General features: G+C 41.9%; 2 long non-coding RNA genes across 2 annotated transcripts; both read left to right on the forward strand.

Moving 5' to 3' along the window:
• The first annotated feature begins 28,905 nt into the window (after positions 1–28,905).
• LOC144374491 (uncharacterized) lies at positions 28,906–33,740 on the forward strand. The gene is made up of 3 exons (XR_013433869.1): positions 28,906–29,363; positions 33,043–33,346; positions 33,566–33,740. It is a non-coding gene; the product is annotated as an uncharacterized LOC144374491 (long non-coding RNA).
• Positions 33,741–62,771: 29,031 nt separating this feature from the next.
• On the forward strand, positions 62,772–119,529 carry LOC144374489 (uncharacterized). The gene is made up of 6 exons (XR_013433865.1): positions 62,772–62,930; positions 64,815–64,937; positions 77,011–77,102; positions 95,026–95,253; positions 117,896–117,985; positions 118,839–119,529. It is a non-coding gene; the product is annotated as an uncharacterized LOC144374489 (long non-coding RNA).
• The last annotated feature ends 12,253 nt before the right edge of the window (positions 119,530–131,782 follow it).

A 131,782-nucleotide genomic window follows, 5' to 3' on the forward strand; every position in this document is an offset into this window, starting at 1 on the left:
TGCTGATACCGATCGCTCAGTGGATCTGGAAAATGACTTGACAGAACCCACTAAAGAGAAAGACACGTGCATATGGGCACAGAAGAGCACCCTGGGGGAGTCATCCTGCAGAAGTCGCACCATCAAGGGTAAGACTATGTGGATAAGGATGTTACTGAAGCGTTGTGTGTGGTGGTAATAAGACAGAGAAGCTGGCACATCAACTGTGAATACGTGAAAAACAAGCGCGTCTTAGTGTGTCCACCTACAGGACCAGGACGGCACGCAGCTATGAGGACTGTGTTGGTGGCATTGGTTGAACGTGAGTTGAAAGTCTGTATTTTGAGTGTGTGTGTGAGTGTACGATGTGCCTCGATTTGTGTGGCTGTGTGCCCCTTTTTGAGCATAAAAACCACACAGAAGGCTGTATTCTGGAGCTTTAGCGCTGATTCCCAGGCAGGCATTGAGTAGCAGAGGGGCTGGAGAAGCAGTTCTCTTCCTTTGCGATTCCTGGGGTGACCTGTGGATTCATCTTGCTGCAACAAGTGGCATGTGTTTCTCTTGTAGTTTAAAAAGAATATCCACTAAATCATTAAAAAATAAAATTTTAATAATTTGTGGCCTAGGGGACAGATACAGTGGAACCCAGGCCTCGGGTTCTCTTCTGCCTACAGAACTTCCACGTCACAGTCCCAGCCCCTCGTCTGTGGACTCACTCAACACACACTTAGTGGTATGACAGCATGACAGGCACTGTGTCCCCTGGGGAGGGATCCCATGTCTGCCCTCTCACTTCAAGAACTGTCTGTCCTGGGGGACACAGAGCTGTGATCTGTGAGTGTTCTACCATAGTGGCTCTGTCCTCAGCGAGTCCTCTGCCCTAGCTCTCACTGGAGGGGAGTGACAGAGGTAGCAGATGGGACTCTAGAAGGTGCTGAGGTGGGTGGTCACAAGGCGCTGACTGAGCTCGAGTACGGTGCCCCACAGGCCCCTTCACAGCTTCCCTTCCTCGGTCGTTTGAAAAGGCACTTGCCTGTCCAGGGTCAGGCACGACAAAGCTGGGCCAAGCTCACACATGCAGAGCAGAGTAATGAGGAAATATTCCCTCCTTCTCCATGTACAAGAGGTGCTCCCAGCAATCACCATGTGTAAATAGGGCCTGTCCCCAGGTTTCTTGGAAAGGGCCGATTATTTTCCACAGCAAAGATCTATCTCAAAAACTCATGCATTTCTAAGTACTCATTGGATCTATTGTGAAGGCTCTTCCAAAATACCAATGCTAGGCACAGTATGCACCAATGTTCCAGAGCAGTAGTGGGAGTGGAGTGTGGGGACTGAGAGGAGAACTGGCCTGGTGGTCCGACTCTGCTGCACCCACCATTCCACAAAGGCCTGCAGGTACATAGCAAAAATCCACCAAGACTTCAGCTACAGTTTGGATATGAGGTGTCCCCCCAAAACTCATGTGGAAGACAATGCAAGAGTGTTCAGAGGTGAGATGATTAGATTATGAGAGGTGTAACCTATCAGGTAGATTAATCCACTTGAAGGGACTCACTGAGTGATATCTGTAGGCAGGTGGGGTGTGACTGGAGGAGGTGGGTCCCTGGGGGATACCTTTAGCGCTCTCTGTGCTTCCTGGCCACACGTGCTGAGCTGCCTTCCTCCACCAGCCCTTCCCATGATGCTGTACCCACCTTGGGCCCAGAGCCGTGGAGCAGGATGACCTTGGCCTGGACTCTGAAACTGTGACCCAAACAAACTTTTCCTCTTCTACATTTTTCTTGTCAGGACTTTTGGTTACAGTGACGAAAAGTTGACTCAAACAAATCCCACCTATCATTGTCCCCTCCCTCCAGTAAATAAAACCCAGGATCTGACTTCTGCTTAGCCACAGGAAGAATGGCCAGGAGGGGAAGTGTCCCAGGAATCGTTCAACTCACATTGTAGCTTGAGCAATGGTTAAAGAAATCTCCACACAGAAAGCCTGGCTTGAGGTCACTTGGCAAGGATGGGTCACCATGGAGTGAGGGAGGGCTTCAAGACAAGTGCTGGCCGTGACCACCTTTCTCCGCTGTAGCTTTGGAGAGCCAGGTCTCAGGAGGCACCCAGCACACCTTTCCATGAGTCTCTGTCATGGAGCCTTGTGACTCAGGTATGGGTGCTCTTGGTAACACCAGGTGTCCTGCACCTGGTCATGGGGTTGAGAGGCTGGTCCCAATGCATTTATGATCCATGTCTGCCGGGGTAGGAGGAGTCCACTGCAGGGCCTGGATGGCTACTGAGTGATGTTGGGTAAATGGCTTTACCTCTCTGAGTCTCAGCTGCCTCATCTTGTAGATAAGCATTTTACATAGTGACTTATGACATTGGATGAGTCCAGATGCATTTTAAGGTGGGCATCTGGTTCTGTTGACCCACTTCCAGAAAGTCATGTTTCCCACCAGGCCAAATATTGAAAGGAGTCAGACCCAACAGAGAGGCAAGACTCAGCACTAGGCCCCCACAGCCTCTGTCCCCTGCAGCAGGACAGGGCCCAGTGCACAGGTACAGGCTGTTTCCCAGCATTCTTGCAGTTGCTGAATGCTCGAGGAGGTCCATGTGACGAGGAGGTCCGTGTGAGGAGCTGGTCCTTTAGGATGTATTCTGTCGTGTGTGTGTGAGGGGTGTGCTTCTCATTTCCAGTCCAATCCTGGATTCTAACCTTCACGTCTTCCATCACTGGACATGGCCAGTTCTCAGAGTTCATCCATTTTCTGGGCTCTCTGTGCTCCGTTTTGTTTTTGTCAAGATGTATTTGTAATTATCTGCTTCATGGTGTTATTGGAACCATCAAAATCATCCTATGAAGTGTCCCCGGCAGCGTCTGGGAAGGTTGAGTGTGTGAGGAGTGGTAGCCTCTGGCTGCTGGCTTCTCACCAGCAAGGGGTCATGGAGGGGTCACGTCCTCCTTGTGCAGGCTGAAAGGACCCCAGCTCGGGGGTGCACCTTCCAGCCCAGGCTTCCCTCGAGGCTCAGTTCACCTGCCCCAGTGCAGGCTGCTAGGGGACTCACTGTTGGGCCCCACAGGTAAGCACTTATTTTATTTCCCATGGTTCCTATCTGTGGGTTATGGAAGATGTTGTGGGTCCTGCCCGTATGGAATCACAGCGTTTTAAGAGACCAGGACTTTTACAACATGGGCACAGACACCAGATCCTTGCAAAGACAGGAAGTAACCCGAGAGCGGAGCTGGTGTCAGGCAGCCTCAGGAGCTCTCAAGAGTGCCCATCCCTCCAGCCCTAGAGGCCCTGGAAGCCCAGGGAGATCTTCAGAGGAGCTGAGGCTGGAATTGGCTTTGAAATGTGGGTGGGACTTTCAAGGGTACAGGAAAGAGATAATGTCCCCAGTGGTGACAACAGCATAAGCAAGGGATAGGAGTGGGAACTCACTTGGTACGTGGAGGGGACAGGGCTGGTGGCAGCTCTGTCTGTGAGCAGCCTCCCACCAAGAGTGGTAGGAGAAGGTGGGGAGGAATTAATCCTGTGGTCTGGTGGCCCCTTCTGCCATCTTGGATTGAAATGATCTTGAGCCAAGCAGATTGTTGATGATGGTGAATGGAAAAAACACTGGGTTTGGGAGTCAGGGGTCAGGTGTGGTCCTGAGCCCTCTGGCCAGGCAAACTTCACCGTCTGCTGGCTTTCCCCCCACCGAGTGGAGACAGTCTGCACTTGACACGGTACCCAGTTATTCTGAGGACAGAATGAGATAACAGACTAATTTTACTTTTTTTGCAGAGAAACTAAAGTGCTCCAAGCTTAAGAAAATTTTATAAATCAGATCTTTCCTCACATTAAGAATAGCAATATTCAATCTCTGAGAGGTTTAGTCGAAATTGGAAACTGTACCATGACATTGCTTTCTGGAAACTTCCCTGGAGAATTGACTAAAGTAGCGGCGGTTACCCAGGGAGGCTGCTCAGTGGGGCCTGGATCCGCGGGCATGGTGCATTTCCCCCGCAGTCACAGAGTGGAGTGATGCTCTGCCACCCTGGCTCGCACCGGGAAGCCTCATTTCTTTCCCCATGACGGTTTCACGGCAGATCAGCTGGAGTTTGTAAGCCAGAAAAATGCAAGGGTGACACCACACAAGGCCCCGTGAGCAGCCCCAGGGCTGGAGGGTCCTCAGGTGGAGAAGGAGCCACTGCTGAGGCGTGCAGTCACATGGCGACAGCCCAGGAGCACTTCTGATAATGAATCTTACTGTCCTTTCTGACCGTCACAGGTGAGGGGAAGAATGGGTCCCCGAGCCAGTGGCTAATGAATCATAGATTTGTCAAACAGGCCGCGCTGCACTATCCGTGGTTGTTTTGCCTTAGCTAGAGGGACACCTGAGAAGATGGTCATGTGCCTTTGTGCATGTGGACTTGATAAAATCCTGTGCCCGCTCCTCTGACTCTTCAAAGCTGGTTTACCCCACACCACACTCCTCCTTCTGTGACAAAGGACGAGTGTGCTGGATTCCATCATTGTCCTCTTTCCCTATGGTAGGAAGCCACCTGCCAGCTTGGAGGAGGCTGTGAGAGCATCAGTGATGACTGTGGTCGCTGGGTGTCCCCCTTACCCACCATTCCACAGTGACCCATGGCTCTGTCCACCCTGCCCCCTGGTGCCTCTGGGGCTCAGGAGTAAAGGCAAAGTGTGGGCGGGTGAGGGCCAGGCAGATCTCTAGTCCTAACCTCAGAAGAAAATACTTTGTCCCTGCTTTAGTACTTTACCCATTAAAAAAACAAAAACAAACAAACAAATAATGTATGTGAGTCAATGAGACAGAGATCAGTTGTGGGTTTTTCCATGGATACCTTTTCTGGCGGCATTGGAAAGCTAGCCTGAGTTTCCATCAGGTTCTTGAGAGCTGACTGACACACAAAACTCACCTATGTCTGGTGTACACTTGATATCCGTGTCCCCTGGAAACTGTACCATGACATTGCTTTCTGGAAACTTCCCTGGGGAATTGGCAAAGTAGCAGCGGTTACCCAGGGAGGCTGCTCAGTGGGGTCAGGTGGGGCCTGGAAGGGTGACAGCAGTAGAGTTCCATCACACAGGCATCACCTCTGCAGAGTTACACTGTGTGTGTGTGTGTGTGTGTGAGAGAGAGAGAGAGAGAGAGAGAGAGAGAGAGAGAGAGAGAGAGAGAGAGAGAGAGAGAGAGATAATTTCATTTAAGGTCTATCTTTGTGGCAAATTTCAGGAACACAACGCAGTGTTGTCAAGTATTGTCACCAGGGTGTGCTTTGATCTCCTGAACACAGGCATCTTGCATAATTGAAACCTAGGAGCTTCGTTTTAAAAGGAGAAGAAGAATATTGAGCGCCAGCAAAGCTCCTGCACAAGGAGCCGCAGACAGGAGGCTCAGCCTGCAGCAGCCATATCTGGCAGATCCAATAGTGGGGCTCCTATCCCTGGGGGCTCCCCTTTGATGCTCACATTGACCCTGTTCCCTCCCTGGACCTGAACACAGGCCCCACCTGACCCCGCCATTGGTCACCTATGAGCTACTCAGGGATTGGGCCCCACTGGTCAGTGGTTTCTGCTGACCCCTGACCTCAGCCCTGGACTCCTTTGGGCCTGTGGGAGGCCGAGTGGATGAACCACTTTTAGCCGCCTGCTCTGCCGCTCGGACTCATCATTTGCTGTCACAATGCTCCCTCCCTCCTTCCTTCCCTGAAGGCAGTTACCTGTGAGAAGTGACGGCACAGTTAACCACGGGCCATCGGGTCCCTGGCCGGGTGCTTCTCTATGTATTTCCCCAGGTTCCTTCAGGGGGTGTCTGGTGAGTGTGTCAGACTGAAGGGACCTGCTGGCATTGCAGACTTCTGCCCTGACACCACGGCCTCCAAAGGCACAGGCCATGTTCAGCGCCGTCACCCTGCTCCTCCCCAGAGGACGAAGCCACTCCCTGAGCACAGCTTCCAGGAGCAGGACAGTGGTCAGGAAGAGGCTCCAGGGGCAGGGGATGAGGCCAAACATGGAAGGGTCAGCTCCTACTGTGTGTCTCACCTGTGCCTTGAGTCGGCAGCCTGTGAAGGTCTTGGGAGTTCAGGCAAGTCCTCTGTGATCCATGGAAGGTCATAGAAGCGCATCTTCAACGTGCCTCCTGGGAATTCAGAGAGTGGGCCATTCTGCTGACAAGATCCGGGAAGATGCCTCGGAAAAGGATATAGGTCAACTGTCAATTGAGAGGAACTGGAGAACCGGCTCGGTCAGAAGAGGAGATGGGAGCTGGACAGAGAGACGGGTCTGGAAGTGGGACCCCGTGTGGGAGCAGAGGTCTCCTGCTTCCTGTCTTCGTTTTGCTTCTGTGTTTGTGTGGCTTGGTGGTAAAGCCCCCAGCTTCAATCCCCGGTGCCAAAAACAAGAGAAGGCCTTCAGCAGCAGGAGTCAAGCCACACACTGCCTTCCTGCAGGCTCTGACGTTGGAGGACCTCCTAGAGGAAAGGGCACCTTCCACTGGGCATTGGTCCCAATGCACAATGGGCCACACCTTCCTGCTCCCCCTCCTCAGGCCGAGCCAGAGCTGAGGCTGCCTGATGTCTGTAGGGTGCTTCATTTCTTCCTGAACATTTTAGAATGTCTGTTTTTCTTTTCCTTCAGCAACTCAGATACTGCTGCATTTATATGAGGGTGGCATGTAACAGGTAGTTTATGCACATGGATGGACTAAATTGGCCCTGCTATGTGTGTGTGAGAACGAGGACTTCCGCCCGGGGCTTTTTCATATCATGTACAGTGTTCCAGGTCTTTGGCCTCCTGACATTAGTCGAGGATGCATTATATCTCTCTTTGCTTTGGCAGTAATAGGAATTGAATGTCTTCTCCAGTCTTCCCGTGTCTATTTCCCAACCCTATGCAAGTTCTAAATGAGATTAATATATATTAATGTAATTTATGATAGGCACTTAATGCATATTTAATGTGAATCATGAATAAAGAATGTTTTGTTCTCCTCAGAGATACTTTCATTTTAACTGATTCCTCTAATTGGGAACCAGCGCTCCGCTCCTTTCCTTGTCTAGGAAGAGAGGGAAGGGGTTTGAGTCCTTGTGCATAAAGCTGGGGGGCAGGTGGGGGTATCAGCCAGGGCTCTGGGGAAACAGAGAAGTAGGGACACATGGATGTATGTAAGAGACTTCTCAGGGAATGATCACCTGCGGTTGGGGCTGAGAAGTCCCAGGACAGCCGGTGAGTGATTCCGTCTAAGTCTGAGGCCTGAGAGCAGGAATACAAGGGGGCCCTCTCCGGGGAGGAGGCATGGAGGGCATTGCTGTGCTGGCCTCAGAGTCCAAAGGCCCTCATCCAGGAGGAACCGGCTCAGGAAGGTCTGAGGCCTCCTCCCTCTCTCCACCTTCTCTCTGTTGGCTCCTCAGTGAACTGCAGAATGCCCGCACTGAGGGTGACGGTGGCCCTTTAGTCTGCAGGTTCAGACACTGATCTCTTCCAGAAATACCCAGACACACCCAGCTCTGTGGGTAGCCGGTAGCCCTGTAAGTGGACCAGCCACCCAGCGGGGCGTGTGTCTGGCTTGACAATAGGGTTGGGTCGCCCCAGAGAGCACTTTAAGGTCCGCAGTGGGTCAGACTTTGAATGGAGCACCTCATCAGATACCTGGAGCCCCTCATCAGACACCTGGAGCCCCTCATCAGACACCTGGAGCCCCTCATCAGACACCTGGAGCACCTCATCAGACACTTGGAGCTCCTCATCAGACACCTGGAGCACCTCATCAGAAACCTGGAGCACCTCATCAGACACTACATCTGGAGCACCTAATCAGACACCTGGAGCCCCTCATCGGACACCTGGAGCACCTCATCAGACACCTGGAGCACCTCATCAGACACCTGGAGAACCTCATCAGACATCTGGTGCACCTCATCAGACACCTGGAGCCCCTCATCAGACACTTGGAGCTCCTCATCAGACACCTGGAGCCCCTCATCAGACACTTGGAGCTCCTCATCAGACACCTGGAGCACCTCATCAGACATCTGGAGCACCTCATCAGACACTACACCTGGACCCCCTCATCAGACACCTGGAGCCCCTCATCAGACACCTGGAGCACCTCATCAGACACTACATCTGGAGCCCCTCATTAGACACCTGGAGCCCCTCATCAGACACCTGGAGCACCTCATCAGACACCTGGAGAACTTCATCAGACACCTGGAGCACCTCATCAGACACCTGGAGCCCCTCATCAGACACCTAGAGCACCTCATCAGACACCTGGAGCATCTCATCAGACACCTGGAGCCCCTAATCAGACACCTGGAGCACCTCATCAGACATCTGGAGCACCTCATCAGACACCTGGAGCACCTCATAGACACTTGGAGCACCTCATCAGACACATGGAGCACCTCATCAGACACCTGGAGCATCTCATCAGACACTTGGAGCACCTCATCAGACACCTGGAGCACCTCATCAGACACCTGGAGCACCTCATAGACACCTGGAGCACCTCATCAGACACCCTTCGCACAACGGCAGGAGCACTATGGCTGGCCTCTGGTCTCTGCAGGGGTCCTTGTCCTCACAGGAAGAGCAGAGCTGGTCCAGAGGGACTCAGGAGACCCTGAGGGAATCAGAGGTGAGGACAGACGGTGTGTGTGTGTGGGGGGTGTCTTCAGGAAGAGGGACTCACTTACTTTAGTTTTCAAGCCTGTGTGTCTGGAAGGCTTCACACCTGAATGCTCTGCCCACGTGAGCCTTTTGGACTCACATGACAGAATTCTGACAAATTCTCTCTGTGAGGTGACTGTCCACAGATGTGACAACCTGTCCTAAGTGTTCACCACGACTCTCAAACCCCAAAGAAGAGTGGCAGGTGCCTCACGCATGGTGGTCAGGTTCACAGAACTGCACCAGAGGTGACCGAGGTACCATGGGGCACAGTTGCCAAGGGAGACACCTTTCCCGGAACACCGCCTCCTCCTGGATCTCCTCATTCCCAGGAATGTGGCTGGTGACGCCTGGGAAGTGGGTCGGCCTCACACCTCCAGCAGGCAAGAGGCGCGTCTTACTAATTAATTAACTTGTTAGCCTTAATGGGGATTAAATCCGGGCCTTGCACATGCACGTCACATACTCTTCCTCTGAGCTGTGTCCCCAGGCCAAGAGCTGCTCTTAGCCAGCCTCATGCCCCTTGTCCCCCATCTTCCCCAGCCCTCTCACACATGTGGATGCAGATGAGGTGGTGGCCTCTGTGTCCCCTGTAAGAGCTTCCCCCCAGTGCCCTCAGAGCTCCGCTGGGTCAGGTCACTCACGGCCGGATGGGACTCAAATGGAGCCAGGCACCCTTGACTTCCCTGAGGATCAGACCACAGGCCTCAGAGAAACCTGGATTCTGACAAACTGCTACGTACCATCCCCAGCCAAACCTCCCCGTGTGGGACCACTCTCAGCTCAATGGGGGTAGAAGTTAAAATGATAAAGTATAGTTTATACCCACATGCAGAGTCAGTTAGAATATACTTTCCAGAGTAAAACAAGCAGCCCAATTCATCACTATTTTCACATTTTACCAAAATGGAATCTGGGCACCAGGAGCGAAGATGTTTGCTCCAGAGCTTGTCCTGGGATCCAAAGCCAACCATGCTGTGTCTTCTTGGTCCTGTCCCCTTGGTTCTCCTGCCCCGTGTCAGCGTCACTCCTGCAGGAGAGGTTGACCATGGGGTTCCCACGGCCTGACCGAGGGCTAACAGTGTCTCCAGCCTCCCTCCCCTCCAGGAGCACCTTCCCTAGGGAGGTTGTGACTGTGGGTTCTTTCTCTGCCCTGTTCAGTTGTAAACCCCTTCAAAAGCCTCTTGCCAGTTGAATAACCCAGAAACTTCCCTTCCAGGGCTGGAGCCGGCTCTTTGCCTGTGATCTTCAAGGAAGACAGCTCAGCCTCCGACCCTGCCTGTGTGGGAGGCTGCCTGGCTCTGGGGCCCCTGCTCCACGGGAAGCTACCTCCTGCTGAGGATTCTGAAGTGTGCCTGTCCTCTGGTGAAGCCACTCAGCAAGCAAGGGTCTCTGCCATCCCCGGCCCTCCCCGCTCTATAGGAACTCCTGCTATAGCTTCTGCAGAGCTGAGCTCAGACCCTGCTCTGGCCTGTCTCCTCTCGTGTCCCAGCCTTGTGGAAAGTCTCCCTGACCTGTTCAGCTTTGCCTGGCACTTGACATTGGTGAGGTCAAAATAAAAATAGAGGCTGGGCACAGTGATACATTGTAATCCCAATAACTCATGAGGCTTAGGCAGGAGGATCACAAGTTCAAGGTCAGCCTCTGGAACTTAGCAAGACCCTGTCTCAAAATAAAATAAAACTTCAAAGGAGGGCATGTGGCTCAGGGGCAGAAGGCTTGCCTGGCATGTGTGAGGCTCCAACCCCAGGACCATGGGAATAAGAAAGGGAGGGAGGAAGGGAGAGAAAAGGAAAGTCCTCCTATTTCCCTGAGAGTCAAGGTGCCCCTGGCTGCTCCACACGCACCCTTCCAGGTGGCTTCTCCTTATGAGCCACCGTGTGTGGCAGCCTCTGAGTTGCTCCAAACCTTTCATGACATCTGTGCCATGTAGCTGTCCAAGCCAAGGTACCAGCTGTAAGGCTGAGAGACTGCTCAAGTGCAATTTACAGGGAAGAGGGAACGAGGTATTGAGGATGCCAGGCACCAGCTAGGGCTGGGCAGAGCAGACGCCAGGCACCTTAGGCGCAGACCGCGGCCCAGGGTGTGCTGCGTCTGGGACCAGAACAGGGTCCAGCAGAAGGGGTAATATGCTCCAGGCCCAAGTGCGGTGGGGGATCAGGCCTCTAAGTCTTGCCAGGGGTCCACAGGAGGCTCCAACCCTGAGCTAGCAAAGCCTATGGCTTGGACGCTCGTCCACTAACTTGGCTGGACCTCAGGTCCGAGCCCACGGCCTCCAGCTGACTCATCCACAAGCCCTCTCTCATTCCTGCTCACCCACTCCAGCAAGTCTTTCAGGCCTGGCGCCTCTGTCCACTCAGCTAAGATGTCCTGAAGCTTTCAGCAGGACACATCTTGACCCATCCCCTCCTGTCCACACCACAGGGGCTAGCTCACACTCCTGCGACTGTGATGTAGCCTGACACAGGACCTGTCTCTTTAACAAGCATCTTCCCACTGTCCAGCTCAAAGATAATCCCGTTTCAAACAGAAACCCAACATGTCACCCATGTCTTCCCCCTCCAGTGTCTCCCCTTAAAGCTTGGAGTAAGGTCCAGGTTTCTTTGTAGCCTGTCCCCTCTCCCCTCCTGGGCTCTGGCTCTGACTCATCCTAACTACGCTGGTCAAGGTGGGGTCCCCGCAGCGTGGAGCCTGCGTGGCCATTCTCCAGTTGTGGGACCAGATGAGAAATGAAAGAGAGCCCCTCACACAGTCTCAGGTGCAATGAACATGCAAGGGTATGTGCTCTTCCACCCTGGGTTTCTGTGGGCATCCTCACCACTTATTTGTTTTTTGGTTTTTTTTTAAGTAAATGACAGTGGGATGCATTACAATTCTTATTACATGTATACAGAACAATTTTTCATATCTCTGGTTGTATATAAAGTATGTTGACACCAATTCAAGTCTTCATACATGTACTTTGGATAATGATGTCCATCACATTCCACCATCCTTGCTAATCACCTGCCCCCTCCCTTTCCCTCCCACCCCTCTGCCCTATCTATAATTCATCTATTCCTCCCATGCTCCCCCTCCCTACCCCACTATGAGTCAGCCTCATTATATCAGAGAAAATATTCGGCATTTGTTTTTTGGGGGATTGGCTGACTTCACTTAGCATTATCTTCTCCAATAAATATTGGTGAGGATGTGGGGGAAAAGGCACACTCATACACTGCTGGTGGAACTTCAAATTGGTGCAGCCAGTATGGAAAGCAGTATGGAGATTCTTTGGAAATCTGGGAAAGAAACTACCATTTGACCCAGCTATCCCTCTCCTTGGTTTATACCCCAAAGTCTTAAAAACAGCATACTACAGGGACACAGCCACATCAATGTTTATACAGCACAATTCACAATAGCTAAACTGTGGCGTCAACCTAGATGCCCTTCAGTGGATGAAAGGATAAAAAAATGTGGCATATACACACAATGGAATATTACTCAGCAACAAAAGAGAATAAAATCATGGCATTTGCAGGTAAATGGATGGAATGGGAGAAGATAATGCTAAGTGAAGCAACCACATGTTTTGATAGAGAGCTTTGATATGGATGTGAAGCTGTCTTCTAGAATGTCCAGCAGATGTTAACTATGCATACAGTTCTGAGTTTTCCCCTCCCATGCCAATGATTATTATGTACTCTAGTTTTTGATTCAGAGGATAAGGTCTCTTCAATATGATCCTTAGAATCACTGATAGTTAGATGACAACTTGAAATATTTAAAACAGTCATCTCTCAGTGACCACAGTTTGATGTGACCTAATGAAGGAATGTAAGAAAAGGGAGAAATGCATCGTGACCTCAAAGCTGAATGTGAACAGACTGGGGAGCTGTGGGGCAGGCAGTGATTGGAAGAGATGGGGAAATGAATAAATCAGGTAACAAAACCAGATACACGGTTGCTTAAATAATCAGATTTTGTACTTTTTTTAACTTTACAAAAATCTAGGAAAGATGTCATCAAGAGGGCAGAACAGGAAGCCGCAGACCTGCCTGCCCCCCATGCATGCAGTAATTAAGCAGCAATACCCAGATGGATCCCCTTTGTAAGAAAGGCAGAAAGTAACTGAGAGGCATCTGTCCCTGGCAAGTGTGAAGCCACCCACACTGACACTGATGGGAATTTGGACACACTGTTTGAACCAACACACCCAGTCCTCTGCAGGCTCAGCTGAAGGCCAGAAGTCAAAATCTTCTGCTACCACTTTCTGGCTGCCATGGGAAAGAGTGAGATCATGCATCCAGTGCTCTGATTTATCCAGGCTCTCCAAGGAATTGGCTCCTGCCTCCTGTCTGGAAGTGCTGACTGGTCCTGGCATACTCTAGGCTCTTGGGAGCCACTGAGAACCAAGATGGTGGTCTGGACTAGCATGAAAGTTTCAGAAGCTCCATCCAGAATAATTAAGGTTTTCTCCTGAATGGGTGAAATGCATGAAGAGGGGGATACGACTTTTTCCTTAGTATATAGATAGATACTCTAGGATCAAAGAAAATGAAGAGATGGGGAAACAATTTAAATGAAGGAACAAGATAAAACTCTAAAATTGACCACAATGAAATATAGATGTGAGTTACTGACAGCTAGCCATTGTAAAAGTGGAAATGGCCCCAGGATAGAAATGTAACAAAGTGAGAATTCACCATCAGAAAATCTTAAAAATAGAAATCTTAGCATCAAAGAAATACAATCACTGAATTGCAAAATCAATAAAAGGGTTTGAAAGAGACTAGAGAAAACAGAGTTAAGAATCAGTAAGCTGGAAGATAGGCCACTGGAAATTATTATAATCAGAGAAGCATAACAGCAACCAAAAATTGCAAAGGAGTGAAGAAAGTCGAGGGGGTCTAAGGTACACCACCAAGCACAGCAATCCACACATTGTGGGAGTCTGAGAGGGATGAGAGAGAGGACCCCAAAGCTTGTTCAAACCAGAGTGGCAGAAGGCTTATTAGATCTTGGGGGGAAATGGGCAGCCAGATCCAGGAAGCCTAAAGGATCCTAAATCAGGTGCACTAAAAGAAATCCATCCCAAGGTACATCACAACCAAATTTTCAAAAGTCGATGACAGAAGCATGGTTGGCCAGTACTTTGTCCCACTCTGCAGCTGCGATGGTCACTCTGTTGTTGCTTTTACTGTGCAGAACGGTTTGGGTTTGATGTGATCCCATTTGTCAATTTTTGCTTTTGTTCCCCATGATTTGGGGTCCTATCCAGAAAATCACTGCCTGCCTCCATCTCTTGAAGGGTTCCCCCATGTTGTTTTCTACTTGTTTCAGGATTTCAGGTCTTACAATAATTTTTTTTACACCTTTTGGATTTATTTTATTACACGGTGAGAAATAGGAGTCAAGTTTCAATCACCGACAGAGAGTTAATATCCAGAATATATGAGAAACTCAAAAAACCTAACAACAACAACAACAACAACAACAACAAATCAATCCAACTAAAACTGGGCAAATGACCTAAATATGTAATTCTCAAAATGAGAAATATAAATGACCAAGAAATATATGGAATATACCCGTCAGGGAAATGCAAATCAAAACTACACTGATATATCATCCTATCCCAGTTAGAATGGCTATCACCAAAAGAAAAATATTAACAAATGCTGGCCAGGATGTGAAGACAAGGCAAGTTTCAGTCACTGTTGGTGGCAACATAAATTAGTGTGGTAATTACGGAGAACAGTCGAAGGTTCCAGTCTACCAGATGATCCAGATCTCACTCTTCTAGGTATATATCAAAACAAAATGAAATCAACGTACCAAATGCAAACCTGTGTGCACATATTTATTGCAGCACAATTCACAATAGCCAAAATATGAATTCAGCCTAGATACACATCAACAGACAAATGGACCTAGGGCCACTCATTTTTGAATGTTTATCAGTGTAATATAATTATGCATAATAGCTGGGTTATTCTGAATTATTCATAAATGCAGTGTGTCCCATTTCAATCCTCAGTACTTCCTCTTTTCCTCCCCTCTTCCTTCCCAGGTTCTCTTCCTCTACTCTTCTTTCTGCTTATGTTTTGAATTGGTGCATATAGTTTTATATGAAGTTGGAATTATGTATAAAATAGGAATTCATTACGGCAATCCATACATGCACAGAGTATATTTTGGTCAACTTAATTCCCTGGGTCTACCCATCTCCCTTCTCTCCTCACACATTTGGTCCCCCACTTCTGCACTACTGATTTCCCTTCTATTTTCACAAGATCCCATTTTTTTTAAAATTACTTTTCTGTTTCTAACTTCTGCATAAGAAAGAGCAGTCAACTCTCGATTTTCTGAGTCTGTCTTATTTCACTTACCATGATATTCTCTGATCCCATCCACTTAACAGCAAAGGATATGGTTTCATTCTTTTTTATTATTGAGTAGAACTCTGTTGGGTAAATGTGCCACATTTTCTTTATTCATTTATCTATTCAGTGGGCACCTAGGCTGGTTCCACAACTTGGCTATTTGAATTGTGCTGCTATAAACATTGATATGCATGTATCACGATACTATGCTGCTTTTTAGTTCTTTTGGATAAATACAATGAATGGGATAATTGGGTCATATGGGGTTCTATTCCTAGTTTTTTGAGGAATATCCATACTTATTTCCAAAATGATTATACTAATTTTCAGTCCCACAAACAAAATATGCGTGTACAGTTCTCTCTCGTCATCCTTGTCAGCAATTATTGTTTCTTGTATTGATGCTTTGTCATCCTATGGGATGAGATGAACTCTTAGTGTAATTTTTATTAGCATCTTTCTAATTGCTAAAAATGTTGAACATTCTTCATATATTTGTTAGAATTTTGTATTTCTTTTTTTTTTAGAAATATCTCTTTAGATTTTTTGCCTGTAGTGAGTGGGTTGATAATTTTTTGGTGTTATACTTTTGAATTCTTTATGTAATCTGGTTTTTAATCCCCTGTTGGAAGAGTAGCAGGCAAACATTTTCTTTAATTCTATAGGCTTTCTCATCTTGCACTTTTTATTGTTTCCCTTTCTGTGTAGAAGCCTTTTAATTTAATGCCATCCCACTTATTGATACTTGGTTTTATTTTTTAAACTTTTGGAGTCTTATTAAGGAAGATGAGACCTACACCAAAGCATTTTCAGTGTTTCTGGTATAATTCCTAGATCTTTGATCCACTTTGAGTTGATTTTTGTGCAGAATGAAAGACAGGGATCTAGTTCCAGTTTTCTATATATGCAAATCCAGTTTCCCACACATCATTTGTCTAAAAGGCTACCTTTTCTCCATTGTGTGCCCTTGAAAACTTTGTGAAGAATCATATGACTGTATTTATGTGAATTTGTCTCTGTGTCTTCTTGTCTATTCTATTGGTCTTCATATCTATTTTGATGCCAATAACATGCTGTTTTTATTACTATAGCTCTGCAGTTAACTTGAAATCAGATAGTGTGATGTCTCCAGTCTCACTCTTGCTGATCAGGATTGCTTTGGCTATTCTCAGTCTTTTATTCTTCCACATAAATTTCATAACTTTTTTCCTAGTTATGTGGAAAATGTCTTTGGTATTTTGATGGGGTTTGCATTGAAACTGTAGATCACGTGGGTTTTATGGCCATTTTGACAATATTTGTTCTAATTATCCATGAACATGGTACATCTTTTTATCTTCAAAGTTATTCTTCAATTTCTTTCTTCAGTGTTTTATAATTTTCATTTTAGAGGTCTTTCACCTTTTTAATTAAATCTATTCAGACCTTACTTGAAGCTATCATGAATGCAGCAGTTTTATTGATTTCTTTCTCAGCAGATTCATTACCCGATTATAAGAAAGCTATTGATTTTTGTATGTTTATCCTGTATCCTGTTACTTTGCTTGGGATTTGTCTATCAGCTTTCAAAGTCTTCTGGTGGAGTATTTGGGTCCTCTGGTATAGAATAACGTCTCCACAAACAGAGGTAGTTGGACTTCTTCTTTTCCTGCATGGATCCCTTTAATTTCATTCTCTTGCCTTATTGCTCTGGTTGAAGTTTCAAGAACTATATTGAATAGAAGCAGTGAGAATGGACATACTTGTCTTTTTCTTGATTTTAGGGGGAATGTTTGTTTGTTTGTTTGTTTGTTTTTTCCCCAATTCAAAATGATGCTGCTTTGGCTTTGTCACAGGTAGCCTTTCTGATGTTAAATTAATTTCCTCAATTCATAGTTCCTTCAATGTTTTTAACATAAACGGGTGATAAATTTTGTCAAACACTTTTTCTGCATCAATTGAGATGATCATGTGAGTTTTGTCCTTCATTTGATTTTGTGATGATTTACATTCATTGATTTATGTATATCGAACCAATCTCACATCCTGAGTGTGAATCCAACTTGATTATGGCGTACAATCTTCTTAATGTGTTCTAAAATATGGTTTGCTAATATTTTATTAAGTTTTTTTCATAACTATGTTCATCTGAGATATCTGTCTGTAGTGTTCATTCCTTGGTGTGTCTTTATATGGTTTTGTATCCAGGTGATAGAGATCCATATTATGAGTTTGTGAGTGTTCCCTCCCTTTCTAGTTCATGAAATAATTTGGGGAGGATTGGCATTAGGTCTTCTTTAAAGGTCTGTTACAACTCTGCTGAGAATCCATCTGGTCCTGAGCTTTTCTTTGTTGGAAGCCTTTTTATTACTGCTTCAGTCTCATTGTTTGATATTTGTCTGTTTAGATTTTCTATATTTGTTTGGTTCAAATTTAGAAGGTCATATGTGTCTAGATATTTGTCAATATCATGTAGATTTTCCAATTTATTGCAATATAAATTTTTGAAATAGTCCCTAATGATCCTCTGGATTTCAGAAATGTCTTGGATAATACCAAAAAAATGTTCCAATTATTGAGGGTCTTTTAAGCAAACATTGCTATACTGGTTGCTGTAAATCTTGTTTTATTAGTTACAACAATGATTCAAATTCTAGGCAGAGGGCTGGGGATGTGGCTCAAGCGGTAGCGCGCTCACCTGGCATGCGTGCGGCCCGGGTTCGATCCTCAGCACCACATACCAACAAAGATGTTGTGTCTGCCGAGAACTAAAAAATAAATATTAAAAATTCTCTTTATCTCTCTCTCTCCTCTCTCACTCTCTCTTTAAAAAAAAAAATTCTAGGCAGAAGTCATTATCACTCCCACATTCAGCAACAGTCACCAAAGCATTAACTAGATTACCAAGGTCAAGGAACAGGTTAGTGGCAGAACTGATTGGTGAGCAGTTGGGTCTGTCTCACACCTGCACACTCTATGAAATATTGAGCATGACACCTACATGGAGCGGTAGGACGTAAAATGAATGAAGACAAGCTGCAGCTCTCTCGGTTTCCACATGCCAGCTTCCCTATGCTGTCAACAACCTGCGGCTGACAGGTTTTGATTTGCCATTTGCTCAGTGGTTGAGGAGGAGCAAGGATATTCCCTGAAAGATAGAGCAAGAGATTGCCCGGTGCAGCCCTGGGTCCCTTGAAAGCCAGATGGTCCTTGCTGTGTGCTTTCTGCTTGTATAACTCAGCAAATAAATTTTCTCTGACTTTAATTGCACTTGACACACAAGGACAAACACATTTGCTTTTAGCAATCCTTCCGTGGTCTCTGGAGCATGCAAAAGCATGGCATTTACATGATCCCCTGGCTGCTGCTCTGAAAGTGGCCCCCAGCTTGACTGCTTTGGCATCTCTTCTCCTCCTCTTTCTCTCTTTGCTGTTACTTCTATTGTTTTATAGATTTAGGTTTTATTCAGGAACATGACACTCTTTGAATTACTGTTATATATGATGTGAGGCACGCAATTTGATTTTTGCATTTGTTTATCCACTTGTTTTAGGCTGATTGTTGAGAATACAATACATGTAAAAATTTCTTTTCACCTTTGTCAAAAATCAATTCACCATATAGGAGTGTCTCTATTTTTAACTCATTTTTAGTGATTTTTTTCTATTTCTCTGTCTTTAAAATAATTCTAGAGTACAATAGCTTTATAATAAATCTAAAAATAAGGTAGTCTTGGTCTTACAACTGTTCTATTTTGAAGATATGTTAAATATTCTAGGTCATTTGAATTTCCATATGAATTTAAAAAGAGCTTGCCCATTTCTGCAAGACTTCTGCTGGAATATCAATTGAGTTTGCAATGAATCCATAGAACAGTTTGAGAAGAATTGTCATCTAAGCCATTGAGTTTTACAAACCACAAACATGGCAAAACTCAGTCTATTTAAGTCTCTACTTCCTATCAGTGAGGTTTTTGGTTGTCAATGCAGTGTTTTCAGAGAGCCTGAATACCTGGGAGATGTGAATACCTGCCTGCCTACGTAGTTCATGCTTTTCTGGCATTGTAGGCAGTATTTTTAATATGAACTTTTTATTTTAGAACACCTTTAGATTTGCAAAAATACTGAACAGGTAGCATTGGGGGGTTCTAATACACTCCTCAGCAGGTACCTATTCATATCTCACATTGGTAAGGAACCCCCACTAGAACTGGGGGTTCTGCTTAAGTTCACACTTCATTTAGATTTCCTTAGATGCCCCCTGTCCTTTTTCTGTTCTAGACTCCCATCCAGAGGGACACATGCCATTTAGCGGTCATATCTCCTAGGAGTCCTCTTGGCTGTGACAGCTTCTCACACTTTCCTTGATTGTTGATGCCCTTGGGAGTGTCGGGGTATACTGATTATGTATTTTGTAGAATGTCCCTCTCTTGGGATTTGTCTGACATTTTCCTCATGATTTGACCAAAGCAATGTGTTTGGAGGAGGCACAGAGGTAAAGTGCCCTTCTTTTACTGTCACACCAAGGGTGCTTCTATCATCAGTTCACCATGGATGATGCTGACCTTGACCACCTGACTTGAGATAGTGCCTATCCATTTTCTCCACTGTAAAGTTACTGGTTTTCTCCGCTTTTTCATATTTACACTCTTCAGAAGGAAGTCAGTATGTGCTGTTGGCACCTTCGGTGTGGGAATTCCACCCCTTTTCCTTGAGAGTGAAGTGTCCGTGGGAATCATTTAGAATTCTTCTGCAAGGTAGATTTGTCTCTTTTTCCATACTTATTTATTTGTGTATTTATTTAAGCATGGGCTCATGCATACTTATTTTAAATTTTGAGTTATATTCACATATTACTTTATGCATTGCTTGTTCACAGTTGGCCATCTGTTTAGATGTCTTTCAGTTGATTGGTTCCTGTGTCCCTGTGACCTACCCCCAAGCCTTGTGGAGTTATTGCTACTGTTTTGGTTTTTTTTTTTTTTTTTTGTCCATTTCCTTACTTTCTGGAACTGCAAGATGCTTCAGTATTCTCTTGGATACTTTCTGCCCCAACCTAAACTCAGCCATTTCTCCCAGGATCCTGGTTTCTGTTATTGCAGAGGTGTTGGGCCTTGAGAGCTGGGCACCAGGGGTACTTACTGCTGCTGAGTGGGGAGACAGTGGTTCTTAGGCTCTTCGGTTTACAGAGCAAGGAGATACTTGTGGGCATTTTCATACCTATGCAGATAAATGTTTCTACATGTAACAGTCATTCTACAGTAAGCTAAGCAGGAGTTTGTACTTATGTCTCCGATTCTAATATATTTCAACATGGATCACTCTAGCCTGAGGAGGGGGCTTTTCAAATGGGAAATTATTTTCTCTTGATTACTATCATGATTAGTCTGTGACACAAATTTCTCAATGTCTGGCATAATATGCTTTTCTCTACATCATAATGGCTTCACTTGGTCAGGGCAGGCTAGGCCTATTGTGAAAGGCTAACCTACAAATCTCTGTAGCTTGACAGATTGTGCGATGCTTTATTACTCCTGTTACATGTCCAGTGAGGGCCATGCTCACCGAAGGCTGCATTTCCACCTGTGTGTGTCACACAATCGAACAGAGGAACATGAAAATCTAAGCACTGACAGCTAGAGTTTGCATTGGGAGTGAGTGACACGTCACTTCCACTCGGGTGTTACTGGCCAAAAGAACCAACATCGGATGCATCGCTTGTCCTTAAAATACTAAATTTAAAATGCCTAACTCATCATCCAACTATTGGATGAACAAATAAATATATGAATAGATTCATCAACTGAGTAATTAAAAAAAAAAAAAAAGAATCAACATCGGCTTGACTGATTGGAAACAGAGCTGGGAAACCCAATTCTATTGTAATGCCCAGAAAAATCAAAGCCAGAATTTTTATGGACACCTGTAATATTCACCAATAAAAGTCAGGGCTGTGTTTGGCTTTCTGTTCCACATCTGCTCATTCAAGTGTGTTAGTTTTCTTTTTTCTTTCGTTAGTTGAGGTTATACAAAAAGTCATACATAATTGAAAATATACAGCTTGATGAATTTGGAGATGAATACACATCCATAAACCCAAAACAACAATCCATGCTTATACATCACCTCCCAAAGTCTCTTCCCCTCCCTCTCTCCATTCATGATCATTATTGGGATGAGAAAGTCAACATAAAGTCCACTCTTACCACTTTTAAAATCAGGGTCTTGAGGAGTTTCCTGCCTGCCCATGTTCATTGCCACACCATTCACAGCAGCCAAGACAACGAACAAAGCAAGTGCCACCAGCCGATGAGGGCAAGTAGAATGGGGTGCCTGCAAGTGATGGAGTGTGATTCAGCCTTTAAAGGAAAAGAGAAAGAAAACGCTCCCATTTACACCCACACGATGAACCTGGAGAAGGTCATGCTGTCAACGGAGCCAGACGCAGAAGGACCAACCTTAGATGATCCGCTCATGGGATGAACCTAACAGGAAACTCAGAGGGGTGTGGTTTCCAGGGGCTGGGGAGGCAGAGATGGGAGGGAGCTGACTTGTGAGCACTCTGAGAGACTGTCTGCCCTGCCCGGCGGTCATGACACTGAACACGGCCCCAGCGAGACGTGGGCAGAGAGAGGTTCTCCTCACTGACTTAAGTGGGTAAGAAACAAATGAAACAAATGTCCCTTCTTGCTCTCTTGCTGCTTCCTGGACAACATTAAAAATGCAAAGTGAAGCAGCTGGAGTGCTGGCGTCTCCCACCGTTCTCACTCAGTGGGCCCAGGATGAGAAGATATGGAGCCTTCATCTCCTGGCAAGCACTCCAGGCATTTCCCTCCCACTCCCTCCTTTCCGTCCTGAGGCACGTGTGGAGGGAGAGGCCCACTGTCTTCCCTACTGCACACTGGGGGTCCTTCCACAGTAGAGCACAGCCTCGGGTCCTGACGTGGCAGAGCATGAGCAGGGGAAGAGGAAGGAGGCCCTGAGGCCTGCTGTGCCCTTGCTGGTGCTCAGGGGCCAAGCTTCCTTAGTCCACTGTCCCCAGGCCTCAGTGGTGGCTGTCTGCCCACTGTTGACTTCCCAGAAGGCTTTGCACATTAGAAAGGAGAGCTGAGAGGACTGAAATCAGTGATAGTCATTCCCTAGCAGCTGATCCAGACCCATGAGGAGAGGCTTGTGTGCACAGTGATGAGAGGCAGCTCTGAGGGGGCTGTGCCCAGGGTCCCCCATGGCAGAGAGGTGGAACATGACGAGGAGGCTCCAGGAAGAGTGCGCCCTAGGGTTCCAAATAAGTTTGATCACGGAATTGTAGGTGACCTCAAAAAGCCAAACAAGGTGGATGCAGATAATGCAGAAGAGTATCCTGTTAGGTTACGAGGGGTCAAGCAGAGCTAGCTTTCCACCTGCACTAATCAGGGCCTGTGCCTTGTTGCCCATCTACACAGGGACCGAGCCCTAACCCTCCCAGAGGAGAAGGGAAATGAGATTGGCTGGCATCATCTCATGAAGGCTGACAAGGACACTCCTTCCCGAGAGTGCTCAGGGCACTCAGCCTTCAGCAGTATCTGCATGGGCCCCTTAGTGGCTGCCTTGGCATGTGACACTTTTATATTTGCATTAGTGATTCCTTTACAAATACAGCTACTAACTAAAGAAAAAGATGTGTCTGTTGTAATTGTGGCAGTAGTAAACAGAGTGTGTGTGTGTGTTGAGCACTTACTATGTGCTGTGCTAAGTGCTCTACAAAATAAACTCATGGAATTATCACAACCTGTTGGAGAACAGTGTGCAGAGAAACATCTTTCCCACTTCTCAACAGGAGCCAGGATTGAAACCCGGGAAGTCTGTCTCCGGAGCCGCCACTCGGGCTCACTCAGATCACAGTTCAAATCTCAGCCTGGGCCTTTCAAGGTGGCCCGGCCTTTTTCTGTTTGATTACAAAACAATTTTCTGGTCCAGCTCCCAGGGGCTGCTCCTAGCCTCATCAGAGGAATCTACAACTGTCATCGTCCACCCAAGATTTCGTGTGTGGATCTCGTGGTCAACAGCTGGCGCTGACCCCGTGGCGTCTCAGCCTTCCTACCTCCAGGCTGGGCCACTTGCTCTCACTTCAGCATCACTCTTGGTCCACCGGGGATCGAGCCCTTCTGGGTCCCCTCCACCTGGCCAAGGCTCCCAGGAACACTCCCCGGGGTCAGAGGCACAACTGGAAGAATCATCTGGCCCCCACAGGAGCAGGGAGCAGGGCCCGCCGGAGTCGGGGCAGATGTGTCTTAAGAGATGATCTGTTTTCAGGGAACAGAACCCTGGGCTTCCTTGAGGAAGCTGCGTCGGCCCTCAGGCCCCGCTTGGTTCACAAGGTTCTCAACTGGAATCTGTGCAGAGGCCTTGTTACCCATGTCAGCTGGAAAAGGTCCCACCTGAGTCTAACTTCTTCCTAGGGCTCCAGCATTCACAGGTAGGAACATTGATGATGGATGATTGGGGACATTTTCTGCCCCACATGGAATGTCCCCCACACCAGTCCCGGCACATTTTCTGAAATGTTCCCATTCCATACTGAGTTCTTTACACTTTTTAGGATGATGGTATCTGGTGAAAGTTGCAGATTGTCTCTTTAAAATTTCCATGTTTGCTTGCACACACGAACACCCAGAGCTCCAGAGGCTGCCCACAAGGCCAAGAGGCCGCGATCAAGCTTTTCCTCTTGGATTAAAACCACGCTGTTCTAGAAGCATGCCTTGAGGATGGAGCTCCCTGTAGGGTGTGGTACCCAAACGAAGACTTGGCCTTCCAGACGTGGCTCTATCAGAAATCAGCAAACCAGACACGGCTTGATTCCGACAGAGAACGGTTTCCTTGGCAGAGAAGAAAAGGCCTTTTAGAAGGAAGAAAAGATCCTGATCCCCTGGCTGGGCTTCGGGATGGTGTCAGAAGACACCCCAGGCAGAGGCATCTATTCCAGACCCTCTTTCCTCACCCCCTCCTTCCTTCCCACTCACCTTGAAGGCACCAAGGTCAAGCTGCGTGTGGTTCCAAGGACCACAGCCGCCTTCTACACCCCAGACACTAGCTAGCTCTGACAGCACTTGGACCATTTTACAGATTAATAAACCAAGGCCCTGAAGTTCAAGTGGCTCAGGCAGGTCACCTAAGGAGTGAATCACAAGCTGCAATTCAACCTTGGTCCTTCTTGGAATCAGCCTGCAGGTGTGTGCAACACATATGCAAGACTCAAGAACTGTCCACATAACTGAGGTGACATCACGAGCAGAACATGCCAGTACCTGCCCTTTTGAGGGAACTGCACTAATCCTACATGTGAAATAACTAAGAAATAAAACAGGTGGTAGAGTAGCTCTCCTTGAGCTATTTTCCATCTAATTAGGAAAACAAGATTAACCCACATGAACTTAGAATAGTGATTCACATCTGTGGCTTCTGTGATGGGCCTTGGATTTTTCAAAACTGTGCAAATATTATCTGGATTAACCATGGAAATAAGTAATTCCATGCAGTTCCGTTTTTACGCAGGACTGAAGAGAAGTTCGTGCATGACCTGGTAAGTGGACCGTACAGGATTTTTAAAGTCAACGTACCTGAGTGTAAGTTCTCACAGTGGTGGGGCTTCCTGAGGCCCTGTGGGCATTCAATACAGGAGTCTGGTGACAGTGAAAGGTGGTCTAGTACCTTGACGCTCCTTGCAAGCATGCTCACCTGTGGGCAGGAGGACTCCAGTCATGTGACACTAGGCAGGAGGACTCCAGTCATGTGACACCAGCCTGGAGTTAAGATTCTGATTGCTGCTTTTTTTTTTGTTCTTTTTACTTTCAAGCCATAAATAGCACTTGATCAACCTAAAATGAGGAGAAGGGAATGTGCACCTTAGGAGTGTTTATGCCTGCAGTTCTATGATAACCAACCCTTATGGGCTTCTGAATTGTACCTGAAGACATCAGTCACTCTCATGTTAGTACTGATGATAAGTGACCCATGAATCATTCGGGTACAGTGGTATGTCACTGTATTTTCTCACATAAAGTTGGCTCTCGACCTGTTCTTCTGTGAAGTCCTCCTATTCCTGCTAACCATCAACTAGCCGTGAATAAAAGTTGTTTGATAATTTTTGCACTAAAAATATAAGATGACGCACATGAACTCCTGCAGTGCTGGCCTTAGATGTCGATGAGATTAAGGAGAATCATCTTCACCTGAGCCAGCTGCACTGAGGGGGTGAAACTGGAGTGCTGTGCGTTTGCATAGGAACTGATTGATGATTGATTGGTTGACTGGCTTGAACCAGACCTTGCTAGGCCAGAAGTGGCCACAGTCTAGTGGGGAGAGAAGGCACTTTAAGCGAAGGGGCTCAAGCCAGGATTTGGTAGAACAAGTGAGTCCTCTGCAAAGCGGTGAGAGGATGAGAGCTGTTTACCAGGAGCCACAGCCTGCCAGGAGTGGGATGGGCAGTGCCCAGTGTGCACGTGCATCGTCCTGTCGGCAACTGTCCCACCTGAAGCCATGGGACTCGTTAACTGTCAACTCTACCTCCACAAGGTAATGGGGGGAGGGACTTGTCCACAGATGACCAGCAGTGGCCTTCTTTCCAGAAGAGTTAAAATAACACACCAACCAGTTGTAGCATTTGAGGGACTGTAGCAGGCCATCCCCCTCCAACTGGGATCTCACACTGCCTCTGGGCCTTTCCCTTTGGGAGTGCAGCCCCTGAGCCCCTGGGAACCGGGTGGGTGCTGAGTGACAGACACATCTCAGAAAGGGAAGCAGGAAGGGAGGCTCAGGGGACACCTTTAGCTGCATTGTGAACCATGTGTGAGTTCGCCTCAGGGAGAAGATTCTCAGGGGCAGAGAGCATCTCCCAGCCAAGACAGCACAGGAGAGTGTCTGAGGCCGAGTAGGGAGTGAAGGGGAGGCAGTCTCCACAACTGCCCTTGAGTTTCCACCCCGAGCCCCCGGCCTCCCCTAGAGACTTCTTGGATACTGGAGGGGAGAGGGGAGAAAGACTCGAGATGCTCTGACGAGGAGTTGGGACTTGGACAGTCTCTGAAAGGTTCAAATTAGGGAGTGATAGCACACTGTTTTAGAAGGAAATTCTGGAATTCTGATTCTGGCATATGATAAAACTAAATATCTTAATATTTAAGACTAATAATCAATTTCAGTAATTTTAGAGATGAGTTCTAAATCTGGTTTTGTTTTGCAGATCAGAATGCTGGTGAAATTCTGTACTTTCCATCTTTTTTGTTCAATACAGTAACCAGCAACTTCACATTCTGGACCACTTCACAAATGGACCACTGTGGGGGCTGTCTCCACAGCCTGCCCTTCTGTCTGTCTGTCTCTCTCTCTCTCTCTCTCTCTCTCTCTCTCTCTCTCCCTCTCTCTCTCCCCCTCTCCCCCATGTCCTAGTTAGTATCCCTGCATGCCAGACTTTGATGGAAAATTCCAGAAGGTCTGAGAGGACTTCCTTCCAGCAGGCATTAATAGCAGGTCTACTTGATCCAATAATGCACTTAGAGTCTCGAGCTTGATTTCTACCTCTGGGGGGATGATTTGTTCTTCCTGCTGGGTCCTCGCCTCCTGGTGTGATGGAGTCTAGGGTGTCTCTAGCACCCTGACTTCAGGGCCCCTCGCCAGAGGTGTAAGCCAGACCCCCTAGGAGTCAGCCCTGCCTCAGCAACCTCCTCTCTAGCATTGACCCTGAGACCTTGCTGCCGCAACTCATCTCCAACATCTTCAATGGCTGGCAGTTTCTTTTATCCTTTATTGAGAGTTTGTGAATATTCTTGGTCAGAGATTTGGTCTGATATGATCGACTACATCACAGCCAGATACAGAGTTCCTGGTGCCTCTTCTGCCCCCTGGGGGTTTCTCTTCAGCTTGTTCCTATTTCATAGGGGCATTGCCCTTCTCTTATAATCCCAGATACATTTAAATTTGCATAACAGAATTTGTGTTTTGTATTGGAAAAGTCTTCTAAGGATAGATGGACAGTGGAAAGCAGTGGAATGTGTTACTTTTATACATTTTTATATGTCAGATATTTCATAACTCACAAAATATTTTATGATGGTGACTAGAGTATCATCAGGCAGTGGAAAAAAACCTTCAAGCAGAAAGATTTTGGAATAATTCAGACACCTTAAAGGGAATGAATGAGGGTCATGATCATTAAAATGGAGTGTTTTAAATAATGAAGATTTTCAAAGGAGATCAATAGAGGAAAGGAACCAGGGGTAGAAGTCGGAGGTGCAGGGGAGAGATATTGGCCAGATTGTACTGTCATATTGTGTGCATGGGTGACTATGTAACATCAAATCCCATCATTATGTATAACTGGAATGCACCAATGAAATATGTGGAAAGAGAAAAGGTAATGAAGAATTTGGAGAGAAATCTTCTCTTAAGGTTAAAGGAAATAACCTTAAGAGGTTAAATTAAATGTGGTGGTTGGACTACTTAGGTCTCTAGAGGAAGAAGAGTGTGGGTGCTAGTAGCCCACGGGAAATGGAAGGTCTTTTTCCAAGATAAGGGGTAGTTCAGGAGGATTAAACGGCATGGAGGAGGGGTAGGGATGTGGGTTCACACTGCCCTGGAGTCACCTGCGGTGACCTTGCTGGTGTTAGTGAGTGGTAACACCCCAGGTCTGGATGGTTAACAGAAGCCTGCCTTCTAGTGGTGTTGAGTCATGTTGCACGGAACTGCAGAAGACAGGCTCGGGCTGTGGGAGACAGGGGACCTGGGAGGGGAAGAGGAAGCGGGGATTTCAGCAGCAATTCAACCAAATGGGCAGCTACCCGAGTTGGGGTTTTGCAAGATGGTGCCATATGGTGTGTTAAGACCTCCCGACATCAGAGGAGGAGTTGTGTGTTTGACACTTCTTGGTCATTGCATGTTTGGGGTGACATGTGAACTGAAGGGATGCTAATTCTGGTCTTCTGATCTCCAGTTTCATATGGGCAGTTCCGCCCTTGCCTCCAGGCCAAGCCTTGGCTGTGCCATCACCCACCCTGGGAGCCCACCACCTGCCACTTCCCACAAGCAGCCATGGCCACAGCCCTCCTGTCCCTGTCTGCTCCCTGTCCGTCACCTTTTCCCTCTTACGCCCCCGCATGGCTGAGTGCTGGACCTCAGTGCTGCCCACAGGTCAGCTGCACAATACACGTTTGTTGGACAAATACACGGATTTTAAGCCTGGCTAGGAGTCCTACTGTGAAACGGTCACTGTCCTGGATCCAAGTTGAACTGGTGTGATTTTACCCAAACATGGAGATCAAAGTGCTGGAAGGAGAGGGCAAGGGGGGCTTCTCTGCCTTCCCCAGAGGGGTGGACCATCACGCCACCCTGCCCCTGTGCTCAGACGAAGCCCTTGTAAGATACAGCTCGAGTCGGCAGCAGGTCCATAAAGAGGACTCTGTTCTCTTCCAGTTACTTCGAAAGAACGGAGATACTAATGGGGACAAGAATCAAAGTTGCAAGTAAGTACACAAAATATACTGCCAAGAGGCTCACGCTGAAGAACATTAGCCATATCATTAGGAAACCTGCTTAAATATTTATGTAGCTTCTTATTTTTATCTGAGGCAAAAGAATTCACAATAACTAAGACTCTTTTCTTTCTTTCCTATGAAAAAAATATGTGGGTGTCCATAATAGAATAACATAATAAGCCCTTTTATAGATATTTTATTCATGCAACTCTTGTGTTTATCCATATTTTCCTGGATTCTAGATATTATTTGTGCATGTCTTTTGAATCAATGGGTTTTATTAATATTACCAGTTCTGCTATGACCCTGCCCAATGCACAGAGGTGGTCTTTTCCCAGGGCCAGTCTTCTGAATGAACCAGGGCGGGTACTGCCTATGTGCCCTACACAGACAATGGCCAGAACATCCCTCCACCGAGGAAGACCTTTCCTTGAGCCTTTGCAGTTTGCTGTGGGTGAGACACAATGACGGTGGTGGGTAACTTCAGGCTGAAATGATCTACAGACCTGGTGTGGGTCAGTAATGCCTAAGGAACAAAAGGAGATGAAACCAGCGAGCTGGGCTGGGGCCGTGTTGGGAACGGCTTTACAAGTCACACCGCGGAGCTTGCATTTCACCTTGCAGGTGTTTCAGAAGCCTTGGAGATGTTCGAGAAGCTCGGCTTTGCAGAGACGTGACTCTTTTTGCAATGTGAAGAATAAGAGCACAGAGAAGGTCTCCGGAAGGAATGGCGAGGCACTCAGTCAAGTCAGGGAGAGCGGAAACTGGGTAGATGTAATCCACCCAGGACATTCATGAATCAACAGCAGTAGATAAGGGTGAGGAAGCTGTGGAGAAAGACTTGGCACTTCCTAAGTGACCAGGCAGGTAGGTGGTGGTGTCATAAAAGGAGATGGAGAAGAAGACAGAGAATATTGGAAAGGGGCTCTTGGATTTAGGAGCGCCTGGTGGTGCCAATATAAGAAAAAACAATCTTAAGCTCCTTGCAATGATCATTTAATGTATACATTCAAAAATATTTAAACAGTTTTGTTGAGATATAAGTGACATAATTGTTTTGTGCAGCTCCGCAAATGTTGCTGTACCGCTGCTCCCGTGACTCTGTGTCCACAAGCCACACAGGAACACCGCTGCCCTCCCCAGCCCTGCTCCCCTTCCCCTGGCCCACCCCAGCTGCCAAGGTGACCTCCCTCTGCTCTCTGTCATTGCAAGCTTGTGTCTAGCTTCCAGAGCTTCAGGCAGGTGCGAGCACAGGCTGTACACTCTCCTTTTGCACAGATTTCTCCATTTGTGAGCCTCAAAAGACATTCCTTTCTTTTCCAGTTCACTGTAATCCTCCTTTCCATCAGTCGTCCAGTCGCATCAGTTGGTTTTTGAATGCTGAATTAGCTTTGCCTTCCTGGTCTGAGATGCACTTGCTCACGACTCACTGGCCTGCTGTACACTGTGGGCTTTCTCTGCCAAAGCTCAGGGACCAGGCCTTGCTCTGTGTATGAGGGATGCTGAGCAGGAGTCTTCTTATTTCAACAGTGTCTTTATCTAATTCCGGAACCTGGGAAGTGGATATTACATCTTCCTTAAATGTTTGCAAAAGTTTGAAGCCATCCAGTGGGATTTCCACTGTGAGAAGGTTTCCTAAACAGCAGGTGTGATTTCTTGAACAGATCTAGAGCTGTTCAGATGGCCTGTTCTTTTGAAGCGATGTTTAATGGACTCATCCATACAGCTGTCCATCATGTGCCCTGGCTCTCCTTTCTAATGACCACAGATCGTCCACATGATTGTTTCATTCCTGACTTTGGCAATCTGCATTTTCTCCATCCTTTTTTTTCTATTCAGTCTAACTAGAGATTTATCAATCTCACACCTCTTCCCAAAGAATGAGCTCTTGATTTCATGGATTGTCTTGTTGATTTCCAGTCTGTATTTCCTTTTCTACTTTTATCCCAGTTGCTAAAGTAATTGAATTAAAGTCTAGTTAACATAGATGGTTATCACCAACGTTTTCTAAGCACCTTTTCCACAGTAGCCCCCAAACTTTGATAGATTATGAAAACACAATAGTTTAATTCACTTTTGCCAGTACACCTTTTGATTTCTTCTTATACCACTTGTTATTTAGGAGTGTGTTGTTTGCTTTAAAATACTAATGAATTGCCCCAAAATTTATTCCTTATTAATTTCTAATTTCATTCTTTGTGGTCATGGATCTCATTTCCATGGCTTGAATCCTTCAATACAGATTAAGGATTATTGAATCCTTCAATACAGATCAATAAGATCTATCTTGGTCAACATTCTGTGTGACTTGAAGGTAACGTCTATGCTGCGTATTTTCAGTGCTAGCATGGTCAACGTCTTCCATACCTCCCTGCTTTAGTGACTACGTCTATTAGCTTTCTGCTCCTGATCGGAGACCTGTAAGGAGAAAAGATTCAACATGACTCGGGGTTTCAGAGGTTTCTGTCCATACTCCCTTGGCCCCTGGCTTTGGCCTGTGGCACAGGAGAGCATCACATGGGAAGAATGGGGAGAAGGAGCTGCCGAGCACACAGCAGTTAGGAAGCAAGGAGAGAAGAGGGCTGGGATCCCAGAGTCCCTTCACAGTCCCCAGTGACCTGACCTCCTCCACCAGACTCATGGCCCAAGGCCTCCTCCTTGCCTCTAACATGTGCCTTCTGGGGGCCATTGCAGGTCCAGGCCATAGCACTCTGTCTCCTTTGTCTTATTTAAAGATGAATGTTTAAAACCTCTTGTTGTGGATAAGGCTTTTAATTCTTGAATTGTTCTAGTTTGTGTTTCATATATATTGAAATTATGTTTTTTAATATTTTTTCAGTTGTTTATTCATTTATTTGTATGTGATGCTAAGAATTAACCCAGTGCCTCCCACAGGCTAGGTCAGCCTTCTACCACTGAACCACAACCCCAGCCCTGAAATTATGCTATTTGGTGCAGAAAGGCTTGGAAAGTCCTCTTGACCCCCTTTATCAATAAGGCATGGCTCACTTCCCCTCGTCACATTCTTTGATCTGAAATCTATTCCATCGAATATTAATATGGCCACTGCACCTTTCTTTTGATTTCATAATTTCCACCATTGAATATTTTTCATCTTTTTACTTTTAGTCGATTTTTATTTTTATATTTAATGTGGCTTTATAATAAGTAGATTGTAGTTGGGGCTTGCTTATCTCTGCCTTGTAGTGAGGTCATTAGGACATTTACAGTTAATGAGATGGTTTCTATTGTTAAATTTAAACACATTGTTTTACTTTTTAAAATATTTTTCCCATTTGTTCTTTGTCTCATTTCTTCTCTCTGTTTGCCTCCTTTTGGATTAGGCATATTTCGTAGCTTCATTGATTCTCCGTGGTTGGGTTAGTGCAGTAGTTACCACAAGGTGTATAGCACATATTTGTACCACCACAGTCTGTTTCTTTATTTGTGTTTTGTACCAGGGATTGAACCTGGTGGTGCTTAACCACTGAGCCACATCCCCAGTGCTTTTTATTTTTGTATTTAGAGACAGGGCCTGGCTAAGTTTCTCAGGGCCTCACTTACTTGCTGAGTCTGGCTTTGAACTTGTGATCCTCCTGCCTCAGGTTCCTGAACTGCTCATATTACAGGTGTGTGCCACTGGGCCGGGCTATTAGCCTCGTTTTCACTGATAAGTGTACTACTCAGAGCACAGGGCATTTCTATCAGCACATTGCCACTCCCCAACCACGTTGCCGCTCTTGTCCTCTGTTTTACTTCTGCTATTACATAATAAATCCCTACATACATTGAGACAGGGGAGTGGGGGAGATTGGAGGCAGGGGAGGTGGGGGACACTGGAGGCAGGGGAGTCAGGGAGGCTGGAGGCAGGGGAGTGGGGGAGATTGGAGGAAGGGGAGGTGGGGGACACTGGAGGCAGGGGAGTAGGGGAGGCTGGAGGCAGGGGAGTGGGGGAGGCTGGAGGCAGGGGAGTGTGGGAGACTGGAGGCAGGGGAGTGGGGGAGGCTGGAGGCAGAGGAGGTGGAGAAGGCTGGAGGCAGGGGAGGTGGGGGACACTGGAGGCAGGGGAGTGGGGGAGACTGGAGGCAGGGGAGGTGGGGGACACTGGAGGCAGGGGAGGTGGGGAAGGCTGGCCCTGGGTGCTAGGCACAGTTAGAGGAGGGAGAAGCTCTGGGACAGGAGTGCACAGCAAACTGGAGCAGACAGCAATGACGGACTGTTTCAAAAAGCCAGAAGAAAAGAGTTTGGATGTTTTCCCATGAAGAAATAATAAATGAGGAGCAAACATTACGTAATATATGAATGTATTAGAATATCACGTGGTATCTCATAAATAGGTCTAATTTTTACATTTTTATATATCAGTTAAGATAAATCTAAATTCAAGTTTTTTAAAGAATATGAATGCCAAAATTATTATGAAGCTAGAAGTTTCTAAGGATCTAGATTTTAATTGCCTATGATAAATATCCATTTTTATCAGAATATTTGGACATTGACTTCCAGGTAGGATACACAGAGAAGGAAACACCGTATAATTCTTTAGGGATAACAGGGGAGAATCCATGGGAGACTTGGAAAGCCCTGGCTGACGAGGGAGCCCGTGGCTGTCTGAGCCCAGAGCATCGGAAGGTTCTTCCAGAGGAGCCATGACAGAGAGCTTCCTTCAGACGCTGGCTCCTCCCGGACAGTCCGTGGAGCGTGATTAACCCCATCCCTGGCTCTGACAGCTGTACAGGAGCAAGGCCTCCTTGGGCCACTTTCCAGCTCTGGCACCTCAGCTGCAGGGGGATCCCCGTGGTGGCAGCTGGGTCAGAAGGAGCTGCCCACTCAGGTTCCGGTCTGTACAGGTGAGTCCCACACCCTGATGGGCCCAGCAGAGAAGGGAACACAGTGTGCATGGGGAGGGGCTTGGGTCCCATCAACAGGGTCCATATCAGCCCTGTGGCGAGGGGTGGGGGTGGTCAGAGGGGAAGGCAGTGTCCTCTCCTTCCAGAAGTGCCTCCACGTGGGGACCATTATGTAGCTGTTTTAAGTAGACATTCTTTATATATATATATTTTTTCCAGTTGTTGGTGGAACTGTATTTTCATCTGTTTATGTGGTGCTGACAATCAAATCCAGTGCCCCGCCCTGTGCTAGGCAAGCGCTCCACCACTGAGCTACATCCCCAGCCCCAGGAAACCTTCTGTTTACCTTTAAGGAGCGAACAGTGTAAATGTCCTGAGTTTGTCCACATTTGTCTCTTTGAGCCCCACTTTCCTCCACGGCAGCCTCCCTGAAGCCTGGGCTTTGGGAGGATATGTTCCTTATATGTTCTGAAAGCAGAAGGAGAGACATGAGCTGGAGCCATTAGAAGAGCCATCACCTAAGGGCCGATGAGCCCCTGCGGTCATCCCGACTGATGCCCAGAGCCAGGTGGGAGGGGAGTGTGACCAGGGGAGCAGGAATCTGGCCTCTCAGTGGGCTGACCCGCGTCAGCTTAGCAGAGGAGGAGAGAGGCTTCAAGGCCACCCTTTGTCTCCCACCCAGAGGGCACTGTTCTGGGGACATGGGGACAATATCTGGACTCCCATGCTCCGAGAGGAAACCTGGATACACAATCTGTCTTCGGCATCTCCTCTCTGCATTTTCTTTTGAGGAGTTTGATATGTGTGAACACATGCTGTACTTATTGTTTTTGATATGTCAAAACAAAAGATGTTTCCTTTCATCTAAGTTGCTTGTATTTACTGCAAAATCATTCAAATTTAGTGTAGAAAAGAAAAATATTGGAGTGAATACAATCAGGTCGCATTGTCTGCGCGGTTCTGTGTGATGGTTCCTCATGCCGCCTCCTTTTTGGCATCACACATCTCAGCCAAAAAACAACCCTTAGTTTTTCTTGGTGACTTTCTGCAGCTCGCCCTGCTTCCTGGGGTGTGAAGTTTTGAGGTGAAGTGACGGACCGACCTCTGGTTGTCGAGGGCCTGAGCTCCCTTCCCCATGGGAGTTGTTCTGGGAGAGTCTGAGACTGAGTGGCCACATTGAGAGGACTGGGCTTTGTGTCAAGGTCAAGGGAAGTCCTGAGGACAAAGCCCCCACCCAGTGTTGGGCTGGTGGTCCTGGCACTCATCCTGGCCGAGCATCCTTTCTGGGAGCTGTGGGGCAGGGCTGATTTCAGCAGGAAGAGGAGGACAGCACCTCACACCGACTTCATCAGGTGTGTCACGAGCACCACACTGTCCAAACAAACCTCAGTATGCTGTTGTGGGTGGGTCGGTGGAAAGATCCACCCTGATGCAAGGGCCAGATAACCAGCAGGTATTCTGCAAATCAAATAAATTGATGTGCAAAAGAAAGAAAGGAAAGAAGGAAGTAAGAGAGAGAAAGAATGTGGTGTTTTCAAGCTTCAGAATATACCAAATGTTCAATGGAAGGCTTGTTAGACACTGACAGCTAGGTCTTGCTCCTGAGTTCTGGCTATGCTGCAGTGGGATTCTTCAGAAGTTAGGCCGCAGCTGGGTGCACTGGTACAAACCTTGAATCCCAATGATTCAGGAGGCTGAGGTAGGAGGATGAAAATTTTGAGGCCCACCTCAGCAACTCAGAGTTCAATCAGCACCCAAAAAATAAAGACAAAGAAGTTTGCTCCAACAAGGTTCAGTGACACTGATACTGCTGACCCAAGGTCCACACTTTAAGAGCCCAGCCCAGCAGGTTTTAAACAGAAAGGTTTGACTCAGATCACAGGGGACTCCAAGTCTCCAGCCAGGTCAAGTCTGAGCATGTGAAATGACGTCACCTTGGCCCTGGAAGCCCCACTCAGCATTCCCATTTGCTCTCCCCTGGGTCCTGGTTTTATCCTCAGCTCTCTTCCACCCATGTCACCACCCTGATGACAAAACCAGTGCAAGCTCCAGGCCTTGCATCTCCTCAGCTTCACCTCCACTAAGAAAATCAACTTTCTCTCTCCTAATATTAAACTAACATTTATTGGCTTAAACTGGAAAACATATCCATTTTCCCCTAAAAACCTCCAGAACCAAGGGATACTGGCTACAACCCGCGGGGCCAATCCTTGGTGCTGACGGAGGTCAGCTTTGTTTCATCCCAAGAACAGAGCTGGGGGAAGGACGGTCACTGTGGAACTCCAGCACAGGGTTTTCCGGGACAAAGTGAAATGGATGGCAGCCACCTGGGCGGATGGGGCCACAACAGCTCTCCTCTGGAAGGCTCAACTGATCTTGCAGTAAAAGAGCAAGTGAACCAATGTCAGAGCCCGAGAGTTCCGCAAAGACAGCTTGCTGGGTAAGGACGGGAGGAGAGCGTCTTCCAGTCAGGGCTGGCTCTGGACACTGTGGGGCTCGGCAGATGGGGCTTTCTGGGAATTACTGGGCCTAAAGACTGTGGGTCATTGTGGTCCCCAGGCATGAGTTCCGGGCCTGGCCCTGACAGAGTTTTGCCGAATGCCTTCCCTGCCTTGGGGGAAGAAGGGCCATGGTCCGTTCTGATTCTCAAGGATTCTCTGTCACTGACACTGGAATCACTATCAATATTCACTTAGGAGGTAGGTCTCCACTCTCCCAAGCACAAGCGGAGGCTGGCAGTTTTCAAACGCCAAAGCCTTTTGGTGTGGATAACAAAATTCCTGACTCTAGGGGACAAAAATGAGACATTCTGGGGGGGCAGCAGGGTGGGGAGTTGGCTGTCAGGACTCAGGTCCTTCCTGGCACTGGGGCTGTCAGCCCTCCAGATACCCTTCACAGACCCCCCTTCCCCTAGGTGTGCCTAAGAAGAGAAAGAGTACCATGGGACCCCCATAGTAGAAATTACCTCACCACATTCACACAGACACCCACCAAGCCCCACTGTCACCAGAATGCACATCTAAGGGTAAAGCAGGTCTCCAGTGAGCTCGCGTGGCTGTGTTCCTGGCAGCGAGCTGGCTCCCTGGAGGCCCTCCTCTCATTCCACAGGATTGCCGCAGCCTTCATCCCTGTCTGTCACAGACACGCGGCTCTGTCAACCGCAGCCAAGCCACCATTAGGAAGCCGAAGAGCAGCCTCTTCCTCAACCTCCAGCCGGCTCCAGGCACCTCTCCCTCAAAGACCGGGGTGGAGGGGCCTGCTCTGTGCAAGCCTGCGGGGGTAAAGCCCGGGTCTCCCCTTCTCTGTTTCCCAGGGAGCTCCTGTGTGCACTCCTGAGTTGGAGCCCTGGGGGAAACAATGGTCGCCGAGGATCAGCCAGGAGGGGAGTAGGCATTGTGGGGGCCGAGCATGGATGCGATGCGGCAGGCGGGCAAAGGTGGCCGCAGATGACAGGGCTGAGCAGCCGCTTGGGCAGGAGGGAGATTACAGGCTCCGCAGTGAGGCTACAGGACGCTTCCCTGCCTTCAGGTGGAATTTTTTCTTCATTCAACCGAAAAATACATCTACCCACTGTGGCAATTTTACAGCTATTAGATTTGAGCCAGGAATTTCTACCTTGCAGAGATGATGCAGTAACAGGGCCAGGAAATAAAAACGGAGAGTGGGAAGATCCGGTGCTATATGGAGCCTAGATTTCGCAAGGGGCTCACATACACTTTAGTATCTGTAGCAGAGTACACGCTATTATCCCAGCAGTGTATGCTAACTGCACACACCCAGGAAACAGAACAGGGAGTGAGGAGGAAAAACATACTCCTATCACCAAATAATATTTATTTGTTCGTTCATTCATCCATTCATTTTTCAATTCTGGGGATAGACTGAGGGCCTCATGCATGCCAGGCAAATTCTCCACCACTGAGCCCATTCCTCAGCTCGATAATTATTATAATTATTTTATTGTATTTCCCTCTAGCCCTTATACTATTCAAAAGTTGTTAATTTTTTTGTGGTTTTTTTTTCACATGTTTAAGATCACATTTTTTGAGACCTAAAAAAGCAGGGTATGAAATTGCAATTTATTACAATTTTATGATTAGTTCAGAGAAGACAATGTACTTCCTTCACTCTGAGGTTACCCAGCGTCTTGGTTTGTGGTGTTGTGACTTGTCCAGGGAAAAACATCCAGCAGACCCTTCACACTCAAAAAGAGGTTGTCTCAGTTATTCACTATCCAAATTAGTAAAAGACTCACAAATTTTAGCAAATGCTCCATTAGGCATGCTTTAGCCTTAAGATAATTATCACTTAAGTGACCCATTTTGAATTTGCCAAATCTGGCAATAAAATTTTAAAAATTAAGCATTGATCCTGCCTCACTGAGCCCTGTGCAGTGAAGACCCCTGAGGACTTCAGCACTGTGTCCCTGCAGAGATTCTGTAACAACCTTCTCAGAAATGAGAACAGCCACCACTCCCACCCCTGGCCTCAAGGTATTTCTCAAAGCCTGTCGCCCCCTGGCCCTGTGTGACCTGCTGCCACGTGGCATATTCAGCTGTTGACCATCGGCTCCTACACCACCCGGTCCTTCCTGGTCACCTCAGTCTGTAGTCCAGCACTGGAAGAGTCTAGCATACAAAATTGCCTCAAAAAATATTTGTTGAATAAAGACTGAATTTTTAAAGGATTTAATCTCCTCCAAGAATATTGCAGAGGTGGGTGGGAAAGGAGATTCAAAATTTTAGTCTAATCTGGTAAATTTACTTGGATGCAATAATTTGAGCAATGTCTTTAGGCAAACTCTGGCTCTTCAGATAAGCTGTTGTGGTCGGGATGTGAGGTGTCCCCCAAAATCTCACGTGTGAGATAACGCAAGAGGGTTCAGAGGAGAAATGATTGGGTGGCGAGAGCCTTAACCCAATCAGTGAATTATCCCCTGGTGGGATTAACTGAATGATAACTGCAGGAGGCAGGTGGCATGAGGCTGAAGAAGGTGGGGTATTGAGACGTGGCTTTGGGGTACATATTTGTATCTGGCTAGTAAAGATCTCTGTGTCTGGGCTTTCTGGTCATCACCTGAGCTTCCTCTCTCCGCCACACTCTTGTCCTATGATGTTTGGCTTCACCTCCAGGAATGGAGCCTGCTGTCGATGGACTGAGTCTTCTGAAACTGTGAGCCCCCAAATCAACTTCTCCTCTTCTAAAGTTGTTCTGATTGGGTTTGTAAGTCACAGCAGGGAAAAAGCTGACCAAAACATGAGCGAACCTTGTAGCTTACTTGTGTCCCTCTTTTCCTCTGAAATGGTGACTGAATCAAGGGGGACACGTCAGATATTCTCTTTTTAATCCCCAGCCCAGATCTATCCTCCATCCTTTTCTGGAAGGATGGACGCCCTGAAGGGCTCCACTGGGCTCCCCTGCATGCCAGCTTCTGGGTTTGACCAGTGGACGTCGCTGCCAGGGGAAGGAAGACAGGAGAGATCACGCGTGGGGCACCTTCCTCCCACCCCCTTGCTCCTGACAGCGGCTGAGTCACTTCACCCCCCTCTTGGGCAGGCCTTCTTCCAGGGCTCTCACCCTCAAGGGCCATATCCCCTTCAGGCTTCCCACTGGCCCCAGAGGGTTCGACCTCTCTGCTGGTTCCTGAAGACTGCTCACCCAGCTGAAGCAGCCACATCATCAAATCCTCTTCAAGTTCTGACTTGCTGTACCTTCTCTTTCCTCCTGGAACCTGAAGGGCACAAGGAGCCAGGGGTCCTCCTGGTCACATTGCCTCCTGCCTTGGTTCCAGTAAACTGAGAAGCAGACACCAAGATGAGACTGGGGGTGCTTGTAGGGAGGGTGCAGAAGGGGGTGCAGAGGAGGTGGGCACGTCTGTGGGGGAGAGGGAAAGAAACACTGGATCCTGGGTCTTAGACTGCAGTGCAGCTCCAAGGGCAACTGTGCTGGGCTGAGGAGTCCTCAAGCCCAGGTCCTCCTCCAGAAGAATCCCACCCTTTGCCCAAAGGGGCCTGCCCTTCCTGCCCACATCTGCTCAGCCAATGTCGGGGCAGTCCATGGAAGACATGGCTTCGGTGCTTAGGGTGAGGGACAAGGGCAGCAGCTGAGCCATTGGTCAGCTGTCCCACAGCAGAGGTCTGAGGGGCTGGTTTTGCTGCTGTCGCGTGGCCCATCAGTGCACCATCTCCACAAGGACGCAGCTTCACCCATGTACCCTCCATGTCCCCCACCATCCCAGTGCGTGCCTCCAGAGCCCTTCTCTATGCAGAGAGCTGAAAAGTGCTGACCATGCTGGGCTCTATAGAGGCTTTTTTTTTTAAGTTGGGAAGACAGTTTTTAAAAGTTAAAAGAAGAGAAATAACTTTCAAAGTGATGTTTGTAGCTGTATGTATGAGGAATTCCCAACTGTGAAATACCAAAGGGCAAACTGGAAGGAAAAGTGTTCCATTGTTAGATTTTGCTGTATGTTTTCTTACTGGTTACATTTACACTATTAATATGTGTAAAGAGGTGGCAATTTTCTTTTTCACTGGTGAAGATGGGGGATATCTGAATGGACAGGTGAGAGGAGGAAGCGTTTACTGTTACAAAGGGTGAAATTCAGCTATGGATATAACCCTTGACTGGGATTTCACTTTGGAATTATATGATTGCTATAAAGAAATTGCACCAGGGTTATTGAGAAGAATGAATTTGTCAGAATGTGTATCTGTTTACAGAAACAGTAAGTCCATGTTCTCACAGAAGTTGGGAGTTTTAGTTTGGTGAGCAGTTGTGTAATAGAGTCTGGGCTACATAGATTTATTTGTTTTTACTTTCCAAAACATTTTTAAATGTTGCAGTGTGATCCAACATTTTATTAGAGTAACCCTTCTATGGGCATTGGAAACCACAACATGAAGCCTGTTTAGAATATCCAGAACACGTCCATGCTGCCAATTCCCCAGACATATAAGCAGCACAAGTCTCATGGAACCGATTCCACTGTCGTTTCCTCCACTCCTGAGAGAGGAGGGGTGTTTGGGACCCAGGAAGGCCTGTAACAGTGTAGCTCCATATTTTGTGTGTGTGCACACGATGATTCACTGAACTCCACAAACCAGCCCTGCACTAGCACCTAGACAGTCCGGATGTGCGGACCTGGGTCCTGCCTGGTATTGGAAAGGTGGAACCAGATTGAGTTGTGTAACAACAACAACAATCCTAACAGTGGGAAACATCTTCCACACAGAAATGAGTCACTCAAGGAATGAGCCCCACACCACACTTATTTAGGTTCTCTATTTCTATGGGGAAAACTCCCAGGAAGTTAAATATGAGCCTGTAGCTAAGGGAGTGAAAATAGCCTCTTTATGTGATTTTCCAGCCGATGGGCCAGAAGTTGTATCCACTCTGTAAATACGATCAATATGGTGGGGAAACTGGGAATCCTTACCATGCAGGTTATGTGACAGTCATTACAATGACCCAACAGTGTTTCATGAAACAGATATTCCATTACCACCGAGTCTACTATCAAAGAAGAGCTGTCAGTGAAGTACCTGTTGATCACACTCCATTCATGTTGCACACTAAGCTTGCCCGTGGCTGTGCCGTACATGCAAACCTATGGATTTTTATCAGATTTAGAATTAGTAGAAATTTAACACTAACAGGAAATTCATAAAGAATTTGACCTTCCATTCTTTCCTACCTTGACTTCTGCCTTTGTTTCCCTAAATCTCTGCAGTCAATACTACCCTTCTGGGGAAAGTATTGGTGAGTCACATTTGTCTTTGACTTTGAGTCCAATTTATGTTCCCAAACCTTTGAATTTTTTTGTCACTCTCATCTCCCCCACACATACTCCCCATGGCTCCCAAGGTCCATCCATTTGGCCTCATTCTTCCCCTTTTTAATTAAAATTGATAATTAGCTCCTGTATCATGCATATCATTATCCTGATATCATGCATTTCAAAAAAGTATCATCCAACAACTATTGAGCATTTACTATTGGAGCAAATGTCACCCTCCTGGAAGAAACAGAGAAGAAAAAATTCATCAGACCATAAAGCACTCTCTCTTTGATTACTAGATCCAATTCAGTCTCCAGAGGCCTCCTGGGACCTCACAGGAGTGAAGGCACCTAGACCCACCAGTCACCATTTTGAGGAGAACTGCCCAGGAAGACTGTCTGATGGGACGTCTGCACAGGAATATGCAAGAACAAGAAATAGGCTTTCACTTTTTTTTTTTTGTAATCAGGGATTGAGCTCAGGGACACTTGACCACTGAGCCACATCCCCAGCCCTATTTTGTATTTTATTTAGAGACAAGGTCTCACTGAGTTGCTTAGTGCCTCACCATTGATGAGGCTGGCTTTGAACTTTTACCTCAGCCTCCCAAGCCACAGGGATTACAGGCGTGCATCACTGCACCCGGCCAGTCTTTCACTCTTCTAAGCCACTGAGCTTGGGGGCCAGCAGTCCCAGAAATCATGCTATCATGACCAGTATAGAAATTAGAACCAGGAGTGGGGTTTGGCAAGAAGTTAAGAAGGGAGAGAATATCTAAAATATAGGAAAATAACTTCATGATTGAGCACAAGGGGAAAACTGGCATAAGAATTATTGTACAGTAATAAACATTTACTAAAGCTGCTGCTTGCCACAGATCAGGGAGCAGACAGCGTGTCTACTGAGTCAGCAACCTCAGCTGACATGATTGGGAAAGATGAAAGTCCTGGTATGGGGACGTTTATTGGATGCATTTATCAAAGTGTCGTCAGAAAAACGTATTTCAAAAACCTATAACATGAGAAAGAGTTCAGAACACAGAACATGGAGGCCTAAATGGCTGGCCTGCTCCTGAACTCAGTCAGAGAGGAGGGGAGTCTTGGAGCAACACTGGGAGTCAAGCCCCAGCCTTCCCACAAAGACCATAACCACTTTTCCATTCTTCCCTGATGACCAAACTTGCATGAGGCCCCTTTAAGCCCTGTGAGAACTATGCTCCTATGGCCTCCTTGCACCTGGTTCCCCAGCTGAAGTGGATCCCTGCATGTCAAAGGCAGCCTCTGCTGCTCTCCGAATCCCAAGACTGTGTAAGAGTCAGTCTGCCCATAAAGCCCTACCCTGCACGGCTGAGCACTTCTAGGTAAAACGCTGCTGTGTCTCGCCCCCTGCTTCCTGCACTCTAGCCAATAGGAATGCCAGGAGAGAGCCCTATTCACTCAGAGAAGGAGCTGGTAGACACTGATCCTTTGTGACCCGTGTGAAAGGCACTGCATTTTACATTCTCCCTCTTACTGATGGCCAGACACCCACCCTACTGGAGGCCCCTCTGCACAGCAGCAATACTGCAGTTTACCTCTAAATAAGAGCAAAGCATGTGGACAACGTCTGCATTGAGTACTGGGAAATACCCCCTAGAAGGAAATTGCCAGGTCCAGAGCCTAGAATAAGAGTTGCACATGTTATTTGAGCAACTAAGTGATAGTCAATATAAGAGATGCAAAAAGAAGCCACAAAGTTGAGGGACAAAGCACTGTCATATCTAGAAATCATTTTCAGTTCAACCTGGGACTCTTCCCCTCACTGGTGGTCACCCCACCCTCCCGATGGAGGAAGCCAGTCTCTGACCTACCCCTCTCCTTTAGCTTAGAAGCATGGACTGTGCATATTATGTTACCCCAGAGGATCTGGATGAGAGTTTGTATTTCCAGGCCATAATTTACTATTTCAATATCAAGGTGAATATGTAGGTGTAAAAGTTAATCCTGCTTTGTACCTGGGAGAGGTTCCTCAGAACTTAAAGTGTCTAGTTAGGCATCACCTCCACAGGAGCATGTTCTGCCAGTGGCTGAGACGGGCCAGACCTGGGCTTCCCCCCACTCTATAGCTTTGGCTTACAGTAACTCAACAGTCTGGCTGTCAAACAGAGCTTTGTGATTCTGAGTTATCCTCTTTTTCTCTCTTCATATATTCTCAGTTTTGAAACTCTTTCTCCACTATGGATCAAACAAGTCAGTTTTCAGACTAAAATTTCATTCTGCATGCCAAAAGCTTAACACCATAGATGTAGATATATGGATGATGGTTCTATAGATAGATGATACGTAGACGATAGGTATATAGAGAGATGATAGATAGATATTCTGTCTTTGCGTGTAGGTGTGACAATCCTAAAACTGCCAGAGGCAACTGAATTTCTCTAATGGAACAGGAGAGATCACCAACAAGGAAATGCAAAAGGGGAGTCTCTCAAAGTCATTTAGAGAAATGCTGTTCTTATTAAACTATGGTCAGTAAAATGCATATAATTCATCTTCTAAAACACATTGAAAATGGTAAAAAGCTACATGAAAGAGCTTCTCACAAATGAAATGGTAAAAGAAAGCCTAGTAGTTTATCACTGAGAAACTTTCAAGAGAAAAAAGTGGGGCCTTCGGAGATAAGACACTGACCTAGGTTTCCTCTTCCTTCTGATCATCAGGACTGAGCAAAAGATAGAGAGAAAAATTTCCCTGCTCCCCCAAATCCTAATTTAAGCTTTTGTTTGCATCCTGGTGCTGATTTCCGTAGGGACTAAAGAGTCACAGGGTCAGGCTGTCCACTTCTCAGTGCCGTGTCCCTGGAGTGGTGGGAAGCGGCAATTTCACCTTCAAGGGTGGTTCTGTTTGCAGCATCTGTTTTTCCATGGCCCGACTGCCCTGGCTCTTCGCCCCCTCCCTTCTGCTCTCAGGGCCCAGATCCCGTCCTGCCCCCGGTCACAGGAAGCAAGCACATTGCCTGCCATCCTGAGTGTGGTTGAGACTTAGGGAGTTTCAGAAATCATGGTGGAATCTCTTACCCACACACCAAGCAGCCATAGGGATTAGATGGCAAAAAAAAAAAAAAGGGACGATTAAAAAACTGGAACTTACATATCCAAAGAAATGATTTTTTAAATTGATGCTGTGTTCTTTATCAGCATTGCTTGAGGCTCTGGGCACACTGCAGCATGCCTGGTTTGCCTCCCACTTGGAATCAATAGCAAAATGCAGTAGAGCTGTGGGGACTCTTGCCCAGGAGGCTGGAGTGAGTGACTTTGCTTGACAAAGGGGATCCCTAACGTTGGCGCCCTGGTCCTGCTGCCACTCTCCTCTTTCCACTTTGCCATGAGACCACAGAGCAAAGACAGGAGGGGGGGGGATCCAGGACTCATTGGACTCTGCACATCACCAACAATCACATTCTGAACACAACCTCCTCAGCTCTTGTGTGTTGCTGAGTGATGAGAGGAAGAAAAAGAGAGGGAGTGGGGAAGAGAGACAGAAGGAGGGAGAAGGGGGGGCAACAGAAGTGGAGAATGGACAGAGGAAGAAAGAGAAAGTTTTCCAAGGAAGTTCTGGGGTTTTTAAGTTTTGATGCACTTAAAGTTGATGAAAAAGTTAAAATTTCCCTATTTCCTATAAAAATTGGCCAGACAATAAAGAAAATCAAAATGTAGATCAAAGCACCAAGAATATATTGAAGTCAACTCAAATGCTATTTGAAATGTAATATTTCCATCCGTGAACCAAAAATATCTTCTTGGGAACAAGAACTGTGGCAGGGAAGAGTCTGGCAGCCGACAAGCAGCCAGGGGACAGCAAGCCCAGAGTGCCCTTGGCTGTGCCACTCCCCTGGATGTGGTGCTAGGGCGCCAAGTCCACAGGGACCCAGGAGGCAAAGTGGAAAAAAATAAATGGTTTCCCAAGGTCGGGACATTGTGCCCCCTTCTTCCCTACCCATCAGCTCTAGAAGGTCACGCTCCACTCCCACTCCTTACTGCCCCCTCCTCCCGCACTCACCTCAGGCACAGCCCGTATCCCCAGAAGGTAAAGCCCGCTGCACTGTCACCCCACCCCAGACATCCCCGTGAATCACTACGAACACTGCTACAGATGTGCCTCCTGGACATGGCGTCTAGCCAGGAAGGCGAGGAAGGAGGCCATGGGCACTAAGCTGGTGTCTAAGGTTGGGAACACGAACTCACGCTGGTGGCTTGTTCCAGCAACACGTCGACAAATCACAATAGCAAGAACAGCTGCTTGCAGGAGAGAGGAAGGGACTCTGTGCATAGGAGGGAGGATAAAACAAGGCTTCAAAGACACCCAGGTTTGTGGAGATGACTTTGAAACCAGGATGATCATTTAGAAAAACATAAAAATACAATTAAGATTTTGAAAGTTGTAAAATACTTACAAATTAACTGTGAAAAGCAACAAATGAATTCACGTGTGGACCCAACTGACAGATGATCCCAGAGGCTCTCTGCCAGCCCCCCTAGATCACAGTAGTTCCCGAGGACAAGACGAAGAGTGGGAAACGCTGAACTCTTTTCTGTCATCTTGTTGGTGGCCTGGGGTGGCGATGGTGCTGTGGTTCCTGCTGTGGGACAAAGCAAAGCATTCCTTTGTTCACGTCACTGAGACTAGGATTTTTTCAGTAAGGGAAAAAAGAAGTAAAGATGTAAAATTAATAAAATAAACAGAAAGCAAACCAATTTTAACTAGAAATACTAATGTGAACTCATGATGTGTTGTACCTTTGAATGATTCCCTAACTCCATCTGCAGAAAATGTCTGCACGTTTTTAGACACTGGCAAACCCCAGAGCACAGAGCTCCCCTAGTGCCCGGAGTGTGACCTCCAGCAATTGCCTACTAAAAACCAGGGCTCTTTGGAGAAAAACAGATTCCATGTTTGTAGCAGAAAATATACCAGGTGAGCCTGCAACGTCTTGAAACACCAGAAAGCGAGGAGGATCACCAAGACCCCCAGGTCCTGGCCAAGGACACAGGAGCCATCCCTCAGGGGCTCCCATGGACCAAAAGTGGAACAGCTGAGCAAAAGTGAATAGCGATGACCATGGCCTGAAGCGCACAGTGTTTAGGTCTGAGATTTGTACTGAGGCTAACTAGGTGGAGACCTGAGGAGGGTGTGACCATCTCCTTCCCACTGTCACTTTCTCTGGTTGATTCTAATTCCCTTCCTCAAGAGGCTTTCTCCCCACACCCAGGGCTGGGTTTGTGCTCTGCATAAGCATATCCTGTGGTCACTGAGTCAGTCAGTTTCACAACTGTGACTAAAATACCTGACAAGGCACGAGAGGAGGGAAGGTTTGTCTGGCTCATGGTGTCAGAGGTCTCACTCTGGCTGGCCAACTTCATTGCAGAAACACCATGGTGGAAGGAAGCACATGTGGAGGAAAGCTGACGGCTCATGGCAGTTGTGAGGCAGAGAGAGGAGAGGCCGGGACAGAGTAAAAGCCACGCCCCAGGCCCCACTTCCTCCAGCAGGCCCGCCGGCTTGTCCTTTCAGCTCTCCACAGATTCGTCCAGCAAGTGGGTTAATGCTCAGTGAGGGCTGAGGCCTGGTCTTTTCTAAAAGCCCCACTTCTGAACCTTGCTGCATTGGGGATCATGGTCTCGGCGCATGAGCTCTGGGGGGACACCCTAGATCCAAAGCAGACACGCAAGGACATGGTGGGTACTTAACAGAGCTCAATTTCAATTAATGACCAAATGAATTAGTTCCAGGAAGGAGCAGGGGAGGAGAAAGAAGGGCAGGAAGGAGGGAGGAGAGACAGGAGCATTCAGGTGTTTAATAACCTGAGACAAACTGTGGTCTGGTAAATCCTGATTATACTAAAAACCAACATAATCCTCAACTACAAATCCTCCAGTAAGTAAATTTACAAATAAATCATGTGTAATTAGCATTAAATAATGTTGCCATATAATCAGGAGAATATTCTTAAAGTGTATCAAAGCTCTATATTCATTATTTCTGGATTATCTTTAAAAGAAAAGATCCTCAAAAATCTAAGAACAAAACCATGTAGTAACAGCTGTACCAAGTTGGTATTCAACTTTACCACTGGAACCGATTTCCTAACCTGTGGTTACTTAATGCATTAGTTTCTCACCAGCAGATATTCTTTATCCTGGTGCTGGCCACAGTAAGCACAGGGAATATTTTTAAATCCTAAGGAACAATCCAGACCAAAACCAAACTTGTTTTCTTTTTTATCAGTGCCAGCGGCCTGGCTTTTGCATCTGAGCTCACTCTGTGTGGTACCCTCATTGCCAGAGGAAGGTCAGGGATACAGCTGCATGTTCATCACCAAATCAGTATCGGCAATAAACAGCTTCAGGCTGCTCCGTTATTCTCCCATGCATGATCAGCAGGAAGAGAGAAATCTTTCTAGTGAGTAAAATGAACAGTATCACAATTATTACTGCCATTGATCCTCACCCACTGTGTGGGCAACAGTGAATCCTAGCCCAGCAAGTCACGGGCACTCAGAGAAACAGCCCCCAGCAAGTACCACTTAGGGTGCGAGAGGGGCCCGTGGAGCAAAACTGGGCACTAGTGCTGGGCATCAGGGAGGCAACAAGTGGGTGAGTGCAGAGTCTGGGCCTGCAGTGTGCAGGTGATAAAGGACATGCCTGTGTAGGAGTGACTGGGAGACAGACACAGGGGAGTCAGTCACAGGAAGCCAGGCTTCTTCCTGGCTGGGGGCTGAGGCTCCCTATGAAGGCTTTCCCGGGAGGGCTCTGTGTCTCACCTCCCAGGATGCAAGGGCCCATCCCAAGAGCAGTTTAGCATAGAACCCTGTGACTTAGAGCAGTGATTGTGAGCCCCATTCTGCAGATGAGAAAACTAATAATGAAGGAAGATAAAAGTGACTTAATTTTTTAATGATATTCATAGTCAAGCCTGGAGCCCAGGGATTTGGGCGTCTTCCCTGAGATTTCACAATACAAGGGTGCGAGCTTAGGCATATGCAGAAAGACCCAGTGCTCATCTATAGGGTTTCGTTTGGGAGAAAGGTAGGAAAGGCTCCATGGCCCACCCCAAAGCACCTCCATCAGTTAAGAACCATTATGTAAAGCTGAGAGGATCGTGGGGTGGAGGGGCCAAACTCCCTCAATGTGCTTGTCAGTCATTTGTCTCTTCCTAGGTTGGTTATGGGAGAAGATAGGAACCTTTTCCCCCAGAGTGAGTGGCATAATAGTAGGGAAGGCCCTGCACAGAGAGATATTTGTGCCAGGATGCTTGCAATTCCGATAGATGACTGGATCCTGGGCAGACAGATATAGGTAGACAGACAGTCCAGTACATGGATCATGGACAGATGGATAGACCAGATGGATGGATGAATGGATAGATAGATAGATAGATAGACAGACAGACAGACAGGTGTAGGGGGACACCCTAAATAGAAAAAGAAAAATAGATGATGGGTAGAAGGACAGACTGGATGGATGAATGGATAGCTAGATGATACGTTAATAAATAGTTAGACAGATAATGTATAAAGATTGAGCTGGGCCCTGGACCAGCTGTTTGTAGCTGAACAAAAGGTCATGTTAATCCATAATCAGGGATTGGGTATCTATGGAGACAGGGCTACCTGAGGACATTAGCATCTGGAAGCAGCAAAGAGAAAGTAAGGACATTAAAATGACTTGGGCACATTATGTACTGCCTCCCTGGGCTCCTACGAGGCCGAATTATGCTCTAGACCCTTTTCCTGCAGGTGTCTTAATTTTTAACAAGATTCCGGGGCAGCTGGGTGTTGATATTGTACCACAAGTCCATAGCTCCTGATGGGTTCATTTATATTTTACTGCAGTGATATCTGTGAAGCATTATTGGGCTGCAGCTAAGAGACATTTTTCTTATTGTTTCTTCCTTCCATTCATCTAATTGACATCTGTGTTTTTTTCTGTATTATCTCTTGGTATTTTATGGCAAAATGCTCACATTTCTCAAACAGTTACCCCAAGGTGTTTCTTGCAAGCAAATATGATTCTTAAGAGACACGGTTTCCCAGCTCCTTCCAATTCTCCTAGGGAGTGAGTCCCAGTCCTTTGTTCAGTGAGATTTTATAGGTTTTGGGGGGATACTCTATGCATAACAACAACATACAGCAAATCATTCCAAACTGCGGGAAAATCAAACAACTCTTAACATTGATTAGCACATTCACTGGCGGGAACAAGTTGGGTGAGGTGATTGGTTAGTACAAGAAGGGGATTCCTTTGAACTGGTGGGTTTAGGCCACGAAGGGAGTACGTGCTAAACTACATGGTTTCCCAACATGTTATCAACCACCATAAACTACTGGGGGGTCATCTGGCATCCCAGATATTTCCCTGTCTCATGATGTTTGGTGGTTGCTAAGAGGTTGCTATGGGTCCTCACCTAACCTGAGTCAGGGACATCTGGCACTGCAGATCTCTCCTGCAAACAACTCAGCAGGGTGGCTATCTGCCTAGAAAAGCTCTATGGATTTTTCCAAGGACAAGGATCACGCCCCTCCTTCCTTAGGACAGGCCTTGGGGTACAAGCTGCTGTTATTTATTTTCAAAAAAGGAGTCACATTAGTTTCTCACTTTCACTTAAGGACGAGAGCTGCTTAGGACTCCAGAGAGGTCTGGGTCCTACCCCAGCTCCATTGTCACGTCACTGATGGTAGTGCTGTGTGTCTTTGGGGAGGTTATTTACCCCTCTGTGTTTGGGTTTGCTCCTCTGCAGCAGCTGTCTTGCAGGATGGCTGGAAGTGTCAGCGCTGTCCTTCAGACTGGAACGTCTCCCCAAGGCCTAGGTGTTAAAGTTTTGGTCCCTGGCGTGGTGAAGGTGTGGGTGACTGAAACTTTGTGAGCTCGAGCCTCGCGGGAGGCCTCTGGTCCCTGGGCATGCCCTTGAAGGGGACTGCGGGCCCAGCTCTGCCCTCTTCTCCTGTTTTTCACTTCCTAGCCCTGAGATGAGGGTTCTGCTCCAGCATCGGCCTCCATCATGATGCGCCACCTTAACAGCTGAGCCCACTGATCATGAACTGAACCTCCAAAACTGTGACCAAAACAAACCTTTTCCCTTTATAAGCCAGTCATCCCAGTTATTTGTTGCAGTGACAGAAAGCTGACCAACACAGTCAGAGACTTGGCAAGTCTGAACTGTTGGGCTCTCTGCCTCCTGGCAATCCATCAATCAGTCTGCTCCCGTTGCTCCCACTCCCACGCCCCCTCCTCTCACTGGGCCTTCGCATATGATGTTCCCTCTACCGGGAATGCTTTTCCCTCCCTCTCTTTGCCTAATTAATGACCACTTATCCGTCAGGATCTCTAACACTTGACTGCAACCTTCATGAAGGCAGGCCTATTTTTGTTTCAATATATAATGCACCTGGCGCTTAGCACCACTGGCATTCAGTCATCATTCACTGTTCACCGTGTGAGGGAACGGCTGCATGAGTAAATGAAGGAAGAGATCCATTATTGCTAATCTGCTCAATCAATATCCTGCAAAGGAAGATAGTAGATACCTATCTCCTATCACCATGGGGACTGAGGGCATGCATTTAAAGTGTGTGGGGTGGTGCACACCTGTGATCCCAGCTACTTGGGAGGCTGAGGCAAGAGGCAAGTTTTTAGCCAGCCTCAGCAACTTAGTGGGTCGTTATTACTTATTATTATTTCCGACAGGTATCCAGGTGGCTTCCTGGTGGCTCCAGCTCTCAGCCCTGCTCAGATGGGAGGCCCCTGCAGTCCCTCCACACCTTCACCCTGGCATCTGGTCCACTCACCCATCCCAGCAGCCTCAGTCACACTCCAGAGGAGAGGACTGTGCCAGTCCTGAGGAAGGGAATTCTTTTTTTAAAAAATATTTATTTCTTAGTTCTCGGTGGACACAACATCGTTGTTTGTATGTGGTGCTGAGGATTGAACCCAGGCCGCACGCATGCCAGGTGAGCTCACTACCGCTTGAGCCACACAGGGAACAGGAAAGAGGAGCTAGGCAGGCCAAGAAACCCAAGTACAGGGACGGAGAAGCACCATCCGCTCACTACAAAAGGCTGAGTTCTCCTAGTAGAGAGCATCTTCTTTTCAGAAATAGAAAGAAAAGTGTGCATCCAGTGGGGAAACAACAGAGAGAATGACCAGAAAAATACACATGGCTCCTGAACATGTCGAAAGAATGCTCACAGAAAACGAAATGCAAACTAAACTACAGAGACGCTGCCTCCCTCAGCGAGGCTGGTGAAATCAGGCACCACACACTTTGCTGCTGGGGACGTGCATGGTAGGGCCAGTGTGGCACCATCTGGCAGTGTCAATCACCACTACAGAGATGCACCTGTTGATTCAGAAAGTCCATTTCTGGTCATTTATCCTGCAGGATATGCTACAAAGCATAGAACAGCTATGCTTTGTAACATTGTTAAGGTAAAAAGAGGTGGGGTAGAGGCTTGGGGTGGGTTAGAGGCTGGGGGTGGGTTAGAAGCTGGGGGTGGAGTAGAGGCTGGGGGTATAGCTCTGCTGTAGAGCACTAGGCCACCAGTTCTATCCCCAGCACCAGAACAGAGTTAGGAACAACCCAAATGTCTATCCCAAGACTAGTTAAACAAATTACAGTTTATCCATAAAATTGAATGCTACATGGCTATAAGAGGAATCAGGAAAGTGTAAATGCACTGGCACATTATAGGAAGGGCAAAGCAAGATGATGCTTCTTGTGTACCAGGGTGAGAGAGGAGAATCTATATTTATATTTACTTTTTTAAAAAATATTCATTTTTTAGTTGTAGTTGGACACAATACCTTTATTTTATTTATTTATTTTTATGTGGTGCTGAGGATGGAGCCCAGGGCCTCACACGTGCTAGGTGAGAGCTCTACTGCTGAGCCCCAGCCCCAGCTCTTATATTTACTTTTATATGCATGAAAACTCTGGAAAAATCCACAAGAAATGAACAATAGTGGGGTGGGGCTGTGGCTCAGTGGTAGAGTGCTCACTTAGCACATGTGAGCATTGGGTTCGAAACTTAGCACCACATTAAAAAAATGAAATAAAGATATTGTGTCCACCAACAACTAAAAAGAAATTAAAAAAAGAGAAATGAACAATAGTGGTTAGCTCTGTGTGTGTGTGTGTGTGTGTGTGTGTGTGTGTCATGAGAGACTTGTAGAGATGGGAATCAGTTCAATAAAATAAGTGTGGGATGGGGCAGGAGTTGAAGCTCAGCAATAGAGCACTTGCCTTATACGTGTGAGGCACTGGGTTCGGTTCATAGCACCACACATAAATAAGCAAATAAAATAAAGATCCATCAACAACTAAAAAATAAGTTGATTTATTTAAACTGGATTTAACACACACAATCTCTCTCTCTCTTTCTCTATCTACACACACACACACACACACACACACACACACACACACACACACATATAAATGTTATTGAGAAACATTACCCATAGCATACAATGAATCCATTTAAAATATACAATTAAAAAATAAATAAACATAGGATTCAATGCTTTTTAGTGAATTCACAGAGTTGTGCAACCACCATCAAGTTTAGAACAATCAAGTTTAGAACATTTGCATCACCCCCTCCCAAGAAACCCCACATCCGTTAGCAGCCCCCCCCACCTCCCTGCATCCCCCATCCCTAGACGACTACTATCTGTAGATTTGCAGATTCTGTACATTGCCTTAAATGGACTCACACAATCTGTGTCTTCTTTCACCCAGCATAAAGCTTCCAAGATCATTCCCATAGTAGCATGTGTCAGTTCTTTCTTTCTTTCTTTCTTTCTTTCTTTTTCTTTCTTTCTTTCTTTCTTTCTTTCTTTCTTTCTTTCTTTCTTTCTTTCTTTCTTTCTTTTCATTCTTTCTTTCTTTTTCTTCTTTTTTTTTTCTTTCTTTCTTTTTCTTTTTGGCTGAATATTATTCCTTTACACTGACATAACACATTTATCTGTTCATCAGTCAATGGATATTTGGTTTTATGTTTTTGTTTTGTTTTTTGGTACTAGGGATTGAACTCAGGGGCACCCCGACCACTGAGCCACACCCCCAGCCCTATTTTGTATTTTATTTAGAGACAGGGTCTCACTGAGTTGCTTAGCACCTTGCTTTTTGCTGAGGCTGGCTTTGAACTTTCAATCCTCCTGCCTCAGCCTCCTGAGTCGCTGGGATCACAGGCCTCGGCCACGGTGCCTGAAGTCAATAGATATTTGACTTGCTTCCACTTTTTGGCTGTGATATCCAGTGCTACTCTCAACTCTCGTGTATGGTTTTTCTGTGGACGTGAGTTTCCATTTCTCTTGGGTCTACACCTAGGAGCAGAATGGCAGTCAGGGTAGCTGATTTTAACAGTTTGACAAGCACTAGTTTATTTTCCAAAGTAGCTCCATGATGTTGTAACATTTCCCCCCAGCAGGGCAGGAAGGTTCTAATTTTTTGATACTTTTTACTTTAGTTTCTGGTGTCCTGCTGGGGTTGCGGCAGCCCTGGCATGGTAAGCATGAGCTCTACCCCTGAACTGCCTCCCAACCCGGGCCCTGCTTTCCTTTGTGCACAGCATCGCTGTGTGAACAAGGTGTGGAAGAGGTGCAGGCAGGCAAGCCAGGCAAGGCTAGGGCTGGGCCTTCTTTCATTTTTTCCTCTAATATTGATGGTTCCATTGTTGGTGTGTGCCAGGCCAGCCAATGTCACCCCGCTGTGCATCTCATGTCTCGTTTTGAGCCCCCTCTTTTCTCATAACATTATAAATATCAATTACCGACACACAGGAAGTTCTAATTCATTCATTGTAACTGCTGTGTGGTGTGCCACCAAGTGACCAACCCATATTTCATTCACCATTCCCCAGGGATGGGATTTCAGCTGCCTGCAGTTTTTACTGCCGAGCTCAACCCTGTGCGGGGAAGGGGGGGGTGGGGTTGGGGTGGGGTGAGGAGGGGGGGGCAGCCCTCTATGGCTCTTCTCTGCTCACTTGGCCAGAGTGTCTTTGGAGCACATTTCTAGAAGCAGAGTTTCTGTCAATTTCTAGATGTGAGCTGGTATCTCATTATGTTTTTAAGCACATTTCTCTGAATACTTCTGAGTGGTAGCAACTTTTTATACGATGATGAGCCCTTTGGGTTTCCTAGTCTCAACAAAATGCCTTTTGAAATCCTTTATTATTTGTGATTGGACTGATGCTTTCTCTTCATCTCTCTCTCTCTCTCTCTCTCTCTTTTTGGAAGGGGTAGGTACTGGAGATTGAATCTATGAGTGCTTTACCACCGAACTACATCCCAGCTCTTTTTATATTTTTTATTTTGGGACAGAGTCTCCCTAAATTACCCAGGCTGGCCTTGAACTTGCGATTCTCCTGCCTCAGCCTCCTGAGTAGCTGTTACAGACTTGTGCCACCTCACCTGGCTGGAATATTGAACTCTGATGTAGACAAGTGTACTATTCTTCCCCTCATAGTTTATGTTCTTTGTGCCTGGTTTAAGAAATTCCTTTCTTGGAGTGGGGTACAGCTCAGGGGTATAGCACTTGCTTAGCTCCAGCACCACGAACAAACAAAAACAAACACATTTCTTTCTGTCTCAGTTAATTTAAAGATATTCTGGATTTGCCTTCCTTAAATCATCTCAGAGCTTTTGAAGACAAAATTTTTAAAAGTATAATGTGGTGGGCTTGGTGGTGTGTGTGCCTATAATCCCAGCTACTTGGGAGGCCCAGGCAGGAGGTAAGTTCAAGACCCTCCTGGGCAATTTAGCATAACCCTGGCTAGACAATAAAATTGCATTAATGATGCCAGAGGAATCTGTAAGATGCTCTTATATTCCATAAAAGGGCGCATGGTTTAAAAACTTGAGAAGCAACAGCGATCGCCTCTTCCCATCCTCGGGCCTGGGGGGTACCAGAATATGCCACTTGAAATGTGCTTCTTTGGCATATGGATATTCTGAGTTAAAGGTCACTGAGAACCATCAGAAAAGCTTAAAAATAGGAACCACATTTTCCTTTTGTAGAGGAAATTTACATGGATAGAGGAAATTTAGTCACTTTCCTGTAAATTGCCTCCCCTCACCCCCCCAGTAGCCCCCAAGCCCTTTGTTCTATGTTTAGCACATGTTGTCACTGAAGCCCAAGTTCCACTCACCCCTGAGGTCAACAGCACTGGGAGCTCCTGCGTACACGTTAATGAGCTTGTGTTCCTGCTTCTTGTTAGTTCATCTTGACTGGTCTAGTTTAAAGCGTCCAGTGAGGAGCCTCAGATGGGTAGAGGAAAAGCTTTCTTCTCTACAGACCTCGAGCTAAGGCCAGAATTGTATTCGCTGTCATGTGGGTTTGATGGATGGTGGCTGGGCTCTGGGATGTTAAGACCCTGGACTCGATTCTCTTTCCCTGCCTTTGATCAACAGCCTTCATTCCCGCTTGTGACCCTGGGGCTTAGTTGGGCTATAACTCCCCGCTCTGGCCCCATTTCAATGCTCTGGCTGGCTCAGAGCCCTCCCCTGGGACTCGTGGGACACTTGTGGGGAAAGGGAAAGAGAAGCTGAAACAGCTGTTGCTCCTTCCTGAGACCGTGACAATATCTGATTCCTTCAGACACCTGCCACAGCATACTGTCCTTGGCCAATCGGCTTCCACTGTGGCCACAGGGATGGCCTTTCCTCGAAGCTGGGTGCTATCTGGAGCTCGGTCCATCTCCCGAGAGTCACTCGGTGGTGAATGAACTGGGCATGGCTTTGGGTTGTCAGCTCTCAGGGACTGGGTTGGAGAAGGGGCCATGGGTGGCTTCAAAATGGGAACTTCCCATGGAAACTTGCCTGCAGCTTCCTCCTCTAGGGCCATTTCAGGATCTTCCTGGGCCCCTCGCATTACTTTTAAGTCCCTACCACATCCTATTAAGCCTAAGAAAATTGCCTCTTCACGTTGTCAATAGGTGCAATTAGATACAATCATCTGAATCCAGAGGCAGTTGATTGATACTACATTTTGTAGACATTTTAATTAAACATTGGTTAGTTTCAATTTTACAGTGTTTTGGTTTTTTTTTTTTTTTTGAGTCAGTCTTGGTCTCCAGGTCTCCCATATCTTTATGTGTCCTTGAAATGTTCACACAGTCAGGCTCTGACTTATGGAGTCTGATGGTGAAACGGTCCAGCCACCAACGTTCATCAGACCAGACTGACCAAGATCCTGACAGCCACAGAAACGCCAAGGATTCCCCAAGCACCTTCCTGGGTTTAAAATCATGGGCTGCTTCCAAAACCCTTTATACAGAGTAAGTGGATATTGCAGAGATTCTTTCTCCCCTTGGGAGAATCAAGGAATCTTGCTGGACCCCTTCATCTGTGTAAGATCTTGGAATGGGGTCTGAACCCCCTTCTACGTACGGATAAAACCACAGGATATTTGCAGACTTTCAGATTGTGAGTACAGCCGTGGCCTGTTGGCTAGCCTCCTCCTCTGGTGAGGGGCATATTTAGAGAATGGCCTCCTATCTCTCGCATCCTGAACGCACACAGAGTCCCCCAGGTTCATACCATGGGATCCCAGATCTAAAAGAGTCGAGCAAATGAACACCTTCCTCTTGGCAGAGTTGTTCATTGTGAGGAGTTCTCTCCTGTCTTAGGATCGCGGTGTGGAATCTGCTTTGACAAAAGGTCTCCACAGCCGGTCTCTGTCTGTAGAACTATGAAATACAATAAAGCCTCCTCATTATGAAATCACGAAACATTCCTGAGTACTTCCTGAGGATAGAATTTGGGGGTCGTAAAACAACTTCTTCTTCTTGTATATAGAATTTTGAAGAATAGTTAATCATGGGATGTTTGCAGAGCCCCTTCTTGTGCCTTGAGTTTTGTTCTGTTTGCAGACCGCCTGCCTGGGTAGGAAATCATGGAACGTCCACAGAACCGCTTTCCTTATCATGATGGAACATCTGCAGAGCTTCCTCATCTGTGTGGACTTGGAATGTTAGCAGAAACCCCTTCTGTGTGGAATTATGGGAGGCTGATTGAGCTCTCTCCCACATATGTGCTCCGGGAACCCTGACTGAGCCCCCAACCCTGTAGGAACTCCTGAAATACTGACTGAGCCCCCAACCATGGAGAGACTCCCGAAATGCTGACTGGTCTCCTGGTGGTGTAGAATCACAGGCTGTTACTTAAGGACATTCTTCAGTATAAAATCTTGAAGTCCTCAGGAGGGCTGGAGGAAGAGAGCAGACATGGGCCATGGCTGTGCTCTATTACATGTTGGAGAGAAGCAGAGGATACAAAGTGCGTGGCCAGATCATGGAGGGTCTTAAAGACCAAATGAAGGTTAGGAATAGTTCTACAGACTATAAAGAGCCACCAATGTTTTGAGCTAGAAGAATGATGTGATGCAAATTATATTTGAAGAAGCTTGGGGCTGGCTAGCTCCGTTGGTAGAGTGCTAGCCTTGCATGCACAAGGCCTTGGGTTCGATCCCCAGCACCAAAAACAAAACAAACAAATTATATTTGAAGAAGCTTAATCTGGTAAGAGAAATAGATCAAATAAACTGAAGGGTGGTAGTTTATAAAAATAATTTTAAAGACAAAACAGAAAATCGATATTTACTAAGTACAATAACCTATTGTAAATACTTTCATGAAATAAAGGCTCATCCTCTAAAGTGAGGCTCAGCAAACAATCACCTCTGGGCAAATCTGGCCCACCACTTGTCTTTGTAAATAAAATTTTATCAGAACAGTCATGCACATTTGTTCATTTACTGTCTATGGTGGCTTTTATGCTACAATAGCAGATTTAAGTAGTTGTGCCAGGGATTGTACAGCTTGTTAAAGCCAACAACATTTACTATCTTCCTTTTACAAAAGAACTTGGCTACAGAGCTATAGAAAACTAAGAACAGGGCTGGGAATGTGGATCAAGCGGTAGTGCGCTTGCCTGGTATGCGTGCGGCCTGGGTTTGATCCTCAGCACCATATACAAACAAAGATGTTGTGTCCGCCGAAAACTAAAAAATAAATATTAAAAAAATTCTCTCTCTTTAAAAAAAAAGAAAACTAAGCAAAAAATTGTAAATGACTTAAATAGACCTCATCAGAAAAATGATTTTTAAAAAAGTGTGACCTAGTTATATGATAAAATATTATATAGAAGTAGAAATAAATAAACTCAATTTTCATGTATCATTATGGATACATGTTACAGAAATGATGTCAAGAGAAAGCAAGTTGCAGAAGAGTATATTTATATTCAGTTAGGATAGGCCAGGTTATGCTGCAGTAACAAACAGCCCTGATATCTAAAGCTTAAAACAATGTTTTCTTTCTTGTTCATGCTATGAGTTCATCGCTAGTCCAAGGCAGTTGGAGGATTCCTTTTCATTCTAGAACTCAGCTGCTCTGTAGAACATGATGGTTATTTGGTAGAGAGAAAAGAATGGCATAGGACCCACTGACTTTTATAGCTGCTGACAGGAAGTGATAAGTGTCCCTTCTGCTCTGAGTCTCATTTCTCCTGAGAGTGACTGATTAGCCATAGCTCAGCTTTAGGCTACCAGGGTGAATCTCAGGGTAAACCACTGCTCAGCCTTCAGGAGTTCTTGGCACTGGGAGCCCTTGATGGCTGCAGTTATATGCATGCTTGTGCTCTTTATCTGCTGCTGCTCCTGGAGTTTGAACTGATAGTCTCTGCTCTGTGATGTTATCTTACTCCTGCATGTTTATGGATTATGCAATGGCTTCCTCAGGGCGTGGGCCTGGGACCTGCTGTAGGAGAGTCGGAAGGGGTGAGCAGGGCAAGGTGATACTTATGATTTTTACCTTTAGGCTGGATCCTTCTTTTTGTGTTTGGCTTGGGCTAACCTGCAGCTGGGCGGTTAGAAGCACAGGAGGCTCAACTATGCTCTCCTGAGATCTACTCAGGGGCCTCCCTTTCTTTAGGCCATTCCCCTGCTCCAGAACCTCCAAGGGCTCTGTACAGCTCACAGAAAACAGTGTAAGAACAGCAAGGCTCTCGTGGATTGAGCACTGTTACATGCCAGGAACTGGAGGGACTCTTTCCCGAATCCTCTTGGCAACTCTAAGGCAAGGAACTATAGGATCTCCATTTTATAGTTGTGCAAATGAAGGTCCAGGAGATGAAGCAACTGGTGTGAATGAAAGAGGAAGGCCAGGAGGAGGTAGGACCGGTTGATCACCAGATATGGCTGGCTCCAGGGGCCTGCTGAGCTCCAGGGTCAAGGTCTTCCAGTCTCAGTCCTCACCTTTTCCTGTTTCTTGCAGGAACCAGCTGCTGCAGCCAGCCAGGTGCCTCCGTCACTGCCCCTTGAGCAAATCTGTCTCATGTCCCTTCAAAGTCAGTCTAGAATTTCTCAGGTTGCCTTCCCTAAGGCCAGCTACAATGAGTCCTGCCTTCACCTCCTTGTCCCAGCTTGCTCACCTCCCTGTCATCCCACAGCAGGACTACAGGAACCTTCACTAAGTCATCTCTGCCCCTGTCAGGCCCAGCATGCGCTCAAAGCACATCTGGTGTCTTTCCAGCATTTGTTCAACAATTATTGAGCACCTACTGGCTCTGGACACTGTGTAACATGCAAGAATATGGCAGAAAATGAAACAAAATCCCTGCCCTTGGGGAATGTAGTTTCTGATCTGGGAGACAGAAAAACGAACAAGTGAATACATGCATGGACCATACGATGCCAAGGGATGAAAAATGCCACAGATGGGCCAGGGATGGACAGAGAGGCTGGGGACAGGGAAGCTCCCTTGGAGGAAAGTCTTGGGAGAGGTAACACTCGAGCAGGAAGCAGAATTCAAGTCTGTTTGACGGAGGGATTGAGCAGTCCAGGGAAGGAATGAATGAAAAACGAATACCCAGGTGAGCTGGAAACTTAACTTGGAGATGAAAAAGGAGCATGATGGGGGGAATTGAGACAGGGACCCCGATATCTTTTTTCTCCCTTCTTCCATTAAAAAAAAAAAGTAACCTGTAATCCTAGCTACTCAGGAGACAGAGGCAGGAGGATTGCAAGTTTGAGGCCAGTCAGACCCTGGCTCAAAATAAAATAAAATAAGATAAAAAGAGCTAGGGATACAGTTCAGCTCCTGGATCAGTCCCCAGTACTGCCAAACAGGAAGAAAACAAGGGAGAGATGTAACAGAGGTTGGTCATCAGTATTTAGTCTGGATGTAGCAAGGCCTCCTTGTCAAGGCCTCCAGAATAGACCAGAAATTATAAGGATATGATACGATTGCTAATTTACTTGTTCTTGCTGCCCCCATTCCCCCACTGGAAATTGAACCCAGGGGCAGGCACTGTACCACCAAGCTTTATCCTTTTTATTTATTTATTTTTAAATTTTGAGACAGGGTCTTGCTAAATTGCCTAGGTTGGCCTCAAATTTGTGATCCTCCTGTCTCAGCCTCCAGACTTGCTGGGATTATAGGCATGTGCCATTGCAGCCAGCAAAGATAACAATTGTTGAATTCAGGTGGAGAGTGTACAAATGTGTTGTATTGTTCTTTTTTTTCTTTTTTTTTAAAGAGAGAGAGAGACACACACACACAGAGAATTTTAATATTTATTTTTTAGTTTTCGGCAGACACAACATCTTTGTTTGTATGTGGTGCTGAGGATCGAACCCGGGCCAAATGCATGCCAGGCGAGCACGCTACCGCTTTAGCCACATCCCCAGCCCTTGTATTGTTCTTAAAAGTTAAAACTTTTCTGTACATCTAAAAATATTTCTTAGACGTGGGTGTTAAAAAGGGTTATTATATTGGCTTAAGAAAAAGTATTCAAAATCAGATTAGTTTAGAGAGTTTGGTTCAGGGCCTTTCCACCCTAACCTCACCTAATCTACATCACATCCCTGTGGGGTAGGTGGCACGGGGTGGGGTGCATTTCACAAATGAACAGAAACTCAGAGAGATAAGAGGTTTGCTCAAGGTCACACAGTAAAGTTTAGGCCAAGCCGAGAGTTGAACCCACATCTATCCAAATCAAAATTCTCTGCTTCTCTTTTTAAAGCCTCTTCTCTCCCATCCCATTTCCCAGGGCTGTTGGATAAGGCGAGACCCATGTGCATTTACCATGTGTCAGGCATTGCATGTATCCGTCAAATCCTCACAACAATCTCATATGGTCATTACTAATGACATTCCCATTGTATTAAGGTACAGAGAGTTTAACTAACTTGCTTAAGGTCACAAGCTAAGAATGGAAGAGCTGGGAGTTAAAGAACCCCGGCAGTCTGGCTGTATAGCCTCCCCTTAAAAGGGTCAAATTAACAGTGGAAAAAGTTCAAATTGCTTTAGGAATATAGAGTAGGATTAATTTTGGTTCTCACAGAATCCCTGAAAAGTTCCCCACTCCTGGCTTCTGACATATTCCAAGACAGGGCTCTGGTTTCAGATGTGCCCACATGGGGGACACTTGCCTCTTGGATTCATCTGGGAGCTTCTTGAAGATGGTGGGGTGCTACTGTCACTCCCCATGGGTCTCTAGCTATTGCTCACTGCCTTCTGAGGTGCTCTGGATCAAGGCTGGTCTTTAGATATGGTCCCGTGCTAAAGTGATGGGATAGGGCACCAATTTGCCTACAGAATGAGCTGCAGGGTCCAGAGAGACCACTGAGGCAGTTTACGGCTCAGTAGTCAAGGGCCTGCCTTCAGAGTCAGGCCAGTTTTGCATGGAAGGGCGTGACTTGCTTCTCCTTATAGCAATGTCAGTTTCCTCTTTGGTTCCCTGTTCCGTGGGATGTGCACCTGTCTACAGGTCTCCTACTTCACTTGCTGGCCTTGGGTTCAACCTGGGGCCAGGGTGGGCTTTCTCCACCTCAGGGCCTTTGCCCTGCTGTTCCCCCTGGTGGCACTGTTCTGTCCTCACTTGTGGCTGGCTCTTTCTCACCCTTGGTCTCAGCTGATGTCATCTGCTTAGGGAGACCTTCCTTGTCTACTGTAGCCTGCTGCCAACACATCCTCCTGTTTTATTTTGCTCATATCTGTTATTACTACCAGATAATTATTGATTGACTTGCGTTTATTCTCCTCCACATGAATATAAGTTTAAATAAGACAAGAGATTTAATCTGTTTTGTTCTCAGCACCAACAATTGCATCTGGCATCCAATAAATAAATAATGAATTGATTGAATGAATAAATAAACGAATGAATGAAAGCCGAGTCCCCCCAAGCATTACAATCCCAGTTCTTCTGCTGCAGTGGGCTATCAGACGGTCAGACTTTGCAGATGGCCCCTTGGCCCCCTTCTTGAGGAGCCCAAGTGCAAAGCCGGCTGGCTCTTGAGAGACGCTCCCTGCAAGCCTGGGCGGTGGCCCTGCAGGTAGAGGGGCTGTCTTCATTTAGTGACGCTCCCTAAAGCCGCTGCGCGGCCTCGGGGGCGACGGGGGTCGGGTGGCGAGCACGCGGGTCTTTTGCGACGGTGCCGGCGGCGCTGGCCCCGCCCCTCCGCCCCCGTCACTGCGCTTGCTCTGAGCCGCGCGGCCCCGCCCGCTTCATGTGGCCCGTCGCCCGGCGGCCGTTGGCTGGGATCTGGGAGGCGGCGGCGGCGGCCCGCAAGGCTCCGGAGACGGCGGCTGAGGCCCAGGCAGCGGCGCACGGGAGCGGCAGGAGCAGGCCCGGCCCTCGAGCGGCCGCCCGGCTGCAGCATGTGCGCCCGCCGGGGGCTGCTGTGGCTGCCGCGCCGCTTGCTGCGCTCTTCTTCTTCTCCCTCTCGTCCTCGCTGCTCTACTCCGTCTACGTGGCGCCCGGCATAGGTAGGAGGGGGCCTCCCGGACCCGACCCCGACCTGGGCCGGCGCACCTTCCCGCCCGGCGCGCCCGGCCCCGGCCCCGCCCGCCGCCCCGCGGACCCCTTCCCCCCCCGACCCCTCCCCCCCCGACCCCTCCCCCCCCCCCCGACCCCTCCCCCCCCCCGCGGACCCCTTCCCCCCCCCCGCCCCGCGGACCCCTTCCCTCCCCCCCCCCCCCGCCTCGCGGACCCCTTCCCCCCCGCCCGCCGCCCCGCGGACCCCTTCCCCCCCCCCCCCCCGCCCGCCCTGCGGACCCCTTCCCCCGCCCCGGCGCGGCTCCCGGCATTCCATGCACCGACCTGGCGCCCGGTGGCAGAGCCCCTCCGCCCGCGCATCCTCCCCCTGCGCCGGAGCCCCCTGCCCGCCCAAGCCGCGCTCCCGCGCCGGGTCTCCAGTCCCCCGGTCCCCGGGTCCCGCCGACCCCTGGCCCGCCCGCGCTGCCCACTCCCCCATAGCGTCGTGCCGCCTCTGGCCCCTGAGTCCGAGCCATTTCATACAGAAAAGTAAACTGTAAAGGTCTGATAATACCAAGGTGCTGGTAAGCAACAGAAATTCTCATACCTGTGGGTAGGAATGCATATATTTTCCTCATAAAAGTCTTATGAATCTTTTATGAGATTTATTTCTATATATTTTTCTTATAAATGATATTTCAAAATTTTATATTATGTGTTGTTCTCTGTGAGAATGAAATTGATTTTTTGGTGATTGTTGTACTTATGTTTAGCAACTTACCTGAACTGCTATAATATAACTAATGAATTATCTATAAATTCTTAGGATTTTCTTTATAGATAATTGTATCCCTAGTAGGTAATCCTAAGTTTGTTAGCTTTCTAATGCTTAGTCTTTTAAAAATTTTTATTTATCTTATTTTGCTGCTGGAACCTGTAGCACAATTTTGCTAGAAATAGAGATAGCAGGCATCTTTATGTTGTTATTTGTTGAAATTTTTAATCTGTCCTTTATCTGATTAAAAAAAACCAATTGTTGAGTGCTTTCCTGCATCATTTGAGATAAATACGTTTTGTTTTTCCGTAGAATTTTCAAATATCATGAATTACATGTTATTCTTTTTGTTGTAGTTTTCAATGCTGGGGATTGAAGGGCCTTGTACACGCTAGGCAATTGCTCTACCAGTGAACTACATTCCCAGCACTTATGCTGATTTTTAAATATAATATATTTGCATACTGAGAATGAACTCAACTTTGACATGTTTTTATACATTATTAAATTTTCTTTAGAAAGGATATACATTTATGCTTCTCACTGGGTTCATAATTGAGATTGGCTTATGTTCTTCCTTTCTCATGCTGTCCGTGTCATATTTTATATGCATTTTTAGATTTAATTATAATATACAGTGTGCAAGTCATTACAGCTTCACAAAGTGATCACATTTGTGTAACAAGAAAGAAGCAGAACTTTTCTAGGACACCAAGGCCCCTTCATGTTCTCTTCTAATCAGCACTGTTTCCCTGACAGTAACCAAAATCCTAATTTCTAACACTTTAGTTTTACCTTTTACTTTAATGTTATAAAAATGAAATCCTATATTTGAGGCCATTTTAAAAAATAAATGTTCCTTGTTTGAGGCCATTTTAAAGAATAAATGTTCCTTGAAAAGAATGTGTTTGTTAGATTCAGGATTCCTTATAGGTTCGTTGGATCAAATTTTTTTATTACATTGTTCTTACTAATGTCTAAAAATTATTTTTATCAATTATTATTTTATTAAATCTACTGTTTCACTTGCATATTATTACTTTCTTCTTGTAATTTTATATACAGATTTAGAATCACCATAGTTATTAACCCACAGCTAATTTTGAACTTCTTGTCCTAGGTTCATGCTTTGAATATCCTCAGAGCCTTGTTTAGAGATACACCTCTAGGAGAAAATATCATTCCATATGTTGCCGATGGAACTAAGGCTGCAATTCTGGGTTTTACCTCACCAGTCTGGGCAGTGAGTGCTTTTGCCATTTACTTTCATTGATTTAATTATACCTCTGATTAAGTTTTAATAAACCTTTCACTGGATGATAAAAAAATATATATTGCATTTTATCAAGGAATTTCTCTAGGGAATAAATTCTTGGATCAGACTATATTTTGATTCTTGATGTTTTATGGCTTCATTTTATCTCTTTTGTTGGTTTATTAGACTTAAGTCTTTTATTTTAGTGCAGTAAGCTATAACTTTAACTTATCACAGTCTACCCTTGAGTGATATTTTGCTGTGCCACTTAAAGTATAAGAACTTAATATTTTGCTTCCCTTTTCTTCTTCCTATCTTGATGCTGCTATTGTTATACATTTTACTTTTTTGTGTGTTGTAAGCCTACCCTAGGTTGTTATTACTTTTGTTTAAAGTCAGTTATCTTTTTTTTTTAAATTTGCCATTTTAACCATTTAACTTGGCATAAGTGTATACAATATTCATCACATTACACATTTTCAGAGCCTTTTTGTCATCCCCAACAAAAGATCTATACTCATTAAGTTTTGACTTCCTGTATTTTCTTATCCCCGGTAACCTCTGTAATACCTTTGGATTCTATGAATTTACCTGACCTAATATCTCTTATAAGTGGAATCATAACAATATTTATTAATTTATATTTGGCTTATTTCGTTTAATATAATGTCTTTAAGTTTCAACCAAGTTGTAACGTGTCAGAATTTTATTCCTTTTTAAGTCTGCATAACATTTCATTGTATGTGTGTACTTTATTTTCTTTATCTACTCATCTGTTGATAGATTGTTTCCACATTTTACTTATTATGGTAATTCAGCAGTGAGCATTAGTATACAAGTTATCTGAGTCCCTGCTTTCAGTTAATTTGGGTGTATTATAGGGTAATTCTATGTTTAACTTTTTGAGGAACCATCAAACTCTTCCATAGAGACAGTATCATTTTACGTTCATATCAGCAATGCACAAGAGTTCCAGTTTGTTTAAGTCTTCACTTAGGATTTTCATTTTTTAAAATGATAGTTCTTCCTGATGGGTGTGAAGTGGTATCCCTTTATGATTTTGCTTTGCATTTCCCTACTGATTAGTAATATTGATCTAGAAGCAGACCAACTCTTTCTTAGTATCTTAATGTATCTCTTTTTGGATGTTGTAGATTCTGTATATCATATGTTGAGTGAGTGGTACCAATATATTCTAACAAAAGTTGAAAAATCAAACACAAAACATTTAATAGAAGTCTAAATATTGAATCACTTTTTTTTTCAATATAACACTGTCCAGAAACCATTTGACTTAGAACTCTGTAAAGACTGTGAGCAGTACCTAGTGTACTTCTTAGATTTAAGAAAGGAAACTTTCATGTGTCTTTTTTCATGATTCCTTGGAGAAACCCTTATTTTTTTTCTCCTATGTCATTGTGTCTTCTAGAGTAAAGGACAATAACCTATGATTCATAGGCGCTTGACATGTGGTTTTACAAAAATGCTTGGCAAAGGGGAGGGGAGGAGCAAAGAACCTAGGTCTTAAACCCACAGAGTGGTGGGGTGTGGTGGCGCATGCCTGTGATCCCAGCAGCTTCGGAGATCTGAGGCAGGAGGATTATGAGTTCAAAGCCAGCCTCAGCAACAGTGAGGCATAAGCATCTCAGTGAGACCCTGTCTCTAAATAAAATGCAAAGTAGGGCTGGGGATGTGGCTCAAGTGGTTAAGTCCCCCTGAGTTCAATCCTTTGTAACTCCCCACCCACAACTCCCACAAACAAAACAAAATCCACAGAGTGGAGTATTTACTAGACAGGCAGGCTTTCCAATTAGTAGGCTGCACAAACCATTCCGTACCAATATGATAAGCCTCTAATTGAGATTCAGTCTGTTGCAGTGGCTGCCAAAGGCACAGACTCCCAGTGTGAGGAACACTCCTCAAGGTTGCCAACATTTGCCTAGACAATTGGGCATCTTCTTGTAAGAGATGCAGACTTTTGGAATTCTGTCTAGGAGCATTGCATAACTGCCCTTGAAGGCACAGCGTTTACCTTTTACATTTATAGGAAGTAGAACAATACCCGTATACCATCAGTGTAATCAGAGATGTAGGAATGTGGCTTGATCATCAGGAAAATTAGAGATGGTAAAACTGATTGCCAACAATATTAATATTGTTTTCTTCAAGTCTAATCCAGATAATACAAGAAATATTTTCTGTGAAAGGGCTTTAGCAGTGTGAAATGTGGTGATTTTCCCAACTTTTTGCCAAAGCCAAAAGTGTCAGAAACAAATGATTCCTTTGTGGAAGTCCATTTGTGAGACCCAAAACAGTAATGCATATGCCTGAAAATTTTTTTAAAATAAAGGAAAACATAAGAGAAACCTTTAAAATGAGTTACCTGTTAAGCCACCACAGAGTTATCATGATTCTGATGCATATTTTTTATCCTGTGAGTTTTATGCATGAATACTATCAATATCCATATATATATCCACAAAAGCTTGTAATAATATAAATGCTTATGATAATTTTATTAACTGGAATCTTCCTTTTGAACACTGGTTTTATAGGAATATTTAGTTTCTATTTGCTGTTCTTGCTTTGTCAGACAAAGTAACATCATACCTGTGACAATCTATACTGTTGCCATACATTTTTTTAACTTTATAACAACAGTTTCACAGACTCCAGGCATAGCATTGGCTGTGTTCAGTTCTGGTGATGATCTTCTTGCTTGTAGAGTCCTGAGCAAGCATGGGACTTCATGTGGGGTGGGAGGGAGCTCATGTTGCCATATGCTGATTGCTGTATTTCCTTTCTTATGAAAACCTAATGAAATTATAAGTCAACATAATCACCGGCTATGAAGAAACCTTCATTTTACAGTAACAGTTTACTATAGCATTATTTGTTGAAGTCATTTTAAAGGGTGTTTTTTCCCTAGTGCTTGTGAAATATGGTTTGATTTACAGAAATTTGATTTGTGTGCATCCTCTCAGGAATATATTGTGCCTAAAGCTGGCGACATCTGTACTTTTGACTTAATTGTTTTTCGTGATAAGTTGGAGAGGCAAAAACCCAGGTAAAGTGAATTATTTGCAGTAAAGGGCCATTTTTCAGAGAGCATTCATGTATAGATTTAATGTGTTTTTACAGATTACTGGCTATTTGTATTGAGACCTTACAGGTCTTTCAATCTTTGCTACTTGGTTGGAATTTTTTAAATACAGAGAAAATGTACTATTGTAAACATTGTAGGCATTAGGCATACCTACAGTGTAGTAGATGACATATTAAGCACTGGAAATACTAATATAAATAATGTACCTGGCATCATTTATATTACATTGATTAATTTCAGTAAACTTTATTATACTTCATATTTTATATATAAATAAAATAAGGCTAAGAGACGTGAAATACCTTTGTCTAAGAATGTGCAACTATTATCTGTCTGACTTCCGAATCTGAAGTGTGGTAAAGCAGTTTTGTGTGTGATAGGATTGCAGAAAAGGTCATTTTAGCTGATTTGTAGGGCTTGGGCCCTGTGTCCTCAGAAAGCAACTGGAGGTAAGGTTTTATTGAGTGGTACAAACCCAGAGCAGCAAGAATGAAAGAAAAGAATAAATAAGGCAAGAAAGGAGGAAAGATGCTACCAAGTAGGCCCTAACCTTGCAAGTAAACTGAGCTGGTTGTCTTGTCACATGGTACATCTTCTACTACGTGAAACTACCACCTCTTAGAAGAGTCCCATTGCTTGTTTCTTGTTGGTCAGAGTTTACCCCTTGGGGCATTAACCCAACTTGAACAAGTATTGGCATAAACACTTGAAATGCAACTGTGATTCCTTCTGCTATTGAAAAGCCTATTGAAAAATCCTTCACAAGGGGGTTTTATAGCAGGGAATGATGGGTTTTTTATTAATCTAGATAAATGGGGACTTGATTCTAAGGTGGCAAGAAGGAAGTAGGAAGACCAATCAGGAAGCTATTATAATAGTTCTGCCAAAAGGTGATGATGGCCTAGAATAGAGAAATGTTAGTAAAGATGGTAAGAAATGATTATGTTTGACGTACATTTTGTAGATGAAGTTAGTTTAGTCAAAATTTAAGTTACATAAAATGACTTATAGATACATATGCATAGATCCTTAGAGTTTTCTGGGCAGTTGTTCTTTTAAAATAGCATCTGATTCTCTTTATTATGTTTAGTGACTGTTGGACACCTGATTGCCTTTCCCTAGGCAACTCTCAGCCTTTCCAATAGAGCTTGCCAAGCAACCCAACTAGGGTCCTCCTATGACCCATCCGGAGGTTATATTTTCATCTAGAACAGTTTTATCTTGCTTCTCTCAAGTCAGTTCTGATTCACAGCATGCAGGGGATATCAGAGGAATATACAAAAAAGACACTTTCAGATCTTCCTGGCAGCACTGCCACGGTTACTTTGTGTCTGGCACCAATGACTCTGCCCTCTGGCAGTTGTGAAGTTGCTATGAAGGTTCCAGGCTTAGGGCTGTGTAGTCTTGAAATCCAGCTGTGCTCCACTCATCATGCTATGTGCCTTGGAATGGAGCTTCATTTACTCAGAGGAAGAGGTACATTTTTTCTAATTCACTTATAGATGCTGTATGGATTAGTGGAAACCCTTTCTTTACTTTTGACCTCTCATGGGAGAAGTATCTTACAGCTTTGGAAGACAGTTACCAAGAACTCAAGTATTGCTGGTCTTCTCCTTAGAAGCCCAGAAAATATGGCATGGTTTTTCTGGATTATAGGTGTAGGATTTCTTCAAAGTCACATGGCTTAGAACTCAAATCTCATTTAATTTTTTTCAAAAAATGTCTCTTTCTGCTCTAAACCTGTATCACATACCCTGGACAGAATATTAAAATGTTGTATCTTGACCCTATCCTTGACTGCCTACTAGGGGTGTATGGTGTGTCAGTGATCATGCTACATAGCAATTGCACAGGGTGGGCTCCCCTTTCATATTTTTTAAATATCTGTTAAGGGAGTTTATATGTTATGTAATTAAAAAATGAGTGTACATATGTGCTTGTACACACGCATACAACCTGGTGTAACCTAATTTTCTAATAAATTAGAGCTAATAAATTCTTCTATCTCTTATACAAGTCTATATATAGAAGCTTTTTTATGCCAAGAAAGAAAGAAAAAAATTATCTATTCAATGAATAGAAGAGAAATACTTTGGTAACAGTTGTCACTTTGCAGCTGACTACCAAGTCCCTGCTAACCATATGTTGGAGACTCAGTGAAGAAAGAGGTAGAGAGCAGGAAGTATTCTGGTTTTCCCTGATAAAAAGAATTGTTTATAGGTAGAATTACTTGACAGTTGTTCTAATCTCTGCATTTTCAACTTTACCACTAATTCTGTCTTTAATCTTTTTTTAACTTGCATACTCCTTCATTCATTTTTCCCCAAAGGAATTTGCTTTTATTGTATTACTGTTGCTATAGTTTGGATCTAAGAATTTCCCCAGAGGCCCATGTGTGAAAGGCTTGATCACCATCCTGTGGTACTATTGGGAAGTAATAGAACCTTTGGGAGGTGGGGCCTAGTGGGAGGAAGTTAGGTCATGGAGGCGTGCTCTCGAAAATCCTTTTGGGACCTACACCCCTCCTCTCTTTTCTTTTGCTTTCTGACTCCCATAAGGTAAACAGTTGTGCTCTACTACATGCTCCCTGCCATGATGTTTTGCCTTGCCACAGTCTCAAAAATAATGGGACCAACTGACCCTTTATAATAACTATTTAGTGGTCTGTTTTTTAACTTCTACAGTTTTAAAACAGTATACATATCAGCATAGGAAATCAGCTAATGTAACATATAATTAATAAAGGGCAAAAATTAAATGATGTTTAAGCAGATGTAGAAAAAGCATTTGACAATAATCTAATTCCATTTCATGATTAAAAACACTCAATGAACTAGGAATGGAATTTTCTCAACCTGATCAAGAACAGCAGTGGAAAACATAGCATATACTTACTGGTGAAAAACTGAAAGCTCTCCCTTAAGATCAGTAAAAGGTCAAGGGTATACACTCTTGCCACTTATGTTCAGCATTACATTAGAACTCCTAACTAGGGCAATCAGGCCAAAATAAGATGTAATAAAGGAAGGTGTAACTGTTTTTATTTTCTGATGCCATGATCTTTTATGTAGAAAATCCTAAGGAACACACTCACATAAATTAGAGCTAATAAACAAGTTCAATGAGGTGGCTGAATACAAGATAAAAGTATCAAAATCATTTTTACTTGAGCAATGAATAGTTCAAACATTAATTCAAAAAGAATTTTTTAAAAAGAATAAAAGAAGAGAAGAAAATGTATGGCATATGTACACTGCTGAGGGCCATTGCCAAGTAGGAATGACGATTCAAAATCCTTGCCAGCATACCCCCTGTTACATGGACTTCCTTTGAAATCCGCTGTGACCTTGCATGTGTGTTTGAGAAAGGCAACCCTGCTCAAGGTGAACGAGGGTGGATCCAGGTTTGAGGAAGTATCCTGCAGGCTTGAGGAAGTATCCGGGCTTAAGATAATTTGGGTTTAAGGCATTCCCACTTTAAGACAATAGGGGTTTTAGGGAAGTTGGAGGTTGAAGATTATTGCTGCTGGGATTAGGGTGTTCCTGCTGCGTGTTCCCATTGAGATTCAAATTGGATTTGGAAAAAGCCTCTGTGGATTAGGTGATTGGGGGCGGCGGGATATTGGAGATTGGAGATTGGAGATTGGAGCAGAACGTGTTAGCTGGAGGCCGGTGTGAGTTCTGGAATAAAGAATTGCTATTTGAATCTACAAAGCTGTGTAGTGGCTCATGATTCAGTGCCAGCTGAGGCACTGGCAGTACACAATGGAGTTCTACTCAGCCATCAAGAAGAATGAAATTATATCATTTGCTGATAAATGGATAGAACTAGAGAACAACATGCTAAGTGAATAAGCCAGACTCAGGGAGACGAGGGTCAAATCTTTTCTCTCCTGTGTGGAAGTGAAGAGAAATAAGGAATAATAAAAGGGAATCTGATGAAAACAGAAGGGAGAATAGTATAATAGAAGAAAGTCATTGAGGGGCAGGGTGGAGTGGAGGAAGACTAAATGGACTAAATTATGCTATGTGCTGTATGCATATATCACAATGAGTCACAGTTTTATGTATAATTATAATGTACCTATTAAAAATTAAATAAATAAAGGTAATAAATAGAAGAAAGATCAGTAGAGAAAGGGGATTCAGGAAAGGAGGAAGGGAGGGAAAGGGGAAGTCTAGAGAATGAAATGGAGTAAATTACAATATATGCATGTATGTACATGTCACAAAGAATACCACTATTATGTATAACTATAATGCACTAATAAAAATATAAAGAAGAATAAAATACTTTAGAAATAAATTTAACAGAAGATGAGGCTGGGGTTGTGGCTCAGTGGTAGAGTGCTTGCCCAGCATGTGTGAGAAACTGGTTCTATTCTCAGCACCACATATAAACAAATAAATAAAGGCCCATCAATAACTAATAAAAATATTTTTTAAAAGGAAATTAATTTAACAGAAAAAGTGCAACCTTTCACACTGAAAATCTGAAAACATTATTCAGAGAAATGCAAGAGGACCAGATATCCCATGTTCATTATTGGAAGATGTTCTATCATTAAGATGATAATATTCCCCAAATTGATCTACAGATTCAACATAATTTCTGTTAAAATTCCATCTGAATATTTTTTGGCATAAATTAATATTTTGGTCCTAATATGTTAAAAAAAATACAAGGGTCCCATACTATACAAAACAATCTTGAAAAAAAGTCAAAGGGCTCATAGGCCCCAATTTCAAAAATTACTACTAAGCAGTAGTAAATTTGATTATGGATTTGACATCAGGATAGACATATAAATCATGGAATAGGATTGATTGTCCAGAAATAAATCTCCACAAAAAATTTAAAAAATAGTGCTCAAAGATCAATGGAGAAAGAATAGTTCTTTCAACCAATAGTACTAGTACCATTAGATAGCTGTAATGCAAGGGAATGAATTTCATGTTTGAGGAACTAAAAAATGGATCAAAAATCTAAATGTAAGAGCTATAAAAATTTTAGAAGAAAACTTGTGTAAGTTTTTGTACCTTGGAGTGGGTTAACAGTGTCTTAGATACAACACCTAAGGTACAAGCAACAGAAAATAACATAGGTAAATTAGACTTGATCAAAATTAAGAATATACAGAAAACTCTTAGAACTCAATAATAATAAAAAGACAACCCAATTAAAAAAATGGACAATTCATTTGAATATATTTCCCCCCAAAAGATATTCAGATGGTCAATAAGTACATAAAAAGATGTTTAGCATCATTAGGGAAATGCAAATCATAGCCACAATGAGATACCATTTTGTACTCACTAAGATTAAAAAGATGGACAATAAAAGTATTGAGGAAGATGTGCAGAATCACAGAATTGGTGAAATTGAAGCCCTAATATATTGCTAATCAGAATATAAAATGGTACCACCATTTTGGCAGTTCCTACAAGCAGAGTTACTGTAATAATTTACCATACTACTTCTGGATGTATACCTAAGAGAAATGAAAACATGTTGATACAAAAATTTGTGCACAGATGTTTTCAGTAGCATTATCCATAATAGCCAAAAAATGGGAAACAAGCCAAATGTCCCATCAAATGCTGAACAGATTTAAAAAATGTGATATATCTCTATTATGGGATATTACCATAAAAAGGAAGAACATATCAAAAAATGTTAGAATATGGGTGAATCTTGAGGATATTGTGCTGAGTGAAAGAAGGCTTAAATAAAAGGCCATCTGTTTCATGATCCTATGTATATGAAATGTCTGGAATAGGCAAATATTTAGAGACAGAAATAGATCAGTGCTTTCCTACTATGGGTGGAGGGAAAATGATGACTAATGTGTGCAGGGTTTCATTTTGGGGCTGTGAAAATATTGTTGATTTAGTGGTGATAGTCTCCCACTTTAGAAATATAGTAAAAACCACTGACTTGTATACTTCAAAATGGTGAATTTTACAGTATGTGTATTGTATCTCAAAGAAGGGAAAGTCATTTTTAAAATATTAAAACCAAGTATTGGGGGCTGGGAATGTGGCTCAAGCGGTAGTGCGCTCACCTAGCGTGCGTGCGACCCGGGTTCGATCCTCAGCAGCACCACATACCAACAAAGATGTTGTGTCTGCCGAGAACTAAGAAAAAATAAATAAATGTTAAAATTCTCTCTGTCTCTCTCTGTTCCTCCCCCCTCTCATTCTCTCTTAAAAAAAAAATAAATAAAACCAAGTATCATCAATTGATTACTTTTGGAGGTTTGCTCTGCCCTGAATGGAAAATTGGTTAATACATGCAAATAATTCTGTATTGAGTGAACAGGGTAACCAAATAGATGATTAGGGAAAGTTTTTAAAATTTTTTCTGGGAATGTTAAGTAATTAATGCAGAAGTTCTGATAAAGTATCACCGTTTTGCTATATGTATCAGAATAGGTATTGATCATAATTGGCTACTAAATGGAGGAATTTTATAATGGATTTCTTGGTCTGTTTGAGCTGCTATAACAAAATGCCACAGAATGGGTGACTTATAAGCAGCAAAAATTTATTTCTCATAGTTCTGGAGGCTGGGAAATCCAAGATCGATGTGCCAGCAGATTCAGTGTCTCATGAGGGCCTGCTTTTTGGTTCATAGAAGGTGCCTTATCTTGTAAAAGGTTAAAAGGGGCAATGTATCTCTCTCTCTCTCTCTCTCTCTCTCTCTCTCTCTCTCTCTCTGGTCTCTTTAATATGAGCATTTAATATCCCATTTATAAGGGTAAAGATTTCATAACCTAATCATATCCTAAGTACCCCACCTCCCAAAGCCATCACTTTGAAGGTTAGGATTTCTACATATGTATTTGGGGAAGGAGGCACAAACATTCAGCCTATGCAGGATGGATCAAGCTGATAGTATTGATACCCATTGGTTCATCTTTTTTTTTTTTTTAATTTAGAGACAGGGTCTTACTAAGCTGTTCAGGCCTCAGTAAGTTGCTGAGGCTGGCTTTGAACTTGTGGTCCCCCTGCCTCAGCCTTTGAACTTGTGGTCCCCCTGCCTTTCTGGGATTACAGGCGTGTGTCACTGCACCCGGCTCCATTTGTCCATATTAATATTACTAAAATGCATTATCTGTCTCCTGCCCTCAGTCTATTGATTAAAAAAAAAGAATTTTATTTCTGGGTTGTGCCTGTTTCACAAAGTGAAAAAAAACCCTATGGTTTTGTTTAAAGTGTGTATTCTCAACATCTCCAGATGTTTAACTTTAGTGCATCTGGCAGCCTTTGTCAGAGAGTTTGGTTTAGGGCAAAATGGAATTTGTGTTTCTGTTGTGTTTTGTTTATTTTTTTGTTACTACTTGTGGTGCTGGGCAAGCATTCTATCACTGAGCCCTACTTTTAACCTTTCTTTTTGTGTTTTATCATTGTTATGATTTGAGGGAAGTAATGGTGTCCTAAATGTCCTTACCAAGCCTTCTGAGACTGGGTAAGATAATCAAGACCTGTGCTAGGCAGAGGTGATACTGATATTGACAGGATGGATCTATTTGTTACAGTTTGGGCATATTAGGCAGGGCATGTAGTAGGGACTCCATTAATGTTTGCTGACTATTGAATGGACCTAAGTAGATCTGTCCAAGATTAGGGTTTCATTGCAATTTTGGTATGAATTTTATTTGGACTCTATGGTCATTTTTCCACCACCCCTTTTCTTTAATTTGTTGCCAACATTTCAAAATAGTGAGATTTCACATAAAAATCATGTTTCTGGCTTCTGTTAAAAAAGCAGAAGATCTGGCAACATTAGGCTTGCATTCCTTCATGGCAGCTAGTCAGCTGAAGCTGAGCAGGGACTACATTAGACACAGTCCACTGCTGCCTCTGTTGCTCCCTGCTTCTACTGGGCGTTTGAGTTTGTGACCCTTATGCAATGGTTTCAGGAAGTGGTTTTCTAAATCTCAAGTTATTACTTTTTTAAAAAAATCTTTGTTTATTAATTTATTTTTGTGTGGTGCTGAGGATCAAACCCAGTGCCTCACATGTGCGAGGCAAGGGCTCTACCACTGAGCTATGGCTCCAGCCTGCATTATTACTTTTAATGACTTTTCTGATTATATTGCTACTTAACATACCATATGATCACTTACATAATTAGAAAATAAGCTCTATGATGGCAGCAATTGTGTGTCTTCTATTTCTAGATATTCTCTGTGGTGCTGGTATATTGCCTTGCACACCATAAGGAAGGCAGTACATACTTAAACCTCTCTACTCTGATTTGGCAAGGTGATTGAGGAAGACCAATAATGCTAGAATATTCAAGACATTGTCGTGAAATTCCAAAGTATCTTGATGCATTGGCTTGGAAAACATACTCTGTAGTGTCTTGGAGAAATGATCCAAGTTTATTAACATTATTCTTGCCTCTTGTTTTTATTAATCAGTTCTATCATATAATTTTAGGGTTAATATCCCTTGGCTATATTATTGGCATTGTGAAGTTAATGGCATTTGGAATATTAAGTATTTTCTTGACTATTTATTACATGGATTCTTTGAAATTAAGTCTTACAAGTATTTTCTCACAGGTAGGTAAGTACAGAAAAATAAGTGAAAAGAGTTGAGGTCTAGAATAATCATTGTCAGGAAGGATATGAAAAATAGTTTTTTTTTCTTAAAGTACTGTTTGATGATTCAATTCAAGGACAAAATGAAATCAATTGATAATATTAGAATAGGAAAAAACTATATTGTGTTTGGAGTTAGGGCTTAATTTAAGAGTTCATTGAGTCAATTACTATTAAGTTTTTTTTTTTTAAAGTTGTCTCATTTTGTGAAAACAAACCATGTTTTCTTTAGTCCTACACTAGCCAATGGTATAATGATTGGAATACCTAGTTGACCATTATACATGTTGATTTCATGCCATAAATATTCCTTGACCCATATTGTGTGTTTATTTTTATAATAGGTGAGAAATTCATCCACTCTTCTCTTTAGTTCCTTGATCACAAGAATTTTTGGAGTTAAAAGGGGAAAGGACGAACTTTCCAAAACAAATAGGTAAGTAAGCTTCATCTAATGCTAACTTTTCTTTTTACACAAAATTGTCCTGGCCAAAAATAATTGTCGAAATTTTGCTTACTTTTACAGATTCATCTGTAGCATAAAACTATAAAAATGGTATAATGAATTAACCTGTGCTGCCAAATTCTAAATCCTTGGGCAAAAATATCAACTGATTACAAAGTTGACCTTTCAAATCAACAAATATAAAGCAAGGAAGCCAGGGCTGAAATATAGACTTGTTTCTCACTGCAGTAACTATTCTTTTTTCTTTGTGTCTTCTTCAAGTATTCCTGAAATGTCCTACATTCTTTTTTCCTGATGTGTTATCGAGTATTTACTATCTGTGCAGTATCTTTAATCATATAGGCGAAAGTTTAAAAGATTGTGAAACTCTTATCAGAACACCTTCCAGACTACCTGTGCATTCATTACTCTCCTAAACGAAGGGAGAAAGTGGAGATGTTGACTGTGTGAAATAAATAATGCATTTACTTTTTGGTCTTTAATTTACTCTGTTTTTTTCAGTAAGGCTTTTTAATGTCTGGAAGGAAATCTATGGAACCATTTTGGTTATTATTATTATTATTATTTAATATAATGCACAAGTTCTGGTTGTTCTTAAAGAGAAGCTTTGGATAGTTCTTCAGCATTTGAGGATTTAATAGTAGTGTAGTTGGCTTGCAGCTGTTAACACTAGATGTCACTGTCGCTGCATGTTTAATTACTCCCTTAAACTTTTAGAATCCAATTTGACATACAAGTCATTGTCTTAAGGACCTAAACATGAATTCAAGCCCAGCTTCTCTCTTCCCTAAACAAGTTACTATGCTTTTGCTTCAAATTTAGATTTTAAACTGGTATTTATTAAAATATGTCTTCTTGTGATGAAATTAAGTTTTAAGAACTAAAAGATATGATGAAATAATTTTTTGATATGCTTGTGGTAATTCTAGTGAAACCTGCTGTGGTGGTTCTGAAAATTGCTGCTTATCAGCCTGTAAAATTCACCAAATATTTCAAAGAAAGGTAACTGGCTCTAAGTTTGAATCCCCTGAGTAAATGCAGGAATACTAAGAGATTTTTTTTTCTCCCCTGAGTTGTATTTTTAAAATAAATATTACTACTTTGGTAGCATGGTTATAATTTTTACTTTATAGCCTGTTATTTTTTTAAAATATTTTTAGTTGTAGATGGACACAATACCTTTATTTATTTATTTTTAGGTGGTGCTGAGGATTGAACTCAGTGTCTTACGCATGGTAGGCAACTGCTCTACCACCAAGCCATGACACCAGCCCCTTTAGCTCATTCTTAAAGTAATTTTTCCTGTCATTAACTGAAAATTACTAGTATTTGTTTCTTTTTAACTTTGTCTAATTTGTTAATAATTCTACAGTGTGCTTAAGTTTAAAATAGTTGTATCTTTTTATGAGACCATGATGATGTTTAGTAGTATGAATAAAATATGATATTAAGTAACAATTAAAGTTAATGTTAAAATTGCTCTTCTTGAATGTGTATATAAATTTTACTGTGCACCAGAGAAAAATGATCATTAATTTCATTTAGGTTGCAACTGAAAGAGGATAGAAGAATAAAAGGGCGATGAGATCACACAGTTTTACCCTTTTAGCTAAAGTCACACTGATGGAAATTCATTTCTTTTGAATAGAGAAGATTACAAAATTAATAACTTTCCTAGAAGAAGAGAAATGGAATATTTGTATAATTATTTTGACTAATGGTGGAAAGTGAAATGAAGGAATTAGGAAGTTGATATTTTACTTAAGTGTGGTGAACATTTTTTAGTAAGAGCCTGTATTTCAATAATCAGAAGACTGGCATGTGTCATCTCCTATACAGGCTTCTCTTTTCTATTTAACTCTTGAATTATCAGTTTCTTGGCAGGTCTTCTTAGAAGTTCTGCAAAACATTTAGTTTGTTAAATTTGCAATTGTTTGTGATTATTCTACTTTTGTAGTTTATTTAATTTTGTCACTTTTTGTTGAAATATTTATATACCCATTTTCTACATATTAATTCCCCGGAGGATAGGACCGTTTCCATCTATTCTTTGTATATATAAAGGGCACTTTAAGAATGCTACTTACAATGTCTTGTTGGGTGATTACTCAGTCATCAAATAACTAACCTCAGCTGATGACACCTCACAGCCAGTTAAATTTGCTTTCACAACCACAGGTTGTTCTGCATGCAGTCTTGCAAATGTGTGCTCTTGGTCAGAAAGGAACTGAACATAAAAAGAACATCTGCTTTTTTTCCATCTAGTGTGAAAAGAATGTCTACCTTGGAGTAAATAAACTTGGTTTCTAGGCATTTTGCTGCCACTGGAGATGACCTTAGTAGAGTCCCTTATTCACTCCATACTTCAGTTTCTCAATCTATATGACAGGAGTAGTAAGATCTAGATTTTATCTTCATGGGGTTATTAAGAGTCTACAACAAACTATTACAACTTTATTATTAATTTTTTTAAAATTGAAGTCCTAAACAATTAGAGATATGGTTTGCTGTTTCTGTCTGTTGCCTTGCTGTTAGACTGTGCCTTTTGAGGACAGCACCAGAATCCTGTGTATCTGGTACCTTGTATACTGTCTGGTGTGTAGGAAGCATATAGAAATACTTGCTTAGTAGAAAAAGTAAATTTTATTACTGGGGAGGGGGGGATAAAAAGTTTGTTTTCTACTCCTGCCTTTGTTCTCATAAAGCCACAATAACCAACGAGGTTATCCTCTCTGTTCCTTGAGTTTCTTCTTGCTCAAATAAGAGGTTGGGCCAAGCCTGAGGTGTCTTCCCTCTAAAATATGAAGCTGAGACTTTATATAATGTTACTAGAATTGCATGTTTGATAAAGTGCCAATGCCTTAGACAGTACCTGACACATAGTAGGGACCAGAAGTTTTCATTTAATATGTGGAGAAAGGACCAGGGGGTCTGCCTCTCTGTATGAGTGTGTGGAATGCACTTAAGATTGAGCTTTTGAGCCCATTGGTCTGATCTAGATGTGTTCTTTGAATTATGAATAGTGAGAAAATACAAGTTTTACAGTCATGTTATTACACTGTAATTTTCTAACACTCCTTTCCTTTCTGTTTGTTGTCATTTAACTGACTTAGTCTGACAGAATGAATAATGGATTCCATGTAAAATCGGAACATGCATAGCCCTGTTTTCTGGGGAAGGTGCTGTGCTTTCTGCTTTTCTATAGTAGCTGCCATCTGTATGTGAATGGACCGTCCTTGATAGCTGCTCATTCTTTATAGGGTAGCAGCTAAACCAATTGCATCTTTAACTCTGGGTCCCTTGTGTGTCTTAACCTTCAACTATGTTAGTTGCAGCTAAGTGGCAAGTGCCAATATATAGTAGTCTGAGAAGCTTTATTTTTGACTTTGTGGAGTGTCTGCTTTGCCAAAACTTCATACAGGTGCTCAGTGTGCAGAGTTAAATAGTATTGCTTTTACATTTTCCTTTTGCTTAAACTCAACCTGTGAGCCAATAAGAACTTAATGGTGAATAAGTACTTACCTTGAATTCAGTTTAAACATGAGGGCTCCAAAACTTGGGCTTTTGAGCTTACAGTTCAGCTGGGGAGAAATAAACTGTTACTTGTGAATCAGATGAAAATAGAAGATATCATATACTAATCACCTGTGCAATGTGATTTGGGTAATGAATGCCTTGGACATCTGTAAATGGAAAAAATAGAGTGCTGTATTTTTGGGGAAATAGTATTTCTTATAAGGCTTTGGGGATGAGTAGATTTAAGGTCATGAAATAGACTGAAAAAGAGAAATGAATAAATAATTTTGTTTACTGTGTTAAGTGCAATTTCTATTCTGTATTATTAAGAAGAGCTCATATTCAAATTAAGAGCTTAGTACAGTTTACTATAATTTAAGAAGAAAATGGGTTTGTAAAAGCATCACTAGATCCAAATAAAATAATTTCCAATGACTGTATTGGGAGATGTTAGATTTATTTTATTTTCTTGGACATAAATGACAGAATTATTAGAATTATTTTTCTTAGTGGCATAGGTCTGGAGGAACCCTTCAAGGGGCATCTAACTCAGCCCAACTTCTTGCTTATCGGCAGATTTTGAAGCCATTTCCAGACTGACTGGCTTCTTTCCTGTTCTTTGTGTTTTCTAGGAAAAGAGATTCCACAAGTTTCTGTGGTTACCCACTCCATTGTTTAGGAAAGAATTGGTTTTTCAAAACTAAAATTGAGAGCTTTAGGGCAATTGAGTTTTTTATATTTTAGAGAATGTAATTATTAGAATTCAGAATAGCTTATTTGCTTTGAACCACATAGAAGCTTGTAGTAAACACTTACCTATTTGGCCAAACTGAAAATTGGAATTTTCTTTCACTGGGTCTGGGATAATACTAACATCCTCAGACCCAAAGAATTCTCATTTTCCCCATTGAATAACGTTCATTATGTTTTCAATCTGCTGGGTACTAGCATGCAGAGATGAATCAGAAATATTCTGTGCCTAAGGGGAACTGACAGCCCAGTGAAAAATATGGCAGCTATCTGTTGCATTGGATTCTGTTCAACTTACCTTGAGGGAAGGGAGAAGTTTTGTAAGGCAGATGGCATGTCTTTTAGTGTCTTTTGCCTATTCCATGGTTGGCTTGTGCCAGGCCATTTTTATGTGTCTAATTTAACTTTCATGAGATCCCTGCAAGGTGAACAATATCATCATCACCTTACAGTGGCGTAAAACCACAGGGAGTGAATTTTAGTTATTTGCCTGCTGTCGTATAGCCAGAAAGTGGCAGGACTGGAACACAAATTATTTTCATGTACAGGGCACTTATTTGTCAATACATAGAGCCTGTCATGAGTAGTATATTACTTTTTTGGTGTATGTCTTTAGATTTTACATTGCCCTAACTGTGGGAGACAAGCCACTTCATTCGTTCATTCAGAGTCTGAATGTGGACCAATAATCACATATTTTTAATATGGTATGTTGATTTCAGTGGGGGTGGGGTGCAGGGGAGAAGTTTGCTTGAGTTGATTCTAAGACCCTTTCTGTGGGTGTTGGAAGACAATATGAATTATGTAGTTTTTTTCGTTCGTGGATTTTATGTTTTTGGTGGGGAAGTTATTAGAGCAGTTTATTGCAAGTAAGACAAAGGCAAGAGAAAATACAGTATACCCGATAGAGGGGCAGGCAGGTAGGCTATGGATGAGAATGCCCATAAGTATTCTTTTTTTGAGTGAGCCTCACTGTTTTCATGTATATAAGAGATGAGGCAAGAGTAGGCCTTAAAGTTTCTAACATTATGCTGTTAAACCAGAAAGGTAAAAATCATACTTTTCTGGTTGGCAAGTAGGGAATGAATTAAATTAGCCCAGGAGGTTATCAGTTTTACTAATAAGAAATTTACCTTTTTCATAGTTAACTCTGTAAAAATCAATTGTTTGGTGCTATCGAGAGGGGATTTGGGGTTTACAAAAATTCTTGGCTGTGGTTCAATTTCTTTTAGACTTAATGTTTTACAGAATCTTTGGTTACATTTTTCACATCTTTAATTAAAATGACATAAATGATAACAATTATTATTTGTCTTTATTTTCTAAAGGACCTAAAAAGTCACCCAATCCCATTTTCATTTAACAGATAAGAAAATTAAGGTGCAGAAAATTAAGTGATTTGCTCAAGATCACAAAGCTAGCATTAATATAATTTAATGGTTATTTTTAGCTTATAGCATGACTAGAACATTTGAAAAAAATATTTAGAAATGAAGTTTCTATTAGCAACAATAATATTCATTTGAATTTAAATGATTCTAATGTGGAATATGAGGTTCATTCTCCCAAAGAGGCACTTTACTTGTCAGAGGATTTTAAATAATAATGATTTAAAGTTAAGAGCCCCATGATTTGATATAGTCTGGAGGTGTCATTCATGCATTTACCACAAATCTTTGTAGAACATTCAATCTGTTGCTTTAGCCAGGGTAGATAAATGAGTATTTTTGGAGACTGAGCAGTACAGTACAAGTCTTGTGTAACCTTGTTGAGATGGTCTAGTCAGAATTAAGTCTGTACTGACATTTTTGTTTACTGGAGAGTTTCATGTTTCAACGTTTTGTTCATTCATAGGTTCATGGATTATAGGTAGGAAGACCACAAATGAAATTTGTAGCCAAAAAGAAGTTCTTGAAAAGAAATATGTTCATGAACTTAAAGTGGGAATTACTCATTGTATGCTTAAATATTGACTCTTGCATGGACCAAGTAATCTTTGTTCCTTAGGACTGCTTCAGGCCATTGCCCTCTCTAATAACTGAGGCATTGTTGCTCTCGTTTGAGCTTGTTCTATGGAATTTTGGCAATGCATGCATCCTCTTTCTGCATGTAAAAGCATGAGTAAATATTTTTTCTTAGCTTTGATATTTTTGTAGCTTACATTTTATATGAGCCAGACTAATATAATGTAATACCAGGATTACATAATTTAAGACGTCAGGGTTGCTTCCAGGGCTATGCGATAAAGTATTCATTTATCAGGAAGTTTACAAGCTGTATTTGTTGCTCATTCACTACCTGTAGAGAAACACCACAGAGCTGTTTTCCAAATGAGAAAATGGAGTCAAAGAACTTAAGGCCAGAGGGAATGGTTTTCTTAGAATTTAAGATAACATTTATAATTTGTTCAGAATTCAGTCCTAGTAACTATTGATTTTAGTAACATATAGTTTTGAAATTCCAGAAATTTCCAACTATTGTTGTTACACACAAAACTATTTTTGATAAAAATATGATCAATAAAATTTTTTATGTGTGTCTAATTTAACCTTCACGAGATCCTTGCAAGGTGAGTAATATCATCATCACCTCACAATGGAGTAAAACGACAGGGAGTGAATTTTAGTTATTTGCCTGCTGTCATATAGCTGGAAAGTGGCAGGACTGGAACACAAATTATTTTCATGTACAAAGCATTTATTCACCAGTACACAGAGCCTGTCATGAGCAGTATATTACTTTTTTGGTGTTTGTCTTTACCGTTATTAGAAGAAGATACTTTCCATTTTCCTAAAGTCATGACATGGGGAAGTAGCACCGCCAGTCTGGATGATGAACTGGTCAGCAGGCTGAGGACCTAATCTGTCAGACTGTGGTATGTGTACTTATGTGTTTGCTTGTAAGTGGGGAAGGAGGGGAGGCAAGTAGTGAAGGGGGAATAGAGTAGTAAACACCTTTGAAATATAATAGACTTTAGGATTCACTAGAAGTACTGAGTTCTGTACCTTGGGCTAGATGTCCTAGTAAAAAATTAAGTAGCTATAGGTGGACACAATATCTTTATTTTATATTTGTGTGGTTAAAAAAATTAAGTAGCATACTCTTGTCATTGTCATTTTTCATCCCTCAAATAATAGCTCCATTTTTTAATATTTAAATGTAAGTTTGAAATAGTTCAGACTTAATAGTAGTTAGAATGCTTTTGGATACAACTAATAAAAAACCCAAATCAAAATTTAAACAGGGAAAAGTTATTACATATGTAACCAGGATGTTTTAAGGGGGATTTATTTCTTTCAGGTTGAAGCATGTGTTTTCTCTGTGTTTCTACTGTGTCATCCTAGACGTGAAGGCATGGACCCAGGAGGCTTTCTGGATGGTTACAAGATGGCTGCTATTATGTAGATGTTGGAGCCATCCTCCAGATGTTAGAGTTGAAACACAATATTTAGAAGCCTGTGTTTCTTATTTCTTTTTGAAAACAATGACACTTCCTCCTGTGTGTGTTTCTATGTCCCCACCTCCACATCCTACAGATTTTTATTCATATATTATTGACCAAAGTTAATTTTTAACATGTCCCAACTTAACCCGGGTGGGGGAAATAGATCTGCCATAATTAGCTTAGACAAATCAGGGTTCTTCAGTTGGGCCTGGAATATATGTTAGCTCTTCCTGAAGCACATGACTAGTCTGAGAATGGTAAATTCTAAAAGTCAAGTTCCATTAAAAGGAAGGACAAGGTCGGGGAAAGAGTGTGAATTAAGCAATGTGTGTTACTACATTGATGTCTGATGTTCAAGGTCATCTCAAAAGCATTGAAAATGTTTTAATTAGGAACAGTGATTTAAATATAGGAAGATAATAAATATATTTTAGCCTAATATGAAAATTTATTTTCTTTACATATTTCCTACATGTAGTTGTAAAGAAATATGAAATAGTACAAGGGTCTAGATATACGGTTCTGTATAATTCATTCTTTTTAATTTTTTTATTCTTTTTATATGACAGTAGAGTGTATTTTAACACTATACATACATGGTGTATAGCTTATTCTAATTAGGATCCCATTCTTGTGGTTGTACATGATGTGGAATTATACTGGTCATGTATTCGCATATGAACATAGGAAAGTTATGTTCAGTTCATTGTACTGTCTTTCTTATTCTCCTCTCCACTCCCTTCTCTTCATTCTCCTTTATCTAATCCAATTGAACTTCTATTCTTCTCCTCTCCACTTTCCTTCACTGTGTGTTAGCATCCACGTATTAGAGATAACATTCAACCATTGGTTTTTTGGGGGACTGGCTTATTTCCCTTAGCACGACATTCTTCAGTTCCAACCATTTACCAGCCAATGCCATAATTTCACTCTTCTTTATGGCTTACTAACATTCCATTTTGTATATATACCAAATTTTCTTTATCCATTCATCTGTGGAAAGGTACCTAGGTTGGTTCCATAGCTTAGCTATTTTGAATTGAGCTGATATAAACACTGATGTGGCTATAATTCATTCTTGTAAATAGCTTGCATTTAAAAAATTTTCATGTAATTCCTTAGTCCATTTCATGTTGCTATAACAGAACACGTGATGCTAGGTAGTGCATAAAGAAAAGAGATTTATTTGGCTCATGATTCTGGTGGTGGAAGGTGGTCCAAACAGCATGGTGCTAGTATTCTGGAAAAGTTCCCTCCCCCACACCCATGGCTATCACAACATGGTCAGGAAGTAGAAAGGAAACCAATGGACTGTGTAGAAGGGCCAATTGCATGGTGTGGCTTTGCTTTCCAATAGCCCAGTTTATCAAGAACTAATTCAGTCCCATGAGGTTTGACCTATTCCAAGACATCATGAATCCATTCATGAGGGTATAAGTAACCCTATAACCTAGTTACCTTTCATGAGGCCCTACCCCTTAAAAGTTTGACTACTCCAACATCATTTTATTGGATACCAATCTTCCAGCATATGTCCTTTTGAGGGATAAACCATATCCAAAACCATAGCACCCAGGAACAAAGTATATGTATGTCTTCACACATGAACCAAGTTTTGTAAAACATTAAAATAGAGATTCTGAATCCAAGCTTGAAAATGCTCTTTGACATTATGAATTATCTTCCTGGTTCACAGCTAATCTCTAATAAGCTAACAGTGTTAACATGTTTGTTATCACAAACTCTGGTTTACTTTTGGAATTTGTCCCATATATTGGTTTTCTTATCATAAGGCCAAATAGTGTGAAGTCAAATGATCTTTCTAAATTTATGGGAATTGGCATTTAATTATTTTTGTTTCTGTGTCAAAAATCCCTGTTCTATTTCAATTGAATGTGGTATTTTGTTTGATGTGACTTTTTTGGCCTCTGAACTCAAATTAGGCCAATTGTTCTGAATAATCTCTCTTTCTTTTTCTGCCAAGTTTCTTTCTTTTCTGTCCTCTGAACTCTAACTGCTTTGTTCTCTACAAACTGCCTCTATAGAATTGGAACATGAGGCTGTCTGGGTCAGGGCAAACCAGCTGGGCTTGACAGAAGTTAGGGTTAGATTAGCTTCATTCGACAAGGATCAGTACGTCTGATCCAGTTGCTAAATCTTGGAAGACTAGAATTTTCCATTCTATAAGCACAATTCCATGACATCTTGCCTTTCTTTTGCTCTTACGACATCTTCATCTTAGTTGTATCTATTTCTACAACCTCTCAAATCTGAATAATTGACTTAGATCCATCTAATGGTCAGCTACATACCCCTGTCCTGTAATTCACTTGATCCCCTCTGTCACCCCTTTAATCAAAGCTTTCCTATGCCTGTGGTTTCATTTCTGTGTAACTGGTGTCCAGGTTAGGCATTCTGACATTTTTTTCTTCATCATTCATTCAGCAAGTATACGAGGTAGGTTCAAGCACTGAGGGGATGAGGGAATGACACACATTTATAAAATAGGATGCAAATCTCTGAAGAACAATGGAAGAGGAGAGGCAAGACTTGGACTCAACTGTAAAGTTACCTATAAAGCAAGGTGGGAAGCTGAAGGTAACTGTGGACTTTGCTCTCCCTCATGGGAAGAGCCTCATTCCCGCTGCACTGTGCAGACGTGGCTGTAGCAGAGCTCTTGCTAATGTCTTTTAAACACACTTTCTCCCTGTGTCTCTTCCAGTTCTTCCATTAATGTGGGAAAATCTTCCCTCACCTTTTGTTTATATTGCTGCTAGAAAATGTGTTCAACGCAGAGCAATATTGGTGCTCTGCCTCCCCTACCTGCATTTGGAAATGGAATTATGTGTATTAAAAATACTGTGCCACTGACTTCTAAGGGTCACAAGTGCCTAGTTTCCCCCAGAAACCCAGCACAGGTCATCTTCAACTCCTTAATGCTTTAATTGAGAACTTTCCCTGAAGCTTCTATATTTCAGAGAAAAGAAGTTCTTTTAGTGGTGTTCTCCTTGATTGCTTTCCAATATTTCAATGAACTAGTTTTCAATTATTTATCATTATAAAAGTATATTGTTCCAGTGGTGAAGTAAATAACTTCTGTGGGCTACCTGCAATGCCACCATTTATAATATCATGTATTTCATTTGCCATATGACTATAAGTTGTGGCCTTCCACCAAGGAACATACTGTCCCTAAATACTTGATTGTGTATATCCTTCCTGTTTTCAGCCCTGGCTGCATTTAAAATTGTGCCCTCATGCATTGCCAAACTGGTTGGCTTGTCCATGAAAATTGAATCCCGTGGAATCCCTGGCATTTTCTGTAGACGTTTCTTCCTGCTCCCATTAAATAGAATTTTTAATGGTTTTTTAGGGCCTTCTGTATAATAACCCTCTTTTCTTTCTTTCTTTCTTCCTTTCTTTCTTTTTTTTTTTTTTTGGTAGTCCTAAGGACTACACCTGGGCTTCATGCCTGCTAGGCAAGTGCTCTACCACTTAGCTGTATCCCCAGCCTTCTTTATTTTTTATTTTGAGATAAGGTCTTGTTAAGTTGCCAAGGCTGGGATCCTCCTGCCTCAGCCTTCCAAGTAGCTGGGATTACAGTCATGTATAGTGACACCTGGAGTAATGTCACTCTTCGTAGAATTATTTTAAAAAATCACAGTAGCAGAAGGAATCATGTTTCTCAATTTACCTTAGTCTGGAATGACTTTGAGCACCTAGCCTGATATCTATCAATAAATATGTATTAACTATCAACTGTATACAGGGCTTAGTACTAGGTGACACCAAAAAAGATCTAAGAACAGCCTATTCTCACGGAACATATAGTGTGCTTACAATGAAATAAACTAAAACACAATCAAGGAACAGGTCAGTCTTATTGTGAAGTGACAGCAATGATAAAGAAGAAGAGAGAGGAATCAAATATTATACCATTGTTCTGGTATAATCCAAGAGGCGAGCATCTGAGGATTCTTCCCGTTTTTCTCTATGGTATATGTGATATAGCTCATGTGGTAGGAAGTGCTTAGAGGTAGGCCAGTTCTTTAAGGAGATTTCTCAGAGGGACTCCCTGATTTCTAGTGTGTATTCTTTATAATCAGAGGTACTCTGTAATTGGCAATATCTTATTCTCTATGGGGAACAATAAATGATATGTCAGAGTATTTTCTCTTCTCCTTGTTCTGTATTTTTTGATTCGTTTACTTAGAAAAATCTTGAATCTTCAGAGACCTGGGTGCATTTGTGAATTAAAAGAAAACACTGGTACATTTTCAGTAGGTCTTTGGACTCCCAAATCTTTTCCTACACTCTTTCTTTTCCAACAGTCAGCCTTGTTTTTTGGTCCTTCAGGTACTTCCTGGTTTCAGTGCCATGGCTGAGTTTTCTTTCCTTATAGTCAAAAGGTTTGCTTTCCAACTAGCATCTCTCCTCTTTGTGGCCAGTGTGTCGATTTGACATGGGGTAGTTAAGTATGGGCAGAACCTTGGTGGGGGGAAGATGATGCTGTGGTTTCCAGGACTTCACTCCTACTCTTCTGTTTCACTCTTCTTCTCTCTTTGTATGTTGAAAGTAATATGTGCTTATTAAGAAAAATATGAAAAAGTTACACAGTTTTATTGTCTTCACCTAGGCTATTGCATTGCAGTTGTCATTTTGCTGTGTTTTCTGGACCTTTTTTTTAATTCATGAGTATTTAGTTTTTATAAAATGTATTTGTAGTTATTCTACACACACCCTTCTTTTTTCACTGGTAGGAATCACTTTTCATTTTTGTTTGATAATTTGTAATCCTCCTAGTTTAAAAAAAATTAACAGACTGCTGTGTATCTTTGTTTATAAAGTGTTTTAATGTGTAAGCCTCTTTCTGCAAGTAGAGTCTCCTGTGTGTGATTTCTAGGTCACAGGACACGACTTGTTGTTGCATTCTATACTGTTAGGTTTTACATATTGTCATATTTCTTTTCTTTTCTTTCTTCCTTTTTTTCAGAGTTCTTTATTTTATAATTTATTTATTTTTTATGTGGTGCCGAGGATCGAACCCAAGGCCTCACTTGTGCTAGGCAAGGGCTCTGCCACTGAGCCACACCCCAACCCACAAGTTGTCATATTTCTTTTTTTTTTCTTAAGAGAGAGAGAGAGAGAGAGAGAGGGAGGGGAGAGAGAGAGAGAGAATTTTTTAAAAATTTTTTAGTTTTTGGCGGACACAACATCTTTGTATGTGGTGCTGAGGATCGAACCCGAGCCGCACGCATGCCAGGCGAGCACGCTACCTCTTGAGCCACATCGCCAGCCCGTCATATTTCTTAATAAATTAATTTTCTTGAAAAAACAGGTTCCATTTCACTTCCAGTCACACGTTTCACTTTCCATTTCACATAGTATAAAGTTTATTGCTCTAATTGGCCTTTTTTCTTTTTAAAAGAGTTATTTTTATTTTAATCAACAATCTTGAGCATTTTATCTGATTTTTCCCCACTATAGATAGTGATGCAAGGAATATTCTCTCATGAATTTTATCTTTGTCCTTTTTTAAAAAAAATTTGTTTTTTTAGTTTGTAGTTAGATACAATACCGTTATTTTATTTATTTATCTTTATGTGGTGCTAAGGATCGAACCTAGGACCTCGCACATGTGAGGTGAGCACTCTACCACTGAGCCATAACCCCAGCCCCTGTCCATGTTTTTATGATTATTGAAAGGGAGATTGCTGGACTGAAGAATATAAACATTCCATGAAACTAATAGCCAAGTTTCTTTTAACTGATACCAATTAACACATTTACCAGCATGTGCAATCTTCCTAGTACTAAGAGTAAGCATTTTTAAAAAATATTTATTTTTTAGTTTTAGGTGGACACAGTATTTTTGTTTCACATTTATGTGGTACTGAGGATCGAACCAGTGCCTCATGCATGCTAGGAGAGCACTCTACCATTGAGCCACAACCCTAGCCCCAGAAATAAGTATTTTTTTTAATGCAAATTTCAGGGAATGTGAGAAGGAAAAGACCTTGGTGTTTCAATTTACATTGCTTTTATTACTAGGGAGGCTGAACATTTGCTCAAGTTATTTGTTGGTTAATTGCATTTTCTTCAGCTTTGCTTTCAAGGCCCTTTTCACCTTATCTCGCATTATTCAAACTTACAAATATTTATTAAAGCCTGCCAACTACCTTCTCCCATTCCAAACATATACCCACACACTAATCAAGCTAATCTCCCTATTGTTCCTTTGAATGTTAAGCTTTTACTTTGAGTGCTTTTGTTCATGGTTTTTCTGCTCCTAAATGCCTGCCTCTCCCTTCTTCTTAAGCTATGCTGATTTCCATCCTTGGGTTCAGCCCAATGGTCTTCCTAAAACTGGTTTTCTGGAGAGCAGACTCTGGGGCTTCAGCTCTGTAGTAGTCCATACTGCCTTCTTCAGGCTCTGCCCTAGGAGCAGGCAAAGAAGATGAATATAGAAATAGGCATGTCTACATTTGATTTCTGGTGTAAGTGACTTAGTCCCCTGAGCCTCCATTTCTTTGTCTCAGCATCCTTATAAAATGTGAATGACAATAGAGTCTGCCTCTGGAATTGTGAGGAGCAAATGTGATAAAGCTAAGAGGGCCTAAGGCTGGTGTAGAGGGCCTAAGGCTGGTGCTTAGTATATAGGAAACTCTCCTTTAGTGCCCATTGTTTTAATTGTCATCTCAGAATTTTTTTTTGTTGTTGTTGTTGTTCCATAGGACTCTCCTGTACCACCCCAGAGGCTGTGTACTGTCTCTTTCTTGTAAATTAGTTATGTACTCTCAAGTGAACACAAGGTTCTAAAGGGGAGGGATTGCATTTTAAGTCTTTGCATGTCCTAATGCACTATGCTGCTTGAGTATAGTTGGGTAGCTTTGGTAGTGGTGGAAATTAGAGGAAGGCAGTGATGAGGACCTCATTTTCAGCTTTTCATAAGACCTTTACTAGGAGAACTTTCTCCTAGGGCCTTTTAAAAAATGTTAGCTTTTGTTGCTTATTCAGCCAACTGGAGTTACTCAGTAGAAAATGTTTAAGAGATCCAGATTATACCACCGGATTTCACTTTTCCATATAGTGTTTCAAAGTGTTGTATTCATTAGTATTTGTCAGAGGGCTGGGGATGTGGCTCAAGAGGTAGCACGCTCTCCTGGCATGCGTGTGGCCCAGGTTGGATCCTCAGCACCACATACCAACAAAGATGTTGTGTCTGCCGAGAACTAAAAAATAAATATTAAAAAAAATTCTCTCTCTCTCTCTCTCCTCTCTCACTCTCTCTTTAAAAAAAATTTGTGAGAAACCTATGGTTAATGTAAAGGGGGTCCGGCGGATCATTGGAGGGAGAGACCACACAAGAGACTTACTCCATGCAATTGACAAAAGGGGATTTATTGGGGATCCATTCCAGCGCGCTGGGGCTCTGTGCTCACTAAAGGAGGGAGAGCAGCTGAGAGCCCAGAGCAAAGGTCAAGCAGAGCTTAAGTACACTTTTTGGAGAGGGCGGTGGGCTTTGCATACATCAGAACAAATCATCATGAGGCGCGGGGAAATTGAACAACTCTGAGACGTGATTGGCAAATCCATTGGCGGGAACAGCTTGGACAGGGGTGATTGGTCATTCCTAAGCGGGGTACACATTCAAACTGATTGGTTCGGGCCCTGTGACAAACTGCACAGGGCCCTAGGCTAAATGGCTAGTAGGGTGTAGTCTTAACTATCTCAGGAAGCTGGGTGTAACAGAGGAACTCAATAATACCTAATCTTTTGCATTTTAATTCAAGCCTTCCAGCTTAGAAACTTTACCCTTTCAGTTAATACCACAAGAAGCCATAAACTAAACCAGATTCTTTCCCCTTTTAACTTTCACATGCCCTGGATTAACGGCAATGTTACTCCCTCATTTACACCTGGTATTTCCTAGCATTCTCAAAAAGCTGAAACAATGATTCATGTTTAGTCACTGTGTAACTGGCTATTTTCATTTATTTAAAATAAAAATAACAAAAAATATCCCGGGTAAAGATCTCCACGTATTTTAGCTAGTGACAGATGCTCTGATCAGTATTTCTACTTAAGTCAGGCATTTTTTACATACACCTCAAGCCTTGCAATTAAGCTTTATGTCTTTCCAAGCATAACAGTTAACCAATAAACCAAAATATCAGCCTGGTCTGGCTTAGCTCAGTGGTCTTTTGATTTCTTCCAGTCTGTTTGATGTGGAGGTTTATTGAGATTTATCTACTGAGCTGTTCATAGTTTGTAGGGCTGGGAGCATTGACTATATTATATAAGATTCCATTAGTGACAGAAGAGTGTGGACAGTCTCTGCAGTGTAGATAGTCTAGCCAGTTGTACTGGTCATGATTTTGTTGAAATTTTTAAGACTGTTGTCGAGCTTTTTATTAAATACTCAATGGTTTTTCTTATTTCCCAGTTTATACTCCAAGCCTCAAAGCAGATGTGCTTTGATTGGTTCAATTTAGTAGAAAGTTTCTTAACTTTCAGTATGCAGATTTAAAAACTTTTCCAGTTATTTGGACTAGTTATCATCAAGGGAAGTAAAAATAAAAATATATAGTAATCAATCATAAATATTGCTAGATGGGGAGGTAAACATCATTCCATTATATTGTTTAAGGTGGAAACAGCATTGGCGTATCCAACTTTATAACAAAGCCTGCAGAGGGCTTTCTTATACTTATCTTATGTATTCCTAATAGGAATGTTCAATATGGAAAGTATTATTGTCCTCATTCTAGATGACACACTTGGAGTTTAGATGATTAATTTGCTACATGCCTCATACCTAGTGTGAAGCAGAGCTGGTGTTTGAATTCAAATGTGACTCCTAACCCAGTTATTTTTCCATTACATTAAAGTTTTTTTTTTTTTGTTCAATAATATACAGTATTTCTAAAAGTAACAAGAGTTTTGCCAAGCAGTTTTCCAGTGGTTTAATCATGTCCTCTTTCCTGAGAAGTTGAGTAGAATTACTCATGTATACCCTGCAGGAGATAAAAAAAAAAGTGTCATATTAGAGGAATAATGAAACTTATCCATTTTTTTCTCCTTTAGTTGCTTCATGTACAGAATTGGGAAACTACCTGTAGGGCTTTTGTTTGATTGAGTAAGTTAGGAGTTGGCATGAGCAAATGCATGTTAGCATTCATTTGCTCATGTAGGTTTATTGACGTACTCCTGTGTACCAACAATGTGCTAAGCATTAAAAGACACATAAGTGGAAAATCTTTGCTCTTAAGCATCTCAGAATCCAGCAGAGCAGATATGTTCCAAAGTACATGACCATAGTATGGTATAGAGATGGCAAGAAGAAATTTAAAAGCTTGAAATGGAGATAAATGGTATCTCTCAGACAGGCTTCCTATAAGAGTCAGGGTCTGAGCTTGAAAGATGAGTAGAGATTAGCTAGATGAAGAAAAAACTGTGTGGAGAAAGTGAGCCAGGAGAACAGGTGTGGCATAGATGGGTTGGTGTGAATGTGTATCTTCAACCCAGGCTTTCTTGAGCACTTTAATGTGAGTACTCATTTAAAATATTGAGTCATGGAATTCTTCTTGTGGGATATTTTGCAAAGAACTGTGTTTTAAAGAACCCATTTTGGAAAACTGGATGGACCAAGTGGTGAGAAAAGAAAGTTGTGCTTTGGGGAAAATTGAGGCAGGCAAGGAGGATGGAGAGGGATATTGATTACAAGAGAGAGTATAATAGTAGATCTGATAGGACTTGATGGAAAATGAGGGGACCAGGGAAGAGGAAAGATAGTGGAGTTTTGGCTTGGATAGTTTCTGGGACCATTTGTAAAGGTGAAGATTTAGAAAGAACAGATTGTTGAGGGAAGATTTCAAGTTCAGTTTTGCAACTATGTTTTGAGATACTGAGGCATGTGGAGTGGGTCATATCCATTTGGCAGTTAGATATGTGAGTGGAGTCTGGGCTAGATGAAGGAGTCATCTGTGTGGAGATGATATACCATACCAGGAGTGAATGAGATCACCAGTGGGGTGAGGATAGATGCCAGGAGACATCAGTAAGTAAGTGATGTGTGCAGGAAGAGGATCTGTCAGCTCACAAGCATTTCAATAATCTAAAATTGTTTGGGATATGCTTTTCTGTTTCAAGATCCATCAGTTGTGTTTTATTTTGTTACAGAGTGCCTGAATCCACCCATGAAGGAAGTCTATTCTGTGGATTTGCCCTCTCAAGATTCAGGGTAGTCGTGGAGGAGGTGCTTCACCCACACCCTAAGCTCGCCAAGGAGCACAGTGTGATTCCCACCCAGCCCTTCTGAATTCAGTGGGAAAGGTGGAGTCATCTTGCATTGTTAAGTTTTTGAGTGTTGGGTTCCTTAAATGTAACTGGAGAAATAATGAAAGAGAAGTAAGTATTCCACTGGATTAAATGACTTCAATGGATTTTAATTTTCTCGATAAACTGTTATTAAGAAATTGTTTTGGAGATTTACTCCCTGAGTAGGATTAGCTAACCTACATTTTTCATTTGGATAAGTAGTTCTTTAATTAGAAAGCAAGATTGGAGTAATAGTTTCTCCTTGCTTTAAATAGTGTAGAGAAGATATGTGAAACTCCCAAATGAAGGTTTTCCTCCTCACAGTGGTGTGAAGCAGGGAAAACAAGAGGAAGTTATAATGTTAGGGGAAATGGTTCTCTTCATCCAGTGTACCTGTTTTTATCTTCAATTCTGGAAGTCTCTATGGAAGGGTTTTTTACCCCCTTATTCTTGTCATGCTAAGAGTTGCATATTTTCTGGCAAAAAGTTCATTACTGGCTAGGAGTGCACAAGAAATCCTTTGCCAGAGAATTAAGCAAGCAGAAGTGTGTCAAAACAAATATTCTAGTTTGAAAATATAGTCCTGCAGGAGGGGCGGGGATGTGTGGGTAGTGGAGGAGGCCAGGGCATGTTCTAAGATTGAGTATTTATTTCATAAGAATTCTGTGTTCTGAAGGACTGTTGTTTGTAGGAACTCTGGAGGAATCAGGATTGTGCTGCATTAAATGTACTGATGAGCACGGATAGTTTTTCTGGGATTTGGGGTTTGCTCTTGTGTTTAGTGTGCAGCTCATATGATGACAGCCTTTACTATGAGCGAAACATTTTGATAACAGATAGCCTTTTAAATTTAATTCAAGAGGCATTTAACAAAACTTTTGTTTACATGGAAAAACTCTGAGGCTTGAGAATATTAAACACATATAAACAAACATGCACATAAACACCAGTCCACTTCATAAGCATTTATTTGGCTAGGAAATGCCAAATTTATGTAACTCCAATCTTAAAAGTATTTGTTGATTGATTCTAAAAAGCAAAACCTTGTTTTTCCTTCTAACTTTTCCTTCTACCTTTTCCTTGTTACTTTAAAAAAATCATCATATAAATGAATAAGAGCATAGACTGGGTAAATAGAAGTTTTGTATACTTCCTTGCTATATAGTTGCTCAAAACAACTACTAGAGAAGTCACTTTTCAAATTGGAGAAACATTTTTTTAAGTTAGCTGACATTTTCTTTTTTTTTTGTCAGTACCCACTGGGATGGGTGTGGGCGCTAACCATGTTAAGTAAGTTTCAAGATAAAAGTTATTGCTTGCAGAAATGGACTTGAGTTCTTCTACAGGATTTCCTGACTGTATATTTACCTGCAGCTGACATTATTTTCTGAGAGAATTTTTAAAATAAAATATCTGCCTTGTAATATTGCAATAAGTGATCACACATGATAGAATGTATAGATAAAAATAAGCCCTCAAAATAATATTAATAAAATACAGACCCTTCATTCTTTTATCCTTTTGGCAGATTTTAGGTCTGTTGCCATAAGCAGTTCAAGGAACACATGCTTGCATCCAGAGCACTGGGAGGAAGTCTGCCTGCACTTTGATTCCCTGATTTGATACACGTTAGATACTGGAAGAAAGATGAATTAATGTAAATTTCTTTAGTTTTAGTAACTCAGAAGAGTAAAAAATTGTTGAGGGCTTGAAAAGATCATGGTGCACCATTGGAATTTGACTTTAGTAAATGTAACATTTGTTTTCTAAAGAATTATAACAACATACTTAAATTCCAGAACAGTAAGCAAAATAGCTTAAGTTCACTGACTTAAAAAAACATTTTTTATACTGCACGGTTCTAAAATAAATACTTAAAAGAAACAGAGAACAAGCCATTCTATCTTGGATTTCATTTTCCTTCAGATAGAACAGCTAGAACAAACATTCTTGCTAGTTAACATTGCCTGTGTTTTTATGAAGTTAATAACTGACCTGTCAGTCACGCCCTATATAAATACGTTAGTTTAATGCTTTCTGCTTTAGAAGCACTTTTATTTACAAGAGCTGCCAGCCAAGATTTCCAAAGGACTCCATGGGCTGTTTGCTTTGATCTGTTTTGAGGGCTGGTCTCGTTATACCTGTTGGTTTGCTCTTTATGATACCTTTGTGTAATCAGGTATGGGGAGAGCAGATGTGCAGAATAAACACATCTTAAGGAAACCAAAGCTCAAGAAAAATCATGTAATTATGAACCAACAGCTCTAGAAAAGAGAGAGAGAATATTTTCTTAAATCAACTTAGTTGCTATTATGAGAAGAGAACAGATGTCATGATATTCACCCCAGAGAAGCCTCAGCTTTTCTTTTAAATCTCAGCTTCTAATGGATGGAGGTTGTGTGTGTCCCTTACCCCTTAAATTTGTAACTTGCCGAGATGTTGCAGCTCTTCTCAGTTGTCTTTTACCTTTGACCTTTTTTCATTTCCCTAGGAAATGTTTACCACATGTCTCTATCCAAATAATCATTGCTCAGTGGGAATCATTACCTTTGCATTTTGAACTGGAAATGCCTTTTAATGTTTAAGGGAGGTTTCAAAACAGGAGAGCTTTGGATTAGTTGTTTTAAGATTTTGATTTTTGACTTCCCCAGCACTTGAGGGTATTGAATGCTTGATTCAATTTTTTTTTAATCCTTCAGAATGCCATACATATTAGTCAGTGAATGAAAGAATGATGGAAATAAAGAGAAACCAGAGTTCTTGTTTCCAGAATAACCTATTCACCTTTCAATTAATTGTAGCCCTAGCAATTCCTATGCATTATATTCACATATTACTTTTCTTTAGGAATCTGAATGTTTGGACATGTTAATTTGATTATTTTAGTTTGCTTAAAACAGTTTCCCTTACTTTTTTTTTAAACTAGGAATTTTATCATCACTTAACTGAGCTTTAGGAGGAAACGAGATTTCCAGGCATTCAGAGCTCCACTACTTTGGGAGGTTCTCTTTATGCATTTTGTGTTGATTTCACTGACATTTTTTGGTCAGCACTTTTATCCTTTTGTAATACTGGCGTCAATTTTAGATTTCCTGTGGAAGTAAAAAGCAGGTTTTTTATTAATCAGTTTTCTCCTTTCTTGCTCACAAAACTTTCAAACTCTAGTCTTTTAACAGTTATTGCATTTTATTTTGTTTCTAGTTCATATTTTTTAAATACTGGTATCTCTAGGATAACAAAGTATAAAATGCAGCCCCAAATACCCTTGGTTCAGCAGCTTTCCTCAGATAATCACTTGCCAGAGTCAAAGTATTTGGTGAATGTAGAGGTATGTTAAAGCCAGGTTTTAAACTTTTGTTTCCTCTGCAAAGCCTTTGGGGTCAAAGGTGGGAAAGCTCTGAGGTTGCCTGGAGCCAGTGCACAGGAGCACAGTCTTAGTTGTGCTGCCTGCATTGAGGCAGAAGGGTATATAAAACTCTAAAGGGTATAAAACTGCCAAAATTATGGTTTAGCATCTTTGGGCCTTTGGTTGCAGAGCCCTTTGTCAGAAATGGTTGTTGTAGGACAGTCAGAGATCAGGCCAGAGAAGCAAATTAGGAGTAAACTAGGGCAGGACATGCTACAGACAACAAGGAAGAAACTGCCTCTACAATGCACCCAGGGACGCTCCTGAAGTCGCATGGGTCCACTTAGTTGGCAGATTAGCTGCGAGTCCCCTCCAGTGTTTTCCTTTTGCATTCATCCAAGGTTCAAACCTATAATTAAATTTTCTGAACAAAGACCCTATTAACCCACACCATCCAGACTGATGACTAACAGCTCTTCCTTCCAGGTACATAAAGAAACCTGTAATGCTTAAAGGAAAATAAAGACCCTAGTCAGGTTTGTGGGGGAGGGTGAAGTGATGGAGTAGGTGTAGGAGGATTAGATTTGCCTTTCAGAAGTCATTTTTTAGTGCTGTTTAAAATGGATCTTTCAGTATTTATAGCTCTTATTCAGATATGTATGATTTACTGCATGATCTAAAACTTAGTCACAGTGATATGACTTTATTTAAATATCTATGAAAATATGTTGGTTTTTCAACTTTTAACACATTAAAAAAAATTGCTCTACTTCTTTTGTGTGGACAGTGTAGACTTACATGAAACTGTTTAGGGAAGACCCAAACACAGTTCATTGTGATACTTCTGGGCCACATCATCAAGTGTCTTACCAGTAATTGGAAATAATTCATTAGTTTGGAGTTTGAGGTCTCCACAGTCTGGCCTGCTCTACACCAGAGCCTTTTGCTGTAGCCTTCCCCACCATGTCTGCTTTACACATCTCTGCCTTAGCAGTGTGTCAGTCTCTTCCTTCTCCACACATTCTCCTCTTCCTCCTTCAGCCTCGTATGGCCCAGGGAGAGGTGATTCCCATCTGTCCTTCAAGACTGAAGGGCACCTAGAACAGTGTAGGGCTCTTCTCTGCTTTTCTCAGTCTGCAAACATCCTGGTGAGTCCCACTCCTTGTGAAACCAGCCTTGCTGAGAGTCCCTCTTTGGGCTCTCACCAATTGATTTGGCCTCCAGAGCAACAATCTACCACTTCTCTGGCTCTTAGAATGCCAGCCTTTCAATCTGGTTTGCATTTTTTTTGTTTTTCCATTCATTTCTGTCTTATTTTTTAAACTTGATTTAAAGTTCCTTAAGGCCTAGAATTATGTCTTTCTTATATGTGTGACTATGCTTCAGAGCACTTAGCATAGTACATAATACTGGCTTGTCAGTTGGTTGATGGATTGGTGCGTGTCTCAGTCCCAAGGCTTGATGTATTTGCTGTCTTTAAAGATAGTGAGCTATTTTCAGAACCACGGGTACCTTTGTACCAGGTTTATTTTTTGGCTTTGAACTTGGTAGTGGAGATGTTAGGCCCCAGTTCTGCCCAGAAAATCTGTTTTCCAAATTTTTGCATGAACAGAATGGTGTTACAGTCACATCCTGGAGCAGTTTCACCTGGGCACTGCCAACTCTTACTTATGCTGACTGGCTGACCTGTGTTGAGTGTTCCTCAGATATTATTTCAGCTTTCTGGGTTATTTTTATTTTTAATTAAAGGAAAGCTTATTTCTAAGACTTTCTTGGACCAAAGGCAAGTGAATATTCATTAAATGTTTACTTTCTTGACTTTAATTTACTTCAGCAGGTGATAACTTAGGTAGGATTAGGCCTTGACAGTGATATGACAGGGTCCTCGTTCATGGTAGTTATTGGCTTTTCCAATATTAACCTTTTATATATAGCACGAAGCCAGCATTCTGGTGTCCAAACCATATAAGGAACTGGCTTTCTTTTAATTTTGTGTTTTGAGTTTGAGGAAGATGCACAGTATGCCAAGTTGGGACTTTCGAGACTTCAGTGCTTAACTCATTTGATCTGAAAATTACTGGTAAAATTATGACTTTTGCCAACTGTAAAACCAAGTCTAAGTAGTGAATGGCCTGGTACGACTAACACAACATGCTTTAGGCCTCTGAAAGCTTAGACCAGACTCTGAGAAGAGGTTTTCATAGGCAGTAGACAATACTTCACATTCACATAGCATCTTTTCACACTGCTGTATTTATTCATTCAGTAAGTATTTTTTGAGCACTGGCTAGGAGCGAGGCATTGTCCTAGGTTCCTGGGATATAATGATGAGCAATCACCAAATATTCTACTTCTTTGCTATTATTTTGACGTTAATTTCTAGTCTGCTTCCTCTTACTAGAATGTCATCAGCTCCATGGGGAGGAGTTCTTTGTCTTATTCCCTGTTGTATCTCAAGCACCAAGGGCCGGGTCTGACAGAGCAGAAGCTCAGTATTTGTCAAATGTATGAATGAAGGTCTTCAAGGAAGGATTTAAGTGTTGCCATGAGAGCATGTGGGAATGTATGTTAGAGCACGTGGGAATGGTCTGGGGCATCAAGGAAAACACCCAGAGAAAGAAGTAGATAATGGCAGAGAAGAAGGCCAGGAAATGTTTGCCTGGGAGAGAGTGAAGGTGGGGGTGACCGCTTCTGTGTAAAAGCCTGGGGATGAGGTGTGCACAATGCAAGGAGGGACAGCCCGAGGTGAACAGAGGACCTTGTTGGCCAGCTGAGAGCAAAGAAAGTATTTCAAAGCACAGGTATAACAGGATTAGCTTTGTTTAGTATAATAATTTTGACGGCTGCATGGATGATACACTGTAGCTGGATGAGAAGTAAAAGTTGAAGACTGGGGACATCCATTTGTTTACTTGGATGGTTTTGTTTGTTAGAACAGTATTGAGTAAGATACCCAGATTTTGAAATTTTGTGCATCAGTATTTTTTTTTTAATTTTGAAGATCAACATAAAGAATCTTTTTTCTTTTTGCTTCTCAGACTTAATACTTTCAATTGTCATAACTTCAGTTTCATTGATCTTTCTTCCTCCTATTCAAATATGTCTTTGAATCCCTGTAATGTATTTTTCATTTTGGTTACTATAACTTAGTTAATATTTCCATTTTGTTAGTGTATCATTTTCTTGTCTTTGCTCATGTCTTCCTTTAATTCTTGGAGCATCTTTTTATTTTTTGAGCCACATTCCCAGTCCTTTTAAGATTTTTTTAAATTTATTTATTTTCATTAGGTATATATGACAGCAGAATGCATTTTGATTGTATAGAATGCATTGTACACAATTGCAGCACAACTTTCAGTTTTTTGATTGTACATGATATATTATCACATCATATATATGTTATATATATATATATTCACATCATATATATATACATATATATACATGATGTATTGTCACATGTCCCTAGGATAATAAAGTCCATCCCATTCTACCATCTTTCCCACCCCCATATTTCCTTCCCACCCTCCCTTTCCTTCTCTTTACCCAAAGTTTCTCCATTTTTTACATACCCCCATATGGATCAGCATCCACTTATCAGAGAGTAGATTTAGCCTTTGATTTTTTGAGGATTGGCTTAATTCGCTTAGCAGGATAAACTGATTCTTTGAGCATCTTTTTAAATTTTTTTTTGTAGTTGTAGATGGATAGAATGCCTTTATTTATTTTTATGTGGTGCTTAGGATCGAAGCCAGTGCCTCACACATGCTAGGCAAGTAGTCTGCCTGTGAGCTACAGTTCCAGCCCTTCTTTGAGTATCTTTAAGTCAGTTGTTTTAAGGTTGTGATGATGTTGTTTTCCTTTGAATGGGCCACACTCTCCTGTTTCTTGGGATTTTTCTTTTTTTTAAAATCTGGACATTTAAATCTAATAATGTAGCTCTAGAAATCAGATTCTGTCTCTTCTCCAGAATGTGTTGATTTTTTTTTATTGTTGCTGTGCTGGAGATTAGCCTGAAGTATAAGTTTAAGTTCTTTTCAGTTCTTTTTCAACCTGCACCTTTTATTGGATGTGTGTGGTGACTTTCTAAATTTCCTTGTATATGTAGTTGCTTTTTTTAAAATGTCTGACTTTCAATAGGGTAAGAAGTAAAAAATGAATGGGTAGAAAAAATGAATGGGTAGGTTAATAAAAGAAAGAAAAAGGTCTCTGGCTCATTAAATCTCCTAGATTTTTCTTCAATCAGAGGAGGAGGAACTTGGGGGAGGATTACAACAATGGCTGCCTGCCCATGGGTTTGTGTCTCTAAAATCAGAGTTGTATCTGTCAGTAATCAGTATGTAGATCCTCAATTTTTGGACAGAGTTCTTCTTGTCCTATAAATTTGTGCAGGCTCTCCCAGAGAAGATCTGTAGTTACCTGTCGTGAGACTGGTGCATAGGCAGGTGCTACAATGCTGTGAACTGAAATTGGCCAAAATTTACTACTCTCCAAATCTTAAGGTTGACTCCAGAGTTTCAAAATACTTACATTTGATACATTCTGCCAGTGCATTTGTTGTCTGAGGAAACAAGTTCCTGGTGTTTCTTACTTAGCTATCTTCCCAGAATCCTCTCTTCATTTTTTTAAAGAGTTTTATTTTTTATTTTTATTTTTTTATTATTTCATTTTTGTTTTTAACTATTGGGATTATATTTGAGTAAAGTAGTCTATTGCTTTAAAGCTTTAGAAAACAACAGCCTTGGACTAAACTAGTATGTTCATTCTTGTGCTTAACTCTTGTCTGAGCAGTTGTGACAGGCAGAGTAATGGCCCCTAAAGAGACCAAGTCTTAATTCCTGGAACCTGTAAACGTTACCTTGTATGGAATAGATGGAGTGGGGTGTTTGTTAATGTAACTAACTTAAGGGCCTTGAGATAGGGTGATGTATTAGTCTATTTTTTTTTTGTTACTACAAAGAAATACCTAAGGCAGACTAATATTTGGGAGGCTGAAAGTCCAAGTTCAGGTGGCCCAGTTGGTTCCGCTTCTGATGAGGGCTTAATCGTGGACAGCATGAAATGGTAGGGAACATGTGTGGGAGCCAGAGATCACATCACCAAACAGGAAGCCAGAGAGTGATTAGGGGTCTAGAGATTGGACTTGCTCTTATAACAACTCTCGGGAGAGTTCAGGGTTTTATGAATTCTGGGAGCAGCTACTTAATATTAATATCCTTAGGACCTTCCATTAGAGCCCCCACCTCTTAAATAGTGTCTCTCAGCTCCCACCTTGCCACATTGGGACCAAATCTCCAACACGTGAACCTTTGGAGGGTAATATTTTAAAACTATATCCAAGCCATAGCAGGTGACTCTTTTGTATAATTTGGATGGGCCCTAATGTAATCACTTATAGACATGAGGTAGAGGGAGTCTTCAGAGAGAGAAGAGGAAAAAAATGGCATGATTGCAGAGGCAGAGATTGAAACAATGCGACTTCTTATGGTTTGGATATGAGGTGTTCCCCAAAAGCTCGTGATCCTGGAATGTTCAGAGGTAAAATGATCAGATTATGAGAGTTGTGAGCTAATCAATGGATTAATCATTTGAATGGGTTACTAGGTGGTAGCTAAAGGCAGGTAAAGTTGGAGAGGGTGGGTCACTAGAGGTGTGCCCATAGGGATTATGTATTCTGTCCCTGGCTCCTGCTCTCTCCCTGCTTTCTGGCTGCCATCAGCTGAGCAGTGTCCTTCTGCTACACCTCTCTGCCATAATACTCTTCCTCACCTTGGGCTCAGAGCAATTGAGTTGACTGTGGACTAAAACTTTGAAACCATAAGCCAAAAATAAATGTTTTCTCCTGTAAGTTGTTCTGGTTAGGTTTTTGTTCAGGAAATGAAATCTGATTAACATAGCTATAAGCCAAAAAGTGCTGGCAGATACTAGAAGCTGGAAGAGGTAAAGATAAGATTCTCCAGTAGAGCCTCCAGAGGTGTCATGCTGACACCTTGATTTTCATACCATTGACTGCTGGCCTCTGGAGTTGTGTTCCTTATTATCAGCTTTTCTTTTATTTATTATTACTTTTCCCTGAAGTTTAACACAATGCTTTCAGTTTTATGACTATTTCACTTACATATTGCTGCATAACAAACCATCCCTGAGTTTAATGCCTTAAAATAGCAACAATTTATGATTTCTATATTTTTCTTGGCTGACTAGATTCAGCTGGGGGTGGTGGTGGTTTCTTCACTGTGTGATGTCCTATGGAATCACTCAGAAGCTGCATTCATTTGAGACCTCAACCAAGGTTGGAAAGACCAAGATGACTTCACACTTATGTGGCTGCAACTGGAATTGCGGGCATCAGTGACTGGGGACTGACCGGGCTTTAAGAGGATAAACACGGAAGTTGCCATGCTTATTAAGTCCTAAGCCAGAACTAACACAGTGTCACTTCTGCTGCTTTCTGTTGATTAGAGCAGATCACAAGGCATCCCAAGTTGAGGAACAGGGATGAAACAAACATACAGAAAGGAGGATTGTGGGGCTGGGGATATAGCTCAGTTGGCAGAGTGCTTGCCTCAAATGCCCAAGGCCCTGGGTTCAATCCCTAGCATGAGTAAAAATAATAAATAAATAAATAAGGAGGTTTACACAAGGGAAGGTAGGAATTTGCCAGTCATCTCCAGAAAGTATACAACAGACTGTTTAGAAAATGGACTTCAGCAAGAAACATTTTTTTTCTTTCTTTTTTTAAAATATTTTTTGGTAGTTGAACACAATACCTTTCTTTCTTTCTTTCTTTCTTTCTTTCTTTCTTTCTTTCTTTCTTTCTTTCTTTCTTTCTTTCTTTCTTTCTCTCTTTCTTTCTCTCTTTCTCTCTTTCTCTCTCTCTTTCTCTCTGTCTTTCTCTCTTTCTTTCTTCCTTTCTCTCTCTTTCTCTCCTCTCTTTTTCTCTCTCTTTCTCTCTTTCTTTCTTTCTTTCTATGTGGTGGTGAGCATCGAATACCCAGGGCCTTGCACATGTGAGACAAGTGCTCTACCACTGAGCCATAACCCCAGCCCCTTCAGCAAGAAGCATTTTCTAAGAAATAATTTCTGGTGTGAAAACAAATCCATAGAAACTGCCTAAATAGAAACCTGCACACATGAGGCGTTTAAGAGATGCATGTTTTCTCTGGGTGCAGTGGTGTTTACCTGTAATCCCTGTGACTTGGAGGCTGAGGCTGGAGGATTACAAAGTTTGAGGCTAGCCTCAGCAATTTAGCAAGAACCTGTATCAAAATTAACAGCTACCAGTGAAGTGAGTGCAAATATGTTTCTAGGACTGCTTCTGGACCAGTGACTTCCTTGGCAAATGGCGGAGCACTTCCAGAACTAAAACCTTTCACTCCCTCCCTGGATATGGTATTGTGATAGCCAGTTTAGCCATTTGGAAATTCCCCATCTTGAGAGCAGCTTCTGAAAGGGAAGGGTTACAAAAGCATTCACCAAGTCCAGCAATTTCTCAGTCGTCTGCAGAGGATTAGAAGGGAAATGAAGAGACTGGGAGGACAGCTAATCCGTCAGCACTTAGAGACCCTGGAGCAGATCCTTTCCTGGGCTTCCTACATGGTTTGCCTGTAGCTGAATAAAGGGACTTCCTGGTAGAACCACTGCTTGGGTACAAGGGCTTGGTTTTTCTTTTGCTTTTTTATTGCTAGGGTTGAAACCTAGGACCTTGTGTACGATGCTCTTTACTCCTGAGCTATGTCTCTAGCCCAAGGGCTTTGTTGAGTATGAGATTCTGACTGTGAGACTCCTGATTTCTTTCTAATCATTCTTTTCAGTTTCATTTCATTTCATTTAAAAGAAAATTCTTATGTAATTGTTATTCACTCCTTCTTTTACTCATTGCTGCTCTGGGGAATATGTGATGGTGTTGCCTAGTCAGTGGTAGGGATAGGATTCCAAGAACAGAGTCAGAGATGTTCCTCCTGGAGAGGTTCCAAAGCCAAATTTCTCTTTTATGAGTTGTTTCTATTTTTTTATTTTGCATTTGATCATATCCTTTGAAATGCTTGTGTGTGCTTTGTCTTCCTTTGTAAGTTTGTTTCCACTTGGAGGATGTTGTTTTTCTTAAGATGAGCTTGCTATTTTATCAGCAATCAGTGTGGCAAGGAGACAAGCCCTTTTGCTGATTTCTGTCCTCTGAGTTGGTTTTATTAGCCCAAATCTAGGGAGTTGCTCCGTTTTAATAGTTTATTTGGTTTCTATTTGAAACACCAACTGAAAAGCTCTAGGTTTTTGCCTTTAGCCATTGTTTCCATCTAATGACTAGATTTATAGTGTTTGCTCCATGGCCTGTGAATAAGTCCTGTCCTTTTCAAAGCTGGGCATCACCTATGCCTTTGCTGCTGTTGCCCAGCAGTTCCTCAAGCCTGCGGGGTTTTGTTTGCCTTCTCTAGTTTTTTCCTTTTATATCTTTGTGAGTTGCTCCATTGATCTTGGTTCCTGGGATGATTGAGAATGATGTGGGATGTATATATATATAGGGACTAGGGGTGAATATACCTTCTTTTTCCTTAACACATTTTGCAAATTCTTTGTTTTTTTCATTGCATGATTGTTTTCATCATAATAATGCTTTTGTTATGAAGCATATACTTCTGGCATTTTAACTTTTTCTGTTTATGGCCAATCTAGGTTCTTTGACTGGGTTATGAATTAAATTTACATAAGACAGATTAGCAGGACAAATGCTATTTTAATTATGTGCATATACATAGGAGAGTCCCACAAAATATGAGACTGGGCCAGATGACCGAAACTTATGAAGTTTCCCAAGCTCCAGAGAGGAACAGGGATCAGGGATTCTGGGGAGATGGGAACAAATATAGCAAGGTGAGAGGAGAAATTATATAGTGAATAAAGACTGTCTTGTGTGCAGATCAGCAGTGTCTCAGGTAATAAAAATTGTCTCTGAGCAGCCCTCTTCCTGAAATAGATCCTTTCACTAACGTAGATTTCCTTTATGGACAGAAATTATTTTATGAAAGCTTTTTAAAGTTATTCCTGTGACTGTAGTTTCTCTGAATAACCAGATGAAAATATGGCAGTGAAGCATATGTGGTGTGAAGTGTCTGATCTGTCCTCATACGTATAGTCATACTCTTGGGTGGGATTCCCTGGGCCCAGCAGTCCTCCCTCCCGTTGTGCCTGTGTATCCTCCCTGGGGGGCTAGGGGTTTGTGCACCTCTTTCACAGTCTGGCATCCTCAACTTAAAGCTGCCTTATTCTCACCCTGTGTCCTGGCTTGTGTGTTTTCACCTATGTCTGCCTGTTTATCCCATTTACAATTTTTGGTTGTCTTTACTCTTCCTGGGAGCTTGAACTTACAGAGGTTTAGCTTTTCCCTTTTGGTTATCACTTCTATTGTTTTCATGAAGCTGCTGAACTAGTTTTGACCATATAAATAAACAGGTTTGAAATGGCTGTCACTGGAGTATTCACCCCCAGGGCTTGTTATATCTTGTGGTGGTAACATCAGTCTGTTTGCTTGTTTGGATGAAATCAAATTGAACTGTTTATAAACTGGTGAGACAAGCTTTGTCTATTTGTGTTTAAGAAAATGTCAAGCCCTGGCAGGATACTCAATTTATTGACCCGAATTATGATTCTGAATGCCATTAGATGTGGCTAATTGTGAGCTTCATGAAATTATTCTGTTCCCATCTTCATCCTAATTTCTTTCTCTTGGTCTGTCTTAAGGACTCTGTCCTTTTGTTTGCTTCATGCAGTAAGTTTGCATTGGATACAGTTGTGAACTGGACATCATACTTAGTATCAGAGAGACTGTGGAAAAAAACATTAGTTAGAATCTCTGCCTGGGCCCAATTTATCATCTGGTGGGATAAATACACAAACAAAGAGGAAGTTCAGTGTATGACATGCTGCAAGTTCTGTGATGGGGAGAGCACAGGATGCAGTGCAAAACCAAGGACAGGTACCTAACCCAGATGCTATGGTTTGGATGTGGTTTGAGCATGTCCTCTAGGGGTTCATGTGTGGGGAGCTTGGTCCTCACTGCAGCAGTGTTTACAGGTGGTAGGACCTATAAGAGGTAGAGCTTAGAGTGAAATCATTTGGGGGTACTGCCCTCAAAAAGGATTGAGGTCATTCTCCAAAGAGTGAGTTGTTGTAAGAGTGAATATGACCCCCAAATCACTCTCTGGCTTCCTTCCTGGTGTTTTAGAGAAAGACCTCTTATCACAACAGAGTTAGATTGAAGCCGGTGGTGGGAAGCAAAAAGGGTATTATAGCATCTGGGGCAGTAGCAGTAAGGATGGAGAGAGGTTGACTCAACAGACCTTCTGGAGGTAGAAGCAGCAAGATTTGCTGGTTGATTGTGCATGGGGTGTTTCGTTTCTGACTTGGGGAGTCAGATGGCTACTGGGTAGGTAACAGTCACTGAGAGAAATAAAAGGGCATTGAAGGATAGGTTTGAGATCAACCATATTAGAAAATTTTTCTTCTCTAAGTTTATTTATTCATTTATTGCCAAAATATTTTCTGGCCCAGTGGCATTTATGTAATATTGTGTTGTGTATCAGGAGGGACGTGAAGAAGTGTGAGTTCCAGTCTTCAGAAATTCAGCCATAGTTGAGGTAGCAAGGTAAACATTTAGTGAGTGACTGTTGGGTCAGCAGTTTTCTACGCTCTCTCCCTGCCTCGTCCATCTTCTTTGTTTCTCTGTGTCCTGCTCATAAACTTTTCAGGCCAGGCACAGATTTACATTTAGATAGGAGAAATAAGTCCTGGTATGTGATCGCACAGTAAGATGACTATAGTTAAAATAATGTATACATATTTCGAAATAGCTAGAAGAGAGGATTTGAATGTTTCATCATAAAGAAATAACTTGTTTGGAGTGATGGGTAGATATGCTAATCATCCTGATTTGATCATTACATAGTGTACACATGTAATGAATCATTGCATTGTATCCCATAAATTTGTACAACTCTTGTGTCAACTAGAATTTTTTTTACAAGGGAAACTTTCAAAGCCAGTAAAACATAAGTGAAGCTGCTTAGCTTGGCATTCACATTTTTAAGAAACTTTTGCCAGTCTACCTTTTCTACCTTCTCTTGTCACAAAGTCCTTTTGTCTTACATCCAGCTGGGCCTACCCACTTTGTTTTATCTTGTTTTTAATTCAGTGTTACTAGTATTTCAAGGCTCATCTTGTTTTCCCTCTTTCCCACAAAACTTTCCCTAACCTTTTTACCCCCAATGATATGTTTTCCAACTCTGAACTCTTATTATAAACATCATTCATTTGACCCTGACATATATATCTTGTTTTCTAAACAGATTTTAAGCTCCAAGAGCAGTAACTATCTTATATTGTTAGTTATCTCCCACAGGATCTAGTACAGTGCTCAATAGGAAGCTTGTAGGTACTTTTAAAAAATATTTACTACCTTTGTGAGAAAATTACAATCTAATGATAATTTTAATTAAGTAGCAAGTGAAAAACAACAGTCAGGATTCAGAGGAGAAAGATTCGTATATGACCTAAAATGGTACCATGATCTTAGCCTTTTAAAGTAAGACTGTATTACAGACCTGTATCCAGGTATGGTCACACTGCCTATAATTCCAGCTTCTCTGAGAGGAAAAGGCAGGAAGATTGCAAGTTTGCAGACAGCCTCAATAACATAGTGATACCTTATCTCAAAATAAAAAATAAAAAGGGGATGAGAATGTCCCTTGGTGGTAATCTTCCCAGGTTTTAATTCCTTGTACAAAAAAAAGGCAGACTCATAGATACCCCCAAACTTTTGAACTACGTCCACAAAGAAGCACTATTGTAAGTAGTGACTTTGCATTCAGTGTGGCCATAAAAACAAATATAGCCATTGTTACTTGGAATCTGTTATTAGCAGATTATCATTCTAAGCTCTGTATTCAAGGTGCTGTAGACTTTTGGATTTGAAAGTTATAGATGAGTGAAGTTTGAATTACGTCCCTAAGATAATATCTCCCTGTCCTCTACCTCTTGGGGCTTTTTATAATACACATAACTGTTAATATTACATATCTTTCAGGCACAGTATGTAAATATTTAGCCAAGTCTTTAGGAGCTTTTGGCAGATACAGAGTTGAGATGATGCTCCCTGGCAAGCACACAGAGCTCAGCTCTTTTGTTTGTAGTAAAATGGAATCCTGGTCTTTCAAGTGAGCCGAACCAGAAATAGGGTCAACATTTTCTTACAGGATGGAGGAACCTAAGAATGGTAGTCTTGAAGAACACCTCCTATGTTCTCAGAGTGCTCAGGTGAAGTTAAAATTCACTTTAGAAAATAATTTTGGTTTTCCTTAAACACTGATAAGTGCATAGTTAATTCTTGAAAGTCCTATGCCATCTAGCATGGTGACAATGATTTTAACAGTATATAGTCGGTTCTCTGTATATACAAGTTCTGCATTCATGTATTCAACCAAGGATAAAATGAAAATATTTTGGGGAAAAATGCATCTGTGCTGAACATGTTCAGGTTTTTCTTCCTATTAGCCCCTAAACAATACAGTGTAACAACTATTTAATACATAGCATTTATATTGTATGAGGTATTATTAATCATCTAGAAATGAATTAAAGAATACAGAAAGATTTACATGGGTTATATGTAAATACTATGCCATTTTATATAAGGCATCTATATAAAATGGCATTTCAGGACCTGTGGGGGTCCTGAAATAAACCTACCCACCATGAATACTGAAATACAACTGTGTACTTTTGAAAAAATGTTGTCAAAATCCTAATTAGCTTCTAAAATAATTAAAATATCCACCAAATGTTTACCTTTGAGTAATATACCTTCTTTATATATATATATATATATATATATATCTTCCAAGATAAACTAGTTGGTAAATATTTGATAAGGTATCTGAATGAAGTAATTTACTATTTGGGACAGTTAGCTTTAATTCAACTGTTTTAGTTGAGTTAGTTGTTTTAGTTGTTTTAATGACTTCAATCTTCAATAGTAGTTCTGCAGCCCTTTTTCATGGCAGTATTGTGGTCAACAGAGCTAGTTACCTATCAGTACACTTTCTTAATCAAAGTGCGAGAATCATATGATCTGCACATGTACAATTGCTTATTTTTCTCTCTCTCAATCAAGAGATACCAGGCAACTAAGAAATGGCTTATTCCCTTAGACATTAATAATTGAGTCCTAAAGAGGACATGTCCACTGACCTTTTTAGTTGTATATGAAGAGTTTCTATTGGGCAAGTGCATTTAGAGATCCTTCTGTGAGTTGTGATTTTGATAGGTATGTCCATCTTTACATTGAGTTTATCTTTTGCTTATTGATTCATTAAAGTTCTTTATATATTTTGGGTATTGATTATGTAACTCTTAGATACATTTATTATAAATTATCTCCTTAATTGTGACCTGACTTTTATTTTTAATTAAAAACAGTTTTATTATGAGAATTTTCAACATATGTAAAAATGAAGAGAGTAGTATAATTGACCCTTACATACTCATCACTTGGCTTCAGCAGTTAGCAACATTTTGCCAATCTTATTTCTCCCGTTTTTTTACCTTCTCATAAAGGAGATTGCAGATCCATGTCAGTTTTTTTCCTGTAAATTTACTCATTATGTATTAATGAGTGATAAAGAAGTTTAAGAAGAAATACCACCGTCCTATGATCATGCCTAACGAAGTTAATAATTCCTTAATATTCAAAATTTCCCTTTTGTTCTATAAATATCTTTTTACAGTTGATTTATTGGGATGAGGAGGAACCGAAACAACTTCCACACATCGCTTTTAGTCTTTAATTTTTTTTTTTCTTTTCTTCACTGTACTGGGGTTTGAACCCAGAGGCATTCTACCACTAAACTATATCCTCAGCCTTTTAAAAATTTTTATTTTGAGACAGGGTCTTAATACATTGATGAGGATGGCCTTGAACGTGTAGATCTTTCTTTCTCAGCCTCAGGAGCAGCTAGATTACAGATGTGCACCACTGTACCCAAAATATTTTATAGATAGTATGTATGCTTCCTAATTCATGAACCCTTTAGATGCATATGTCATTTTTAGTAATGCTGAGGTTGATCAGTGGATTTATTGCAGATTGTGTCATCTTGATCTTTTTACAAAATTCCTTTCACTTAATAGTTTTAGCGTCCATCAGTAATCTCTGCCTAGACTCATTAGTTTGTTTTTTTTTTCTTTTATCAGCTGTTGTAAAATGATGATTGTATAATTGTATTTTCTTTCAACATGTATTAGCTGGATGCCCCTCTACCCATACCCTCCCAGTACTGGGTGCTCTACCTGACCTACTTCTGTAGACCTTTTTCGTTTTTTCTTTTGAGAATCTCACTAAGTTGTCCAGGCTGGCTTTGGAATTGAAATCCTGCCTCAGTTGCTGGGAATATAGGAATGGGCCACTGCACCTGGCAGAATTCTTTTATAAAGGAACTATTTTTCATCAATTACTTGTTCGTATATAATGCAGGTTTTTTAGGGAATGTAGGAAAATGCTTTTATTACTAATTTTCTTCATTTTAACTTTCATAATATTAAGTTGCTGTCTTAGCAGCCTCTAGTAACCATATGGTCAGCAATTTTATGTTAGTGTCCTCAACTCCAGTAACCACAGGAAGTATGAAGAGAGACAGAAAGTACCTGTATGCTCAGTAGGTTGCATCACAGGAGTGGATCTCAGAGTTAAGGAACCAAAATCTTTTATAATGGGTAGTATACATGTCTGCCCTTTGCTCCAGATGGAGATATTCTGTCTCCTAAGGCTATTCATTACATAAACATCCTTGAATAGAGTCCAAAACATAAGTAGCCATTGCCTTACTTTTCAAGATGTGTAGTAAGGAGAATTTTCTCTCAATTTTATCCATCCCTCATTTCTATACTATCTTGATTTTTGCAGAATTTTCCCTTGAGTACGTCATGCTGTCAGCTCTTTTGATTAATTTGACTGACAAATTGGGACTAAGCCCATTTATTTTATCTCATACAACATTTAGTTTAGGTTACTGTCAACAGGGATCCAAGCAGCCGGATAAGTATAACTTTCAGTATAACATCAACCATGCCCACCGGCATCTCAGATCCAATCAGTTGCACAAATTTAATAAGCCAATAGAGTCTTTGGTTTTCTCTTGAATTTTCTGTATTGACCTTTCCACTTAGCCCAAGGCATTAATCCAGATAGCTTAAAATGTAGTAGTGATTGCACAGGGTTTGTCTTAACATGTAAATTGGAAGTCAAGGACAGTTTTTCATCCATAAGAACCCTGTTCATGATTTGAAGCAAACCTGAGTGACCTCAGTTGAGGTACAATGAAGACTTCAGTTGAAGTCAGATGACAAATATGTTGTTTTTTAATTTTTTAAAAAAACATGTTTTTTAATTGGAGGACTCTCATAGTAGTATGTGTAAAAATTGAGTGACTTACATCTTTAGGAAGCTTCTGTGAATAACCAGCATGGCCTTGTTTTGAAGTCATCTTCACAATCATTGGAGGGCACATGATCAACTGGTGGCATTCCCTTAAACATTTGAAAGTCTTTTACAACTGCGCCTAAGTGCATATTTTGAGGAGTGAGGCAAGTTAATGCCTGCTTTCAAAAAAGAAATACAATCCCAGGACACGCATGATGCCCCTGTAAAAAGATAGCATTTGGACTTTTTGGAGCTCTCCAGGATCCTTCCAACATTACCTAACAACAAGCTCTAAATAACAAAAAACTTTAGAGTTTATCAGTGAGTCCAAGTAATTAATTCTAGTCTTTGGATTTGGAGATACTGCTTGTAGGTGGTATGTCTAAGTTGTTTTGTTATACCACCAGCTGAGAGGCATTCACCTCCCTCAGACAGTGCTTGAGTGGTGGCCTCAGAAAAGGGGAAGACATCCGGAGTTTTTGACAGGTGTTTTGCATAGAAGGGTCTGCCATTGGAGGCAGGGCCATTATGTACAGTTTTTGATAGATTTTTCAGTAAGGTTAAGGGGAAAGGAAGTCAAATTGTGAGCAGATGGAGGATGACAGACCCAGCAGGTGAATTTAAAGTGGTCACAACAGTTTGGGAGAGACATAGCAGAGCATTTTCCTAGGTGAGGAAGACTGTAGGGGCAGTTTCTTTCTTATTTTTTTTAATTATTAAAGATATTTATGGTCTAGGGTTGTGGCTGAGCTTTAAGACTCTCGCCTAGCATGTGTGAGGCTCGGGTTTGATCCTTAGCACCACATAAAAATAAATAAATAAAATAATATAAAGGTATTATGTTCAATTACAACTAAAAAAAATTAAAAGAGATATTTATTATTCCTGATTGCATATTATAGGTATAAGTGCCAGCTACAGAGTTTCTGTTTTGTGCTCTGAGTTATATGTATGAGAACCCTACACTTTCTTCTCATTACAGTCTGTGTCCGTACCTGCCAATCTAAATCCAGCAAGGAATTTATATGGTGTGACACAGTTGACTTTATAGAGGATGCTTCTTTTTGCTGCTTCTGTTTAAAATTTTTCTTCCATGATGTCTGTTTTCTGCTTTTCCTCTTTTTGGAAACTGATTTTTTTTCCTCCTGAAGCAGTTTCAAATGACACAGAACATTGGCATTCTTCCTTCTGTTGTATCTTCTAGGTTCAGGGATGTTCCCCTTCCAGGTGTCCAAGTTGTTCTCCCTCTACCTCCAGAGAATCAACTGCCCCACTTCGTAGCGTCACCTTTCCCCCATCATTCTCTACTGCAGCAAGGCTTTTTGTCTGGAATGGTCATGTACAAGAGGGGCAAGAAACTTTTATAAAACTCCACTTTATCCCACTAGGGCTACCAAAGGATCAAGGAATGAATCAGCAGCGTACTCAAAAAAGTGGTTATTATCTTATGATACAAAACTCAGCCTCGGGAGAATTCAGATGTGGTTGAACAGAATGAAGTTTGAGTCTTCTGTACACCCTTTGGCTAGAGTATGCAGAGGATGTACCAACTAGGCTGTCTCAGGATATCCTTACTGGAAAAAAAGAAGCAGGCCAGGAATAATCAGGACAGAGCCATAAATTTCCAAAATAGGGAAAAAACTTTATTTATTATTTGTTATTTTACTTTATGGCTGTTTTTGAGTCTTCAATTCAATGGAATTTAATTTTATATATAGTAAGAGGGCAGGATCCAATTTTAATTTTGTTAGATAATCTATTACCATACCATCCTTTTCTATAATCTGCAGTATCAGCTTTTCTATTAATCAAGTTTCCATGTATGTGTCTGTCCTTGTCTCTTGATCCTTTTTTATTGGCTTAATAATTGTCCCCACACTGTCCTAATTACTAAACTTTTCTAATATTTCTGGCTATCTGATTGGTGAGTCTTCCAACCTTGTTTTTTAAAATTATCTTTGCTTTTCTTAATTCTTATCCCTTGGTGTGTCTATATTAATTTTGGAATCTGCTTTTGTTAGATCACTTTCTCTCTCTCTTTCTCTCTCTCTCTCTCTCTCTCTCTCTCTCTCTCTCTCTCTCTCTCTCTCACACACACACACACACACACACACACACACACACCCATTACTGTTTATATTGGAATTGCATTGTCTTTATAACCAACTTGGGGAGAATTTCATCTTTATAATATTAAATCTTTTAAGCCATGAGCACAGCACACCTCTCCTGTTTGAGGAACGTCTCCTTAAAAACATGATATATTAGTGCAGGGGGGGGGAAGAACCTGACTTCTCTGTCACCCTATACACAAAAGTTAATTTTAGATGGATCATAGACCTCAACATAAAAGCTAAACCCATAAAGGTTCTAGAAGAAAACAAGAAATGTTTTACTTTGAAGTAGGCAGAGATTTCTTAGGCCATGAAAAGCATGAGACATAAAGGGAGGAAAAGAAGGTAAAGTATTAGACTTTACCAAATATCTAAAAACCTCTGCTTATCAAAAGATTTTAGGAAGAAAATAAGTTAGCAAACTACAAACTAGGAGAAAGTATATGCAGTGCATAATTATGACTATATAAGAAAGGAAAGAAGCAACCTGTTTTTAAAATGGACAAAAATCTTGAATAATGTTTGTCAGCATCTATATATCAGAGAGAACATTTGACATTTGGTTTGGGTGAATTGGCATATTTCATTTAGCATGATAATATCCATTTCTATCCATATACCAGCAAATGCCATAATTTCATTCTTCTTTATGACTAATATTCCATTGTGTATATGTAACACATTTTCTTTATCCATTCATCTGTTGAAGGATACCTAGGTTGGTTCCATAGCTTAGCTATTATGAATTGAGTTTCTGTAAACATTGATATGGCTGTGTCACTATGGTATGCTGATTTTAAGTCTTTTGGATATATGCTGAAGAGTGGGATGACTGGGTCAAATGGTAGTTCCACTGTAAGTTTTCTGAGGAATCTCCATACTGTTTCCAATAGTGGTTGCACCAATTTGCAGTGCCACCAGCAATGTATGAGTGTACCTTTTTCTCTATATCTTCACCAACATTTATTGTTACTTATATTCTTGATAATTGCCATTCAGTCAGGGACCATTTTATTTCACTGACTACATTTGGCAATGTCTGGAAATATTTTGATTGTCATGATTGGAAGGAGGAGTGTCATGCTATTGGCATCTATTTGGTAGAGGCCACAGAGGCTGCAGGGCACAGGACATAAATAGCCTGCAGTGCACAGGATGTTGCTCCGCACTGCCCACCAAAACATAGGGTTATTTGGTCCAAAATGATTAGTACCAAGGTTGGGAAACCTTGTTCTAGAACCTACCCTTATCACCAAAGCTGAGTCAGCATCAATCAGATTTTTGACTGTACACATAGTCCAAATCAATTGCTCAGACTTGGCATTTTCACATGTTAAGTATTTCTTCCTGACAGACTTAGTATCAAATTTTCATAAATATATGTAATCTGGGCTGGGGATGTGGCTCAAGTGTAGCGCGCTCACCTGGCATGTTTGTGGCCTAGGTTCGATCCTCAACACCACATACAAACAAAGATGTTGTGTCTGCCGATAACTGAAAAATAAATATTAAAAAATTCTCTCTCCGTCTCTCTCAAAATAAATAAATAAATAAATAAATAAATAAATAAATAAATAAATAAATGTAATCTTAAATTTGGAGTTAAAAGTCCACAAATCCAAACATGTCCAAAGTCAAAATTATATGTATCATTTCTGTTAAATTTAAGTTGCTATAGGTTTTGTTTTTAACTTGCATTAAGTATCCAAACAAATTACCTTTGTCACCGTTCTTTAAAGTGTATGTGAGGGGGAATGGATCAGGGGAAACACATGATAGTAATTGATCTTTTTTCTTTCTCCACAGAATGACAGGCAGAGAGTTTTTCTCTTGTTTCCCAGAACTCTATCCCTTCCTTCTAAAACAGCTGGAATCTGTAGCCAGTACAGTGGACAGGTAAAAAGTTTTTCAGAAGCCCATGATGATTTCTTCTGTTAAGAGTTATTTTCTGCCAGGTGCGGTGGTACAGGCCTATAATCCCAGCAGCTCAGGAGGCTGAGGCAGGAGGATTTCGAGTTCAAAGCCACCCTCAGCAAAAGTGAGGTGCTAAGTAACTCAGTGAGACCCTGCCTTTAAATAAAATACAAAACAGGGCTGGGGATGTGGCTCAGTGGTCCAGTGCCCCTGAGTTCAACCCCTAGTACCACCCCCCAGAATCCCCCAAAAAAGAGGGCTTCCAGTCTCATCAGGGCAGTTAGAGAAGTTCATCTTTGCCCTTTCAACCACACCCTATCACTGGTAGTGGGATTTTTAGTATGGACATTAGAACATGTGCCATTATATTCTGCCAGGGGTATTTGCATATTGTGTGAATATATGTGAATAGTCTGTAATAGGAAAATAAAATTATATCAATGAGTTTTTCTTCTGTTTATGATACATTTCCTCATATTAGTAGTTTGTGCAGACAGACTTTGGCCCTAGTATGTTCATGCCTTAAATACATTTGGACACCAAAAGTTTCACATTTCATACTCAAGAGTAGTAGACTCTGCTTAAGCAAATGACTGACTTTGAGAAGAAAATCATGTGCAAGAGCCCAATCCCTGATTTTTCCTAGAGTTTTTTCCCTTTTGATGAATACTAGGAAGATATGAAATGAATGGAGAAAAAAGTGAAAAAAAAGGAAAACTCAAAAGAGTCTCACTTCATATACAGAATTAATTAATTACTTAATGAGAAAGGGTTTGAAGATAGTGCCTCAATTATTAAAGTTCAGATCTTTTGTGTACATCCACTTTTTTTTCAGTGATCTGGGGCAATTGGACCATCACCCAAGCATGTTCCTGTTACTTTTGGTGCTGGAGAGACTGTACCCCTCCCTGATGGATGGCACCTCTTCTGCTCTCAGCATTGTACCTTTTGTTCCCTTCATTATGAGGTAGTATCATCCTAAGTGAAAATACTGGGGGTGGTCATGGGAATTTTGTGAGGATATTTTAGTTTGTTTTTATTTCAGAAATTATTATATAATAAGAGATGTTAATTAATTAGTTTATGTTTTTCCTTGGAAGGGATCTTGTATAGACAGGAGCAGGAGGCTTATTGCCCCTGTCCCAGACTACCCTCCAGTGTTTTAGTGGAAGGTTCTTCTCTCCTGGGTGCACCCACTGTGTAAGTAGTGTTTTCCTTGGAGACCTGCCTGCTAATGGGTGTGTGGTACTGATACAAGGTACTCTTTTGAAAAACATAGCCTGGGTATTTGCATTATCCCTGTGTTGAGCTCACCCAGCATGGTGCAGACTTGCTCCTGGCATATAGCCCCTGTTGAGCAGTTCAAGAGGACATCAGGACACCTGGTTCTTCACTTGGAGGAATGTGCTAGGGCATGCAGGGGTGGCTTGTTGATGGCAATGCCATGTAGTACAAGTTCCCACTCATCTCCTTCAAGCTTGGAGTGCCTAAAAAATGAAACATGAACATAGAATATGCATGGAATTCAGAAACAGGCTTTCCTGCTTCGGGAGCCCGTGGCCCCAGTTTTCATTTTGGATTAAACACCACAATAAGCAGGCCTTCAAAAAGTATTCACATTTTCTTGAGAAACACTCTGGAAGCCTATAGTACTGGTTAACTTTTACCTTTCTGCTTACTTCTTGACGAAACGGCAACTTCATTTTATTGTATCCACTGAAAATTGAAATGGACTTGGAGCAGAAGGATAAGAATACCAAACTCAAGAGAGTGTGTTTATTATTTATGTGGTGCTCTGGGTTCTACTTCTGGTTTCACAGAGCTGACTTATGCAGTTTATTGTGAGAAACCATTAAACATGAGATTCTGACGTGTGATTGCTGTGGCCATTTGCTTGCAACAAGTCCTGGCTGTGGCTCTGTTATCTTTGATCACAGAGATGACTCACTCAAGCTGGTTTTGTTTCCTGATACACAAAGTTACCAGTCTCCTTCATTCAGCATTTGGTGATTCATTTTAGGAATTTGGGTGGTCAGTTTTACTTTCAGGTTCCCTTTTATGACTATCTGGGGGAAAAAACCCAAGATATAGTTTTAGAAAGTTAATGTAAGGGGGAAACGCAGAGAATCTCAGTGTACATTACAAACAAAAATATGCCATGGAGGGCTGGAGATGTGGCTCAAGCGGTAGCGCGCTTGCCTGGCATGCGTGCGGCCCGGGTTCGATCCTCAGCACCACATACCAACAAAGATGTTGTGTCCGCTGAGAACTAAAAAATAAATATTAAAAATTCTCTCTCTCTCTCTCTCCCCCTCTCTCATTCTCTCTTAAAAAAAATATGCCATGGAACTTGGTCATCAGTCTGTGTTGAAAACATTGTTTGCAGGAGGTTTTTTTTTTTTCTTTTTTTTCTTTTTTCTATCAGACTATGATGTGTTGGATCCTGGAAGCCACAAATTACTGCATTAAAAATATCTTTCTAAACTTATTTGTTTACATATAATCAGAATGCACATACTACTTATTATCTTAAAAGCAAATATTATATACAACAAAATTGCATTAATATAGAAAATTTAAATACTACTTTGGAGCTACTGTACTTAGTGTGTTTTTTAAAAAACAAAAACTAAAAAGACACAAAGTAAGAAGTTTTTAATCATATTGTCCTGATGAAAATGTTGTAGTCAATAGTTGCTTTCTGCCTGAATACAGATTTATAGTGCACCACCAGAGGAGAAGCTCTGCAGTGGATTCCTTAGTTGGTCAGTAGGCTGGGATTCATTGAGGGTACGTGTGTCATAAAGCAATGTTTCTCAAATTTTAAGTTATAAAGATACCACTTGGGAATCTCATGAATTCTGATTCAGTAGAGTCTGGGATGGGCCTGAAAATCTGCCTTTCAAACAGACTTCCGGGTAATATGATCCTGCTGGTCTAAGGACCACACTTTGAGTAGCGGGATTACATTTGGGATATTAAACATCATCAGAGTCATGTACACAGAGACATTTAATAAACTAGACAGGAGTAGGGTCACACTTGGATGTACTTGGTTAGGCTATTTAAGGAGTTTTATAAAAGTAGATTTTGACTCAGGAGTGTAGAATAAGCAAAGATGTATTCTGAGCAGAGAGGTCATTAGAAAAAAGCCTGCTTTTTTTTTTTGTTTACCATGACTTCTAGAGGAGGAGTTTTCACTCCTATTTTTCCCATTGAGGAAATTGAGGTTCAGAGAGTGAGCCAGTTGCAGAGTTGAAATTTGAACCCAAGAGTGCAGGGCTTTGTCAGGAGTATTATATGTACTCTTTCTATTACACCAAAATAACCAGCTCCCTTTTGAGTTGCCATGCACTTAAGCCACATTGAATGTGCCTGTGAGGCTTGAATGTTATGCAATGAAGAGAGACTGAAGACTATGTCTCCAGTCACTGCATCTGAATACAGGTTGTTTTCAGGGTGTATCCATTGGTGGGATTGCGCATCATTTTGCTTTTCCAGTACTAAAGGTTAATTGATTGGGTTTATCAGCCATATGTAATCAGACACACATCTGTGGGATGGTGGTCCATGGCCAAATACACTCTTGTCCCTTGACCATCTACTGTGGTAAATGGAAGGAGCCTAGATTAAAATTAGAATATCCAGTTCTGAGTAGCATCAATTTGCTATAGCAACAACCTATGCTACCCCAAAATGTTCACTGGGGAGATGAACTATAAGTGGATCTTTAAAAAATAGCAAATTTGATAAAACTGCACACATTTGATTTAATGACCTCAGAAAACATTACTCATTAAGAATGTAAAAGATTGATTATGAATCCTATTATTCCAAAGCAATGTTTGTGGTTCTGATGAAGACTGAGCAGTTTTGATTTGGGGTAGCTGTTGAAAATATGGATGTACACATGGGAAATAGGTGGTGTTTTATCTTGATAGCATCCTTAATGGGAACATAAGTACTTAGAAGAGCTCTCATTAGACCCAAGGATACTCTGAATCTAGCTAAAGAGAAAATTTTCAGGTAGTGGGAGTTGCACAGTTGCTTTGACCATACTAAAGTGAATCCTACAATGCAAAGACGATTAAAAGCCTAACAACAGCTTTTATTTCCCTTGATTTATGTATGCTTACCTGCTATTTCTATCCTCTCTGCATTGCTAAGTACCATTTGTATTTTTAGTCCTTTGTTCCACATTTAAGAATATATCCAAGCTTAAGGTTTTTGTTGTTGTTGACTGAAATCTTAGAAATCTCTGGTTTGGATTTTCTAGTTGCGTGTATGTGCTTGCGTGCACACAGTTATAATTGTTGCAACATCTTAGGACAGAAATAATAATATTAATCCCAACATCTTGTTTACAAATTTTCTTTAATCCAGTGTATTTTATGTGCCTGATGTTTTGCTGGATCCAGGTCCACAGTCCTTTAATATATTAATATGATAACTCCGATTTAGGACTATTCACCCTTCAGTTGAAATACCACAGAGCATAGTAATTCATGTTTTCAAAGGAAATGTGTCTGGCTTTGTGACACGCTCACTAGTGCCCACTGTCTGGGGCTTTCTAGACACTAGAAGTCTTTTCAGAGATTAAAATGTCTCCTGACATGCATCTTTGAATTCCTTTTCACAGGCAAGTTTCAAGTTTCCCTTGAAGAACTGTAAGAAACCACATATGCCCCAAACCTAGGATCCTGGAGTCTTGAACAGAGCAAAGACCCAGGACTCAAAAGACTGGGTTCTGTCCAGGTTCTGCCATTTACTAGTTGTGACACTTGGACAAAGCTCTTTATTCTCTGCAACAGCCTGGTGATCTGTTTGAGGGAGCTGGGGCAGTTGGGAAAGTGGCTCTGTTGCTGAAAACTGAAATTGGAGCATCTGATTAATATCTGTGGAGAAACTCTGTCGTTGCCTTTCATTTGCTTTTGTGGTTGCTTTTAAAAGGTCTTCCCTCCCACCCTCAGCACTACACCTTTGGGCTTATTTTCATTACAAATGACTTTCAGCACCTCTTTTTCCCAATCCATTTTAGTCATTGTTCTCTTAAAGAAGTTTTCAGTGTAATCTACTCTTTTTCTGACAAACACTAAAGTACAAATAGCAATACAGTCTTAAACACATGGTATAGGAATTACCTATAGGGACCTATGTAGTAGAAACTTGTTTAGATGAAATATGAAAATCTAGCTGACAAAGAATGGAAAAATACATGTTTTATGTATTTTTAAAATATTTCATGGAAACTTCCTCTCTTATAAGAGAGGAAGGTGGGAATATAAAAATTGAGAGAAAGGATGGGAGAGGAGGGGAGGAGTAGTGGGGATAGGAAGGGCAGCAGAATAGAATAGACATTATGATTGATGTATGTACATTCCATGTATCTATTATATGTCAAATTACATTCTGCTGTCATGTATGACTAAAAAAAAATAAAAAATGAATCGTATGGTTAAAAAAAATCCTCTGCAAGATTACAACCCTCCCCCCCAAAAAAATAAAATAGTTGATTTTTTTAAGATTGTGTCATTGGGAAGTAATATTGACTCTTGTTTTGTTTTCTTTGAAAGTTATATAATTCAGGTATTACCACTTTAGTCCTTACCCAGGCTATGAAGTGAAACAGCTCATTTTCCACGGTAGTGTGTTGGGACTTTTGCAGGAGGCAGTAGCTGACTTCTCCTTCTATTTGTGATTGTAACACTGGAAACTCTCCTTCAAGATTGCACATCACATTTCTATCGGCCATATTCCCAGCATCCTTGTAGATAAATAAAGGACAAGGTTTTTTTTTTTTTTTTTTTTTTTTTCAGAGAAATAAAGAAGCAGAGTGGCTACAGCACTGCTGAGCTGGAAGTCAGAAAAGTCCTCATTTTCTGTCCATCTCAGCTCCGGATCACCTCCCCTCCTCTATAGCCTTTGTCATTAAACCTCTTTTCTTGCCATTCATCACAACTGTAATGTGCTATCACGCTCAGTCTCCCCAAGTAAATCTTAATCTCTTTGCACACAGAAATAGTTGTGGGGTTTCTGTGTTTTTTTGTGGGTTGTGGTACTTTTCTATAATTTGTTTGGATGCAGAGCTAGACAGAGTCACGTAAAAATGAATCAAATTTTGAAATTGTGACTTTTTGTCTGAGCAGTTGTGTATCTCTGAAGTACACAAGGGATTCCTAGTCCTACTATATTAGAGCCACATTTTGTATCTCACTGGTTACTAGTTATGTAGAAAAGAGGCCCTGATAAGTTTCATATTTTACCTAGCTTTTGAGGAGTATTATGTTCTAATATAAGCTCTGACATTTTGTTTATATTGTGACTTCCCCTCTTTGACCCTGTTTCCTTTTCTGTCAAATTAAGATATTGGCCTTGTTGTTACCTAGGTCTTCTCTGGCCTCATGAGCCTGTGACCTCAGACCTTCCTGGACTGTAAACTTCTCTCCCCTGATTGCTTTTTAGGGACTCCTGTGGAAGCCCATCTTTCTGTCCCCTGCTGCATGTTTTAGAGCCATATGAGAGAAGCCTGGATTGATAAGAGTAGGAGAGGGGGTATTTTTTCTGTTTAAAATCATAGAATTATAAGTAAGCCAAAACAGGTGGGAAAATCCTCTCAGATTAATGCAGCTTGAATGGAAGACTCATGCAGGAGAGCCCTGTGTGCTTCAGTGTGATGGGAATAAATAATTCTGCTTATGAAATAGTGCTCCTAAGTTTGCTTATTAAGAAAAATTTTAGAGAGAGGAAGGAGTTGGTAGTATAATGGAGAGAGAGGGCACTTCCTTAAATATATTTCTTCAATATTCAGTTGATAAATGTGTATATGTAATTTACGTAGGGCAACAATGTATCCTTTCAATACATGTATACATGTATACAGAGTTAATAATCAGATCAGGGTAAGTGGCGTATCCACCACCTTATGTTTCTTTGTGTTGGTAACATTCAAAATCTGAGAACAGACTTTTTCATCCTGCTTTGGCATGTCTCTGCTAATAAACTAGAAACTCCTGAGGCTAGAAAAGAGACATCGTGGCCTATGAGTGAGACCACATACCTGTACCCAGATAAATGATGTGCAAGTGAGCCCAGAATCATGTCAGTAATTTGAGGAAAGTGTAGGATGGGAATGTTATGCCTGGGGCCTACAGAAGGATTTTTCAATAGAAAGGAAAATATTTTATTAATGACCAAACCAGTTGTGTTGATATCAGACTGGATCATTAAATGTATCACTTGCTGAGAACTAGTAAGGATTCCCAAAGAATAAAGTCATGCCTGAGTCACCTCATTGTTAATGGGATTACTAGGATGGTGGATATAGATAGTGCAGCTTTATTTAATATTTGATTTACTTAAATGAAAACAGACTAGATTGCATGTTTATCAAATTTGTGTGTGAAGTAAACATTACAGGCAAGGGAATAGAGAATCAAAATAGTTTTCAAGCATAGGCATGACAAACACAATTTCAGCCTTGTGGCCGTTACCTCTGTGTGGCTATTACTTCTGTGTGGCTGGAGGGGAAGGGTTCAGTTGAAAGCCATATACTCTAGTTTCCATTTAATTTGTGATGTGTTGTTTTTGTTTGATTGTTTATATGTCTGATATAGTTCATAATTGAAAAGTAATATTCAAAATAGCTTTAGATTGATGGGCTGAGACTATCAAGATAACATTTAATAGAGATATGTATCATATTCTAATTTTTTCAATTAAAAAATCATACACATGCAAAATGAGGGATATCTGGCTTCATGGAAGTTTTTATGAAAAGTAAACAACAAAAAAATCTTGTGAAGTGGGATTTCCTTGTGACCTGTGACAATTGTAGTGTGACAATTGCCACTTTTTGATAGCAGAGGCAATAATCCCCCTGAACTCTGTTGCTTAAACTAAACCCCACATTATTCTGTTTATTATTCTGCTCTGGGATCCCCATTTTAGAAGGGTCATTGATAAACTAATATTTATCCAGGGGAGGTGACCAACATAAGGAGGAAGCTAAACATCTGGAAATCATTAGAATGGAGAAGACTTAGAGGCAACGTGGTGATTGTCTTTACATACTTGATTGTCTTTACATACTTGAGGGCAGAAGGCACACAATTTCTTTCTTTCTTTTTTTTTTCCTTCTCGATAAAATAGTTGGAGATTTCAGCTTTTAATATAAAAAAGAGTTCTGTGAAAGTCAGCCTTCTCCATCAAGGACATAAAAATTTTCCTAATGCTGAGCTGTCCATAGTGTTTGAGGAAAACTGATCATACGTTGAGAATATTTTCTGAAGGGTTTCTGCAGTGTGTCTGTATTTGGGTTAGATGACTATCCAAGGCATCTATTTGGGATGTCTTATTTCAAAACAGTGGAACCACTCGGAATTTAGTAGATTCTAAATGGGCAGTGAATTACATGTTAGAATCTTCCTTTAATGGAAGCATATTTGATGCATATTTGCAGATTTTTAAATGGATCTTCAGTTTCCCAAAGAAAGGGGTGCAGTTTTTAACGTGGCCTGCAAGGTTATGGTGATCTGCTCCTAAATGGTGCCCTCCAGGAATTAATTCACCTAAATTTAGCTTCTAAATAACTTCTATAACTTTGTTCTGAAAACATTTTTTGGCCTATGTGATGTTATGTCTGAAAAGCATTCCTTATTAATTTAATTATCTTTTTTTGTGTGTGTGGTTGCTATATTTTTCTCTATTCCAGATGTTGGCTTAAGCCACATTTGTTTTCTGAGAAGCATAAGAAACATCTGAGTCTTTGAGAAGTTAGAGATGCTTTTCTGAATTGATTGAAATAGATAACTCTTTGTGGTCCAAACTTACCAGAGGAACTTTTTGAACGGAGATCCCTGCAGAGAGAGTAGCAGAGTCCTCAAGCCTTGCCCATTACAAAAGTAGAAACACCCAAGAATAGGGCTTTCCCAGTACTGTTAATGTAGAATATCCTCTTCCCCCAGCATAGAATTCCCAGACTCCACCCTTCCTGTGGTTACCACTGATTTCCAGGAGGCTTAGGGAAACAGGGTACAGGAAATGTGTCTCCCTACACCATCCTCATTTGCTAAGAGTTGTTGGTGAAAGAAGGAACCTGCTACCTCATCAGTCTGGAAACCCTGACCTCTTGGTTTAAGTAGTGTGACTGTGTGACACCAGGCCAGGCTTTGGGCCAGATGTCAAGGTGAGATGTTCATTTCTGCTCAAGGGGTTTTCAGTTGCTCACTCTTCCTCTTTGCCTATAGACTAAATTGTGCCCTCTCTTTTTTTTTTTTCACAGACATGTCAATGACCCCAGTGTTAGTTTCTTTGAGGCTGATTGTATCACAGGGACATATATTTGAAACAAAGCCATGAGACTTTGGTGATGGCATTTTAGGACTTAAATAAAGAAGACATAGAAGCAGCGTTTGGAAGGTTCTTTCCCAGTGCTGGTGGAATCACACTGGGCAACTGCCTACTCTGCCTCCTTACTGTGTCTCTGCCTAGTTTTTATTTGGAGAGCTGTGCTTGTGGCCTTCCGAATTCTATGTAGCAGTAGCTGAGGTTCAGCATGTGAAATGAAATCATGTTTTTTGTATTCTATGGCTGTTTGCATAAAAATATACTCTGTTGTCTGACACCAATTTTTTTCCCCTCTCGGTTCCTAAAGAGGGCCCAGCCAATTTCATCTCTGACAGATCTCTTTAAGACCTTTTTCTAAGTATGTCTTTGAGCAAGAGGAATGAGGAGTTCACCTCTTATGGAATGCATTGACAAAGCAAGCTAGAAAAACAAAACTTGTAGGGAAGAGCTTTTCTTAAATGTTATGTGTTACTTTAACAGGCCAATTCAGGTCATGTTAGAACAAGTTATTTGATCTGCAAACAATCTCATTCTTAGGTGAAATTTCTTACAATGATGATAATCTGTGGCCTATTGCTGCCATTCACTCTAAAATTTAGAATCCAATCAGTTGATTGTTGGCTAAACATTCCTTGTGTTCTTAGTGGTGTTAGGTCTTGGGCAAAATGCTAAGTAAAGAAAAAGGTCTTCATCCTCAAAAAAATTATCCAGTCTAGCTGGTGAGATAGAACAACAGCCTATAGGCCTGACCATGTATAGTAACCACTTCCTTATAGGATATCTTTCCTAAGGATAAGGCTTAGTGGGTTCCAGAAAGTCCAGAAAGCTTCCTCAAGTAGCAGAGCAGGGGAAAAAAGGAAATTCAGCTTGCCATCTCGAGGACTTTTAGAAGTCACTCATGGTGATTTCATGTGAGAACAAAGTCAGGCCATGCACTCTGCAGACAGTGGGGCCCAACAAGGGGGAGATTGTGATAGAGCTTTATGATTCATAACCTGGAAGTCATCATAAAGAGCTTTGCTTCCACTTGAACCATGGGTGACCCAAGAAATTCACAAAAATAAATGGCTTATTGTTTAACAGGAGAAACCATTGATATGGAATAAGAACAGTATTTGCCCCAAAGACGGCATTTTACTCTTGTGGGAATACTGAATAGTAATGGGGGAAAGTTTAAATTTAGTAATATTAAAATTTTTAAATGCTTTAGCAATATTTTTCCAAAAGGAACTGTCATTTTCTTGGCCATAAATATTTTCTCAAAAATAGTAGACAAGGTGCTCAGCAGGCATTTTAAATTATAACTTAAGGATTTCACAGTACCAAGTTCCAAATGCTGACAATATGCAGTTTTTTTTTATCCTATGTAGTAGGGATCATTTTAAGTCCAGAAGTATATATGTATATTTTTCTTTTCAAACAGATATGAATTAGGGAATAAATAGGCAGGCAAAGATTAATTATAGTAGGCTTCAAATGAAGACATGGAAAAATAACATTATAGTATGTTTTGGTTATCTTTCCCTGACTGGCATAGTTTTTTTCTACTCTGCTTCTGAGTCTTGACCCTTGCTAGACTATAGTACACCCTCCTGCCCAACCTCATTCTCAGGGGACAAGTTCAAAACCCCCACTGGTGCCTGAAATTATAAAGTACCAGATCCTACGTGTACTATGTTTGTTACTATAATACCACACACTATAGCTGTAACTTGAATTGTGGCAGAAAAACTACCATGACTTTCTTTTTTCTCTCTTTAAAGTTTCACAGGGACTACTTCATTTGTTCTTATCATAAATCTTACCACCAACCTTATTATTCTCTTTCCTTATTAAGTTGAAAACTTCTACTTTTTAGGAATCATCTTATCTTGGGCATATCTGAATTTCAAGCATCACTGTTTTTATGACTTGAACACAAGCACTCATTACTGCCATGGTCAGTCTGATAAGTGAGGTGGCTGGCTGTTCACAGGTGGGTAGCATCTATATTGTGGATATGCTGCACAAAGGGCTGACTCACGTCTCTGGTGGAACAGAGCAGGGTCGCATGAGATTTATTCATGCTATTCAAAATGGTACACAAACTAAAACGTATCAATTGTTTATTCCTGGAATTTTCCATGTGGTATTTTTGGGCCATGGGTAACTGAAATTGCAGAAAGCAAAACCTCAGCTAAGCAGGGACTCCTTCATTTATAATCTAGTTAAAACAAGCTTCATTAGTCACATTGGCTGGACTAGATGCATTGTGACCTGCATGCTTTTGCTTGTTCCTCCTTAGCTTATTTTTCTCACTCACCTGGAACATTGAGACATTCCGCTGCTTGGCTCCCTCCAAGCCAGTTACAGACATCCTCTTTTTTATAGTATATGTTCTCTTTTTTATGTTTATGATCAAGAAGTTTATTTATTGGCATTGGAGAATGTTTGCACTGTTGCATGACTACATGAATTGAAAATATGTAAAATATATATGAAATTGGATGGGCCCCTCTCATGAAAGAGAGAAAAGAGTAAATGGTCATAGGTCAGCATTAATAAGCATTTGTTTTACCATGTGTTCTCATATCACTTGAATTTGTGACAATTCTTCATCACCATTAAATATATTTACTGAGGGCCTGTTCTGTGCCCTTGTCTAACATCCTGGGTCTCATCTCTTGTTTGAAAGAGAAGAGAGGTCTGCAGTCCATCTTCTGTGGTCAGATGTTAGAAAAAGTTCTGTGTTCATAGGCTCCTACTTCCTCCCCTCCTAATCATTCCTCAGACAACTGCAGCCAACTCCTTCTACCACTGCGCTGAAACTGTATCTAGAAAGGTGAAATTGTAGTGACCTCCTAGTTAAAAAATCCATTAGATGCTTTGCAGTCATCTTTTTTGGTTTGTATCTGGAGTTGACACTATTGCAAACTTCCTTTCATATGATACTCTTTCCTCAGTGACCTTCTCTGGCCACTTCTTTCTGCTTCCTCCTGTTGCCTTTCAGACATTGATGCACCTCTTTGTCCTGCCCTCAGCCCACTTTTTTATCGATCTTATGCACTCTGGAGTTGCCACACACCTACACTGATAAGTCAATTCTAGATCTGGAACTCATAGAATCAAATGAAGCTTGCCCACCCCCCCTGCCCCCCACCAACTGGGAATTAAACCAGGGGTACTCTACCACTGAACCACATCCCCAGCCCTTTTATTTTATTTATTTATTTTTTGGAGACAGGATCTCACTGAGTTGCTTAGGATCTTACAAAGTTGCTGAGGCTGGCCTCAAACTTGAAATCCTATTACCTCAGTCTCCCAAATCACTGGGGTTATAGTGATTACCACCTATTGGACAGCTTCTTCTGCCTGTGCCACAGGCACCCATAAGTTAGCAGTTTCAGTTACCTTGGCACACTGAGGGCTGAACATCCAGTCCTCTCCTCGTCACATGTAATGCCTGACATCACACTCCATCCACCTGGCAGAAGTTTCCTTCTCCAAAGAAAATGATGGAATCTGGACTCACAGAGGCTTCTCCACCGTAACTGACTGCTCATGCTTGCTCGGTTTTTTTTCTTTTATTCTCTTCCTTCTCTTCCTCCTCCTTCTTCTTTCTCTTCTTCATTTTTTGTCCCTCTAGTGCTGGGAATGGAACCCAGACCTGATGCCTGCTAGGCACTGTACCTCTCAGGGGCACTCCACCACTGAGCTACACGCCCAGCCCTCCTGCCTACTCAATAACAAAGGAACATTTGTCTTTAAAAATATATATATCACTTTCTTCCCAAAGCCCTTTAGGGAGTGTGAAATGATTTTTTTTTCTTATGTTGATTATCATCAGTTTGAGGTAGCAAGTGGCAGGCATTGGTAACTTTCTTTGGAGATAAAAAAAAAAAAGATGACACTCCAGAGTCCAGAAGGAATAAATCTAATGTGTCCACAGTGAAAAAATGACTGTGGAAGGAGTCAGGGACTATGAGTCACTCACTCAACAGATATTTATTGGGAACATCAAAGTGTCAGGCACTAGAAAAATGCAGTGTTGAGTCAGACCCAGGGTTCTGTCATGATGTGCTGTGACACTTCTTGTCCCTATCTTTTGTACTCTGATTTTTTTCATCCTAATTAGTGATTAATGATAACAATTAGCAAATGTTTACCATGGGCCAGGCACTGTTTTAGAACCTTACACATACTAACTCATTTAATCATCACAAAAGTCACTGTGAGCTTATTATCATTGTTATTATTACTGAGGGAGGGCAAAGGCTGGGCAGAAGAAAATTTAGAAATATGCCCTACCTCAGTCTGCTGGTAAGTGATAAGGCATGGATTTGAATCCAGGTGATCTGACTCCAGAACCCATCTGCCATTGTCTTGGCTATCCTAACTCCTCACCCCATAGCAAGTCCTTCCACTAGCTACCCATGATGCTCTGTGATGTAAGAC

The sequence above is a fragment of the Ictidomys tridecemlineatus genome, unplaced genomic scaffold, assembly GCF_052094955.1.
Source record: "Ictidomys tridecemlineatus isolate mIctTri1 unplaced genomic scaffold, mIctTri1.hap1 Scaffold_722, whole genome shotgun sequence".
Lineage (NCBI taxonomy): Eukaryota > Metazoa > Chordata > Mammalia > Rodentia > Sciuridae > Ictidomys > Ictidomys tridecemlineatus.